Below are 144,179 nucleotides of genomic sequence, written 5' to 3' on the forward strand. Positions count from 1 at the left end.
CACCCCATACTCAAGGGATCACAACTCATTGTTATTATTAACAAAACTTTGCGATGACACTGCTCGTATTTTTCTTCATTTTGTCTCGTAGTTCATCAGATTAGATACGTCTCAGGACTAGTAATTTCCTTATGTTTCTTTGTACTGAACATGGTTGGTGATTTTTATTCTATTATAATTATTATTTACCTTCTTTTTGAAGTGTTTTCAATATAAATTAAATTATATTATACTTCCTTCGTTCTCTACATTGTATTACGAGTGTGTGTTTGATTTATTATTTCAGTCATATGTTTAGCTGTCGAATTGTTTAGCAACACACAAGTTTCTTGCTTATTCTTCTTGTGATGAGACAGCTTTCCGAATAAGCGGTAGATTTAAAAAAATATTGACTATTCAAAAGTGCTTAAATTAAGTTTATTTGAATAAATGATTCTCTATTCTAAAAATTATGAACTTATGTAGGTGGCTCATACTTTCAAAGCAAAACTTAATTAGATTTGTTGACATCATCGGAAATTTATACAAAAATAAACCTTACTTGCACCTTGAGCCTAATAATATAATTACGTTATTCTCCAACAGAAATAAATTAAGTTGCATTTTATTTAAGGCAGGCAAATTCACACAACACCATCTAGTACATCTACAGACCATCGGAAGTCAGGTGGTGTGCTAAATCACTAGACCACCGAGATCTTCAAATTTGTTTTTTATTTATTTATAACTTATTTAAGTTACGTTAATAATAATCATCTATTATCTCTCAACCTTCGCAATAGTAGAATCTATATAAATGTTGCCAAAGAATAGAGATTTGCGCACTATGTATGAGTATAACTCGACTCCGATCCATTGGGCTTGAAACATCTCATTACGTCTATGTCGATCTACACATCAATTCCGAAATATCTTGTGGTGTCAAAGAGTATGTATTTAATTCAATAGACAGACGACATCTTACAATTTGAAATATATAACCTCATTTCCTTTGTAGAAAAGCATATTATAAAATAGTTAACTATAATAACATTTTGTAGAAAAACTTAAAGTTCATAACGCTGACTGAGTGATAAATGAGTGCGTAGCGGTTTCTATATTGATTATCGCATGCCTCTTATAAAGTTTTTGTAGTAGAAAAATCTTTAAAACTTCAGCGGTTTTTTTAGTAGATAGAGTGACAGTGTTATTTATATAAAAAAATCTATTAATTTCTTTTGATGAATCTGCGTTCCGAATAGTGGAATAAAAAATATGATATTCTATTTATATTTATCTCCCATATATCACACATTCGTGCTGTTAATAAATTTTCTCTTAGCGTTTATTGTCGTCCTTTTACTTGTCTAAGGATTATAGTATGATGTTTAATAGTCTGTAACCTTCCTAAAGAATTTGGCTATCAAATTCAGTAAGTAGTTTCGGAGATAAGCTCATTCAAACAAATTTATCTGATTTATATAATTTTATACAAACATTAAAATTTTATACATACTATGATTCGCCATATATGCTATACTTATTATATATACAATGTGTACTATATATGTAATATACAGTACACATTGTATATATAATAATAGGTATAGTGGTTTATTTCGATTTATTACATCGGTTGTCCTAAGATAGAGTCTTACCCAGACAAAACAAAATGTCAATTTTGATTTAACGTTTACAGTTCATAATACATTATCGCAAATAAATGATAAACAATTCACTTACAGATTATCACTGCCAATCATAAGAGACAAAAAAAAATATATTGTCCTTAAACTTGTCTCTTTAAAATAGACTTTTACATCGCAAATAAATGATAAACAATTCACTTACAGATTATCACTGCCAATCATAAGAAACAAAAAAAAAATATATTGTCCTTAAACTTGTCTCTTTGAAATAGACTTTTACATCATTTAAGTTTTAGCACCATCTCCGCCATTTATCTATTAGTTGTAATGAAATTTTGGCGGCAACATAAAATATTTACGAAGAGTGTCATAAGTAAACCGCCACACCTACCACTTCTCGTGCGAAGATTAAAATTTCAGGTGTAGTGCCTACATATAACACGTTGTGGTTTTACCACATACTGCTTTAGGCTATTTATATTTTAAAAGCATGTTGTACGTAACGTTTTAATACGTCGTTTCGTTTCGTATTTTAATTACATCTAATTCCATTGTGTATTTCTGGAATATACGTTCATATATTCAATTATAAAAAAAACATAGAGGTATTATTACGGAACAGATGGGCAGAATATCGTTATTTGATGGCTAATGGCATGAGCCATCAAATAACGATATTCTGCCATATGCCAATGGCAATACATAACATAAGCAATACACTACTTATGTTATGTATTGCCATTCTTAAGAGAACTGATTTGTTATGCCTTTGTATATGTAATTATTAATACTGTTTTACATACTATATATATTGTACACTCATCATTCAAATCAGACAATATAATCTGAAATATAATTCCGATCCCTTGATTTCGCTAACTCCCCAGATAATTACCATATATCTAACCGATCACTTTTTGTACTCTTCAATTATATACGATTATATAGTGAAATTTTAGTTCTTTATTTATTCAATAAATCGAATGTATTAATTTTTATTCGTGTATATATGTGATTATTAGGTTTTTTTTTATTTATTTCTAGATATATATTTGTATTGAATATTTATGTATATAAATATATATAATATATTTTTATATTGTATTTACGTGTACTTTGTATTTGTAGTTATATATCACATTTGCCGTTAATTCTTTAGTTTTAATTTTTAATTTATCTTTTTTCATTTTTATTATTTGCACTCCTGTGATCCACACGCCACTTCCTATGCCACGCTGTTTTGTGTTGACTGGAAGAGATCTCTTTGAGATAAGTCCTCCAATGTAAACAAAAGTTATAACATATATTCAAAACTTGTATTTAAAAGTGCAATAAAGTATATAAATACGCTAAATGAAACTATGCAAACGTTTATATTCATTAGTATTCATCTAGATGTTTACTATGTATATTATATATGTATTTACAAATAAATGTGTTTAAGTATTTATATAAGTTGTCTAGTATCCATAACATTATGGTTAGCTTAGAACCAAATTGCAGCTGTGTGAATTGTCCTGCATTATTATTATGATCTACAAAAGTGGATTTAATCGTAATCTATATACAGATTAGATCCCAGAACAAACCTACAACTTACAATGCAAGCTGCTTGCTGGCAGAAATAGATTAGGAAGCTGTACGCAAACTTTGCAAATAGTTTTAACGAAAAAATTTGATTCTACATTAAAGATATTTGGCGACCTCAGTGGTCTAGCGGTCTAGCACACCGCTTTACTACCGATGGTCGCGGGTTCGATTCCTCGCACGGTACAAACATTTGAATGAATACGATTGTTTGTATCGGGCTGGATATTTTCTACGTATAATATGTATGTATTTACAAAAAAAATCCATGTACATATATCAGTTATCTAGTATCCATAACACAAGATTTAGCTAGCTTAACTTGGGTCTAGATGGCGCTGTGTGAATTGTCGGAAAAGAAAATATAGAAAGAAAGATATCAAGTGACGGATCTATAAAATTTTTATGTTACTCTATGGAATCTCCCGCAGCGAAGGCAAAACCATTTTCCCGTCATTGAAACGAAGTGAAGAAAATGTAGTCGACCGCTATCGCTTCTATATCGAAAACAAATGAGGTTGCTTAGCAGAACGATGCGGAATTTATAAAGTCACTTCCAAAAACGACTCGCTTATTCCATCCCCCCTTAATAAGGGTGGTATGAAAACTGGATTATGTCAGACGAGTATGATGCCGTCCAAATTCAGGAGTGGAGCCTAAATTTTACCCCATTTTAATTGGACAGGAGACCTCTAGATAAACGATTACTTAGATGTAGATGCACTGAGATAGTGTAAGTATTTTTTTATAGATAGTTATTTGGAAAGGAAACCTCAAAAGGTAGATAAACAATTAGTTAGATGTAGATGCACTGAGATGAAGTAAGCATGTAATTATAGATAGTAATTTGAAAAGGAGATCTCAAAAGGTAGATAAACGATTAGTTAGATGTAGATGCACTGAGATGAAGTAAGCATGTAATTATAGATAGTAATTTGAAAAGGAGATCTCAAAAAGTAGATAAACGATTAGTTAGATGTAGATGCACTGAGATGAAGTAAGCATGTAATTATAGATAGTAATTTGGAAAGGAGATCTCAAAAGGTAGATAAACGATTAGTTAGATGTAGATGCACTGAGATAAAGTAAGTATGTAATTATAGATAGTAATTTGGAAAGGAGATCTCAAAAGGTAGATAAACGATTAGTTAGATGTAGATGCACTGAGATGAAGTAAGCATGTAATTATAGATAGTAATTTGAAAAGGAGATCTCAAAAAGTAGATAAACGATTAGTTAGATGTAGATGCACTGAGATGAAGTAAGCATGTAATTATAGATAGTAATTTGGAAAGGAGATCTCAAAAGGTAGATAAACGATTAGTTAGATGTAGATGCACTGAGATAAAGTAAGTATGTAATTATAGATAGTAATTTGGAAAGGAAATCTCAAAAGGTAGATAAACAATTAGTTAGATGTAGATGCACTGAGATAAAGTAAGCATGTAATTATATGGTAGATAGTAATTTAAGAGCATTCTAAAATAATTATTTCTGTATTGGAATGGTTTTTAAATCTACTTATTTTTAATAGACAAAGTAACGTGATATACTAGTATGTTTTATGTAAAATTTTCAACAAAATACTAAACGGAAATCTAAGTTATAATATAATGTAATTATTAAATTGTGTATTTAGTTTTAATTCTCATTCTGATCATTAGTTTCAATGACAAATTCTAATTTATACAAATAAATGACATTTGAGTTTCTATTTAATTTTAAATTAGCAGATTTTCATTGCATGCATATGAAAGTAATACACTTTCGGAACGTCCATACAAAAAAAATAAAAATTGTCTATCTAACTGTTTGTTCTTGGATATTTCTGAAAACGATTGGACCGATTCTGACGGGACTTTCACTCGCAGATAGCTAATATTACAAGGCTACTCAACTAAACATTGGCTACTTTTATTTTAGAAATTTTATCATTTTAATACCATGCGAATGAACCTGAGTAACAGGTAGTATAAAATATACTTCAAAATTATATTATAATTTATTTCAGTTTCAATTACAATATATTACATAGCTATATTAAAAACACCTGACCTTTGTACATTTGTTAGGTGATACGAAAAAACAATGGCCAGTGGAATGGTGATAGCTGTATCACTATTTCAGCGTCCGCTTGTTTTTATGAAAAAAAAAATGAAATCCCACAGCCAACTCCATTCAAAATAACACGTTCCGCTAACAAACACGCAACAGGTGAAATGTAAACATTTTTTTTTTCTGTTGAATATAACGGAATTTATTGACTACGCAAAATGTTTCGCGGTTGTTAGCTGTTTCGGTGGGGAACTGGAGTTTTAGACGTCTCGACTGGAAAACAGGTGTACGGCTCTCAGGAATACTAAATTTGTTACGAAACTTCGCGTTGAACGTGATATTTTATCATAAAAACTATGTTCGTACCTTAGAAATTTCTTTGTCAAAAAAAATGCGGACAAAGTATAAATAAATTGTATGTTGGTACAGCTGAAAATAAGGATTGGTATAGTCTTGAAATTAGTTTAGAAACTGTAGGTAGTCTGACTTATTTATAGATTTTATTGATAAACTTGTGGATAGTTCTAGTGTGCATTTGTTGATCCCATCTACTCACACTAAAATCTAAATATATGTATATAACTCAAAGGTGCCTGACTGACTGACATAGTGATCTATCTACGCACAGCCCAAATGCTTTTGTTTGTATTGTGCAATAAAATTTTAGATGCAAGTATACTATTCGAAGTTTTATATGAAGTTCGCTTTTGTTTTCTTTTTGTTTGTAATTCAGAACGATTTTTATGGACGATATTTAGGTATATGTACATCTAAATATATATAACTCAAAGGTGACTGACATAGAGATCTATCAACGCACAGCCCAAACCACTGGATGGATCGGGCTGAAAATAGGCATGCAGGTAGATGTTATGACATAGGCATCTGCTAAGAAAGGATTTTGATTAATTCTACCTCCAAGGAGATAAAATAGGGGATGAAAGTTTGTATAAAACTTTGTCAATTTTAAACTGATCGGGCTGAGACGTTGCATGCATAAAGCTATTAAGACGTAGGCATCCCTTAAGAAAGGATTTTATAAATTCCACCCCTAAGGGGATAAATTAACGCGAGCGAAGCCGCGGGCAAAAGCTAGTAATATAGACAACGCTATCTATTATTTTAACCCATTAGTTAAATATTAAGTTTAGTATTAAGCTTGCTACTCCTGAATATACAGATTGTCATAACCTTGAAATAGGTATATAAATAGGTTTTTTTTTAATTTAAAAATAATTAATGTCACAATTTAATCTTATATACCTATCTTTATTATAATATTAACAATCATAATTAACCCAATATCATTTTATAATTTTTTTATTAATTTTATGTATAAAGCATTGTGAGTAACAACATTAGATATTTCATTAATTTCTCTTTCAACCATTTGAAATTCGTAACTGCTGTTTGCATATTCTGTGAAAACATAGGAATAATTTCTCGACCTTTTCTTAAAGTGGAAATTTACGTGAAAATCTTAATAAACAAATATATAGTTTTCAAATTGTACGACATTATAATTTTATTCCATCTAAGTCAACATACGGTACAAAAGTCTTAATGCTATGAGCAGTCTCTACCAAGCAACCTTTAGAAGCAGAGACACTCAGACGTAGCTTAATGTTAAATATACATAGTGTATGCAAATTTTATAGAACTAGTATACAAATGCTGTGCTATATATATATATGTGTGTGGAAGGAGGATTTATGCATTTTATTTTTATTATAGTTGTTCAGGCCTAAAGCGCCTGATATATTTTAATAGCACCAAGAAGTTGTTTGTTTTTTGTATACCAGCATAATTTTTATTTTTTTCTTATATAGACGTTCGTCAATTATTGAGTTCACTTCTTTTGTACTAACCTAATTTTTAAAACGTTGTCGAAATTAAAATACTTAAATATATAAATCTGGGTTTTATACTTAAATATAAAAATATATAAATTATGTTATACAGGACAATAGTTTTATTTAAAAAAAAATTGAGAAAGTGGACAGAAACGAAGTGGAGGAAGTGGTTCAGAAGTTTTGACGTGAAAGTGCGACAAACAGACAGAGTTACTTTCGCATTAAAATATATGTACATTACCCATGTATCTATGTTTTATTTATTAGAAAGCAACGGCGGTATAATCTAATTTATATTAATATATATGTTGTAATATTAAAGCTATGTATATAGGTATGTAATATTATATTATCTGTGATATATGTTTCACAAGGTATATTGTACTGGCTTGCGAACATAATTCGAAGAGTTATATGAACCCAGATGGGCCGCTGCAGGTACAACTTGGTAAACTGGGGTGCCGCTTCAAGGGAGGCTTGTGACTGCGGAGCGCCATCCCAGACTATGGCACACCTGCTGGCTTGTCCTTTGTGCCCAGCATCCTGCACAAAGGGGGACCTAAGGGATGCGACGGAGTGCGCAAGGGTTGTCGCGGCGTTCTGGGGAAAATATATTTAAATATATGTATTTGGTTGCCGTTGAAACGAAGAAGAAGACTGGCTTGCGCTAAAACAAAAACAACCAAATAGAAAATTAATAAATCAAATAAAAATGAATGAGTCTGGAAGTTATACATCTCCATATAATATTATATACTGATGCTAGGAACATGCCTATACAATCTATATAGTGTGTACAATACAGATACTAAATTATCGCTATTTAGAACTTTAACAATTTGTTTAATAGGGAATCTTCTATACTAACAATTAAAACTGTAATCACTAAACATATATCTTTAATTTGTAGCCTTATATATATTTGTACATTACATCACTTTGAAAACTGTTATAATGTATTTATGTAATAAATATGACAATATATATATTTTCTCTACAGTTCCCTTCTGATCTCTATAATATTATGTTTTTTACATTTTGGCGCCAAAGCTATTTCACCTTTTTAAAAGCAACGGAATAAACCCAAACAGCTATAATAATGAGACAATATTCAAAGTGATATTTAACACAATTTGTATTTAAAAAAATATTGTTAAGTATTTCTATCAGGTATTATGCACCCATAGGAAAAACTCTGCTTAGTTTGGGACTGGATGGGGCATGGCAGTATGAATTGTCCTGGGTTCTTCATCACCATCATAATCATTGCAGCCCGGAAGACGTCCACTGCTGGACATAGCCCTCCCCCAAAGATCTCCACGACGATAGGTCCTGCGCTGCTCGCATCCAATGCCTTCCAGCGATCTTGACCAGATCGTGGTCTACCTTGCTGTAGGCCTTTTCACGCTGCGTCTTCCGGTCCGTGGTCGCCACTCGAGGACTTTACTGCCCCAACGGCCATCTGTCCTACAAGCTTGTACCCTGCTCATTGCCACTGAGTCGCAATTCTTCGGGCTATATCGGTCACTCTGGTTCTTCTGCGGATCGCCTCATTTCTGATTCGATCACGCAGAGTAACTCCAAGCACAGCCCTCTGAGTGACTCTGAGCTTGTTCATGAGGCCTGGGTTCTTATTATAATAAAAATACAACAACATCAATCTCAGCTAATAATGTAAGTAATTTAATCCATGTTACATGAAAATATATTTATTTGTATACATGTTGAGAAAATTAAATGTACATTGCCGACGCCCCGCAGGGCGGGCGGGCTGAACAAATAAAAAATTATAATTGCGAATTGTACAACGTGAGTCATATTATTAGGTTCTTTTATTTGTTTGTGTATTTCATGCATCGTGAAGGGAAATAATATTACGTATTTTATTTGATATTTTATTACACAAAAAGCCAGTATTGGCAATTATAATTTCATTTATTGTATTTAATTAGTATGGGATGAAATCCTCTCGGCTGATTGATGGAATTATTTACCGGCAATACTGTTCAATTAATTAATGTGCACTAAATGGTAAATCACATGAATGTTTGTTTTTTTTATATAATTACCTACAAGCTGACGAGCTACCCGATGGTAAGTTGTAACTGTTACCTATATACATACAACATACATATATACATGTACAGTACTGTATTCATACTTATAAATATAAAGATTTACATTTAACTAGCCTCAGCCATCCCCTTAGGGGTGGAATTCATCAAAATCATTTCTTAGGGGATGCCTACGTAGCTTTATGCATGCAAAGTCTCAGCTCGATCGGTTTTAAATTGACAAAGTTTCATACAAACTTTCATTCCCTATTTTATCCCATTGAGGGTAGAATTAATAAAAATCCTTTCTTAGTGGATGCCTACGTCATGACATCTACCTGCATGCCAAATTTCAGCGCGATCCGTCCAGTGGTTTCCGTCTGTGCGTTGATAGATCACTATATCAGTCACCTTTGAGTTATATATATTTAGATTTAATGTACTTAGTTCAATTGTCGCTCGATACAAACTTTTGTATGATTTTTTGCATTGGTGTGAATAAGTTCTATTTATATTATGTATGTATTTAAAAAATGTATTTATATAATACTATCAGTCATCTACTATCGTACATAGCATCTACTGATTTTGACATAAGATGCAACCGCCGTGCACGCTGCTAAAAGTTAATCTCGAATTTGGACAATATTTTTGTGTTTTGTGCTTATATCATTGTGATCTGTGCGACAGCCGTTTAGAGGTGGTCTCCAGGAATACGAGCCCAATATATTGCAGGTAACAAGCCTTGAATGTTTTAATCAGTCAGCGAATTAACATCATATTTCTGAACCAGCGACCGCGCCCTACCGCATGGTGGTGAAACCTTATTTGCTATATTTTTCCGCAATTTCCCACCATAATATTTGATCGAAGCTGTGTGAATTGTCTACAATACTTTATTCACAATATTCCTAATTACAGCATGCCATGTTGACATCCCTATATCTAAAGCACTTGTACAACTTCAGTTTCTCTAATTGAAGTTTCAATTCTAAGAGGTTTCGATAAACACTCGTAAAATGACTCAAATAGTACTTACAGGACAATTAATTCGTAATCCCAGTCCTTACTAAAGTTACAAATCAGGGATCCGCCCGGCGCAAGCCTAATGTCGTTTGGTTGCGTACAAACTTCGCTCGTTTTGCCAAACGACAGATAAATAAGGTATTTGATGAATATTTAACTTGCCAAGTTTGGTTGTTTTTCGTATGTTTGGACGTTTGATGTCAGTTTCGACGGATAGAATATGCTTTTGTTTGTATTGTGCAATAAAATTTAAGATGCAAGTATACTATTCGAAGAGTTATATGAAGTTCACTTTTGTTTGTAATTCAGAACGATTTTTAAAAAATAGAATAGAATTAGAAAATATATATATATATATATATATATATATATATATATATATATATACATATATTCGACGACCTCAGTGGCGGTCGAGCACACCGCTTTACGACCGATGGTCGCGTGTTTGATTTCTCGCACGGCACAAACATTTGTATTCATGAGTATGATTGTTTACATCGGTCTGGGTGTTTTCTATGTACAATATGCATATATAAAAATATATATCTATGTATATGTATTAGTTATCTAGTACCCATAACACAAGCTTTAGCTAGCTTAACTTGGGTCTAGATGGCGCTGTGTGAATTGTCCTGAGATTATTATTATTATGTATATAAATAATTCTGAATGAATGAAAATATTAATTAATATTGTTATAGATTTACTCGATTTTTCTTTAATTAAATATTAATAGAATAATACAAAATTGGATTGGTTTGATGGTATTAAAATGATGGTAGTAATTGGTATTGGTATCAGAGTTCACAGAACGCTTGCAGTTCTACCAGCGCTTCATTTGAGAAGAACTGTCAGGATACTTGACTTGTACATATTTTAATTACTTTTTTCAAAATACACCGACTTCAATCTTGAGAATATTAGCATGGAATTAACATAGATTGCAAAACAGTTGACACTCAGTTTTATTACGAATCTCCTGTACTATTTCCTTTTCCCATGCAATGCCATGAATGTCCTAACAGGAATTAACTACGATGATTTCCAGAGGACCGATTGAAAGTTGATTTAACAGAATAACCTGCTGAATCCAATAATTCTTAGCACTAAGCACCTTATTCCTACAGTATTAATATTTATAATCTAACTATATACTAAACTACTAACTACAGCTACCCATCCCGGCTTCGCACACATATATATATACACCATAATATCATTTTTACAATTTTTGTCTGTCTGTTCCGGCTAATCTCTGAAAGGGCTGGACCAATTTTGACGAGACTTTTTTGGCAGATAGCTGATGTAATAAGGTGTAACTTAGGCTACGTTTATTTTAGAAAAATAAAGTTAAATTCCACGCGGACAAAGTCGCGGGTGCATCTAGTTATACATATAAGTTTTCTTCTAGAATCACTCTATCTATTTAAAAAAACCGCTTCATAATCCGTTGCGTATTTTCAAAGATTAAAGCATACATAGGGACAAACAGCGACAGCGACTTTGTTTTGTACTATGTAGTGATACGTCAGTACATTTAGGTTTATGTCTCTATACTATGTTATACTTATACAATAGTAAAAAATGGAATATTAATAAGGTTTAAATATAGATCATTGAGCTACCACTATGAATGAACTTTTACTGTTCGTTTAGATTTTATTTTAATACTAGATGAAAACCCGACTTCGCTCGGGTGAAATGTGGGTAGATATTTCTGTAGTCATCGGTTCTCGTGGAATATCAAAAGTAAGCAAGGCATAGATTTGTAAAGCTTCGTTCATTGTGTTTAATAAATATAGTAAATAAAAAGTGCAAAAGTTTTTATACAAATAATTTTTATATTTTTGTAAAACTTTAAAGAACTTGTATCCAGAGCCGTAAAAAAATAATAAATAAAATTGCCAAATTTGTCTCGCAATCGGCCAATTTCAGGTTTAAAGAAAAAACACATACTCTTTTATCATAAAAAATAGTCAAAAACAATATTTTCGCGAAACGAAAATGCTAGTGAAATGAAAAGATGGCGACTGCGGTTTGTTTGTCGTGTGTGTGTTTGTGAGTGAATTTAACATCCATAAGAATTTTGCGGATATAACTCGAAATCAATATTTTTTTATGTTTTGTTATTCACATAAGGTTTCGTTCGAGTCTACCGTACCTCTTAACGAAATTTTTAATATAGATTACGGTATAAAATGACATTGAAAATAAAAGAATGTCATTTAGCCCTTACTTTCGAAGTAGGGAAACTTGTTTCGCGAATAGATCCTTCCAATATTTGGAAGTGTTGTCATCAATTATCATTAAGTATTACATTTATAGGTACATATCTATACATATAAATAAAATTGGAGTGTCTGTTTGTAATATTGAAATAACCGTTTTTTACTACCTGCATATATACGGTACATATACCAAAAAAACAATTTTTATATTTTTTGTCTGTCTGTCTGTCGGTCTGTTTGTTCCGGCTAATCTCTGAAATGGCTGGACCGATTTTGACGGCACTTTTTTTGGCAAGTAGCTGATTTATAAGGAGTAACTTAGGCTACTTTTATTTTAGAAAAATAAAGTTAAATTCCACGCGGACGAAGTCGCGGGAGCAGTTTGTAAATAATATATTCTTATTTATCTCTTACTAGTATTATTAACGCATAATTGTTATGATAATCGTTAATGAAACAACTTCAACTTCGATATTCATTACTGCAAATTTCAGTTGTTTTGCAATAGTTTATAACGGTTGATTTCCAATATAGACGTTTATATATAGATACAGATGTTGTGCTGTATGTCAGTATGTTTCAAGAGTTCGATCCGAAAATAAACGCGGATCAAAGCCGAAAACTCAACTGGTTTATATTTCCGTTTGTTTGAAATATCTGTCTGTACGTTGTTTTGTTAATGGTGTATAATATGAACGTTTATAATATAGTGGTAATATTTTATTTAAAACGGCAGATTTTTATCATTCATTAATATTTTAATGGAGGGACTAAAATATTTGTGTGTAATAATGTCACGCTTTGATACACACATATTACATATATAATACATATATGTAATATGTGACGGCCTGGGTGGTCTAGCGGTTTAGCACACTGCCTTAATATGGTCGCGGGTTCGATTCCTCGCACGGCACAAATATTTTTATTCATGATTTAGATTGCTTATATAAGGCTGGATGTAATGTAAATATATTACGGATATATTTACAAAAAAAAATGTTTCTAATTTTTTAAATCAATTATTTAGGACGCTAAACCCAAGCCTACTTTACTTGGGACAAGTTGAGATGTTTGGATTAACTAGGGTTAATATTATTTATTCGGATTATGGGTGCTGACTAAATTATTGTTTTGACAAAAATCCAATATCATATGCTGTTGGTACAATATTCTTAAAAACATGTAACTGTTTTTTTTAATTATGTACAAGGTATTTTGTAAATAACTAATTCTGAATTTTCCGTGTTCAATGTTGCCAATATTACATCGTATAATAAAGTAATATATATTGGGTAATAAGTTTAATAAAATACAACGTATCGTTAGTGTTGGATTACGAATCCTTATAAATTAATATATAAAAGAGAGAGTGGACTGTATTTATTGAAAAGAAAATAATTAATGGAAAAGGAAGTAAAAATACGATTTCGACCTGGAAGAACATCTTCCACACTCCGAAGACCCAAAGTAAGCAAAGTAACACCAAACTTACTCACCTTTGCTCAGGAACGTCCCGATGTGTTGTACTGTTTAGTGGCCACGCACTCTATGTATATTTTCATCAAAAACAATTGTATTGTGTTAAATAATTTTAATTATCTCGTTTTATATAGATAAAAATACGGAGCGTCCTTTTAATTCCAGTTCTTATTTTCAATTGTTTTATTATTCTTTTTTTGAAATTTAAGTGGCCACATGTTTTTATATGTGGCCTATTACCGAGCGCTCTTTGCTCAGTAAGCAAGCCGGTGATACAACCTGCTTCTAAGGAAGTTCGGAATACGGAATAGTTAGTGTTAATTAAAAACCACCTAATCTTGTTTAAATATTTAATTTATTATTAATAGTTATTAGTTATTCGTTACATTTTATCGTTCGCTTATATCTTTTAAATTACGCAACAGATTTTAGTGCAGTTTTCAGCAATAGATAGAGTGATTCAAGAGGAAGGTTTACATGTATAATACATGCGGGTTAGAGTAAAGAATAAGAAGAGAAATTTAGATTTGTAATGCATCATCATTACATAGTATAGAACAAAGTCGCTGTCGCTGCCTGTCCGTCCCTATGTATGCTTAAATCTTTAAAACTACGCAACGGATTTTGAAGCTGTATTTTTAATAGATAGACTAATTCTAGAGGAAGGTTTATATGTATAATATATGTACACACAGGCGAAGCCAGGGCGAGTAGCCAGTATTATATAAAACAAGGTTGCCGCTGCCTGTTCGCTTATATCTTTTAAATTACGCAACGGATTTTAATGCAGTTTTCATCAATAGATAGAGTGATTCAAGAGGAAGGTTTACATGTATAATACATGCGGGTTAGAGTAAAGAATAAGAAGAGAAATTCAAAGATTAATGCATAAATAAATAAATTAAACAGATCAGACCTTTCCGATCTGTTTAATACACAACTTATACATTTTATTCTCATCGTAAGTATCTTTAAATTGGAAATTCAATAGTAAATACCAATTTAAATACGAGAATGAATCAACAATGTGCTCATGATAAATGAATCGTTCACAATCGGATTTGTTAAGGGTTACGTATCTATAGGTATTAGAGGCGTGTTTGCTTAATTATGGATGACTGTGTATCGTTTGGAAATACCTAGTACAAAAGTTTCTAGTTTATTCTTGATCAAATCAACTTACATATTAGTATAGAAGAAATGAGTATGCAAAAATGCGAGTATAATGAGATTGTTTTAATTTGATCTTAGGTTTCATTTTCATTATTTTCAACGAAAGAAATAAGTTTAAAATATACTTATTTATTTATTTTTATTTATTACTCTTTATTGCATCTTAAAAAATACAAAAAAAAAAACAATATTCATAGTATACAGAAAGGTAGGCTAGGTATATGAGGCGGTCTTATCGCTAATGCGATTTCTTCCATTTACACAAAATTGGATGAATTGGACTTATATACATAAAATTGGAGTGTCTGGAGTGTGTATAAATACGGTACATACATATAATAACATTTTTCAATTTTTGTATGTTTGTTCCGGCTAATCTCTGAATTGGCTGGACCGACTTTTATGGGACTTTTATTGGCAGGTAGATAATGGAGTAACATACTACCTTTATTTTAGAAAATGTACTTGTATAGCTAATTTATGATAATACTAGCGAACCTGACAAATCTTAATCAATAAAGAACCTAACAAATGTTAACCGGAAAGAAGCGCCACCAACTGGATGTAATTGTGGATACAAACCATCCATAAATCCGTTGAATAATCAACAAAATGTCATCGAAATAGGTTCAGGTGTTTATGAAGTGTTAAATGGTAAACACGGGCAGAATGATATATGTATACAGTCTGTTAGGTAATTTCAAATTAAATTAATAGCAAATTCAAAGTAATTTAAGTAATAAAAAAAAAACTCCTTTGTTTTTTTTTATTACTTAAATTACTAATTATTTTATTGTCATCAATCTATTGCACGACTATTTATTCGAACACACAACAATATTAGCACTCAGATATTTATATTTCTTACACACATACAAACTCAACTAAAAATATACAAACAAACAATACAATACATAACAATACATAACAATACATAACAATACAAACTAAAAATATACAAACTCAACAAACTGTATACTAAGATTTATTTATTAGACACTGTTTGTTCTTTTTGATTTATATAATCTATACATATATACTTAACGAAATTTTTAATATAGATTACGGTATAAAATGACATTAAAAATAAAAGAATGTCACTTACTTAAGTAGTCCTTACTTTCGAATTAGGGAAACTTGTTTCACAAATAGATCCTTCCTATATTTGAAAGTGTTGTCATCAATTACCATTAAGTATTACATTTATAGGTACATATCTATACATATAAATAAAATTGGAGTGTCTGTTTGTAATATTGAAGGAACCGTTTTTTATTACATGCATGTGAATGTAAATACGGTACATACACCAAATTTTTTTTACAATTTTTGTCTGTGTTTGTTCCGGCTAATCTCTAGATAGGCAGGTAACTGATGTAATAACGAGTAACTCAGGCTACTTTTATATTAGAAAAATAAAGTTAAATTCCACGCGGACGAAGTCGCGGAAACATCTAGTTATTTTATATTATACTTGTATATGTATTGATTATTACGTGCCAAAATAAAATAAAAAAAGGAGTAGAAAACTTTACTTCCCGTTTTTTATGAGTCTTCGGACGGTTCGGTAGAAGTTTAAATGAAATATCAAACGTTGGTCTGAGTTATTTTAATTCACTGCTTTACTTCCGATAGTTATAATAATTATAATGATATAGGGGAGAAAGAGAATTGTTAGTAATGTGGACTGATGATCTCATTGCTAACAATATACCAAGTCAGGTTGACATGAACGCGGTTCCTCCTGGAAACCATCGTGATAAATTCTTGGTGAAGTCGCGATGGGCTAACTGACCTGACCTCATGCTCATCTTATCATCCTCCACTGGTGCCCCGCCAGCGTAAACCGTTAGCGCAGGCGGGTGCACCATTCCATTATCATCCATAAAAAATAATATATATAAAATTCTCATGTCACAGTTTTCGTTCCCATACTCCTTCGATCCTCATGAAATTTTGTGAGCGTATTGAGTAGGTCTGAGAATCGGCCAACATCTATTTTTCATCGGCCAACATAAATCTATTTTTCATGACCGATTCTCATGAAATTTTGTGAGCGTATTGAGTAGGTTTGAGAATCGGCCAACATCTATTTTTCATCCCTCTAAATGTTTTTCAAATTTTTTTTTCTTTTATTTTAAGGCAAAACAACGTTTGCCGGGACAGCTAGTTATATATAATAATACACTCTTAGGCCACATGGTTTATTTATTCCTATCAATTCGCATGTCGATCAAAACGGAAGAGAGTTCCCAACTTTACACAAGCTCCATTACTTGGAAAACGTTGTATGTTATTGTTGCAAAGAAACTTTGATTAAAGTAAATTTCATCTTTGTAATATACATATTTGTACAATTAATGTTGCTCTTGTTAATTAATTTTAATATAAGCAATTTAACTTTTATATACAAGAGCCAGTTATGTATAAGAATAGAATTAAACAACTTTTGTTTAAGCTTAATATAAGCACTAAATAGCTGTATGACTGGTAGTGAAGTTTATATGTTTAGAGACTTTTTCTATGTAATTTAGACTGTCTGATGGCTTATGTCACAGTAAGTGGTGCAACATTAATCAGTGAAATGTGGATAATAATATGCATGACAATTCTAAATCCATAAAAAAGTCAAGTTTCTTGTACATATTCTTCCATCTGACATGAAGCAACGGTTAAAAACAATGTGATATAGTATCAGTATCAGTTAACAAAATATAGATTCTACAGTAAAAGAAAGAATATAATTTGACGCCTCGGTGGTCTAGCGGTTAACATCGCTTTACTTCCGATAGCAACGGGTTCGATTCCTTGCATGGTGCAAACTTTTATATTCATGAGTACGATTGTTTGTATCGCTCTGGATGTTTCCTATATATATGTCTGGTACCCATAACACAAGCTCTGCTTGCCGTGGGACTAGATGGCACTATGTTAATTGTCCAGGGTTATTATTTGTTTATTTATAAAAAAAGAAGGTTACTTATTTTGATGCAAGCAAGCAAGTAATCAGTGTTTGAAAGTGTTAAAGTTAATTAAAATAATATTTTCTAAAAATGTTCAAAATAAACTTCGCTTGCTTCCGGGAAAGGATAACTTGAAAGGGATAAGTAATCATTGGGAACGTCGGATGACGGCAGTAAAGATTATATTTCTTAGCGAAATTGCCCTCATTATGGCGCCACTCCGTCAACAGTTAGTGTTTTTAATCACTTTTCTGTGTCGGCTGTTTTTACCAGACTGACAAAGTAGAGGTTATGTTTTAAAAAAATTCTACAGCATGTTAAGAAGAAATTCAAAGAATCGAATCTAAAATGCAATGTACATTATTTATGTCTTCATAAAATAAAAAAGTATTTATATCAGTTGTCTAGTACCCATAACACAAGCTCTGCTGCTTGATTGCTTGGAACTAGATGGCGCTGTGTTAAGAAACGAGGATAAAGAAAAAGAGCCTACTTTTTCTTTATCCTCGCTTCTTCCTGTTACCCGGGAGGGCTTTCCTAATCTTGAGGCGTCATTCATTCGCTGGTTAGCATCGTCATTTGACAGGCCCAACTCCTTCATGTCCATATGAACATGTTAGTTGTCCAGGGTAAAAAATAAATTATGACTACTAATTGTAACTCATACTTATATAATAGTAATTATAAACATTAAAAATAGATTTGACAGCGTATTTGTAATAAATTTAATACATAGAATCGGGATCAAGAATTGTAATTCATACGTAAATAGTACGTGACTTTAAAGGTTCTAGGTTCAAGTCTGACTTACATCAATAACTGAATATATTAATTTATAGTTCTGAGGAGTTGAAGAATTTGGGAGTTGGAATTACTTTAACAAATCTACTCTCTGAAATGCTCTATTTAATAAAGTAGAGAGAGTGGAGGTGATTTGTTTCTAGAGACGGCTACCCGTTATCTCATGGCATAATTTGGTTTGTGTTTTCATCACCAGAGAGTAAACTTTGCCAATATATTGGTATTTCTTGGGTCTATAAATTATAATATATTTTAAAAGTAAGTTAAAATTATATATTTTGTTTACAACATTCTTTAGTTACATCTCAGTGCTAGTCGTTTAGTTTTATTTTTAATCTGCGATACTTAACTTTAATCAAAGATTAAATTAAACATGACAAGATTAACTAACCAACCGGTTAGTCAGTCTCAACCGTAGTTAATAACTTACAACGTTCACTTTCTAGAATACAATATACATTATGTTATCATATGTTCTATGAAACTGTTTTTCTAATAATTCAATTTTGGTATTAAAATTAATATTATATGTATATATAGTAAATTGAAAAAAATATTAAAATTAAATAAAAATCATACTTTTATACTGTGTAATAATAACAACACAATATCTCAGGATAATTCACATAGTATTACCTAGTTCCAAGCTAAGCAGCTTGTGTTATGAAAGTTATATAATAATAGTAGTATATTATATATATAATAGTATATTAATAAGTTGTAGTAGTATAAAATTCGTAGTGTTTTAGTGTTTATTTTTCATTAAATTATTCAAGTTTTATTCGATATATGCCACTAATAATAATTCGAAATAAAATCCATCAATTCATCAATATAAAAAATAAGAAAAAGATGATATTTGTATAAAAATATACAATCAACATGAGAATCTGTTCATTGTTGAAGTCGGATTAAAAACAATGTAAACACATAACTTGAAACACAACTTTTTAATTTAACAAAAAAATATTTCAAAAGACTGTTTACTTGTAAATCTTGAACTCAATGTCTTTAAAAAAAGCGAATACTGCGACACTTTCCCGCTCAATGCTGATCAGAATTTCGACCACGTTCCCATTTTAGCCCTTTTCACAAAACACTTATTTTAATTAATCTCCGTTACACGTTCTGTGCCTTTCATTCCTGCCTTTCGGTCCGAAAGTCGAGTGAAATCGGGCTTAATTAGACCTATTCCTCAAACAGACCTGGCATTCCTCCCAAAAATGCGGAATACGCTACGAATTTAAGCAATACACCGCAAATAATTTATATTGCGTATCCCAAGACGTTTACGTGCATGTTTGCTTTCCGCAATTTATGCATTGCGCAATACGGTCGCGAAATAAATATTTTTATGGGTGGAATTCTGGCTAAAATTATGGTACCATGGTCAGGGGAGAGCGGGGTGAACAGTTCACGCATACTCTACGCCCATAAGCTCCTCAGTTGGCACGAAGCGACTTCGTGTTTGGACGTACCGGATTCGTGTTCTCTGTCTGAAATTCTACCGGATTTTCGATATATTGAAGTTATGATAGTGGAATATAGTGACAGTGGTCTAGTGTGATATAAACGTGTACATTTAATGAGACGAAATATGGAATGCGTGTGCGGTGAATTGGTTTTTTAAAAGTCCACGGAACTACCGATGGTAAGTTTTAATTTTTTAATGTCACATTTGTATTTTAGAATACATTAATTTACAAGTGATTTTTAAACATTTGTTCGTGTTATATGTACGAATATTAGATTTGATTAACGTAATGATTTCGCGGTTGATACAAGATTATTTGCAAATTTTATTTGCCCCAATATTATGTATAAATTATTCATATGTATATTTATTCTTATTACTATAGTTTATTTAATTACGTACTGTATATTATTACCATATTTTAATTTTAATTCTATACGTTACATAATAATTTTTCTCCAAAAAGAGCAACTGTTGAAAATACATTTCTATTCATTTTTTCTATTTTTCGAAATAAATTTGATCTTATGGATTCTTATATTTTAAGAATAGTTGCTGATTATTCCATAACTATTCTATTTTTGAGTATTTTATTCTATAATATTTTTTTTTTATTTTCATTTTAAATCAGTAATTTGAATTTATCATAAGAATTTCATAAAAATAATCAAAAAATAATTTAAATAGATATATGTCCATACAATATAGAATATTTTTCATTTGTTTCTCTAAATAAAATACGAGTTCAAATACTACAGAAGTTAAGGATTTTTTCTACAATATCTGTAACTCTACTCTTAACATCATGACATGAAATTCATAAAACAGATTTTTATATTAAACACCCACATAACAAAAGGACCTTACGTATACAATATACAAATTTATAGCACATGGTTGCATATATTTATTACTAGCTATGCCCGCGATTTCGTCCACATGAATAATCTTTAAATCTTGACCAAATAAAGAAAAAATATTTAATAATCTAACCCAAAAAGATCAGAAAAAATTTTCATCATTTGACGAACGAAAAATGACGAATTTCTATACAACTTTTCATCTCCCATTTCAACCCCTTATAACCCTTTTTCGCATTGAAAAGTACCCAATGTCCTTTCTCAGGGTCTAGACTAGATTCGTGTACCTTTCATTTAAATCGATTCAGTAATTTTGGCGTGAAAATGATAATGAAAATGATACTTTCGCATTTATTATATTATAGTAAGGATATATATCATATCATACACAAGTTTTTACCAAATGAATATTATAATTTAACGCTTCATAACTTTTCATACACAATAAATGCCACTCACAAGGGCTCTATTCAATAGCATAGTTGTAACTTCACAATTGGACTTATTTCATTGTACTGCAGTAGAGTTTCACAGAATGGTAACAAATCATGTAGTCTCGTGCTATTAACTATGCAATACCCAATAAATGTGGTTCTCACCTTATATGTACGTGTATTTTATATATAAAATTCTCGTGTAACACTGTTAATTACTATACTCCTCCAAACCAGCTTGGCAGATTTTTATGAAATTTTATATGCATATTCAGTAAGTCTGAGAATCGGCTACTATCTATTTTCCATACATCGAAATGGTAATCCATCCCAAACATATGTTTTTATTTTTTGGGCAAGATTTCTTTTATCATTTTATAAAGTGGCATTATAAAATACATACAACCTTAAATTTTCACCCTTCTATCACCAACCAATATTTTAAATAGCGATTTTAATTTATATAGTAAAACAATGTTTGCGGGATCAGCTAGTATTTATATATGATGGTTGATAACGTAATGATGCAGGGAGGAAAGTGGATTGTTAGTAATGTAGTCTAACGATCTTATTGCTAGCAATATACCACGTTAGGTTGGCCTCCACGCGGTTCCCTCTAGAAACCATCGTGATAATAAAAGAAATTATTTAATTTTCTTTTGAATCACCATAATCAGTTATAACTGTATTGCATTGTATTAGTATTATATTTATCTATATTAATGTATGACATTATATAACATCAGGTGTACTATATATATTATTATATGTATATATTTATTTGCATTTCATATTTATTATATATGTAATATTTATTAGTAACTTTGTGATTGTTTTTTTGACATAACTGTCCCACAACGCTTTCTGTATACTTAAAGGTTAGCTGGTTTACGGCATTATGCTCGCCTTTGTACAAGTTATATGCATTAAAGAATAAATGAATAAATTTCTTAGTGAATTTGTCACGATAAGCTACCTCATTCATATTTGTCATTCTCCACTTACATTTTTTTTATGGATGATAATGAAATGGTGCACCAACTAGCGCTAACGGTTTACGCTGGCGAGGCAATTCAGATTAGTATGAATCAGATCTGTTAACCCATCGTCAAATTCGCAATGAATTTATTATACATTCTTTATTGATCTCAGAAAATAAAATAATTTTAATACAAAGTGAGCTAAGGTGATAACTCAACACAGTGGCATAAGTGGTAATGAGCGTGTAATAATTAGTACACAAAATAATTACGAAGTCAAATCAAAAACTACTAAATAAAAATACTAATGTAAATTACGTGAAATTGAATAACTATGTATAATAATTAAAATGAATTACGTGATAATTAATTTTGCTTTAATTTATCAATTACATATTTTAATTCCGTGAATATTGATGAAGGAATTAGTAATTAGGTTAGATTATTTATTTTTATAAATAATTTTATTTATTTTACCTTTATTGCACCCTTAAAGAAAAAATACAAAACAAAACAATATTATACTTACATATAACATAGTATACAGGTACAAAAGGCGGTCTTATCGCTTAAGCGATATATATACGAAAAAAGTTTATATTAAAATCAAAAATTATGTCGGTTGTAAAGAGGAAAATTGGTTAAATTTTGGCGACGTTATCAGTCGTTATTTAACTAAAGTTGAAATGAGAATGTCTAATCAAGGAAACTCTTAAACTATTTGGCTTACGCGGTTGAAGTTTGGTAGATAGTTTCAATATGTTACAGACATACGTTAAGAAAGAACGTTTAGAAATTCTTACAGGAAAGAGAGATAAAGGGTTCACGAAGAAAGTCACGAGGATATATTCTTATTGTAATAATATTTTAAATCAGAGAGAGTTAAATATATTTGGAGATAGATGAATATTTTATTTAATTTAATTAAATACAGTAACTATGTATGTAGATAACATATAGCATTTTTTTCTCTTTATTTTTGTAAGTAGTTGTATAAATATATAAATGTACAAGTAAACTTATTTTATGATAGACATTGAGTGGCGAAAATTTTTACATAATTATATAATGAGTCTAGCGGATTAAAATAAAAACTAAAAGTTTTAAGAAAATGCGATAAATTCCAGCTATAAAAAAATAAGAATAATAAAATGTTATTGTATTATTACAATAATAATACAATAATACAATATTATTGTATTATTCCTTTTTTTTATATATAATAATACAATCTGTATTATTATCTGCTTAGCGATAAGACCGGATTTTGTATCAATGTATATGTTCTATTTTAATTGTTTTCTTTTTGTTCTGTAATTGGTGTAATAAAGAGTAGGTATAAATAAATAAAAATATTATAATTAAGAAATTCAATTAGGTAGAACCGCGGACTACAACTAGTAACAAATAAGAAACATTGAAAAAGTATGGTAAGCATGCAGTGCTCACTGGCAAACAGATCATCAAGTATTTTTTATGTTAAAATAATAAGTACATTTTCATAAAAATGTATTTATACATATTTAAAACATATATGGTTATACAAATATTGTATAATATATATTGAGGATATGGAGGCATTACAATCTTTTGGTATGTTTTTTTTTTCAATAATGGCAATCAAGCATACGGCCTAACCTGGACACCTACACACTAGGGGTGTCACGTGTGGGTATCGACCTCTAAGAAACCTTAATATGCTTTTGTAAAACTCTATGCCTCTAGAGAAAACCTCGGCAGAAGTTCATTCAAACTAAGTTTAATGCATGAGTGACACCAGACGATAACGTGATGATCGTGATACTGTTCATGTATTATTATTGACGTTTACTGCTCACCATCAGGTGGAATGTTTGTAATTACTGTTGTATAAAAAAGGATAATTAATGATTAAATGGGGTTCTTTTTATGAGAGTAAAATGGAAAATAAGCGACTTCAATTTGTGGGAAGAAGGATTGGCGATTGCACACTTTTTTTTAATCATTATCATATACCTACCCTCACATGGGTTTTAGTTGAAAATCAGTGTTTATTTATTTATTTATTAGCATACAAAACAGATTACAATCAATATAATAATATAATTAGGAGCGTGTAGTTCTGTACAAGACTGGATTGTAATCCAACACTATGTATGCCTAAAAGCTAAATTATATAGAGGCATTCAATATACGCTAGATAAGGATATATAAAGAAAAGTAAACTAAACAGAAAATAATATATAACTACGTGATGCAATGAATTATCATGTTAACAGAATTTTATTTTATTTAAAGAAAAAAAAATTGGTACAATATTAAATATAATTTGTCTCTTTACGGTGGAAATTTTATTGTCTCCGGAACTGGACCAGTGTTAAATGAAAAACATCTATATTTCTATTCGAGACAAAAATTTCATTGTATCGACGACACATTCGAACTTTTGGGTTATAATATGAAGTATTATTTGAGTAAATCTGAAGATAGAAGGTGTTATAATTACGGTTGCGTGATCTAAATCTCGTATTAAAGTTTATTATAGAAAGAACAGTTTAGATCTCTAGACAACCTTTCACATTAAACCTACGATTATTTTATTAATAGTTATTCTATGTCGAACTACATATTCAAATTATAATTTATTTTGTATCTTTATTTAGGGTACTTTCAGTGAACCCTTTTTTCCGACCTCGCAATAAATAAAACATGTCTAGACATGCTTCAAGGCATCTACTGATAGTATAAAAAAATAATATGGTAATTCGTGCTATGATTTCTGTTTGCTATTACATCTTTGTGTATACAGAATTTGTATCATTCAGTGACTACGCAGTTCATAAGCAATTCCTTTTACGGATAGATCGAAGCCTCCGCTCTTTTTACACGATTATGACTAGATCTAAAAATACGTAACTTTGTCTTGTTTACTTAATATAAAATTGTAAAATCGTTGCGAGGGGAAAATTCCGTTTTATTTATTTATTCATTTTTATTTTTATCTCACACAATGTTTTTATTTTTATTTATCAATTCACTATGTTTAATTGTTATAATAATAAAACAAGGTCGTTGAGATGTCGTTTCCGATATAAGATTGTATGAATAATAAGATATTGTGGTGAAAATGATAATATTGTTTTATCACAAAGTTCCCAGGGATTCAGTACAAATACTCCATTGTCATCTGACATATATATATGTGTGCCAAATTTTAGATTAACACAATACAACCTAACAGCTCGAACATATATGTATATACCAACATATATAATTGATTTATGTATATGTAATAGTTTTGAAGTGCTTGCTTTAATGTTAATAACAAACGATTTAAAAAACAATTAAAGAATAGAACTAAAATAAGACAAATCACACATCGCTACCTAGTTCTATATTACACCTAGCTTATTCCATAGATACTGAACAATAAGAAATAGTACGTACATTATTTTGTAAATACATACGTAATATATGTATGCATGCTGTGTTCGCCTTTAAATGATTGTACAATAAGACCATAACCCATCACATGTAATTAAATTAATTGTATAATTGTAACAATTGTTGGTGATACTAAATAAAATAAAAAAAAAATATGCATTAAATGCCCAGATCTGCATAAATTATCATACCCATGTATGTTGTTTGTATCATCTGAGAAATCGAACACGTGACCGTCAGAATTTAGGCGGTGTGCTAAACCGCTAGACTGCGAATGTCATATCTTTGATATTTATATATATATTTTTAAGCACTTGCCAATATTATGTAGTTTATAAATTCGAAGCAATATCAATTTAATCTTGTAAACAATATTCGAAAATAAATTAATAATTTCGTTCTTTATTTCAATTTATTATTAACAAATTAATAATTTATTATATCTTCCAATGTTTTTAAATTAATTAAATATTATTTTACTAATACACGATTCAAGATTCTTTATTTGTAAAATATATATGTTTACATAAAGAGATGCACATATAGAAGGAATTTGTTTGACATGCTGATTATATACACGTTTATAATATATATTAATATCCTTCTCTGCACTCACTTTGTCATTATTTTATCACACTAATCTTTAGGACAGACTAACTAATTTATTTAGTGATATAATATAATAGCTAAAAAAATGTATAGTAGATTATGTATTATCAATAAGCTGTACGTACGGATAATTCATAATTAATAATTGAATAAATTATGGGCAGAACCAGGATTATATTTATATATTAATTAAAATTACAGAGCAAACATTTATATGATTTAAATTATAAAATCTATAATTTTAAATTATGTATACAAACACAGAGTTCATTTATAATAGAATAATACTGATAAATTTAATTAGAACTTGTTATACTTTGACTTGTTATACTGTAATTATTTATATATAAAAAAACACCTATTCAAAAGAGCAACAGACAAGTTTCTTGCTCATTCTTCTTTTGATGAATCTGCGTTCCGAATGAGTGGTAGAATTAAAATATGACTATTCAAAAGTGCTTGTAATGAGTTTATTTGAATAAAGATTATTTCTATTTCTATATTTAATTGAATTAGTGCTAATTAGTATTCACACAGTCCAACTTAAAATGTAAAGTAATAATAAAATTATTTAAAAGAGCAACACGCAAGTTAGTTGCCCGTTCTTCTTGTGATGAGACAGCTTTCCGAATGAGCGGTAGATAAAAAAAATGTGATGTATATTCAAACGTGCTTCAATGTAAGTTTATTTGAATAAATGATTTTCTATTCTATTTCTATATACAAAGTTATGAAATTATTTTATTTATTTTTATTACTTTTTATACTATAATCCTATCATATCCCATTTATTTACACCATAATACATTTACTAATACCGGTCTAGTGATATTTCCGTATAATTTAACTCGTTAAAATCGAGTAAAAGCCACGTTCTCAATGGCAATCGAACGAATGGGCATTTGTTACAGCCGCTTGCCATAGAAATGGGGCTATTAGCAGGCGTTCTGTGAGCAAATATTTGTTAGGGACTTTTTATGAGATCTAAAGGTTTCGTTTGTACCGTCAATTTACAGCTAACATACCTTAGTATAGTAGCAGTAAATTTAAATGAAGCTATCAAGATATCGAATCTTTTTTAGTTCGTTTAAATTTATGAAATAAATTGTGAACGTAGCGTGTTGTCGACGAAAAAAATGGCCGAGCTCTATAACTTTTGGAGACAGTCTATGATTTAGACGACGTCAAATTTAAATACCTTATTCCTGTACATATCTCTATTACAGACACTCATATAGAGTCAAATCTCCCGCTAGTTCGGAATGCAGAGTTCGTAGAAGAACTCATAAGAAACTCAGATCAAACTCTTATCAAATTATCTCTTACATGATTACAAAAATATGGATTCAGGTTTTTTTTATTATCTTATTTAGGAACACCAACAATTATTATAAACATATAATTAATTTTATTGCATCTAATGGGTTATGGTCTAAATGTACAGTACAATGTGATTTATAGGCGAATACGGCATGCAAACTAATATACAAAAGTTATATAAAAAAAAACAAAAAAATATATATAAAATATAAAAAAAAGAACCTTAATTTTACTGTTTCTTATTTATTTTGAATTATACTTATTATCTATTACTTCTTGTGTTCTTCTATTTCTAAATAAATTATGTACGTAGTGTGTATTGTATATTTTTGTTATGAATAAATAACTTAATCAGCAGTTGTAATCCGAATAAGTCTGTCCCTACATTTAGCGCCCATTTACGAGTATAACGGATGAGTAGACCACGCTATCATTGCACTCAGCCATAGTAGACTTCAACTTCATAACTATTGCATATATATTTATCTTCATCACTTTGATTTTCTTTTATCGATATCATCTTTCACACATTTCGTCCATCTTTTATTTTGGGAGATCCTCTCTATTTATATCCATCTACTTTCATATTAAGAACCACCTTACTTACTTATTCCTCATATTTATCCAAATGAATATCCGAATTTGTTGAATCTATTATATTATTTATTTTAGATACTTTATTATTCTCCTCGTTTATAATCGTATAATTAATCGAAATGACGGGTTTGACCTCGGAATATGCTCGTTACAATCTTAAGAAGATTGTCACCCCAGAAATAATTACCAACAGCGACAGTGATACGCGCCGACATTCATAAACTTTGATAATTAATCATGAGACGCGGCTGCGAACATATATTTTATTACTTTAACCGAGTGTTAAAATTTGGGCTTAATTATATCCGTATTCATATCCGTACATACGCTCATACTACATGTCTTGTCTTTTATAGACGTGAAACCTTTGCATAGTATAAAAGGAAATGGCTTCCTCTGTTTGTTCGATTAGATCTTTTAGACTATGCAGCGGATTTTAGTGCATTTTTAGCAATATATAGTTCAAGAGCATGGTTTATATGTATAATACACATATATCTGTGATGAAACGCGGCTGCGAACATATATTTTATTACTTTAACCAAGTGTTAAAATTTGGGCTTAATTATATCCGTATTCATATCCATACATACGCTCATACTACACGCCTTATCTTTTCTAGATGTGATATCTTTTATATCTTTACATCTCTGTACATAGTATTAAATGAAATTATATATATATATTGTAAACATGTACAACATTTATTTGAAAAGAATACGAGCTGAGTTTATTGTCACTTATTCTCATCTCGAAATCACTTCGAACGGTAAACGGTTGATTTCGGTTGACTCCTAAGAGTCTATAATAGCCCTACATGAATAAAAATACTGTGATTTTGAAATCGTTTTCGCTGTCTGTTTGTTTAGATCTTTTAAATAGATTTTAATGCTGTTTTTAGCAATAGATAGAGTGATTCAAGAGGATTATTTATATGTATAATACATGTACACCCGCGCGAAACCGGGGTGAGTAGCTAGTTGTATATATAGTTCTCATGTCAGAGTGTTGGTTGCCATACATCTCCGAAACTGCTTAACTGATTTTGATGACATTTTATATGTAAACTCATTAGATATGATAATATATTGTTATATTTTTTATGCCCCTAAAAAACTTTTTCTATATTTTTATGATTCGCCATTAAAAACACATATAACTCTGAATTATCACCCTTCTACCATCAACTCCTATATTTTAATAACGACATTAGTACTTAAACTTATATAGCAAAACACGTTTACCGAGTTAGCTAGTACTTATATATTACACTAGGTATATTGTGTTTCTATAATTAACGATAATGGTACGGTACACGGCCTGCGATAACGGTATATGTTATCTAGCACCAGTGGAGGCTGATAGGATGAGAATGAAGGCAGGTCAGTTAATCATAGTGAATTTACAAGGACTTATCTACTCTAAGTTACGTCACTACTAATTAGTCCAGCCCACATACTAACAATCCGGTCCTCTTACACTTTTGTTTCTTTCATGTATAATAGTAGTTTATTATCCTTAAGGTTAATTTGGCATTCATATTTGGCAACACAAAAAGAAATGTTAAATACATTTCTTTTTGTGATTGCCAAATTTATATTTCAAACTATATCTCTGTTAAATAGTAAATAAAACGAAAACACAATCAGAACGTGGATGTAAGTATATTGACTGTATTGGATTGAAATATTTAGATTCAAATATACTATTATGTAAAGTATTAATTCCATTTATTGCGTTTAAGGAAAGAGAAAAAGAACAGTACAAAAAGGATTCAAATCAATATTGTGATTTAACTAAAGAGCTGTAGGTCCTTTTTAGTTAATCATCATTTCAGTCCGGAACACGTCCCCTGCTGAACAAAGGCTTCCCCCAAAAATCTTCACGACGATCGATCCTGCGGTGCTCACATCCAACGCTTTCCAGCGATCTTGACCAGTTGTTAATTCGTCTGCCTAATTAAAACATAACGATATACATGTACATATATAAAATTATATATCTGAATCAGTATCATAATTGACAAAAGAAACTTCAAAATGTACAGCACTACCTAAAATTTCATAACCAGATTTCAACGGAAAGAAAGATGATTGGATAAAGTTTGTCAATTAGCAACAGTGGGCTGCGTAGGTAGATTGAGATGCGAGAGGTATAGGTATAGTAGAGCGTACCTCGTGTTGAGAAAATGTTAGACAAATACTGAAGAATACCTTAAAAGGTATAAAATTTTATGAAAATAAGAGTTACATGCTTACGTTACGCAATCAATTTAACTGAAATTATCGTTATGTTTTCGTAATATTAAGAAAATATAGCAAATATTTCTCCTAAAATATTTCTTAAATTACGAATTTTTTCCTTGTTAATATAAATACGCCTATGGTTGTTTTAAGTTGCTTATCAATTTAGAATAAGAGGCGTATTTATATTAAGAAGAGATCATGATATTTCTTAATTTGTTTTGTATTATACAATTTACACAGCGCTATCTAGACCCAAGTTAGCTAAGCTTGTGTTATAAGTACTAGATAACTCTTACAGATTGTATGTCTTTTCGTAAATACATACATATTATACATAGAAAATACCCAGACATAAAACAATCATACTCATGAATACAAATATTTGTCTCGTGTAATCGAATCTGCGACCATCGGAATTAAAGCGGCATACTAAAGCGCTAAACCACTGAGGTCGTCAATCATTTTAATCAGATAAACAAGCAGTTGCTCTTTCGCATTTATAATATGTTTTTAATGAGTCAGGTTTCCTAAGGACTGTATTTTTGGTATTTTAATTTTAGTATTAAGAGAAACTGCGGTTGTTAATGGTAAAAATATTTTAAAAATTGACGATAAATATGGAACAATAGAAAAATGGATTTTAAATACATATATATAAAGAAATATAATAAAGGTATAAGAAGGTGCGTCGTGCACATATGTATTAGTAAGGATTACCGAAAATATAAGAATAATACAATTAAAATTAATGCTTATAACCTGAAGTCGTAGTCGTCGTCGTCGTATCCGTCATACTCGTGAACGAGTGCTGCTTGTGGGGACTGATCTGTTCAGGTTGCGATCACTGATTAGATTTTTTGATTTTTTTTCAATAGTATATGCTGGTGGTCACACTATTCTCCCAAATATGAATTTAAATGAAATTGTATTAATGTAAATATCTACAACTTTAAAAAAAAATACGAGCTGAGTTTCTTGTTAGTCCTCATCTCGAAATCATTCCGAACTGACGGTAGATTTGGCATATCATAAGAGTCTGTAATAGACCTACATGAATAAAGATATTTTGAATTTTGAATTTTTGAAGTACTATGTTTTCTATTAAATAAAGGTTTCAGAATACTATTTCCGTTTTTATCACAAATGTAATATACAAATTCCACTTCATTACTGGTTTTAGTTACAAAGTCATATTCACCTTTATTGTACAATGATATTATGATGCTATTATACAGTGACAGTACGCATAAACAGCCTTTGAAATGGATTAAAATTTTTGTATAATAATAAACCGTTTGTAATTCTAGTAACTAACCTAAAACACTATGTGGGGTTTTAATGAATATAAATTAATACTTATCCAGGACTAGAAAATCTTGTATTATGTTATGTATTTGGTTGAAATAAATAATAATAAAAACCACGGAGAATTCATACAGCACCATGTAGCCCCAAGCTAAGCAAAGCTTATGTGGTTGGTACTAGACTACTGATATAGATAAGTGATATTTTTTTGTAAATACATATATAGTATACATAAAAAACACTCAAAGCGATGAACAATCATATTCATGAACAAATATCGTGCGAGCAATCGAACCCACAGCCGTCGGAAGTAAGACGGTGTGCTAATCCGCTAAATCACCGTGGCCGTCTTGATAAAACTTGTACAGGAAAAGAATCTCATATACCTTTATTTATTTGGATATATATATATTATTATATCTAAAATATGTAGCAAACTATATTTTGAGAATAGACCATAAATGTCTTCTGTTAAAATATTAGAATTTGACGTGTCTGTGACACTGTATCTACTAAACCAATTGCCAATTATGATGCGTTTCGTTTTTGTTTGTAACCTGACGTTATGAAGAATGTTCTTACCACATTTTATTCCGTTGTATTACTAGTGTGTTTTAATAAATGCTTACGAGTATTTATTTGTAAAATCTTGGTGCAATATATTATTGAGTTCAATAGCTTTGTTCAGCTCAGGGCTCAAATGTCTTTTAGATCTACGCGTCAAACTCTATTGTAAATGCTATACGTATTGTATTACAATGGCAGCCGTCAGCTCTAACTGTAACGGATCTTATGAAAGTAAAGCTAGTATCTATAATATTATAGCTAACAGTATATCCTTACGGCTATAATTTCAGATAGGGTATTCTATATCATTATCGACTGTTCATATGGATGATATAACTTAGCGTTATGGTATGTTTAAATTAGCCTAATTGATTTTGACTTAGTCTATGACTCTATGTTCTTCAAATTCAAATTCAAAATATCTTTATTCATGTAGGTCTATTACAGACTCTTATGATATATCAGTTCGGAATGATTTCGATATGAGAAGAACTGACAAGAACCTCGTAATCTTTTCAAATGAAAGTTGTACATGTTTACAATAATACAGATTCATTATAAATTCAAATTTGGGAGAATAGAGTGACAGTATATGCTATTGCAAAATCAAAAAGTCTAATCAATGTTTGTAACCTGAACAGACCAGTCCTCACAAGCAGAAACTAGAATTAAAATTAAATTGTTATAGATATGATAATACTATAGACACAACCTGATTTATGTACCTATTTCGGCACACATTATACCTTGCAAATTCTTAGAATATCTCGGTTCATTAATTTCACTTCTATATCTTCACGTTTAAAGCTTAACACAGCTGGCTTTACTCTTATCAGTAATAAAAGATCAGAAGTGGAAATACAGATTAATAAGGAAAAGCAGCTGAAAAAGTGATTAATAAACTTCTCCAATAATATTCATAAATATTTACTGGGAAAAGGGTCGAATAATCTCGTTATAGTAGGAACTATGACAGTTTGGCTATTTATTTAGCTCAGTAATATAACCAATAAATAGTTTTTTATTTGTCAGACTAATACTCCCAATCATTTATTCATATAAGGAGGTCTCAAGACGTCTAAAGATCAAACTACTTGTACACGTCACACTTTTTATCAGTATCTATGTCGCGGCGTTCAGTCCCGCTAACAACTTTAGTTGTAAAGAACTGACAAGAAACTCCACTGGTACAATTTTTAATGTTATCATATTTTTTAGTTAGTTTCCATCTTTAAATATTACATAGCATTTAAGTAGTGTATATGTATAACATATTTAAAATATAAAATGAACAATTAACCTTGTCTGAACAACTAACGTCATATAAGGTCATCTGCCAAATAAATCATTACAGAGTTATTTTTCAAAAATGTAGTTATTTCTAGAGTAACTCAAATAATCTACTTGATGAAGTATATAAATGGAATGAATTACAGCTTATCGTGGTAATTGTCGATTACATACATGATGATAAATTATGTCCATCAAGTCATTTTTGATGACCGCAATAACCTAATAAAAAATGTTGTTTTACTATAGCTGTTTCTATAGCGACGACTGAATTACTTCAATTCAGTTGATATTTTTTTCATCATAACACTTTTACAGTATCCTACTTAACTATATATGTAGTTAATAAGGATATTGTAAACGTGTTCTGATTAACTACATACATATGTAGTTAATCAAGATACTGTAAATTGTTATTCTAGAAATAATAAAATATTGTCGAAAATTTGTATTTTAAAAATTCAGGTACATCGACACTGATTGGCAATGACCTAAAATCATTTTATTGTACTATTAACAGATCCTAGCGAGCTACGTTCATGCTTCAATAAATCTACTTTTATAGTCGGCTATAAATTATTCGGTTTCACGTCTCAAATGGCCACTGATAGTCGTATATAACGACTCTGTTTTTAAATTTTCAACATCAGTTTGATGAAAGGCTGGCCCAATTAGTTCCGTGACATCTATACTTATATTATTACTAGCTTTCCCCGCAAACATTGTTTTATCATATAAATTAAAATTGTTATTAAAAAATAGGGGTTACAAAGAGCGGGTTCAATTCCTCACACGGTACAAACATTTGTATTTAGCATTATTTGTATCGGTCTGAGTGTTTTCTATTTATTTATGTATTTAACATACATAATATGTAGGTATTTGTATTTGTTTTCTAGTACTTATAACACAAGCTCTGCTTAGCTTGGGATTAGATAGCGATGTAATGTTTTCAGAGATATTATATTATTCTTATTATAGAGGTGATCTTTATTGTCTATTTGTCCCTATGTATGCATAAATCTACGCAACGGATTTTGAAGCAGTTTTTTTTAATAGATAGAGTGATTCAAGAGGAAGATTTATATATATAATACATGTACAGCCGTGCGAAGCCGGGGCGAGTAGCTAGTAATAAAAGCTAGTTGTGCCTTACAATTTTTTTATTTAGTTAAACAATTTCCTATCACATCATTTATTTATATATATATATATATATATATATATTTTCTGATAAATATACATAGATATTTTTTTTGTAAATACATACATATTATACATAGAAATCACCCAGACCGATACAAACAATCATACTCATAAATACAAATGTTTGTGCCGTGCGAGGAATCGAACCCGCTACCATCGGTCGTAAGATCGCTAAACCACCGAGGTCGACGAACATCTATTCATTAAAATTATCTATTTAATTGGGAAAATGTAACAGCCAGACAGATTACACTTTGGTATTTATATGTTATAAATACCAAAGTGGAATGGGATGAATGGATGTTGAATTACGAAAACTCGGCCGTTGTTAGTTGCGGAGAAGAAAAGTGTAGACAGTATGATGGCCAATAAATAGACGGGGCAAAGAAAACACCGCGCCGGCCCCAATTAATGAAATAAGGGCACGGCCCTAATTTATTTTTCTCGTCCACTATTCGGTGATGGTCTCCTGAGTTAGCCGAATTGGTAGAGATCTATATGAGAACCACAAAAACAAAATTATTATTCCGACCGGTAGAAAATAAAAATGTAAACCATAAAAACAGAATAGAACACAAAATACTTTACTTAAATAAACTTAATTTAAGTACTTTTCTATAGCTAAAACATTTTTTTTAATCTACCGCTAATTTTGAAAGTTGTTCCTCACAAGAAGAACGAGCAAGACACTTGTGTTGCTCTTTTAATGCTTGTAAGTTCACATTTTCAAGTCGATACATGTGAATACAAACTACCGACTAGCACTAATTTATTAGGATCAAATATAAATACACAAACAATAACAACTCTTATTATTCGAAAATACCATTGACTCAGTGGTTGATAAGCCCACTTAAATTTAATGATCGTGAATTCAATTCTGAATGACACCAAAAACAATTATGATGGAAACATCAATAACAAACGAAATTATTGCTATAGACGGGGGTAGGCTCGACTTCTTCCATTTTGTGATTTCATAAATACCGCGAAATGTGGACATATCAAGTTACTTTTACCACAACATCATTACTTAAAAACGTCCCTATCTACCCAATCCATGATGACAGTCGTGAAGTTATTCATCTTTGTACTTCATTACATCATTAATATAAAGTCGCTGTCGGTGTCTGTCCGTCCCTATGTATGCTTAAATCTTTAAACTTACGCAACGGATTTTGAAGCGGTATTTATGATAGATAGAATGATTCTAGAGGAAGGTTTATATGTATAATACACACGTGCGAAGCCGGGGGAGTAGCTAGTATTATATAAAAAAAAGCGCCGCCGCTGTTTGCACGCTTAGATCTTTGAAATTACTCGTAGAATTTTAATGCATCCAGCAATACATAGAACTCAGGAGGAAGGTTTATTTGTATAATACATAATATAGTACAGAAAATTCGAGAATATAAAAAAAACTTACATGCACGGGTGCATGTAAGTTTTTTTATATTCTTATTTTTTTCATCATTTATATTTCGAAAAAACTGGAGCAGATCATTAATAAGCAAAACAAATTTTCAACAATCAAATTGCGCAGAATAATTATAAACATAGAATAAAGGCAAATAAATAGACAGAGTAAAGAATACATAGATGAGATGAGAATGATAGATAAGAGAAATGACATGACAATTGTATTCTTAGGCTTTATTCGTATATTATTAGAATCTGATATCTTCATAAGTCCTAAACAAAGATTTCAATAGATTTTCCTGTACACGTTTCTATTAGCCAGTGGGCGTATGTCCTTTAATTATTGTTATATCCATGGGATTATAAGGGAAATGGATATAGTTAATCCAATAAACCTATGGTAATATTTGTTATTCTAGGATTATTTTGTATTCAGAACTATTATAGATACATCATTTTTTTTTATATATGTATTGGGTTACGGTCACTGATTAGACAGACAAAATACTTTTTATTTCTCAAAAAAAAAAGTAATGCATAGCTTTCAAATGAGCTTGTGCATAATAACATTTTTTTTTAGCTAAATTTTTAGACATAAAAAGGACTGAGTTTCTTGTGAGTTTCTTTTAGCTCGAATTCAGATCTGATGGTAGCTTTGACATATAATAAGAGTCTGTTGCATACCTAATTGTTATTATGTATAAATGAAGAATAAGAAATTGAAATAATGCTGCTAAGTGTTATTATTATATGTCAGCGCTATTATTATTATTATATAGTAACTAGCTGACCCAGGAAGAATAGTTTTTCCATATAAATTATTTCTGGTATAAAAAATAACTTTCGACTTATTCTCAAACCTGCTAAATAAACGACAAAAATTTTATATAAACAAATACACGATTTTTTTTATATTAGATTACTGAATCATGTCAATGTTAAAATTTAAAAGCAACGTCATAAACAGTGTCAGTCATTGCCAATATATAATGAATTTAATAATTACTTATTGACTCGGAAAATTAATTTTAAATATATTAAGAGGAAATTACGTTGTTGAAAACGGATGCTGCGTGCATGCTGGTTGTACCTACTCATCCAGACTTTATAGTATAAAATGAAGTACAGATGACTTTTTATAATATCCAAGTATTAGTAACATGGAATAATGATTAGACGAATCATATTAAAATTTTAACTAGAACATTCTAGCTAAATATTGGTCAACATATTGACTACATAGGATGATGAGATTTTGTAATATATGTGGTAAAGAGAAGGAAGCATAATGTCGTCTCTAGCACATACTGCTGACGTCTTGCGGGCGTTAAGCTGTGAACGGCGAGTTAGAACAGTGGTATGTGTTTGAGAGTCAATAATAAGGAAGACAAATAGTACAGACAATAAATTTGAAATATTTTGTACCAACTACTTATTACATAGTTTATTAATAAAATAATAAATGTTGCTATATAATTAAGGGGAAAATGTTAAGACACTTGATACGGTACGATGAATTTATAAAAATTATTATTGAGAGAAAAATAGAGGGAAAGAGAGGAACGAGAAGACCAAGGCAAAACTACATCAAATAAAGCAAATTAAGAACAAAATTAGAGTCGTGTCGTGTCAATGTGTAAAAAGCATAATGGAAGATCGCGGAAATCGGCAAGAGCTCCACCAACAAGAGCGAGGCCCTTTAATTATGATGAATCAATGAATGAATGAATGAAATATTTAGATATTTTCGTCCACTTGCACGAAGTCGTGGGTATCAGTAGTACAGAATATATTCATAGCTTGCGTTTAATTCTCCAACAAGAAAAACGAATATTGACCAGGTTCGCACATAATCTAAATATTCAGGTAATTGTCCTGTACAAACATGATTACAATTTAAATCGTTTTATTATAAAATGTAGTTAATTAACGCAGTAGATTTATAGAGTCAATAAAAGATTAACCTCATTTGTTGGATATCGAGGGATGGCGCGCCCTAATTGGGTGAAACGTGGGGATGCGCGTGTAAGCATCACGGAGACCGCAGACTGTGGCGTAATTTACAAGTTGAAGCGGAAATGTGAATACAAGTTTTTTTTCCAGGAAATTTACAACTTTACACACCTAGACCTTTAAACCAAAGATGTCAGCATGGGCATCTCTGTCTCACCTATTTTATTAGCTGAAGGCAATAAGGCAATGAATTTACAGTATATGAAAGTATGATACCTCAGTACTCCGACATGTACAGAAACCACACGTGTCCGTTATGCTGTTCGTCTGTATATACAATATATATATAAGCGATGAATATTAACCAATTTTTTTAAGAAATCAAACGATTTGGTGTCGATACGTAATCTGGGGACTACTTGTTTGCCATTTGTGCAATCACTTAAAAAGCTATAAAGTTTGTAGTTCGTAGTATCAATTATTATCCTCATATATTATATTATCATAACATATAGTTTCTTAATCTTCATTCTATATATGAAGCGCAATACAGAACTGAATATATTTTAGGTATGTCAATAACTGGTTTCTATAGTTTACACAATGCTAGAGTTTCCCATTACCATTACCATACAAATAATATATACGAACGCTTCAAGTTTATAACTTACACTCAACATAGTAATTCGAGCGTAGAAATTAGTTGAGGTATTTTTTAATCGAATCAAGGCGAGTTGTTGGCGAATTACATTTCGCAGAACTTCTAAACGATTTTCTCTGATCAACACAATGAATAGTTGGGGGAAAGTTTAGATCACTGAAAAAGATTAGGTTGTTTTTTGTCTGCGGTATAGAGGCATCGACGTTTTATATCGAATTTTATTTATTTATTTAAGTTCAATGCGCATAAATAAAGTATACATATGGAGGACTTAATACCTTGCGTAATTTTTTTTATACTTTATTGCACTTTAAAGAGTGTACAAGAGGCAAGTTAAATGCCATTCGTTACCAGCTAACCTTTAGGTAGAACTAGAAAGCGTTGTAGGGCAGTGATGGTAAAAATTTGTGATATTATAATATATAATTAACTAAACAAAATCTATGTACATATATAATTTATGTTATATAAATATAATATATATTTTAAATATACACTTAAATATAGAAATTCATAAATTACACTGAATAAATAAATGTATTTACACGTTTCGACTTGTAAAATGTGAACTTACAAGGATTGTTTAAAAGAGCAACAGACAAGTTTCTTACTTATCCTTCTTGTGATGAGACAAATTTCAGAATGAGCGGTAGAATTAAAAAAAAAGTTCTTAAGTTAGGTTTCTTTGAAAAAATGATTTCTATGCTATTCAAAATATTTATTCTGTGTTATGACATTATGTATTAGTTAACGGAGAATGGTGCATCGAGAAAGATTCTTGGATTTTTGGCGGTGCACTAATAATAATGATGCACTAATATAAACGTAAACCGTAAGTGGTTCAGAGGAAGTTTATTGACTGACGAGTGTAAATGAGACATGTCATATCATTCAACATACTACACGAATAAACTAAAACAACTGAACAAAATAACACTTTTAAAAAATTTACACTTATATTCATTTTCAAGCGATTGTTTTAGTTAATCCAATTAATTATTAAGCGTTCAATATCTTATTAATATTATAAACGCGAAAGTTTGTCAGTATGAATGGATGTTTGTTACTCTATCACGCCAAATCTACTGAATGAATTTTAATGAAACTTATACTATAGGTGATGCATCAGAATAATATATAGGCTATAAATTGCACGCAGCTGAAACCGGCCACAGCTAGTATCAAATAAAAATAAATTCTCATTTCGTTTCAATATTTTGATATACCTTGTCTAATTATCGATTTTTATGATTCTGTTTTATTGGTTTGGGATATTAAACATTAAACAGTTGAATAAGACTTCTAATATTATAAATAACTTTCGAGTACAATAAAATTTTGCAGAACTACAGAATTTTACAAGAGAATGACAGATAGTAAGTAAAAAGCGCAGGTGGCGCCCTCACACAGATAAAGTACAAATACAGTATTGAGTGATGTCAGTAAGCAAATAATCACTATGTACAATTCCTTAATATTATAAATTTATTATCTGTTCAATATTTTTCTAATGACTTTGCGTCATAAGTAGCGTTTTCAATTCACAAAAATTAAAACATAACTTTAATAGTATATAATATGACACTATTCGTTTTAATAGTGGCATTTGATATGTGACAGATGTTTAGCAGCTGTTTGTTTAAATACCACAAATAAAACCGCAAGTTTAGGAGTATAATATTAGCTGGGTATTAGTGTTATTAGTGGTATACACCATGTGACATGTGACAATCTATTAATATCTAGAAGGTATTAGCTATAATACCTCTTTTTGTATTAAGTTTTATGAGTATTCTTTTAATTTTGTTCAAATCCAACAAAACGTTAATATATGTAATATATTATATAAACTAACTGTATCCGTGGTTTCACTCACGTTAAAGTTTAATATAAACATTTCATTAAGAAATGCCTATATGCTATTATTATGCATAAGCTATATTACTGTAAAGTTTCATCAAAATCCGTTTAATAGTTTTTGCGTGAAAGAGTAACAAACATCCATCCAAATTTTCACATTTGTAATATTATTGAGATCTTAATATATGTTACAGATCGTAATCTTTACATAGTTTAAAATGAAGTCGTTACCGCTGTTTGTTCGCATAGATCTTTTAAATTACTCAACGGAATTTGTTGCAGTTTTCAGCAATAGATAGAGTGATTCAAGAGGAAGGTTTATATGAATAATATATACTCGATAAGTCGCCACGAGTAGCTAAATTTTAATATATTTGTTGCAGATTTTTGTTGTAATTTAAAATAATGCACAAAGCATTATTGATCTGTTAAATGTACCAAAGAGAAGTAACATCTAAATAACTCGGCTCAAAGAAATCTCTCAAAGGCATTGAGCAACCTTTGTATAAAGTATACGTACCTTTTTGTAAATGCATACTGTAATCATAAAACCGCTTTAGCTCGAGGGGATATCTTATTATGAAGCCGCGAGTATATATACTATTGTAACACACAAAGATATAGATAGATATATAGATATATGTAATTCGATTTACATATATCAGCACTTATCTATTTTATGTAACGAAAATATGTATTATTTAAGAGCTTCTTACTCTAGTCGTTACCCAAAACTCAAGACCTTTCAGAGAAGTCTGGATAAAACTTCTCTGACAGGTCTTGAGTTGTGTTGTGTATTTTTATTATTTCCAACTGTTTCTCCGATGATTGTAACATCGTTAACAGGTTAATTTAATCCCGTTAGCAACATATAAATAGGTGCTAGTATAATATAAATATTTCTTTGTGTATTTCTTTCATTCAAATAGATAACTTCAAAAGATATTTAAATGTTTCTAAGAGCTATAAACAGCTAATGGTAGAGTTGGTATTTCGTTATACAAACAACTAAAAAATATACAAAAACCCGATACATGACAGTTACTCTACCTACTACTTAGTATCTGCAGTATAATAATTAACACTTCATAGGTATATTTATTGTATGTTCATTTGTTTTTAATGAATAAACTGAAAAACGACTTGAACGATTTTAAAAATTCTTTCACATTAGCTGCCTGTAACATAGGCTGTATTTCCAACGGGCAACGCCGAAAAATCTACTTAACATCTCCGTTTTCGAGCATCTTTGACGACGGAAGGTAGGAACCATCGATTGTGTTATAAAAGTCGTTAGGGTCTGGTCTATAATATTTAAGTTGTTATTGATACGCAAGATCTTCGTTTTATAAATATTATTTTTTCAATTGAAACAAACGGACAGAAGATTTCCAAATGACAGGATTATAATTAATAGATGTAATTGATCTCCGGCACCGCGCCTATTAATTAGTATATTCAATCAAGCAGATATTGGAAATGAAATAAAAATTATCGAGTAAATTTATGTGGATTAAATTTATGTACTGTCACAAGGATCGCTTAAGTTGGTCGTACTTCGTCGTTACTTAAGGGTGATCTACATGATGTCTACTGATCAACTAGTCTTAAATTTACCATTGCACTTTTTGATGAAATAGAAATAATCTATATTCAAATAAAATTAATATAATAACTTTTTGATAGTCACATATTTCTGACTCATCACAAGAAGAATGAGCACTTCTGTGTTGCTCTTTTATAAACATGTTATTTTAACGACATTTACTTTAACAAATATTAGACATATGTCAATCAACATAGAAACCGCTACGCATCAATCTTTGTTCAATCAGAAAACATTATCAGCGCTGTGAATTTTAAGTTAATTTTTTCTACAAAGACATGATTCTCATTTATTATGATTGTATTATATTATTATTATTATTATAAATTAGTTAATTTTAAACTTTCGTGTTTAATATACATTATTTAAATTATTAACCGGGTCTTAACACGAATAATTTTATGGCAAATAAAGGTATTTACCTATCTCGACGTTTGGACTAGGTTGTAAACGTCAAGAGAGGTAAATACCTTTATTTAAATAATATAAAACATTTTCTCTACAAAAAAGCTTATTATGAAATTGAATAATTTATAATATTATTTAAATTATTAACCGGGTCTTAACACGAATAATTTTATGGCAAATAAAGATATTTACCTATCTCGACGTTTCGACTAGGTTGTAAACGGTTAATAATATAAATAATATTATAAATTATTCAATTTTATAATAAGCTTTTTAGTAAAGAAAATGTTTTATATTATTTGAATTTTTATTCTCTTCTCTGAGATGAGAATATAATATATTATTATGCAGTGGACATTTAATTACATATATGGCATGATATACATATTGTATTAAAGCCATACACGAATACATGAACCATCACGGACATCATGTTATGAAGTGATCACATACCACGATTGTGTGATAGTGTTAATCAGTACTATCGCAAAAAAAAATGTAAATATGTAATTCCAAATTATAATGCCCAAGATAGAAATGTATACTGTAAAATGGGTAATTGTTCCGTAAAATCGACATATAACGCAAACGCTGCGAAAATTTTATACAAATGTTCTTTAAAATTGAAGAACAAAATGAACGTTCAGATTCAAAACCGGGTATAATTATCAAGGTAGAAGTGTCTGAGGGTCTGTACTTGATCTAATTAAGCAATTAATTATAGAGACCGTCCGTTAATTTACTGTTGAAGGTGACAGTTTTCAATCCGGAACGACTGAAAGGTACGCATTTGAAATGGGTTCTGTTAAGGTGTAGATGTCACTCTGTATGTTTAACAGAGAGTGACTTTGTACAAAGTCATATACCTATGTACTTTAGGATTTAAATCTGATGTAATTCTTCAGTTAGTGGTTTTGCAAACTGTCCTATAATTACAGGGTCAGATATGGTAGTGAAGATATTCGGTAGTCATAACAATTGTGTTGTCAAGAATGACAAAGAATGCGAACAAACATGGAAATCAAGTTTTGAGTGATAATTACTATTTCTTTTTTATTATTTATCTCATATACCGACGAGAATATGGATACCGGATGAATGGGAATTCTCATTATTATAATGAGAATTATCGTTACGCTTCAGGCTTTAAAAATAACTGGTGGCTGTAATTCTTCACATTAACTCTACTAATAAATTCCTGTGCATTGGACGGCCTCGGTGGTCTAATGGTTTAGCACACCGCCATACTTCCAATGCTCGCTAGTTCGATTCCTCGCATGGTAGACACATTTGCATCCATGAGTATGACTGTTTGTATCGATATGTGTATTTTCTATGTATATTATGTAGTTATTTACAATAAATAATACATATATTATATGCATATCGGTTATCTACTACCCACAACATGAGCTGTGCTAGGTTTGCGACTAGATGCCGCTGTGTTAAGTACACATAACAACATGCATATAATCATAACAATATCTCAGGACAATTCTGTCCTAAGATAGTATTATTATTATATGTATGTTACAGACACCGACTACATAGGTATCTGTTGCCACTTTCCATCAGGTGGTCACTATGTTAAACATTCCGGTTCTCTCTTCAAACAAATGTACAACTTTACATTTACAATTTTCGCAGAAAAGTTCACTCCTTCTAATAAATCTAAATATCTTCATTCATGTAGGTCTATTACAGATTCTTATGATATATCAAATATATCGTCAGTAGTGGTTTCTATTCATCAGTTAACTCGTCAGCATCTGCTTCTTCCTTACCCCATTTATTTGTGGTCGGCGTAATATGTTTTTCTCTACCACTCATCCCTGTTCGCAGTCATCTCGATATTTACTTCCGTTCTTACCATATCATCTTTCACACAGTCCAACCATGTGTTTTTCGGTCTTTCTCTGCTCTTATAACAATTCACATTCATATGTAATACCTTCCTTAAAATATTATCTTCATTCCTACACATTACCTGTCCATACCACGACAGACGATTACTCTCAACTTCTCCGACACCAGCGCCACTTTTATAATATAACCCTGGATAATTCACAGCGCCATCTAGTTCTAAACTTAGCAGGACTTGTATTATGAATACTAAACAGCGGATGTAAATATTAAAATATTATCTTCATTCTTACGTATTATATGTCCAGACCACGATATTCATTCATCAGTTAACTAGTGATAGGTAAAAAATAAAGTACCTATAGTAATACATAAGTATATAAGCATTCGGGTTGCTCAATCTTTTGATTTTTATGAATATAATAGGTAATAAATCTGCAAAGGGAAACTTTATTCGATACAATGTTGAGCTGAGTGGTGCGCTTGCCCGAACAATTGCTTTGATCGCGAACACAAAAATTGGGTATGTTTGTTAAGTAAACATACAATACAACGCAGCATTTCATACCTTTTTTATAATAATTTATATAAGGTTTAACAGAAATTGTGATAATACAATATGCATCTAATAGATGATAATTTATTTATTTATTTACATGCTCTCGGTGAGTATTCCAGTATAATACCAATGCACTCATCAAGGATTAAACTTACGCAATACATAGATTAATAGTAATAATAATTATAATAACAATAGCTTTTTTCTATATATATATATATATATATATATATGTATATATATATATAAATATCCCCTTGGGCACTTTGTGGCTCAGACGTGCCGTATAGGTAGTTTTTTGTTGATCCTTTTTCACTTGTTGATCCGGAGGCCTTTTGTTGATCTAATGCCAGATGACCATATATAAATGTTGATCCGTTTTGAGCCACAACTGTCACGACGAGTAATAATAATAATTAAGCGATTTATACACGATTTTATACAAATCCACCTTTTTGGCATACGAGCAGTTCTTGATCCAATTCAAACGGGCCAATCAGGGTGCAGCATTTGCCAAGGGCTTCCTCATTGGCACGTTTGGGCTACTACATTATGGCTACAGTAACTTAATAATGTCTAGCTAGTATTTCAAAAATAATAGTCTACCTAATCTAAATATTTATAGAAATCAGTCTGGAGTAACGTGACTCCAGATCAAACCTCAATACTTGTTATTTTTTGGATGGGAATCTTTTCTTTTGTAACAACGTTACTGAGCGAATAAAGAGAAGACGCAACGGCGGATCCAGGGGGGAGCGTCATGGAGGTCATGGGAGTCATGGGGGCGTCATGACTCTCCCCCCCCCCTTAGCCCAGAACTTAGGTAGAACACTAATTGAACTAAAAAATAATGAAACAGCAAATTTTTCGCACGATCGGAGTGTTGGTGCAGTAGTATTAATTATAATTAAACATTGTTACTTAAAACATAACAGTTAAAGTACTATAACACTAAAAGCAAAATAGGTATTTTCAAAATACTTTTTCAAAATAAATTACCCTTTGAGTTTTTGTTCAAACCTCAGATATTATATTTATTTTAGGTATATCAATCAATACATAGTATAGCATAGTACAGTCTGTCTGTCTGTCTGTTTGTTCCGGCTAATCTCTGAAATAGCTGGACCGATTTTGACGGGACTTTTTTTGGCAAGTAGCCGATGTAATAAGGAGTAACTTACGCTACTGTTATTTTAGAAAAATAAAATAAAATTTCACGCGGACGAAGTCGCTGGGGCCAGCTAGTCTATAGATATAAGGCGACGCATTGCAAATATGGACCTCAGATACCTTAACTTTTCTCAGCAATTACAAATCATTCGGGGCTGATATTTAGGTATTTCATTTTTCAGATCTTTGACATCATATTAACAGTTCTCGTTACATGATTGATTAACTTTTGTAGCAGAGAAAAAAATCTCAAAGATTGGTCTTATAAAATATATGTTTGATTCGTATAAGAAAACGGGACTGTTTTAAGACTCGAATTTTCCAATATACACTATACTAAATACCCACATAAATAGTACAATTCAGATGTATATAATAACCAATAGTTTTTATTTTAAACAAGATAAACTGTTTTTCCGCATAAAAATCTCTTGCTCACAAGTTGTTTTGTATGAGAGTTAGAGCAAGTCAGTCAGTCCCCGGCCCCTGCCAACGTCGGACCTGTGCTTAGCGCGGATAGCTCGCCTGAGTACGCGCGCTATCAAATCGTAAATTATTTCGTCATACACCCGCACCATATTATAGCGTACGCTATAATATGGTGCGGGTGACAGTTACTAATTTTACATTTAACAATTACTGTATTTTCGTTAATACAGTTAGTAATGATTTATTGTACATATTACGAATGTAATACTAAGTCATAATTTGTAAAGTAGTGACGATTAATTGTTAAAAATGATAAAAAACTTTTAGTATTAATGTAAAGAAATGGTTAAGAAAATATAAACAAATTTTACATTATTTTGATTTCGTAGTTATTTATAAATAAAAATGGGGCACTCCCATTATCTATACATATAAATAAAATTGGAGTGTTTGTTGGTAATATTGAAATAACAGTTTTTTACTACATGCATACAAATATAAATACGTTACATACACCAAAATAACATTTTTTACCAATTTTGTCTGTCTGTCTGTCTGTCTGTTTGTTCCAGCTAATCTCTGAAATGGTTGCACTGATTTTGACGGGACTTTTTTGGCATCTGGCTAAAATAAATAGTCTTGTACGCCGTTTGGTAGGCTTTTACATTATTTTATTGTAAAACTAATTTTATTTTTTATTTCTTAACTCAAGAAGTTTTGTTTTGCTTAGATGTTTTTTTATTTCGTTAGTTGCTGAAGTAACAGGTACAGGTAAATAATATTTATTTATGCAATTACCTTTCATTAGACGTTAAGAAGAATTTTAAAATGTTGATAACTGTTTATCTAGGACAGGGGTGAGCAACCTTTTTTATCAACGGGCCAATTTAATTTTAAATGTTTTGACGGATCGCACCTAAAGTAACACTTATTAATAATAATTAACAAAATTATTTGTAATGTAATGTAATTTATTTGTAATAAATATTTACATGATATTGAGACACAAAACCCTCAATAATGTAGGGTATCCGGCCTTTTTACCAATATGTCCCGCCAAACTGGATGGTCTGTCCGGTTATTAGGATTGGCGAAGTGACAACCCTACACCCAAAGACAAAAAAATCGACTGACTCATTATAACTAAGTAAAATCGTGGAGTCGTCTATGAATTTATACAAAAATTAAATATTGCTGTAACTTAATTCTTTTACTATTTCAAGTAATGTAATCATTTAGTTACCCTTTTTACATTTTTTACACTATTTTATTTACTTATACGAATAAATGTTATACGTACTAATACTAATAATATATAATACTGAATCCAAAATATCAAATAAATATTTTTTTCTCAATGTTACTACATATTTAGTGTAATCAAAAAACTTATTGATTGTCAATAATTTCACAAAAATATTATTTAATTAATCATTGTTGTCTGTCCGACTATATGTTGGAGTATCACATAAAAAATTGTGACATATTTTCAACTTTATTTTCCCCGATAAGTACTTTTTATCTGTAGTAAGTCTAGGTAAGCACTTGTCTTTGTAGCTATGGAAAGCAAAACAAAGTAATGGTGAAATATTTGGCTTCGATTATACTATACAGGCTGTCCCAGAACTCAATTTCAAGCAGTGAGAGAATTGATTGTAACCATCATGAGAAAAATCAGAAAAAAATCTATTTCATGCAGTTTGAAAATTAGGGGCATTAAAGAAAAACTTAGAAATTTGGTCAAACTATAACCATTATTCGGTCATTGTGCTTAATTTTTATTATTTTTGTTCATTTAAACTTTGGAACCATAAAGCCAAATAACATTTCTAGAATCACAGTAAAAAATAATGACACAATTGCCCCAAGTTTGTTAGAATTAAGACTATTTGTTAAACTATATTTAAAATTTTCATAAATTGTCGAGTTTGAAAGGCCCTCTTTTAAAAAAAATGTACTAAAGTGCCTTGGCAAGGGCCATTAAAAGTTCGGACATTTAATCAGGATTGTAAATGTACAATACTTGTTAGTTTCATACTAAAAAAAACGAGAAAAAAACCTCAAGTAACCCGATTTTTGCTAACCCATTTTACTCCGTTCAAATGTTTCTTATTCACACAAGCTTATAGTAGTAGGTTCTTAATTTTACGGCAAAATAAGAAATGGGTAGTGGACATGTTGTCGTGAGCGAGGGAGACAGATGTGCCAAGCAGTGAGACGGAGATGCGTCGTTTAAACGCGCGCGAATGAAACAGATACAGTCGCCATACCAAGGAAATGGTTACGCTACCAGTCTGACACCAGTTAGTACATTTTGCTCATTCTGTTTCAGCTTCAGCTCAGCCTACTGCGCGTCTTTCCGTATTCGCTGTTGTTGGCTTCTCTTTTTGGACTTGGATTTTTGTGAATTGAACTTGTTGATTCCATACCGACAACTTTGGGTTGTCTCTTTTGGAATTGGACTTTTGTGTTGGTATCCTTGTTATTTACTTCACAAAAAATTGCGAACAAGCACCTCATTTATGAGGAATGCAGATGCAATGCAATTGCTGCCGCTAGGCTTTATCGTGAAAGATATCCAAATTTAGAGCGCTATCCAGATCACTGCTAATATGTACCGGCCGCACTCACGGAGGGCGGCCATTTCACGAATCAAATACGGGCTGGAGGTAGAACTCGCTTTCCTTATTAGGAAGAAGTGTTGCAAAAGGTCGCAGATGACCAAAGTATTTTCGTTTGTACACAAACGAAAATACTTTTCTTCTTTTTTTTTTTTTTTTCTTTTTCCCGTTCTTTCTTATTGTAATAGCACAGCACATCGTATTTTACAAAGACCCGAAATGCATCCGTTTCACGTACAACGAGTTCAAACTTTTCTTCCTCAATATTATCCTTATTTAAATAAACCTAAACTAGGTTAAGATTTTTCTTTATTTTAATTATTTTACTTACTTTTGTTGACTTTGATAAAAGTGGCGTCATATCTGTCTCGCTCACTCATGGCAAACATGTCCACTATCCATCTCCCTTATTGTTTTGCCGTAAAATTAAGATTCCTTGGTAGGTCCAAGGAAATAAATAAATAAAAAAGTGAAATAATGAAAAGTATTATATAAATTTATTAAAACGTATGTATTAATACGTGAAGTAATAACTTTGTATCCTTTTTACGAAAAACAGCGCGGACGGATGAATATGAAATTTCGCGTACTTATAGTTTATATAGAGAAGGTTTGCAGAATAGTCATATTTTTTTATTTAAATTATGCATAAAAATATAAATAATCATGTTCAAACCTATAATTATTCAATAATTTCATTTGTATGAAGTTAATAGATCTTTTATGATTAGGTTGTAATTGTTCAAGTCCTTTTTACATGTAATTAAAACTTAATATTTATTATAATAATTTATAAATTACTGTAAAAGTTTTACTATTTTGTCATAAAATCTATATCTTTACGTACTTTACTTACATAGAATGTTAAATTACTTACGTATTTTTAAAAGTATACTTTCTAAAACATAAAGAAATAATGTCCACTACGCGTATCAAATAAATAAAATTAAAGTCACATACATTATTACTAAATTTAGGTTTATTGTATCAAATATATAATATATATAGATTTTTTAATTGATATACCTATCATTCACAGAAACGCAGACTTACTGTCTCTTTTATAAAGTAACTAACCTTCGTATATTTTCACATTTCATTTAACGTAAGTACGTTAATGTAGTATACATTAAAATATCTAGCTGTTTCAAAAAAATGTCGTTGGCAAACAAATAAACGTCTTTATTACCAATTACAATATATACGAAAAACACAAAGATTATTTTTTGGTGTTTCTTTCAAAGATAGTAATAAAAGCACTAGTTTACGTTAATTATAATCACGGGAATATGTAACTCTGCCTCAATATTTCTATTTAATTCTTTACTTTAAGAATCTTTATAATTAATTCGTATCGTAGTTAGTTCCACTGTATTGTAAATTCTAAAATATCAATGTGCCTTCATAAATATAAATTATATAAACAAACAGGAAGACTCCGTAATAGTTTTGTTCAATTGGGGACCGAAGCTTCGTCTACTTGATTCACGCGTTACATTGCGACACGGACGCGTGTTCGTGATATCGTGGTACGGGGAGAGCGAGCGAGCGCTGGCGGTCGATCGGCGACACGTAAAACTATCGGGGTGCATGAGGTGCGCAGAGCGCGGGGCCCGATTTTGAAGTAATAGTTTATCACGGCGTCGCCTGTTGCTATTATGTTATTGACAAAATTTTACTGTAATGTTACTATTACGTTATCCTACACAATTTGTATTATTTTGGATGAATAAATAAATAAATAAATAAATAATAATCTATACATCTATACATTTAATAAAAATTGGAGTGTCTGTTTGTAATATTGAAAAAACCGTTTTTTACTACATGCATATGAATATATATAAGGTACATATACCAAAATAACTATTTTTATAATTTTAGTCTGTCTGTCTGTCTGTCTGTTTGTTCCGGCTAATCTCTGAAATGGCTGGACCGATTTTGACGGTACTTTTTTTTGGCAGGTAGCTGATTTATAAGGAGTAACTTAGGTTACTTTTATTTTAGAAAAATAAAGTTAAATTCCACGCGGACGAAGTCGCGGGAACAGCTTGTTTTTAATAAAAACATCTTTTTTGTGGTACTTGAGAATGTTGAAGCCTGTTGTTTGTAATATTGAAATAACCGTTTTTTACTACTTGCATATGAATATAAATACGGTACATACACCAAAATAACATATTTTACAATTTTTGTCTGTCTGTCTGTTTGTTCCGGCTAATCTCTGAAATGGCTGGACTGATTTTGACGGGACTTTTTTTGGCAGGTAGCTGATGTAATAAGGAGTAACTTAGGCTACTTTTATTTTAGAAAAATAAAGTTAAAAACCACGTGGACGAAGTCGCGGGAACAGCTAGTGTATAATATATTAGAGATACCTACGTGTTTTTTTATTGATGACTAGCTGTACACGGGATTTCGTCCGTGTTGAATTTAACTTTATTTTTCTAAAATATAAGAAGTTAAATTCCACGCGGACGAAGTCGCGTGTACAGCTAGTTGTCGGTAGTCTAGCGATTTAGCTAGCACACTGCTTTGATTCCTGCTTGGTGGTCGAGGGTTCGATTCCTCGCACGCTGCAAACATTTGTATTCATGAGTATGATTGTTTGTAACGGTCTGGGTGTTTTCTATGTATAGATAATATATATGTATTTACGAAAAAAAATCTTTGTATTTATATCAGTACCCATAACATAATCTTCAGCTAGCTTAACTTTGGTCTAGATGAAGCTGTGTGAATTGTCCTGAGATTACTATTATTACTAAAATAAATCTTTTCAAATCAGCCGATGTTTATTTTTGCCATAATACGTGCTGTTACCATGTGATAATATTACGTACGTACTTATTAAACTATTAACTTATTATTAAATTATTAACTATTTATACTGTTTTAAATGTGATGCGTTCATTATTTATATTTCCTTTGAATTAAAGACAAATGTATATATATATATATATTTATATACACTTGCACACTTAGTTGATCCAGCCACGATCCGTAGATATTGCTGATCCACTGTCTCTCTCTTTCTATCACTATCTTTGTATTCTAATATGCGATGTTGCCGTTCCGGCCGAGACCATGCGTTGTTGCCAAATGTATTCGTCGATAGTAGTAGATACTTATACTCGATATACATTTTTTCAACAATTTCCTGTAATAGTGAATCCGTATCGGCATTTTTTTTAAATGCACAAAGATTTTTTGGCTCTGAATATATTTAAAAATCATTTACTTGTGTGTTGATGAATTTATATACTAGTACATGAAGTACCTAATACTTGTTTTGATTTGAATAGGTAGCGATATTATGAATTTATTATACGTAATCTAAAGATTTTGACGAAATAAAAGTAATTAGTTATCTGTTAACCTTGACTTCATGCTGGCACCAGTATTATCAGATGATGAACATACTCTTCGAAAACTTACAGCAGAAATATCGTGTTTGGACTCATTAGATAGGTCTCGATGAATAGAGTTTAAAAAACTTAAAATAAATGGTACATTAGAAATAATGTATAAAAACCCCTTACGTAAAATTCAACCACTTTAAACTTAATAATAATAATAATTAGGAAAAGAGAAAGGCTATACATGCACTGAAAGTAATTGATGCCTTCCACACAATATTTTCAGTATTAAACAACTCTGTTTGTTCAGTAAAAGTGTAAATACACTAGTAACCTTTAATCATATTTTATATGCAAACATTACATATACAAACACTAAAGTTTTATTTCAGAATAGCCAGTAGTTTTCAAGAAATAAGTCTTTGAAATTGTACGTGTAACTTATATATATACCTACTAGTTTTTTCACCATAACAAACAACACCAATATGGCCTAGTTAGTAGTTTACCTGTGTACCAATTAATAATAATAGTAATCTCAGGACAATTCATACAGCTTCATCTAGACCCAAGTTAAGCTAGCTGAAGATTATGTTATGGGTACTGATATAAATACAAAGATTTTTTTCGTAAATACATATATATTATCTATACATAGAAAACACCCAGACCGTTACAAACAATTTAATAATAAGTTAATAGTTTAATAAGTACGTACGTAATATTATCACATGGTAACAGCACGTATTATGGCAAAAATAAACATCGGCTGATTTGAAAAGATTTATTATAGTAATAATAGTAATCTCAGGACAATTCACACAGCTTCATCTAGACCCAAGTTAAGCTAGCTGAAGATTATGTTATGGGTACTGATATAAATACAAAGATTTTTTTTCGTAAATACATATATATTATCTATACATAGAAAACACCCAGACCGTTACAAACAATCATACTCATGAATACAAATGTTTGCAGCGTGCGAGGAATCGAACCCTCGACCACCAAGCAGGAATCAAAGCAGTGTGCTAGCTAAATCGCTAGACTACCGACAACTAGCTGTACACCCGACTTCGTCCGCGTGGAATTTAACTTCTTATATTTTAGAAAAATAAAGTTAAATTCAACACGGACGAAATCCCGTGTACAGCTAGTCATCAATAAAAAAACACGTAGGTATCTCTAATATATTATACACTAGCTGTTCCCGCGACTTCGTCCACGTGGTTTTTAACTTTATTTTTCTAAAATAAAAGTAGCCTAAGTTACTCCTTATTACATCAGCTACCTGCCAAAAAAAAGTCCCGTCAAAATCGGTCCAGCCATTTCAGAGATTAGCCGGAACAAACAGACAGACAGACAAAAATTGTAAAATATGTTATTTTGGTGTATGTACCGTATTTATATTCATATGCAAGTAGTAAAAAACGGTTATTTCAATATTACAAACAACAGGCTTCAACATTCTCAAGTACCACAAAAAAGATGTTTTTTTATCAAATAAACAGTTTTTATTAAAAACAAGCTGTCCCCGCGACTTCGTCCGCGTGGAATTAACTTTATTTTTCTAAAATAAAAGTAGCCTAAGTTACTACTTATAAATCAGCTACCTGCCAAAAAAAGTACCGTCAAAATCGGTCCAGCCATTTCAGAGATTAGCCGGAACACCGACAGACAGACAGACAAAAATTATAAAAATTGTTATTTTGGTATATGTACCTTATATATATTCATATGCATGTAGTAAAAAACGGTTTTTTCTATATTACAAACAGACACTCCAATTTTTATTAAATGTATAGATGTATAGATTATTATTTATTTATTTATTTATTCATCCAAAATAATACAAATTGTGTAGGATAACGTAATAGTAACATTACAGTAAAATTTTGTCAACAACATAATAGCAACTTAAACATTAAATCTCGGTATATCTATAGACTAGCTGGCCCCAGCGACTTCGTCCGCGTGAAATTTTATTTTATTTTTCTAAAATAACAGTAGCGTAAGTTACTCCTTATTACATCAGCTACTTGCCAAAAAAAAAGTCCCGTCAAAATCGGTCCAGCTATTTCAGAGATTAGCCGGAACAAACAGACAGACAGACAGACAAAACTTGTAAAATATGTTATTTTGGTGTATGTACCGTATTTATATTCATATGCAAGTAGTAAAAAACGGTTATTTCAATATTACAAACAGACACTCCAATTTTATTTACATGTATAGATGTATAGATTAAAAAAAAAGTAACAGTCATAAGGCTAGTCGTATGCCTAATATATATAATAATGTAATAAATTCATTTAAACAGAAATTGCGGGAACATTATTTAAATTTGTAACTTTTTTACTGTCCTTCTCCTTTTTTCACATCTTTCTGTTATATCCATATAGTTCTCTCTATATTTTCTGATTTTCTTACTTTCAATTTGAGACTGTACTTATAATTTGATTATCGGATCATTATGTATTTATTTATACATTTATGGGTTATATTTACATATATATTTATGTATGTATATTGTTATTTTTTTATAGAAATGTATATTTTGCTTATCTTTATTATCTTTATAAATCTTTTTTTGACATTTCTTATTTATATTAGTGCACCGCCAATAATCTTTCGCTGCACCACTCATGGTTGCCTGGTAAATAACGCGGCAAAATATTAAGTCCGCCACATGTACAAATTTTTTTGTGCATTAAAGTTAAAGAAATAAAAAAATACAATACTGTTTAATGAAAATGCGTGTTGTCTAGTGCTTTGAGATGTATCAAAATAAGGTCAACAAAAAAGTCCCTGATGGTATATGTCTATCTCTTAAGGATAACCAACAATAACCATTTTTTATCTTTTACATTTTACGGGATTTTTTTTTATCGTAAGTTTCCCTTAAAATCATGTAAACTATGTTATTATGTCATAATCTAAAGAAATAATAATATTTTATAGTGACATATCCACTATAAAGTACCAAAAAGTAGCAATGTCAATCGTTACGCGCGAATCAGGTGTTATAAGGTCAAAGGTCGGTGCACCCCGCGTATTTGATAAATAGTGCTTCTCTGGATGTCTTTAAGAGAAAATGGCAGTATGTACGTGTATATGTACAAGTCCTTAAGTGTTAAGTTTTTCAAATGTACATACAGTAAAGAATAAATATTTTTAAGTACAGTACTTACGTACATTAATATAATACCTACTTTTTACTTGTATCTATTGTTATCAAAATTAAATTATAAGTTCTTAACTTGACCACGACTATGTGACCCTCTCTTGGCGCCAAAACGAGTGAAAAAATGAACAGCATACGACGACGACGCAGTACCTATAGAGTGGAGCAACTGCTTATTCAGTTTTATTCAACTATTTAGTCCCTCCACCGTTACAATGAATGGAGGCGGATATTACAATGTACGTAGCATTGCGAATATAAAATATCTAGATTAGGTATAATAAATTCATAATTCATAGGCCGTTACGGTATCAGAGCCAAAGTCTTCTTTCTTTGTTTATGTACTGTTAGATGCGACAGCGACTTTGTTTTTATATTACTATGTAATGATTGATATACCTAAAATAAATAAAATATCTGAGGTTTGGACAAAAATTCAAAAGGTACTTAATTTTTAAAAAGTATTTTGAAAATACCTATTTTGCATTTAGTATTTGAAATACAAAACACAAAACTATTTTTGTTTTTAGAGTGACATTTCTATGAATTCACTGTCGATAGCGAGCGGTGCGATGGAAAAAGATAACCGTTTATAAAAATATAATAAATAACCCTGGACAATTAACACAGACTGATACTGAACTGATATAAATAGATATTTTTATTTTGTAAATACATATATAATATACATATAAAACACCCAGACCGATGAAAACAATCGATGACCGATGAGTACAAATGTTTGCATCGTGCGAGAAATCGAACCCGCGACCATCGGATGTAAAGCGGTGTGACCACCGAGGCAGTCGAAATATATAAATAATCTTATGAATTTAATTTATTCTAATTTGTTTATGTGCGCGGGGTGCGGTGTACGGTGCTCCCCCTGCCTCCACCGTTGCTGGAGCTTGCATGTATGGAGCATTGCGAATATAAAATATCTAGATTAGTAAATTCATAATTGATAGACCGTTACGGTATCTATATATATTCGGATTAAAATAAGTATCGCAGTAAGGACCAGTATATAAAGTGATCAACACAATTAACTGATTTTTGAAATATATATACAGAGCCAAAAAGTCTTTGTGTATTCAAAAAATATCTAATTTGTTTGTGTGCGCGGGGTGCGGTGTACGGTGCAGGGGGGACCCTGCCTCCACCGTTGCTGGAGCTTGCATGTATGGAGCATTGCGAATATAAAATATCTACATTAGTAAATTAATACAGTCATAATTGATAGACCGTTACGGTATCTATATATATTCGGATGAAAGTAAGTATCGCAGTAAGGACGAGTATATAAAGTGATCAACATAATTAATTGATTTTTGGAATATATTCAGAGCCAAAAAGTCTTTGTGTATACCAAAAATTTAGCCGTTCGGAGCCATTCAGTCACGAATTATTAGTAAAAAAAGTGTCGAGTATATCGTACTATCGACGAATATATATGGCCGCATCGCAAAATAGAATGCGACGTTGCCATACCGCCTGAGATATACGCGATAGAGGTCAAGTTATTCAGTGCAAAAGGTGGAATCAGCAAGTGTTTCGCTTGTGGCGTGATCAACAAAGTGCCCAAAGAGGTGTTTATATATATATAGAAAACAACAACTATACAAATTACAATAACAATAATAATTTAGACAAGAATAATACCTATTCTAATATTGTGACTACACAAAATTTGTTACCGCTTTGTGAAACTCTGGGGCTGTACAGTGGACAAATTACAGATACCTCATTAAGCAGACGAAGTGCTCTTGGGATTGGTGCATGATCAGCACCTGAGGTTCTGCACCGGGGCAGAGCAAATATTCTATGTTTACGATCGCGTTTATTAATTTCTGGGACCTGAAAGCTGATCAGACCCAAGATATTTGGATAATAGAATGGTGTACCCACTTCCGTTAGCAATTTCACTGGCGGGGCACCAGTGAAGGATGATAAGATGAGCATAACATCAGGTCAGTTAGCCCATTGTGGCAATTTTTCCAGGAATTTAAAATGATGATTTCCGGGAGGACCGCGTGGTACATCGCTAGCAATAAGGTTATTTAACTGGGTTACAATTACAAATATATTTTATTTATTAATTTTATTTAACTTTAATGCACACAATAAAATATATAGTACAGTACCTTTGGCGGACTTAACACCATGCAGCATTTTCTACCACTCAACCATAGGTGGTGCAGAGAATAGTTGTTGGCGGTGCAAAATTATAAACGTAAAGAAAATGCAACAAAATATAAACAGATCAAAAAAAATATATACAATATATATACATAAGAGATACAATAATATATAACATAAATATATGCAAATATGATAACTATATATACATATATAAGCAATAAACTTAAAAATACCAATACCAAATAGTCTGACAGTCACAGAACTAAAGAGAGTTAAATGGAAAAAAAGAGAACTCAGAGAAGAGAGAAAGTTAGTTATATACAAATTATAACATTTGAATTTGGAATCTTTTATGAATTTTCATTGTGTTTTATCCTTTTGTGCCAATCGGTTGTCAAATATTTTTGTTATATTAAAATGCAGCGGGGTGACAAAGAGAACTAAATCGCTGTGTGTGGGACTGTGTATAGGGCGCTGGGGTCGATGCAGCCAACGATGGTGGTAATTAAAGAAGTAATAGTATATTATAAAAATACTAGCTGTCCCGGCAAATGTTGTTTTGCCTTAAAATAAAAAAAAAAAATTAGGGGTGGGCTACCCCTAATATTTAGGGGGATGAAAAATAGATGTTGGCCGATTCTCAGACCTACTCAATACGCTCACAAAATTTCATGAAATCGGTCAAACCGTTTCAGAGGAGTATGGAAACAAAAACAGTGACACGAGAATTTTATATATAAGATATGTCGTAACAAACTATATGAAAGCAAGAGCAATACAAGGAATAATAAAACCATAGCAACCGATATAAAATATAAATATTTAAAAATAAGGAATAGTCGTACCAGCCAGCAGCCCGAATATAAGGAGTCCTGTACACGCTGTGATTGCATTACACGAAGTATGGAGCCAAATACAATTTTTTAAACTCTCTATTCGCTTGGTATTATTCCAATCTTTGTCTACTATTAATAGGTACAAATGAAACCTCGGTTTGTGAAGAAAATCGTTACTCATTATTAATAGAATAGTTACTTGAGAAAACAAATAATTCAGCTATAACAATTAGAGTAGACTAGTCCCACCAACTATATTATAAAATTGCATTCGGACTTATACCTGCAGTCAAATATCTCTCAGTTATTCATCCGCATAAAGCAGCTTTCTATGTGAGCTGTGTTTCAGTTATCAGATTAGCAAGTGAAATTACAGGATAAGAGGCATGATATCTTAGTACTCTTGAATAGTATATGTACAATGCTGTATATAATCTGTACATAGTATATAATATAAAGTGGTCTCAGCTGCCTCTTGAATAGCAACGTACATATATGTATAAGTTGCTATAATTTTTACATAACTTACATATAATAGTAAGTATAAAGCAAAATCACAACTTCGTTCATATCTTTTAAATAACGCAACGAATTTTAATGCAGTTTTCAGCAATAGATAGAGTAATTCAAGGAAAACGAAAGGTTAAAAGGTTATGTATATAATAAATTATGTAATAAACGGGTGAACCGTTCGAAGCCGGGGTTGGTACTTAGTTTATTCATATCGATATATTTCAATCCAACGTAACAGAGAGTGAGCCTACCACCATTTCTCTGATTCATTTATGTTTTAATATCAGATTATTCTTCACCAGATTATGAATATATGAGTATTTCAGAGCTTAACGAGGTTACTTGTGACCCGAAAGCAGTAGATAGACTGATTCAAGAGGAAGGTTTATATATATAATACATAGGTGTTATATTATAGAACGAGGCGAGAAATTCAAAGAAATGTAATGCATCGGCGCGAAGACGTGACGAGCTAAAAAAGCTAAAATATATGTATAAAATGTAATAGAAGAAAATATCACAGTAAGCCATCCATTTCCAATCCATTTGCGAATAGATTTACAAATTGTAACTATAACGTATCAATGTAGTAGGCACCCTACATACATTTCCACTCACTCGACCTTCTTTTTATCACTGTTTTTACTCGACGAGCTATAAAAGTCTGGCGTCAATTTCCTAAGGCCACCTTACATCAATAAAACGGAATGTATTTACTACGAGCTTACTACTATTTGCCTTTAGTTCGAATCTTTAGTAAGTATTCAATATTTCCTTTCGTTTATGTTCTTGCTCTGTATATGTCTAGAATTGCAATAAGTCCTATACTAGATATTCTACTACTACTACTATCCTACTACTACAAGACACTAGGTGTCCCCCCCTCCGATCGATCCCCCCGTCCAATTCAACGGGGATCGATGTAACAACGGCTTGAGCCGAGGTTCGAACCCCTAGTGGTGCCCTCAGACTAAAGTCCGGCGGTATATAAGTATCCGTCAGGCGGGAGTTGACCTTCAGCCGCTCCATAAGTCCTTCCGCGGGTTTGGAGTGCCATCTGCACTCGCCCCCTGTCGTCCAGTGAAGCTGTAAAGGCTAGGTGCGGCCAACAGCATTAGAGTAGTCCGAAAAACCTGTATCTAAAGCTGCATAAAGCAGACTCTTACGAGATTTAACTAGTCAGGGGAGAAATACGAGTGGTGAAGGTGATTACTGACGTACATCAAGGGGTTCCTTAAACAAACAACCAGATCACAAGTAACAGGAACTAGTAGAAATAGAAATAGAAATAGAAATTATCTTTATTCAAATAAACTCATTACAAGCACTTTTGAATAGTCATATTTTGATTCTACCACTCACCTACCTATCACAAGAAGAATGAGCAAGAAACTTGTGTGTTGTTCTTTTTAATATATGTTTTTTTTTATATAAATAATAACAGTATAACAAGTAAGAGGCATGCGATGATCTATGTTGATCATAGAAATCGCTACGAACTCATTATTAGTGTAATTAGATAATATTGTCAGTGCTATAGATTTAAAGTTTTTCTATAAAAACATTATTATTGTTAACGAATTCTTCAATTTCATAGTAAGCTTTTTTGCAAAGGAACTGTTTTGTTTGACATTTAAATCTTCTTTTCTGGCAGATTTGCACAGACTCTGGTATTTTATTGTAAAAGAAGAGAAGAACTGCCCGGAGTTTCCCTGTCACACGATGGACACCAGTCCCGAACCAAATAGAATTCCTTAGCATTCATGCGAGAGCCATCATTGAGAAAAGCTCGTTTCATTACGATACAACACATAATATTAGCATTAATATGAAAATAAACGCAATATAAATTAAAATCGCTATTATAAAATTAGAATTGTATGAAAATAAATTATTATGTCGAAAAAGCAACAAAAAATGTTAGGGATGGACAACCCTTATAACTTAAGGGTATGAAGTAGATAGACGATTCTCAGATCTACTGAATATGCGTATAAAACTTCATAAAAATCGGTCAAGCCGTTTCGGAGGAGAATGGTAACTAACATTGTGACACGAGAATTTTATATGTAAGATATATTATCTTATATACATATATATATAAGTGTATACATACATAATATATATAGCTTGTATATAATATATAATCTGTGAATATTGTGCTATAATATCTGTAGTACGGCATGGCTTATTTTATATTTGTCGACCAGATAAGCCTATCCGCCTATTATTCTCATGGGTCTGATAACCAACTATCTACGTTGTTATAACTTCCATTGTGGCGTATATACCAATATTGTGTTCCAAATTATATTGTTAACTACAAAGATTATGGTTGCTATGGGATAACGTTATATTTAATGGTTCTTTCACGTCTTGAACTATAACTAGATGTATAGTATAAAAGGTAGATAGAGATTCAACATTTTGTGCTTAGGTATTTATAATATAATATTTCATATATAATATATATTTCATATTTAATATAATTTTATTCACAAATGTCACAAATCTCGTTACACGTCAGTAGTAATTTTAACTATTCAAAATAATAAATTAAATTATATACTTATCTATAAAACAAATTAAAAGTCACTTAATTGTAAATGTCATAATTTTACATTGATATTCAGATATACAGTCACATTGTAAAAATGATGTTGCTCGAAATATTATTTTATTTTGTTCTTAAATTCTATTGATGTCAATTCCATTTGTTTTATTGTTTTTGTAAGTGTAATAATAATTAAAAGTATTTACTCATATAACACTGCGGCACTCGAAGATTCCATTCTTATCTATTTTAACTTGGACAATTCAAACAGCACCATCTAAACCCAAACTAAACAGAACTGGTAGTATGGGTACTAAACAATTTATAGAAATATTTAAATACTTTTTTATAAATACATATATATTATAAATAGAAAACATCTAGAATAAACAATCTTATTCATGTTTATAGCATGAGAGGAATCAAACCTACGGCCATAAGGTGATGTACCAAACCTTTAGTCCATCGTAGTCATATTGAGTGTATACAGAAAAACGTTGATTTTTATTGTCACTGTTACCCGTGACCAAGTTTGCCTATTTTAACATAATAGATGTTTTATATTACTGATCAATTACAAGTAGTGGAATTAAACAAAATAATATAAATCAATTAAGTCAGAAAATGAATTCCCACAAAATAACACCTGATGTAACAAAATACAGTACATGTATTATACATACATACATATAAACCTATATCTTGAATCACTCTATCTATTGCTAAAATTGCTCTAATCGAATAAACAGCGGAAGTGACTTCATTTTATACTATACTAACTGTACCGGCAAACGTTGTTTTGCCTTAAAATAAAAAATAAAATATAGGTGTCGACTACCCCTAACATTTGGGGGATGAAAAATAGATGTTAGCCGATTCTCAGACCTACTCAATACGCTCACAAAATTTCATGAGAATCGATCAAGCCGTTTCGGAGGAGTATGGGAACGAAAACTGTGACACGAGAATTTTATATATAAGATAAAGATATCGTACAATTGTATTTATACATATAACCAAAGCAAGAGTACAGGTTATGTTCATAATCTTTAAATTTCTGGCCATCATTCCCAAGCGTTTGGAAATCGTGTACGAACGTACTTCGTTCCATTCAGCACTAAAACTACATAATACCTAACGCTTACTGCCGACAAATGGATGCACTTTCGGTGCACTGACCTTTCAGTTTGTGAACTCTTGTATTCTGTTTATATTTGTAAAAGAATCTAGATTTTTAGTCTATCTATCCCATTTGAATTTTCAAATAAATTCCATAATTATTTATGGCAGGACTAGGTATATAGACAGTCTTGACAGTGCAGGACTCCTGTTGTTTTAAACTATGACTATTTATAATCATTGACTAGGCTAGTCAATGATAATGATCTGAATCCTTAGGTTATCACATGATGATGTCATGTCCATGATTGTAGTTGTCTCTTCTTTAGTCGTTCACTCTTGAGAGTGGTCGTGGCTTCATGATGGTATCTCTTCGTTGTCCTTAGCGATAGAGGTTCTCGCAATTTTTCTCCATCTGATACAGTTTTTGGTTGTACGAGAACATTGTACAATGGACTGCCGTGTAGCCGTTTTTGTAAGGTCAGTCTATCGCGTTGGTGATTGACCCCGAGAACAATAAGCTGCTCCATACAATTTTTGTTTCAGTAATAAAGTATTCGTGTAAAATAATGTAATTCGTATTTTTACAATCGATATTCTCTCGTTGAATTGTTATATATATATATATATATAACAAACATACAGACAAAGGTTTTTGATATTATCTAGATTCGAACTAAGAACTTTTGAGTTTCTTTTGTGGTACTAAACAACTAAGCCACAACGAGTTCTCAAATGTAGTTATAATTTATTAGATATACTCAAAACTAAGTTATTGAGGAATTTCACTTAACATAATTGCAAATTAGGTTAATAATGTTGTTACTAACATCGTAATACTACATCCAATAACCACAATTTAATTATTAATAACTTTGAGACTATAACTTTGATAAGAGCATTGATAAACCAAATATTTGTGCTGAGTAAACCCTGTTTAGAAGTTCCATGCAATTCAATATGTTAATAACATAATTACTCCTTAATATTTAAGTTTAAAAATACCAACTATATCTAGATAGATTAAAAGTGTATTATAGTTAGATAAGTATTTATATCAGTTGTCTTGTATCACAAGTATATACACAAGTTCTGCTTAGCTCAAGACTAGATGGCGCTGTGTGGATTGTTAAAAAGAAAATTAAATAATAATAATAAAATATGTAAAATCTTCAACAACTAAACATTGCAAATAGTAGATACAGTCCACGGATATTATTATAACAAACAAGAAGGATCAAGAATGTTATAAAAAAAACAATACACGCTAAATTTAACTTAATTTAACTTAAATACCTAAAACCGTAACAATAAAAAAAATGTGCGGCATAGGGATATGAATGAGTTGTTAGACAATGATTAATTTGCTCAACAACTAAAATCTGACTATCAATAGTTGATCAAGGATGTATATATTTTATACATTATACATATATTCTAATTTATATTTATATAAAAAAAAATATATAATGGAAATACATTACATGAATTCGAAATTATAATAAATTATTCCAATTTAATTTTCATGAATTTACACAGGGTCCGGAATTCGCGGAATGATTTATTTTGTTAACAGCGTTTCCATAACCGGAGAGGCAAAAATATAAATTAGCCCAGATTTTTTTGTATCACTCAATTTCGAACTCACTGCCCTAGTTTTTTAGAAGTCGTAATAGTTAACCACTGGACTATGACGTAGGTACTTATGATTTGATTTTTTCCTAAATATGATTGCACAGACAGAAAACATGGAATTATCCTGGAACCTATTTCACTTTAAGTGACACGAATCATTTATTGTTCGTGACTTCCCCAAATTGACTCAATCACTATCCTCTCTATGGTGAAACGAGATTTGAACCTGTCATGAGTTTTTATTGTCATTGCAATAAAGCTTATATTTGATTGTGCAAATATTTCAATAAGATCACATTTGGAGATTTTAGTATTTTTAAGCTTACGCGTATATTCTATTAGTATAGAGAAAAGTAATTTTGATACGGTATTGAAATCGACAAGAAAAGAGCATATTCCTTCTTAAAAAGAAATTCTTCTCCCATGGTGTTGCGGGTGCTCATGGGCGGCGGTAATCACTTACCATCAGATGAGCCGCAACCTCGTTTCTCCCCTACACTATAAAAACTTTCATACACTTCAATTGGGTAAAACTTCGTATTTAAAATTGTTGACTAGATCTCGAGATCTATAGATCTACTATGGAATATCATTTCAATATTCATTTTGAGATAACCAACACAATGTATTTTTATTTCATTAATATGTTTAATGCTTATAAATTAATAGTAAAGATTAAATCTAATTATAATTATGATATTAAAAGTATGTTCTAGAAGTTTGATATAATCATGTTTATTTTTGAGTACAAGATATAAGTTCTTATTTGATCATAACAGTTCCTACCCATTGAGTTTAAAAATAGAACCACCATATTGTGTGGACAGTGCAGTTCGGTTTAAACAACATAAAATAAATATAAATAAAATAAATATAAATAAGAAAAGTACATATAAATAAAAAAAGAAATTAATAATCTTTATATATCATTGCTCTTTGGAATCATACATAAAAAACAACTATCATACTTATTCCATAAACTACGGTTTAGTCAACGACTGCCAAGACTTGCATCACTTTTAATATTTACGCAGTATGTACCAACCAATTAGATCGCAGCTGTATTTTTTAAAATATTATAATTAATTAGATTTTTGGTAATACTAGCTACATGTATACATGTATTATATATATAAACCTTCCTCTTGAATTATTTATTTAAAAAAATCTCTTCACAATCCCTTTGCGTAGTTTTAAAGATTTAAGCATACATAAGGACAGACAGATAGCGACAGCGACTTTCTTTTATACTATGTAGTGATAATATTGTATGAATGTTTTGTATGCGCTAAATAAATATATTTTTCTTTCTTTCTTTCTTTCTTGCTGCTCCCACCCCATAACATAATATTATATTATTTATTACTGGTTATTATAGAAATGAAATCATCAGTTCGCGTGTTGCATTACACTCAATATAATTGTCAATCAGTCTTATCTATAATTTGTTCGTGTTTGTAAAACCACACCTAGATTTCTATCGGCACACAGCGATACATAATCGTTGACAGATTGAGTTCATGTCACGAACATTATAATATCCTAATTCCAATAAAATATGTACTACGAAAACAATATTAAGCCTACGTTATCTAGAAATAACAATGTCCTAATTTAAATAAAATATGTATTACAAAAACATTACTAAGCCTACGTTATCTAGAAATAACAATGTCCTAATTTAAATAAAATATGTATTACAAAAGCATTACTAAGCCTACGTTATCTAGAAATAACAATGTCCTAATTTAAATAAAATATGTATTACAAAAGCATTACTAAGCCTACGTTATCTAGAAATATCAATGTCCTAATTTAAATAAAATATGTATTACAAAAGCATTACTAAGCCTACGTTATCTAGAAATAACAATGTCCTAATTTAAATAAAATATGTATTACAAAAGCATTACTAAGCCTACGTTATCTAGAAATAACAATGTCCTAATTTAAATAAAATATGTATTACAAAAACATTACTAAGCCTACGTTATCTAATAAATAATAATGTCCTAATTTAAATAAAATATGTATTACAAAAACATTACTAAGCCTACGTTGTCTAGAAATAACAATGTCCTAATTTAAATAAAATATGTAGTACAAAAACATTACTAAGCCTACGTTATCTAATAAATAATAATGTCCTAATTTAAATAAAATATGTATTACAAAAACATTACTAAGCCTACGTTATCTAATAAATAATAATGTCCTAATTTAAATAAAATATGTATTACAAAAACATTACTAAGCCTACGTTATCTAATAAATAATAATGTCCTAATTTAAACAAAATATGTATTACAAAAACATTACTAAGCCTACGTTATCTAATAAATAATAATGTCCTAATTTAAATAAAATATGTATTACAAAAACATTACTAAGCCTACGTTGTCTAGAAATAACAATGTCCTAATTTAAATAAAATATGTAGTACAAAAACATTACTAAGCCTACGTTATCTAATAAATAATAATGTCCTAATTTAAATAAAATATGTATTACAAAAACATTACTAAGCCTACGTTATCTAATAAATAATAATGTCCTAATTTAAATAAAATATGTATTACAAAAACATTACTAAGCCTACGTTATCTAAGAAATAACAATGTCCTAATTTAAATAAAATATGTATTACAAAAACATTACTAAGCCTACGTTATCTAATAAATAATAATGTCCTAATTTAAATAAAATATGTATTACAAAAACATTACTAAGCCTACGTTATCTAAGAAATAACAATGTCCTAATTTAAATAAAATATGTAGTACAAAAACATTACTAAGCCTACGTTATCTAATAAATAATAATGTCCTAATTTAAATAAAATATGTATTACAAAAACATTACTAAACCTACGTTATCTAATAAATAATAATGTCCTAATTTAAATAAAATATGTATTACAAAATCATTACTAAGCCTACGTTATCTAAGAAATAACAATGTCCTAATTTAAATAAAATATGTATTACAAAAACATTACTAAGCCTACGTTATCTAATAAATAATAATGTCCTAATTTAAATAAAATATGTATTACAAAAACATTACTAAGCCTACGTTATCTAAGAAATAACAATGTCCTAATTTAAATAAAATATGTATTACAAAAACATTACTAAGCCTACGTTATCTAATAAATAATAATGTCCTAATTTAAATAAAATATGTATTACAAAAACATTACTAAGCCTACGTTATCTAATAAATAATAATGTCCTAATTTAAATAAAATATGTATTACAAAAACATTACTAAGCCTACGTTATCTAAGAAATAACAATGTCCTAATTTAAATTAAATATGTATTACAAAAATATTTATAAACCTACGTTATCTAAGAAATAATAAAATATGTACTACGGAAATATTATTAATACGTTATCTAACATATATAAATTTTATCATTATATGTACTAATACATGAAGCAAATATATTTTTTAGCGATTTTTACGAAAATGGGGTGGACGGAGGAGTATGAAATTTCGCAAACTTATTTGTATAGAGAAAGAGTGCTGAATGCTAATATTTTCTTCTAAATTATGCGTAAAAACTGCATTAAATGAATAAAAAAAAATTATACACTCTACCCTATATATGTGTGTGAAATACTCACATACATATATGTACTCCTTGGTTTTTGTCTATGGTCGAATTGAGAATATGTTAATATTGTTTGTCTATAGTCTTTGAGAATAGAATCATAATCATGTTCAAACTTAATTTTTTTTATATTTGGCTTAGCTAAAGGGTGCCCAAAACATTTCGTCCATACATTGCATAGAGATACGTGGAGTACAAATGACTCCTAATTCTTTGTAATAAAATCGAATTGTATTTTTCTTTGGTCTATAGTCTTCGGCAACAGAACATTTATAATGTTCAAACTTGTAATTTAAATTAATTATGATCGATTTTACCCGCATCGGAAGTGAAGTGGTCTAGTGCTAACCTAGTATCGGGGCCGTCAAACTTTTATTTTATAAAAATAAATAGCTCCTCGTCCCGGCTTCGCACATGTATTATACATATAAACCTTCTTCTTGAATCACTACATCTATTTAAAAAAAAACCGCTTCAAAATCCAATGCCGAGTTTTAAAGTTTTAAGTAAGTATACTTAGGGACGGACAGACAGCGACAGCGACTTTGTTTTATACTATGTAGTTACATAGTATAAAACAAAGTTGCTGTCGCGTAGCTAGTTAGCTACGTGACCCTGCTTCGCCCGAGTGTAAATGTATTATATATATAAACCTTCCTCTTGAATCACTTTATCTATTAAAAAAACCGCTTTAAAATCCATTGCGTAGTTTTAAAGATTTAAACACACATAGAAACAGACAGCGACTTTGTTTTATACTATGTAATGAAGTTAAAGGCCACGCGAACAAAGTCGCAGGTAACAGCTAGTTACTATATAATGAATCTGCCTAATAATTGGTGAGTACAAATTACAGTCACGTATTGCCTCTAATTTAAGTTAATTCATATGATAGAGGCTTGTAAACATTATTTTCTGAACTTTGAACAAATTGGAGCCAATTGGACGTATATTGTTATGGAAATTAAGTCATTAAATGTTTTGGATACAAATTGATGATTCAGTATTCCATAGCACGCACGCATAAGTTCTCTGTTTCAGGTCAAAGAGATTTTATAGTATTAGATTTAAAACTAACGAATTTCAATACAAACTTTCATCCCCTATTTTATTTTACCCCCTTGGGTAAAATTTTAACAAATTTGAATGTCGTATTTTTTAGGAATAAATTTTTAGAAATTTGAATGATATCTTTATTTATATTTAAACAACAGTCTAAAAAATATGTTTCAAGCTTCTAGTATTACAAATGACGATACTTCCATAATCTTTTCATCTCCCACTACAATCCATTTTTCGCATCTCAAAGTAGCCTATCTCCCTTTTTATTGTCTAGACTATTTGTGTACTAAATTTAATTTAAATCGGTAATTAGTTTTTGTGTGAAAATGCGACAGACAGACAGACAGAGTTACTTTCGTATTTGTAATATTAGTAAGGATTTAAGACGAATTTTAGAATTTAGATTCTTAAATTTAAATTTTAAATAAAGAACATCATAACAGTTCTTTTAAATGTCATTTAAAAATAGAACGTTTTATGACATAACCCGAATTTGGGCCAGTTGACCAACCATTGTGTGGGTATAATAAAAACGCATTGTTTTTTGAAATACGAAGACGTCGCTGGCAAAGTTGCTGTTTTACTGAAGGCGATTTAAGTTCTCATAACTAAATTATACTATATATTTTATAATTAACATTTTAATGTTTTTTAGATACAATACGCTGTATTATGTGTACATATACAAATATGTATGTGAAAAAACCTAAATAAAGTTTTCAATACTAGTAGTTTATCTTGACAGCTTGACTTAGATTTTTATAAATAATATTACAGTATTTTGGAATTTATTTTTTTTCAGACACAAAATACGCGAATATATTTCATCTTTTTATGTAAGTAATATTTAGTCTCAGAATAGAAATAATTATTATAAATATGTATATAATTGGAGAAATCTTTACATAGTCTTATTAACATTACAAACGCGAAAGTTTGTGATAATGGATGGATATTTGTTCCTCTTTCACCCAAATAGTACTAAACAGATTTCGGTAAAAAAATTCAGTAATATAGCTCATACATTAGAATTTGCAGGTGAAACCGCTGGCACAGTTAATACAAAATGGAGTCACTTCCGCTGTCTGTTCGCTTAGATCTTTTAAACTATACAACGGATTTTAACGAAGTATTTTGTAATAGATAGAGCGAGTAAAGAGGAATGTTAATATGTATATTACATGCACATCCGTGCGAAGCTGATTATTTAAGTAACTATGAACGTTGCCTCATCAAAGAAACATAATTTCGGAATATAAAGTCGCTGTCAAACAAACCGCAGCTCAAACGGGTCAGTGCTCGGAATAGGCCTGGGGATGGCATTGTGCCAAACCTGGAACTAATGTTATGCACATTACACCCACTATTGGCTAACACGAATGTTTCTAAATATGCAACCGCGGTACTGGCATGAGGAAGCTAATCAGTTCCACGTGGATACTGCAGAAATACATGACGGGGCGTTGTACTGAAAGATTATTTTTTATTTATAACTAGATGTGCACGCGGTTTCTCCCGTATGAGATTCACACCCTATGTTTTATTCTGATGTATAAACTATAACGTTACAATAAAATGTTAAGTATTGCTTCAGGCCCAGGGGACTTGCTTTTAGATAGATGTCTTAGGTGTCTAGGTACGTCTATGGGTGTATATTTAATATTATCTTATTTTGTTTATTGTCTTTGTCATTGCGGATGCCTGAGACACCAGGGGTGTCACGTGCATGTTACCGAACCTTAAGAAACCATCCACCACCACCATAGCCTTCTTGAAAAATCCCATGCTGTAGTCTCGTGAAAAACCTCGGCAGCTAGTTCATTCCTCAATCTAAGTTTATGGAAGAAGAAATAGAAATAGAAATAATCTTTATTCAAATAAACTCATTACAAGCACTTTTGAATAGTCATATTTTGATTCTACCACTCATTCGGAATGCAGATTCATCACAAGAAGAATGAGCAAGAAACTTGTGTGTTGCTCTTTTTAATAGATGTTTTTTTTTATATAAATTATTACAGTATAACAAGTAAGAGGCATGCGATAATCAACATAGAAGTCGCTACGCACTCATTATTAATGTAATCAGATAATATTGTCAGTGCTATAGATTTAAAGTTTTTCTATAAAAACATTATTATCGTTAACGAATTCTTCAATTTTATAGTAAGCTTTTTTGCAAAGGAACTGTTTTATTTGACATTTAAATCTTTTTTCTGGCAGATTTATAACAGAAGCTTCTCTAAAACCGTACTCTCCGAGACCACTTAGGTTCTAGCGTGTGGGGATGAACGATGACCCTGTCCATAGCGAGCGGTGCGATGGTAAAAGGTAGCCGTAGGAATCAGATGACAAATATGTGGACATTTAGATTAAGCTTTTCATTAGTAGGTATCTGTAATATTTAATCTTTATCTGTAATCATTATTTCCCTAGAGTTCTCTCTATATTTTCTTTTTTGAATTCAATTTGAGGCTGTACCTGATTAGTGTATTTTATATGTAGTGTAATTTGATTATCAGATCATTATGTATTTATCTATATATTTATTTTTATGTTTATATATATATTTATGTATATGTATTTTTATATAAATTTATATTTAAATATTTGCCTTATATTTATATATCTTTTTTTGACATTTCTCATTTATATTAGTGCACCGCCAACAATCTTTCTCTGTACCACTCATGGTTGACTGGTAGATAACGCCGCAAGGTATTAAGTCCGCCATATGTACACATTGTTTTTGTGCATTAAAATGAAATATATAAATAAACTAGCTTTTGTCCGCGGCTTTGCTCGCTCTCCGTCCTTAGGTGTGGAATTTATCAAAATCCTTTCTTAGGGGATGCCTAAGTCATAGTAGCGTTATGCATGCAAAGTCTCAGCCCGATCGGTTTAAAATTGACAAAGTTTCATGTAAACTTTCATCCCCTATTTTATCCCTTTGGGGGTAGAATTAATCAAAATCCTTTCTTAGCGGATGCCTACGTCATAACATTTACCTGCATGCCATATTTCAGCTCGATCCGTCTAGTGGTTTGGGCCGTGCGTTGATAGATCACTATGTCAGTCACCTTTGAGTTATATATATTCAGATAATAGATCTAAATGAATAAATATATTTAATTTAGTTCGATTCAATTTGATTTGAATGAATATAAACCCAAATTCGAAATAAATTTCGAGAAATCCTCCAATCTGTCACTGTAATTGCAATTTACTTTCTCTATACAATAAAAACTTAAATTGCTTGTGTTACAGCGTGTCTAAATTCAGAATTCACGTTAAATCTCGCCGGCGGGAAAGTTTTTCTAGCTTGATTTAGTGTTATCACAGGCGATCGACATGTTAGTGATAGGTGATTAAATGCACATAAAACATTCTAGAAACCACCGACTTAACGAGGGTGTTGATTTATTTATGGGTACCCAGAGGTGGGAGATCATGTCGAAGGGCAACTAACTATAAAAATAATGTTAGTAATTTTACTGTGTAAGTTTATAACATAATAATATCTCAGGACAATTCACACAGCGTCACCAATTTCTAAGTTAAGCAGAGCTTGCATTATGAGTACAAGATAATTGTAAATACATAAATAATATACAAAGAAAATATCCAGTCCGATACCAATAGTCGTATTCATGAATGCAAATGGGTGTACTGTTTGGGGAATCGAACCCGCGAAGATCGTAAGTAGACTGGTGTATTAAATCGCTTGACCACCGAGGCCATCAGTTGAAGTTATATCCATCTCCACTGGTGCCCCACCAGCGTAAACCGTTAGCGCAGGCAGGTGACCATACTATTATGATTCATTTCAAAAAAAAGATAATGGTATGGTTAAAAGTTACCATTTACAATACAAATTAAGAAACTTAACAAATATTTTCTTAGAATTAGAAACTTCTGTATTTTTTACAATTTTTTTTGTAATTACACACAGAATTCTTAACGTTTAAAAACTACAAATTCAGCCGCTAATAAAATTCAGTTTCATCGAGTTAACATAGAAAATATGCAATGTAGTCACAGAGCACCTAAATAAACAGAAACCCCAAGTTATAGTTGGTAGGTTGAACGAATATTCTGACAAAAGCAATATATTATCTAACCCCATTGGTCCTTAGATACGCGTCTGGGTTACTTAAGTACTCTGTGTTGGATCTTTTGCCTGACTTTGTAACTTGACTAAGTAATAAAACTCGAAAAATAAAGTTAATATTCTTGAATAAAATGTTCGTATATGAACACATTTAAAAGATTTTTGTATATGATTATTGTAGTATGAAAAGGAATAGAATATAAATATTATGTTAACTGCCTTGATGGTCTAGCGGTTTAGCTCACGGCTCTACTTCCGATGGTCGCTGGTTCGATTCCTCGCATGGTGTAGATATTTGTATTCATGAGTAAGAATGTTTGTATCGATCTGAGTGTTTACTATGTACATTATGTATTTACAAAAAAATTATCTATCTATGTATTGTTTAGTATCCATAACACTAGTACTGCTTACCTTAAGTCTAGATGGCGCTGTATAAATAGTCCTGAGATTTTATAAAAAGAATATGATAGTCGTACCTAAAAGCGGCGTAGTATAACTAGTCCTGACATGTTATTAACTTAGATTATGTTACATGAAACCTCTTTTTGTACAAAATCCATTATCCAAAATTATTGTAACTAGAAATAAATAAAAACTTTTTTCTTTCTGTCAACACAGTCTATCATTTATTATTAATTTTATTGATTTTAAATGTATTAAAAATAGATCACAGCTAGAAACACAAACAAAATTGGTGCCGAAACCCGGGAATGAACCAGGGTCCTTTAGATTATGAATTATAGATTTATTAAATTAGATAAATAAAATATTATATTGATATATTGATAGTCATCTCTAAAAGCAATATATACACATATAGCAATATATACACAATATATACACATATATATATATATATACTATGGCAACGAATACATTTCTAAATCATGCGTATCGTGGAATGCGTACCCGGAACATTTTTGTCGCGTTACGCCGACCCAACGTAAATATAAATGGCGTATGATATATAAAACAGAATTTATGCATCTATACCGTCCTCTTTTTGCATTCATATTAGATACATACACCCTACGTTCGACGAAATATTCCGAATGTGCACGGAAATTTACGAAAATAAAACACTATTCAGTTTAGAGCATATACTTCACGTCAACAGCCCCTTTCGATCGATCCCCGGTGTAATTCAAACGGGGATCGAAATTACGACGGCTTGAGCCGAGGTTCGAACTCCTAGTGGTGCCCTTAGACTAAAGTCGTATCCAACAGGCGGGAGTTGGCCTTCAGCCGCTCCATAAGTCCTTCCGCGGGTTTGGAGTACCACCTGCACTTATCCAACAGGCGGGAGTTGGCCTTCAGCCGCTCCATAAGTCCTTCCGCGGGTTTGGAGTGCTATCTGCACTCGCCCTATCGTCCGACGAAGCTGTAAAGGCCAACTGCGGCCAACAGTATTAGGGTAGTCCGAAAAACAAGTTTAGTCACTGTATTCATCATGACGCTAAGTTTTTATAATTACTAGCTACCCGCCCCGACTTCACATGGGTGTACATGTATTATACATATAAACCTTCCTCTTTAATTACTTTATCTGTTGCTAAAATCTAATCTAATTGCATTAAAATCTATTGAATAATTTAAAAGATCTAAGCGAATACTTATATAGGCTTTAAAAAAAAAAGTAATTCAATTGAGTTTCTTGCCAGTTCTTCCACAATTGGACCTATATACTGAACTGGACGGTAGGGAAAAAATAAAAATTATAATGTAAAAAAATTTGATGTTCATAAGCGGCTAAAATGTGCTACATCAATAAAAGATTTTTGAATTTGAATTTGAATAGACTAAGAGAATATGTAAAGATGTACTATCTGATATGATTTTGAGATAGAAGATGGCATTTTAAAAGAGTGAGAATCTTATCAGTATTAGATGGAAATACAGCTGGAACTGATGGTAGATTTATTACTTAATGGATTTATATTTAAATCCTAAACGAAGTAAATCTACAATCCGCAGAGAACTAAACGAACTGATAGGTCTACGAATTTGCAAGCTGAAGTGAAAGTGGCCTGTTCATATCTGTCGTAATATCAACTCTAATAAATATCTGGCAGATTTTACTTCTTTTCTTTTTTAGATTTCGTTCCATTTTGAGTCTTAGTTACCCCACGGAGACAACTAACAGTCAGATTATTTGATATTAAAAAGAATCTACAAAGGATATTAAACCACATATTTCTAGCATTAAGGTTTATTATGACAAAAAAAATAAAACATAAAAAAACTTAGCAGTAATTTTAATAATTATACTCTGTAATCTAATTACTATGGGTTTTCTTAACATTAATTACTCAAGTAAGGCTTTCAATAGCTGTGTAGCTTTAGGTTGTAATCTCATTATGAAAGAACAACATCTAAGGCAGAACAACGCAATTGTTTTGTATTTTTGAAAAGGTATTAGCTTTTATAAATGCAAATTAATTATTTAATAAAAGAATTGAAAGGTTTTATGTATTGTTTATTAAAGTGGTCTTACAAAAAATAACGTTAAGTATTCCTTCATTATTTTTAATTAATTTATGAAGACATAGTTCACGACTGTTTTACTAAATGGGGTAGGTAGAGGCGACAGTGCCTGTCGAAGTCTTGGTAAATACAACACTGGACCATTTCCATATTTTTCATGTATATTTCGGTACAAAGTGGCACAAAACTATATTTTTATTTATATATTTGGGTATATAAATAAAATAGTTAGTTACCCAATGATATATTTTTTCTCATATAATCCTGCTTTTCATGTACAGTATTGTACAGTCAGCAACAATTTAAACTTATATTGTATTTATACACATTCTTTCATAATTTAAGAGCTGCGATCTTGTCGGTAGAGATCTTGCCAATTTCTACGATCTTCTATCAAACTCTTAAGTTTCCTTCTATTTTCTATAATATTATAATTATACAAAAACTTACAATATTTCCTTTTTACCGTTAATTGTTGGAGTACACGTATTCTGGAGTGGATACCGCGAATTGGCAAACGTAGTGTAGGACACTTGCAGCTAGGTAACTTTTCAGTTATTACCCGTAACCCTACGTATGTCGTTCTCTCTATCTCTCTCTCTCGATGTTCTACGTGTGTCTTCTCTTTCGAGAAGGGCTGAAGATCATGTCCAGTGGCGTGATTTCGGAAAGGCCTATGTCCAGCAGTGGACTGCAGTGGGCTAACGATGATGAAGATATTTCAAATCAATACAGTTAATTCCATAACCAAAACACACAACGCTAATAAAATATATTATTATCAAACACATGAATTTTCATGTTCGCAAATCTCGCAAATCTTTTGCACGCAATAGTGTTTATTTAGGCCACAGTTTGTTTTTGCAAGGGTTTGGTCAACTTACATAGTACGCATAAGTTTCGCTGAAATAATATATCGTGGGTAATTAATACCCTAACCCTCTACTAACATGACTGATGTGTTATCAGCCCATTAAATATCAATTAGGACCTAAGAAACAGTGAGAAACAACTGTTGAAGGTATGAAGATTATTGTGTTTAATTTTAGATATTTGAACGAAATAAGCTTTCAAAGTTTTGTTTACATTTGCGTTTGATATTTATCTAATATTTTACACAGTTTATTATATTATAAAAATAGAAATAATTTTTATTAGAGTAAAAAATAAAATAAAAAATTTTAAATAGTCGTGTAATATATTTTTTTATTACCGCTCATTTGAAAAACAGATTCAACGCAAGATAACGAACAAGAAACTTGTGTGTAGCTCTTTTAAATAAATGTTTTTAGTAATGACATATTTAGAATATTGTGTGAATACAAACTGCTAAATAAGACTGCCAAAAGTAAATCTTATTAATATTATAAACGCGAAAGTTTGTGAGTATGGATGCATGTTTGTTACTCTTTCAATATCTAATCAGAATAACATAGGGTATAAAGTTCATGCGGATAAAACCGCGGGCACAGCTAGTAAATAATATTACTTCAGTAATAAAATAAATCAATCATAGTTATTAGAGCCTACCAGTCCATACAAGCATCACTTATTCACGAGTATCGTTCGCGTAACATGACAATACTTCCATTTAACCTTTGATCTCCCCTTTGAACCCCTTACAACCCTTTTTCGCTTTAAAAAGTATCCTATATTTGGATCCAGACTATCTGTGTACAAAATTTAAATTGACATTTAAATCGGTTCAGTGATTTCAGCGTGAAAGCGAGACAGACAGACAGAGTTACTTTCGCATTTATATATTAATTAGTAAGGATACAGTATATTATTCATGGGTATAACGAGTATAAGTAAACAAGTATATATTTATATAGTAATTGACGAGTCATTAATAGAATTTGTTAAATACAGTTAGTTGTTATAAAATATTTAACATCCCAAAATAAACTTGTAAATTTAAATGAAATTTACCTTCAAAGGATAAGTCTGCCAATGTTTTAATATTTATTTTTCGCAACTGGCAAGATTGTAATTAATTAGTTTTTAGATTGGACGTGAAGTTATATAGTATATATCTCTCTGTATGTATATATCTGTCTCTATCAGAAAGACCTTTCAACCAAATTTTGTCTGTCTGGAGGTCTTTGATTGAACGTCTATTTGATGAAAGTAAATAGTACATAAAAAAAAATAATGGATTCTTAGTTCTTTTACAAAAACATGCCGTCACGACTGTTTCCATGGATGGTACTCATCTGTCGATGTCATGATGAACATTACTCTTAACATTTGGCTGGGTATATTACAATCCAACTTGACAGGGGAGGAGCCTAGCCTAGGGTGCCATCGTTCCGATTAATTTAATTTTATTTTATTTATAAACTTTATTGGACTAGATACAGAACCATATTAATTATAATATGTTATATATATACATATATAACTCAAACTATCGCTAAGCAATCTCTTACAGGCAACCTTTAGGTAGACGGTGAAGATATATGAAGAAGTGTAGGTGGTGAAAATAACAACACAATTTTTGTTTTAATATCAGTGTTTTTTTCACCGAATTATAATTTGACACAATTATTTTGGTCAGTTTTTTTTTACAGAAGGTTTACGTACAACACATCCTGTAATATATGATATACTAGCAGACCCGGCCATGCATACTGTGGTAAGGTTAAATAATATTGCGACTATAAATTGAGATGTAAGCTGTCCTATCTTTCAAGATGGATCAAATCGCACACAATGTGCGAATCAAATTTGCAATCGGTTCAGTAGTTCAGGAGTCCATCGCAGACAAACAACGTGATACGTAAATTTTATATTTTACTAGGAGACCCGGCCACGCATTGCTGTGGCTAAGGTTCTTGAATAAAATAATATTGCAACTATAAATTGAGATGTAAGCTATCCTATCTTTCAATTTGGATCAAATTGCACATAATGCGTAAATCAAATTTGCAATCGGTTCAGTAGTTCACGAGTCCATCGCGGACATACAACGTGACACGTAATCTTTATATATAAAAATTAATAGGTACTCGCCCCGGCTTCGCACGGATGTACATATATAACATATATAAACCTTCCTCTAGAATCATTCTATCTATTAAAAAAAAAACCGCGTCAAATCAGTGCCTTGTTTTAAAGATTTAAGCATGCATAGAGACAGACAGCGACAGCGACTTTATTTTATACTATGTAGTGATTTAACACAGCCAATACGAAAATGAGACATTCTGTTAGATAATAATTAATTACATTGCCGCCACAGATAATCACAATTTTATTGAAGTACTGGTTTATATTATGACTACGTCTAAATAGGGTACTGGATGTTTTGTTTACGTAATGAGATTTCAGCTTGTTTAGATTATCTGTCTGGTTCAATCAATTAAGAAACTTTTTTTTAGAACGGCTTACTTTTAGATCCTTTTGAACTGGGTTTCTAAATGTTGGTTAAATATGTGGGTAATAAAGAAAACTTTGGAATAATGGTAAGATAATATGTATTGTAAGGAAAAAGACAATAGATGGGGTTAGAAAGAGACAGCGTATGAAATAATGGTAACAATAATATGTATTGTAAGGAAAAAGACAATAGATGGGGTTAGAAAGAGACAGCGTAAGAAATAATGATAACAATAATATGTATTGTAAGGAAAAAGACAACAGATGGGGTTAGAAAGAGACAGCGTATGAAACAATGATAACAATAATATGTATTGTAAGGAAAAAGACAATAGATGGGGTTAGAAAGAGACAGCGTAAGAAATAATGGTAACAATAATAATTATGAAAAGAAGGAAAAAGACAACAGATGGGGTCAGAAAGAGAAGGCTATTGAGAACAGTAGTAGGATGTGTCAATAAAGAATTTAGTGTTCGAAAAATATAAGGTTTATATAGCATAGACTATACACGATCTGTTTGCAGTTTTTGAAGAATTTAGTTTTGCAAGATTTTCATTCGATAAATTTATATTGTATCAAATTTTGGTAGTATTTGATACCAATATACCAAATTCCACTCGCCAATAAGTTTGTTTTGATTGTTGTTTAACTTGCAGGCAGTGAATATACAGAATCATAGGCGTGATATTTGTGCTCAGAAATTATACAATTGTGCAAATAATTAAATTGATACCAATTAATGATATTTAAATGCCATATTCAAAGTATAAAAGTCACACATTGATTAGATAGTGTTACAAAACTAAATTGATACTCGAATTTGAATATCTCGTGAAAAAAATCTCTCTTACCTCAAATTGCCTAAAAAAGTCTTGGAGATATTACCAAAAGTAACGAATGTTGCATTACATAGAAACGTATACGCTGAATCACAAATGATGCGTGGATTTCCTTGAACAGAATCGGAATCAAAACAATCGGTAACAACACTGCAGTAACTTTCTCCATCGAAAATTCCAAGCGTATATTTATTTGAGCGAACTTTCGAGATGTTATTGAAGATTCATTTCGGTGTTAGATGTTATGAAAATTTATTTGTAATTGAACGAAAATCTTCGTGAAACATATAAATAATTGATAATTTACAGCGTATTGTTACAATATTTGTAATAATGAATTGTAAAATAATTGTAACAATTATGAAGGAGTTTGCTTGTGTTGAGTAATTGTTTTTGTTTCCTTTATTTCTTTTTCTATTATTATCTAACCAATTATATTCAAATTAGGCATACACGGAATATCGATCAGTGTTTAAATCATTACATAGTATAAAACAAAGTCGCTGTCGCCGTCTGTCCGTCCCTATGTATGCTTAAATCTTTAAAACTACGCAACGGATTTTCAAGATGTTTTTTATTAGATAGAGTGATTCAAGAGGAAGGTTTATATGTATAATACATGTACACCCGGGTGAAGCAGGGGCTAGTAGCTAGTAAGAGTATAAATTGGAATAAGAGTTTAAATTTTATTAGTATTACTAAACGAACTTGGTACTGTAAATCGAATATAATGCAATGTTTGAGCTTTTTTGAAGCTGGAGTGATTCAGATAGTTTTTAGCAACAAGTTATTAGATTATTTTAAAGTTACCTAATATTTTATCTAAATTTTAATGAGATAAAAATTAAAGCTAATATGTACTAGCTAAACGCCTCAATTTCGTGTGGGTGTACATGTATTATTAAAATAAGCCTTCCTCTTCAATTACTCTATCTGTTGCTAAAATCTACATTAAAATCAGTTCAGTAGTTCAAAAGATCTAAGTGAACAGACAGCAGAAGAAACTTAATTTTATACTATGTAAAGATAGGTTTTTGTTATTATATTATATAGTTAAATAACAAATACATAAAATTAGAAAATAGCTCTTTTCTATTAAACATTGTCTGAAAGCAATCATTAAATAAATATTTTCAGAAAAACCTATAAGAATAATAAATAAAAGAAAGAACGCAGGTAAAGCCAGGATCCGCCGCTAGTTATTTGTAGTGTGAAAAACAATTCCAGAAAAAGAAACTGTACGGCATCAGAAAAATAGAACCAGGAAATAAATCCATGCGAGAACAATAACAATGGGTCGAAAAACTATAAAAGATTCTCGCGTTGCAAAAATAAAGAGGAATTTTGTACTTTGCAGTCTGAACGTGTGTCTGCAATATGAAAGGTTCAATAAGTAACTCCCGTCGTGTCTATGTACTGTTTTTTCTCCTCAGGATTTATGTTTGCCTGGTCCTTACTTATAGATACGGTTATATATTTTGCAGTGTTCCATGTTGCGTCAAATTCTGAATTAATTCATTTTTAATATGTAGAAAGAGTTAGGTGAACTTGTGTCACATGAAAGGTTCAATAAGTATCTTCCGTCGTATCTACATGCTGTTTTTTTTCTCCTCAGGGTTTATGTTAGCCTGGTTGTTACTTATAGATACAGTTATACATATATTTTGCAGTGTTCCGCGTTGCGTCAATTACTTTCTAGAATATCTGAATTAATTAATCTTTAATTTGTAAAAGAGTTAGGTGAACGTGTGTCTATAATATGAAAGGTACAGTAAGTATCTGTCGTTGTATCTACATGCTGTTTTTTTTCTCCTCATGGTTTATGTTAGCCTGGTTGTTACTTGTAGATACGTTTATATATCTTGCAGTGTTCCGCGTTGCGTCAATTACTTTCTAGAATATCTGAATTAATTAATCTTTAATTAGTAAAAAGAGTTAGGTGAACGTGTGTCTATAATATGAAAGGTACAGTAAGTATCTGTCGTTGTATCTACATGCTGTTTTTTTTTCTCCTCATGGTTTATGTTAGCCTGGTTGTTACTTGTAGATATTTACTGTTACTTTATAGAATATGTCAATTGAAAAATAATAATTTGTAACAAGAGTTAGGTGAGCGTGTGTCTGTAATATGAAAGATTCAATAAATAACTCCAGTCGTACCTAGGTACCTACTATTGTTTTTTCTCCTCAGGATTTATATTTGCCTGGTCCTTGCTTATAGATACTGTAATATATTTGCAGTGTACCATGTTGCGTCAATTTCTTTATAAATATCTCAGTTAATAATTAATTTTTAATTTGAAAGAAGTATTAGATGAACGTATGAAAGATATGAAATTAGATTCCCGTGGAATTTATGTACCTACTGTCTTTATTCTCCTCAAGATTTATGTTTGCCTGATCCTTCCTTATATGTTTTATATGTTATATATCTTGCTATTTTTTGTAAAGTATACCGTGTTGCGTCAATTAATTTGAAGAATCACTGTTGAATATATATTGTTTGTGTTTTTTTAATTTGTAAAAAGTATCTAAACTTTTCATTTAAAATATGTATTTTATTTTATTTATATACTTAGGCAAATATTACTAATTTATAAATACCTTCAGTATTTACATGTGTATGTATGTAATTTGTAATGGTATATTACCTATTTCTATACTGCGCCAACGACCTGTTCTTTACTCGTTCGTCGTCGTCGTCGATCTCCCAGGTCGTATTTAAGATGTTGATTGATTAATTTAAGCTACAAGACCGCCTTTTTGTATATCAAAAATTTGTAAAATTTTCCTTTTGTATTATTTTATACCTATATATAAAAAGTGCATGAATCTTTTGTAAGTGGAGGTCAGGTCAAAGCGGTCACTACATTAGAGTATAATCATCCATCTATTGGACGGACATTCAGAACTGGACAAGACAAATATCCACTCTGAACCATTAATCCTTCTAATCTTGACAGAAATCTCCGGAAGGTGAGCGTTCACAGTGAGGTATTTATCAACACGAGTTGAGTGGCACAATTCCTCGTTCGACGATATGAAAACTTATAAGATTTTTTCTTTGCTCACTGCGTATTTTTTGCGGAAGAAATAAGTTTTATTTGCTGTAATTTGAGAGGAGTGTCATCTAGTCATGTTGTTAGCTAATTAATTAATTTATTAATAAAACTTTCACAACATATCTTATACATACAAAACAATACTTGTATCTTTCTTTGTACCTTATAAGGGAAAAGTTTTTGATAAAAATACAATATTATTGTATTGAATATTGTATTTTTATCAAAAACTTTTTCCTGTTAATTCAGAAAGAATATTAATTCAAAATAAAAAAACATAATAAAATATTTAAACTGTTACTTGTCTTGTAATATCTAGTGGAGTGCATGCAACAAATCTTTAATTTGTATCTTAAATTCAGAATTTAAAAATAACTTATTAATTATAGGTTATTGTATAATTTAAAGGTAAATAGAAATCTAAAAGTGAAAAATTGTTAATAAAAATAGTATAAACATTTTTATAGACTGAAAAAATGTTACTAATAAAAGAAGTATAAACATTTTTATAGAATGAAAATATTCTAATATGTGGTAGTAATACAAAATGCTAATATATGTATTTATGCATTTATATTCTTTAAATGACTAAAGTGCTGAACAGATCCAAATGGAACATATCTAGATATATGAAAAGACTGCAACGGTTATCTTTACCAAATAAATGTTTGGTTTGATTTGATTTGATACCTCAACATTTTTTTTTCGGACTACTCTAATGACTACTCTGTAAAGGCCAGCTGCGGCCAACACCGCAGCTGGTCTTTACAGCTTCACCGGACGATAGGATGAGTGCAGATGGCACTCCAAACCCGCGGAAGGACTTATGAAGCGGCTGAAGGCCAACGCCTGACAAATACGACTTCAGTCTAAGGGCACCGCTAGGGGTTCGAACCTCGGCTCAGGCCGTCGTAATTTCGATCCCTGTTTGAATTGGACGGGGGATCGATCGGAGGGGTCCTCAAAAATAAACAAACGCGGGCTGAGAAATAAATATGATTTCTATTTAGTTGTACTTATACATACCTTTGGTCCAAAAGGAAAGCGCCTCTTGATATCACTGGAGTACCGTACTAATTTAATTAGAGGCAGAGTCATTACTACCCAATTAGTGTTGATGAATTTCGCCTTTGACACTGGCGATAGCAAATTTCTAAAATTGACGTTATCACCTTCGTAAATATTCTAAAATACCAGTTAGAATTCAATATACCGTTTTCTACACCTTTGTATTGAAATGATTTTAATTTAAATTAAACACGTTACATTTCTACCTATTGTACTAAATGATTTATTTAAAATAATTTAATTTAAATTAAAAAAAATACATTTCTACATGTTCTAAATAATTTATTTAAATTTTACTAGCGACTCGTCCGGCAATGATCTATTATATATCTTTGATTTCTCGGCTTTTTCTATACTATAACACGCATGTATTATACCACAGATCACATAATATTATAGTTATAAACGTTCCTCTTGAAACACTATCTATTGCTAAATACTGCATCTGTCTACCCGCTTTCTTAGTTATTTTCTACGTACACCGTCACTTCTACTACTGGAGAAGGAGAACTCTTGATAATCACGCCAGAATACACTCAGTGTATCATTGCGATTTTTTAAGCTAATCTAGGTTTATCCTTAGTTTTAAGTATACCTAGCACTGGATCCCATATGCATATTTTGAAACCCCATTGAATTTTTTACATTTATAAATTTCTATAACTACTTTCACAATTCCAGAGATATAACGAAGTTTAGTAGATATAAGCTTTGTCACATGAAATTACATCCAGTGATATGGGCCCGAGTTGTTGGATGGAATTTCAGAAAGTATAGAAAAAATATTTACAAAAAAGAACTTTATATAAACTCTATTATGTAAAACAAAAGGCGGCCATATCGCTCAAGGCAATCTCTTACAAAATAAGTATTTAACTTAACATATAAATATCAGGTTATCTCATTTATATAATGTATATAAATGTGAACAACCGCGAAAAGATTTTCATAATAAATAAATATTACTATAAATTTACTTTTATTAAAAAAATACATTCTCATTTTATTATAAATTTATTACTTTTATGAATAATTTATTACGACAATTTTATTTTTATACTTTCATGTTTAATACGCATTATTATTATAGTTATTCGAGTCTTAACATGAATAATTTTATGTTAAATAAAGGTTGTTATTAGCTATCTTGTTGTTATTCATTATACAATTATTTATGTTAAGACTTAATTAACTATATTATTTATTATGACCATTTACAAATTACAGACTAGATTCATACTTAATTCCTTAAATTTCGTGAGTTATTTAATAATAATAATAGTAATAATAAGACATTTATTCAGCATTACAGTATTCTTATTTACTATTTATTTCTTAAGGTTTCTAATTTTATTGTTGTATAATTAAGTTATGTACATAATTAAGTACTATATTTTAAATTTTGATAACATCTTCAATTATGTATATGATTTTCAATTTACTATTTCTCATTAAATTACAGTAATTTTATATACCAAACTAGCTTTTGCCTGCGGCTTCAGTCGCGTTAATTTATCCCCTTAGGGGTGGAATTTAGCGAAATCCTTTCTTAGCGGATGCTTACGTCATAACATCTACCTGCATGCCAAATTTCAGCACGATCCGTCCAGTGGTTTGGGCTGTGCGTTGATAGATCACTACGTCAGTCACCTTTGAGTTATATATATTTAGATAACTAAACTAATAATATAATACTTTATTATAGACTAGTTGTAAAAAAACACTTTCTATATTAATAAAACGGAGCCTGATCGCTAGAAGCAATCTCATACTGTCCACCTGATTACAAAGTAAAGTTATAGATTAATCTTACTGTTTGTTCCAACTTTTATAAAAATCAGAGTGATTGAGACTACAAAGATTGTAAAGTTTAGTACTGTTATAAAATCTAGTTTATTTTTAGTCCACGCTGATTAATATTCTAGTTTGTAATTAGTACAGAATAGAATATAGGACATGAACTCTAACAAAAGTCCGATTTAATCAAACTCGTTTACAGATACGTTAACCAGATCCATTGTATCTCCCGGTCCAGTATTGTTTAGCTAATCTCCAGTGATTAACATTCCTCCTCTTGTTGTTTCAGGCAGTCGGCCGATGTAAACATAAAGCCGAAATGAGATGAGTATGCGTGTGGCGTGGGCCAGATGGTACTGGATTGTTATATTCACGACTTGCGCTGCGAGGACTGCCAGCGACTGGCTCGATTGCGCCCACATCGCTACCTGCCGCTGCAAATGGTCCTCGGGTAAGAAGACAGCTTCATGTGCCTCCAGTGACCTACGCCGCCCGCCGTCTCTCTCATCAGACATCCAAGTTCTCGATCTTCACGACAACCCGCTAAGAAATCTCCCTCAGGAAGTTTTCGCTAATATAGGCCTGTTAAATTTACAAAGATTGAATTTGAAAGCGACTAAATTGAGATCGATTCATGCTGATGCATTTTTAGAGTTAAGAATTTTAATCGAAGTCGATTTAGCCGATAACGACCTGTCAAGCATACCGAGAGATATATTTAGAGGCAACGAAAGACTGCGCTTAGTTGTACTGAGCAACAATCCTTTGACAACACTAATTGCAGACCAATTTCCATCATTACCACACCTACGGATGCTTCTATTAGATGGATGCAGATTAAGATCTTTGCATACAAATTCGTTGAGGAATCTGAAATCATTAGAGACAATAGACTTGTGTAGAAATCAGTTAACATTCCTTCGTTTAAGTACGTTCTCATTGCCCGCTTTGAAGACAATATCACTATCTGGAAATCCATGGGGTTGCGATTGTCGTCTTCGTGAGTTTAAGGACTGGTTTTTAGATAGTAAATTGGGTACAGAGGAGTTAGTGTGCGTAGAACCATCAACACAAGCGGGTAATAAGTGGCGCAACGTACCTAGTGAAAGTATGGCCTGCGCGCCAGAAGTGCGTTCAAGTACATTAGTGGTAAGAGCTGAAGTTGGTGCACCTACTTCCTTTGGTTGTTGGGTGCACGGTGTTCCAAAACCACGAATTACATGGTTATTCGATGGAGTGGATGTTCATAATGGTACTGTTGATATCGATATGGAAGAATCGGAGACTAGTATAGACGATGATAGTTCTGAAGTAAGAGTACCTGGTAGTGTAAGATGGGTTAATATTACTCTTTTAAATGTGACATCTAGCGCTGCAGGCGAGTGGACGTGTGTAGCTAAAAGTATAGCAGGCGAAGCAAGAGCCATTATAAGTCTAGTTTTACCAAGATCTCAAACCGCGACTGCCCGTACTGCTCCAGGTATTCCACAGCTTTTAGGAGTTGTATTTGGCGCCTTAGGTGTTTTAGCCAGCCTTGGTTTTATTGCCGCTGTTGCTTGTTGGCATTTAAGAAGACGAACTGTACCACCGAGTCGAAGCTTTACTGACCAAGAAAAAAGACTCATCGACGCATCAGTAGTTGTTAGCTGCGATCGTTCTATTGGAGATATGGCATCACCATGTGATTTCGAGTTAACTGAAAGATCATTATCAATTGATGATAATCAATCTAGGGGATGTGGATTTGATCCTGTTCATATAACTATAGAAGGTACTCCGGGGGCTTTTCCTCCACCACCAGCGGAATTTGCAGTACCAGTTCCTTATGGCAATATATTCATATCGGTGCAAGTGGCAGGGAGAGGAGAACCTGGGAAATATCCAGATTTACTAAGTGGTGGAGCTACTTTACCCAGGCGGAGTAGAACATGCTGTGCTGCACCTGCTTATGATAACATGGGTCCCAGAGTTACAGCAACCGGGAGTTCGACCTGGTCATTGCCAGGCGCTAATTCAGATAATGCTGATCAATCGGAGACGCCTGTCTTAACATTACCACCTCCACCTCCAGAGTTTGTCTCCCTTTAGCCTAGGCCATTGGTACTAGACGCCTCCAATCTGAGGTGACCTGGTACCTAGGACATTTCGAGTCAATTAGACTATCCCCAATTTTATTGTATTTAATGCAATTTTGACGTGATTATTCATTTGTAAATAGTTTAGAGTGCTAAGTGCGGACGATGTGTGACATCCTGTGAGATATACGTAAGGTTGTTATCAATATAATATAAATTGTATAATAAACCCTTTATGAAACTTGTTAATATGTTGGGATGATTGAAGTAAAGATGCGATATCTTCAAAGAGATCAGAATGCGTTTCAAGTTGAATACCGTTTCATTACACGACATCGCTTGCAATCTTTGAACCGTTCAGACGAGAGCACGGTGACTTATATCGCATTCCTCTTTGAATATTACAGCTACTTTTTCACTTTATTTGTCTTTAGATATTCCTTTAAGTCTTACGCGTATGTGTCTTCCCAACTTTTGTAAATATCGTTTATTCGTATTATACAAACTTCCCAAACATAAGACTGACCCTTTTGTCTTGTTTTCGTCTCTCTTTGTGACTTAACGAAAGTGTATATACACTCCTCTTAGACAAGATAGCTTCTAAATATTTACTTTGAAAGCAAATATCTAATGTAAATGAAAATAAACAGATCATGTAAAATTTGGTTTTGTTTTATTGTATGTATTTACCATTCATTTGGGGACCACAAATATCGAAATGACGTTGACAATGAATTGCTACCAAGAGATTTAATTTGGACGATTTGCCGTGGGCCATATTGTTATGAATGTTATTTATGTACAAGCATTAGTATTTGAAAATTACTCGTTGTTTTGCTTCATACATTGTGAATTATTATAAATGTGAGTAACAAATCTATATGTTCGGCGATCACGATTGAATAGTGAAAATCATTTGTGGAAAAATTGAAAAATTATAACAATATTACATAGTATAAAATAAAGTCGCTGTTGTTGTCTGTCCGTCCTTATATATGCTTAAATCTTTAAAACTACGCAACGGATTTTGAGGTGTTTTTTATTAATAGATAGACTGATTCAAGAGGAAGGTTTACATATATAATACATGTACATCCGTGCGAAGCCGGGGCGAATAGCTAGTTAGTTATATATAATTGTAATACTTTTAGAGTACAGTCAAGGAAAGTTAGTGTTCTTTCAATATTCTCAAACAGTACCAAAAATATTTTGTTGTCAACCAGATTCGTACTTATGACCTTATGAACAAGTCAGAGTAATTTGCCACTAGGTCACGATGCTCTAAAACGTAATTAACTAACTAAACCGTTGTTCTCATCTTAGTACGTACGTGAAAAAATTTAACCAACTAATGAAATGTTTATAACACATGGCCCTCAAACTACTACTGATCCATTGAAGCCAATGGAGAAATCCCCGTGGTTCAGCACACTGACTTACTTCGCAGGTTCGATTCCTCGCACAAAACAGATACTACTCGAGTATGATTATTTGTATTCATCTATGTGTTTTTTATGTATATTATATATGTATTTACAAAGAAATGTATCTAAGTATATCTAGTTGTCTAGTATTGTGTTGTCTCTATTACTGATCCTTTGTAATATATAAAAGAATCCCGGAAACCATAAAACAAGAAGGGAAAATTAATTTATTAAAAAAAAAAAAGGCTTAAAGAATTACTGACTAAAAAAACTTATTATACAGTAAAAGAATTTTTAACAGACGTACTGTAGGAGCATTACAACAGACTTAAATTTTAAATTTCTTTTTGGGAATGAGTCATCTACGAAATCGCTATACTCTTTAAACAGAGTCCATGTGTACTGTTGATTTATTACATACATACATACAAACAGTAAATTTATATATATACATGTGCAATTATAAATAAATAAATAAAATAGTACCCATAAGATATGCTCTACTTAGTTAGGGTCTAGATGGCGCTGTATGGAATGTTCATGATTAGTCTTATTATTAGAATCATACGAGAACGTACATAAAATGATAGAACGTCCAGTAAAAAATAAAATGGCTTTAATTTTTTTTTCTATAATATTATATTATATAAAAATAGATAGAACTATTTATTATTCTCAAACAGTTAGAGATTCACTGCAAAGCAAAAATTCTATCGAATGGTCTCTCATCACGGAAAGGTAAAGGTAAAGAACCACTGAACTGTACAAAGGTAAGGCGCACGAACGAGAAATTCACGGAATTAATGTAAGGGGTATGTTTTCACGTTGGAATTCAAAGGGGGATGCGTGAAAATTCAACCTTGACGCTAAGGAATTATTGCAAAGCATTATTGTCCCTCAGGTTTATTGCACGAGGGTAATTTATTCCTGTTTCAATTTTAAATCCATCTGATTTTTCAACAACCTCAATGCTTAAGTGTTTATACTCAGTGAAAGATTATTTTTCATGCAAAATAGATGACATTATATAATTTTTATTAATAACTATAAATATTAACATTAATTAATTAATATAGATATTTAAATATATTTGTGGGTATTCGTAATGTAATGACATAATTTTATATTAAATTGAATATGATTTAATTTGAATATTTGCATACCTTCTAAGGGGTGCTGCATGTCATGTACTTTTATTAGTTAATAAGATCCGAAACTACCATGTAGCAAGCAAATAAATAAATTATTATTAAAATTCACCAGAGACATTTTATCAATCCAAATTGATATTAATAAAAAAAAATTAAAGGGCATTAATCACTATTTTAAACTACTTTAGAAAAGGTTCTTATGAGTACTTAATACTTATTGAGGCAGCAAATTGCGATTTTAATGATAAATTTATGACTGTACTAGCTGTGCCCGCGTTTTCACCTACATGAAGTTTATAACCTATGTGTTATTCTAATGTTTAAACGTATTACTGTAAAGTTTCATCAAAATCTGTTCAAAAGTTTTTGCATGAAAAAGTATCAAACATTCATTCTTTGATCTATTCAGGCGTACTCATAAACTTTCGCGTTTATAATATTATATAATATTGTAATCATATATATCTTATATATGATATATATTAAGAAGATTACACAAAAATTACCATACTATAGTTTATTTCTGTTTCCATTTTAAATCTATTTGCTTTTTCAACAACCCGAATACATAAAAATTACCAGAGACATGTTGTCAATTCAAATTGATATTAATGAAGAAAAGTCAAAGGGCATCACTATTTTAAAATAAATTAGAAAAGGTTCTTAATCCTACTTAATTTTTTTTTTGTTACGATCGTAAATTGTGATATAGTTATTATTTTATTCCACAAGAATTACGGTATTATAATGGTACTAGCATAAACTTTCAATTACAAAATGAATTATCAAAATATATTAATATATAACGAAGATAAAAGAAATGTGAAATAATTTATTAATGTAGTTAATGAAGCCATAACACAAATAAATTTTATGGTAAATGTAATATCATATAGGAAAGATTAGATTCTTTCCATTGAATAGGCTTTAACACCAAGGATCGATTTGGAAAAAATTACAATTAAAATCCTACATTAACATAGCGAAAGTAATTTTTCAAAAACGTTACCTTTCCATATGAATATTTTGATAATATAATCCATCGTAAGAAAAAAATACCTAAATCACGTACGTTTTGGAAATAATTGACAATAAAGCAAAGTGATGTACTACAGTTTTATATAGGACATCAATATCGACGTGTTTCTGTATGTGTGTTTGTTAAAGATTATTTTTTATATTTTTTTTTCTTAAATGTCTATAGGTATTACGTAAATCTTTATTTACCATAAAATTATTCGTGTAAATACCCGATTAATAATGTGTTAAAAAAATTTAAGTAATTAAGTTATTCTTTTAAATGCATTTACGGTAAATAACTTTCACTTGATCCTATTGCAGATTCTTATATTATGCTATTATATTGATATTATCGAACTCGCTACCATTAGAAAGAAAGGCAGTGTCAAACCGCTAGACAATGATGCCTTGATATAAAAGAGAAATTCTCCAGAAAGTACTACAATATGCGGCTATTTGTCCACGGTTTCGATCCCATGGGATTGTAGACAAATCCGACCCCATGTCAAGGTCCGGGAAATGCTGCCGAGTTATTGAACGCAGGGTTGCCAATCTTACAGTTTCTTGCGCCATGTTGCCATGCAAAATATATTTTTTTTTATTTATTTACACACAAATTTATACAACATAATATAAAAACAATAAGCCGCAAAACTGCTCAGCAGGTTGTCTGCAGCAAAAGCGCTATATAAAACTTAATACTTACTTCTAATCTATATATACACACACATACATTCACATAAACACATTACTGTAGAACCAGGTATCTTATGCCACAGAATGTTTGTTTACAAAAAAGTTTAATAATTTCAAATTTCATATTAGGTAGGTTAGGTGCCATATTAGGTAATTTTATCATTATGGATAAACTACGTCTCCTATTACCTTATGATCCACTGGTGATCTTCCAACGTACTCCGTTAAGGCAGGCGGGTGGATTCCCTGAAATAATAATAATAATCTCAGGACAATTCACACAGCGCCATCTAGATCCAAGTTAAGCTAGCAATAGCGCATGTTATGGATATATTTTTTTCGTAAATACATACATATTATATTATATAGAAAATATAATTATATAATACATAGAAAACACCCAGACCGATACAAACAATCATACTCATGAATGCAAATGTTTGTGCCGTCAAACCCGAGACCATCTGACGTAAAGCGGTGTACTAAACCGCTAGACCACCGAGGTATTGAGACAAAACAAAGGATACAAAAGATGTGGGAGGGTTACGACAGTTCTAATTAGTGTTGTTTTTTATATAATTCTAGCTGACACGACAAACTCCGTTCCGTCTCAGAATTATATAACGTATCAAAGTTCAATAAATCTTACTAGATAATATTATTAACTCGAAAGTTTGTGAGTATGGATGATGGATGGATGTTCGTTACTCTTTCACGCAAAAACTACTAAACGGATTTGAAGTTTACAGTAATGTAGATTCTACATCATAATCTTTTTAAATTATAGCCTAACCCTAACTTATAGGCACGTTAGGCTATAATTTAAAAAGAAATTATATAAATTGGGTGAAATGTAAACATATATAGCTCAAAGGTGACTGACTGACATAGTGATCTATCAACGCACAGCCCAAACCACTGGATGGATCGGGCTGAAATTTGGCATGCAGGTAGATGTTATGACGTAGGCATCCTCTAAGAAAGGATTTTGATTAATTCTACCCTCAAGGGGATAAAATAGGGGATGAAAGTTTGTATGAAACTTTGTCAATTTTAAACCGCTCGGGCTGAGACTTTGCATGCATAACGCTACTATAACGTAGTCATTCTCTAAGAAAGGATTTTTATAAATTCCACGCCTAAGGGATAAATTAACGCGAGCGAAGCCGCAGGTAAAAGCTAGTATAATGATAAAACTCAAGTACGTGAATTGCAGATGAAATTGGTTAGCTAGCACTAGCATAAAATTAAGAATATCATAATATCTTATTACGGTTTATTTATTTTATTGAGATTGATCTTCTCGCGATTGGAAAATGTTTTCATTGTACATAATGGTATTGTGAGTATACATAATTTGCCGAGATGAGTATTGAACGTGTTTCTACAGTAGCAAAGAATCTTAATATTTTAAAATTTTTGCTTTAGGATCTGGATTGTTATTTAGAACACGCTTTGTATATAAAATGTTTAAACGTATTTCTGTTTGTATTGAAAATGTACGACTGAACCAACAACCACCAAACCATTATGTAAATATTTTTATTTTTTTAAACGGCCTCAGTTCAGCACACTGTTTTACTTCCGATGGTCGCGGATTCTATTCCTCGCACGGCACAAACATTTGTATTCATGAGTATGATTGTTTGTATCGGTCTGTGTTTTCTATGTATAATATGTTTGGATTTACGAAAAAAAAATATCTATGTATTTGTATCAGCATTATATAGCTTAACTTGGACAATTCACAAAGCGCCATCTAGTTCCACTAGATGGCGCTGTGTGAATTGTCCTGAGATTATTATTATTATTATTATATGTATATATTTATGAAAAAAATATATATCTAATATCCATAACACAAGCTTTAGCTAGCTTAACTCTTGGGTTTAGATGGCGCTGTGTGAATGCTTGAGATTATTATATCTACGCACATACTTGTCATTCATTTATTTATTGCACCAGATAAATTACAGGATGCATCATGCTATTTATTTTTAAATTTATGTGAGCTGATTTGTCATTCCAGTAACATAAAAACATATCGTAAAGTTGGCAACACTGATCGATCATGTTCAATGCCATATTGGGACATACTGGGACAGGTAATACGTTAAGATCTATATATTTATTTTTATTACTAATATAGATTATGTTATTAAGTTGTTACTAACGAAATGCGTGTAAATCTACTTGGGGTATCCATAATCGTCACGCTTGGCATGTGGGTTGGCGATTGCAGTGTGATGGTAGTTGCTCAGAACTGCTGCTCGTCCTCTGGTCGAGGAATCCCTTATCCACCTTCTACGACACCCACGGGAAGAGACGGGGTGCTATTCTTTCGGCGACACCACGCGCACAATCACAAGATCTCGTCGTTGAGATCTTTGGGTGATACCTTTGGTCAGCAGTGGACGTCTTCCGGACTGAAAAGTGATGAACAAAATAGACTATGTTGTCTGATGATATTTTTTTTTATTATATTACTTTTAGGCATCACATTAATATTATACAGTACAAAATTATATCGATATGATGCAAACTGATCGAGAAAATCTCTTTGTAGTATCGGTTATTGAATTTATTTCTATAAGTTAAATCCCTGATGGATTTTCGTGGATGTGTTACGACATTTTTCCTTTAAGCCTTACTATTATTGTTGTCAGTGTTCCTTCGCTAGATAAGGTGTGAACATGACACATTGTTATATTGTCTGTAATATCTTGAAGTACATATTGTGTAAATAAATCATTTTATATATATTTATATTTGTGTATTATAGATCTTATTTAATACATATTTTTTGGGTTTAAATTATGTGTATCTGTATGTAGTAAAAAACCCGCATCTTAGTTTTTTTTTATGAGTAATGGTTGCTGAAAACCAGCGCTATATAGGTGCACCTCACTAAGGTTGTGCTCATATCAGCAACAGCTGAGGCAGCTCCTATTGCCAACTTCCATGTTATTATTTATTTCCTGTTATGTGTCTTATTGTAAACTGTATTATTTGTGTTATGTTGGCACAGTCCAACTTCGTACGCGCATGCGAACGTACGGTTATCGAGCGGTCATTGACATTATAACTACAATGACGACTGTTAAATGTAATAATTGCAATGTTGTGATTAACGAGTTACTCGCTTTTATACAAAATAAAGCTGATATTATGGATGAAGAGAGCATCAATAGATTATGTGTGACTGCATTTACCGACGAAGAGATAGCTCTCGCCAAGAAGTTATTGTTCGAGTCAGTGGATACATCAAGACGCAAAATAAAAAGAAGAAAAGAAGGCAAAAACTTGCGGGATCTTGTTGACATTATCGGGCTGATAAAAGAAACGGATCCTGAAATAGTTCCAATTTTTGTAGCCAGAGAACTTCACAAGCTGCCGCCGGTCACTTTTGACCACCTTGATGCTACAAAGTTGCTGAGGGATATTATTAAACTTCAGGACGATGTGGCCACTGTGAAGGAAAAGTATATCTCCCGAGAAGAACTCATTGGTATGAAGCTGATAAGCGCATCTGATGATTGTATATTGAATCGCGGCAGAGATAAATGTCCAAAAGATGATACAGCAGAATATGTCCAGGAGGGGGCAACGTCCGCAACGTTCGAGAAGCCGGTGTCAAGCGCAGGTGATAGTGTTGTTTCGCTTATGCGTACGAGTGCGAGTGATAAACAATCAAAGTGCGATAAGGTGATTCGTTGTAGGCGCGTGGAGGCCCCTACCGTGGTTCCGACAATAACGGTTGCATGCGAAACTGCATCGCCAATGCGCCCGGACGCTAAGAGTGATAAGGACATTATAGTGAGGCGCACTGTGGTTTCGAACGAAGATGCACCTGCGCGTGCGGCTGCGCGTAGTTCATTGACTCCAGACCGTAAACAGCTGTCGGATTTATTGCGCGACGGTAGTGAATGGAAAAAAGAGATTCGTAGTGAAGAATGGACTAAAGTACAGAGGAAACGTTATCGAAATCGTTTCATTGGCTTGAAAGGTAAAGCGGAGATTCTTCCTAATTGTACTTTTAAAGCGGCAGATGTTAGTATTCCGTTTTATATTTATAATGTAAATAAGGAAACTAGGATGGAGGATATTACTACATATATTAAAAACAAAACAAGTGTGTCAGTATTATTACTCAAAATAGATATGAAATTTAATAAGGAATATGCGGCTTACAAGTTCATGATACCTAAAAGTAAATTAAATGTATTTATGAATGAGAACTTATGGCCTGACGGAATAGCATTCCGTAGATTTGTTACATATAAAAGTAAGGTTAATAATTTACCGTCGAGTATATAATATATTAGATACTTAATTTATTATATGTGTACAGATAATTATTTAACATTAATTAATGGATATAAATACTCTTAATTTTGATAAGTTTATTGCTAAGTGTGTAAGTTATAACTGTAAGTCACTAAAGAGGTCGATTCAATGTATACGAAACTTATGTAGGAATGTTGACATTATTGCCCTTCAGGAGACATGGCTGTTACCACATGAACTAGCGGTACTGGGGACTGTGGATAATAATTTTGGTTATTTTGGCAAATCTGCCGTTGATATGTCAGCGGGAATATTAAGAGGTAGACCCTTTGGTGGAGTAGCACTCTTATGGAGAAAATCGATATTTACATCTGTCTCTGTTATTCCGTGTTTGAGTGATCGTATCGCTGCCATTAAAATTACAGTCAGTGAACGCACTATGTTGTTTTTTAGTATATACATGCCTACGAATACTCCTGATAATTTTGTTGAATTTTGTAATTGCCTGAGTGAAGTAGCAGCAATCGTCGAAAGTTCAGGTACCGAAAATATATATATTATGGGAGATTTTAATGCGCATCCCGGTGAATTATTTGAAACGGAATTATTAAATTTTTGTAATGAACAACAATGGAGTTGTGCCGACTATGTTATGTTAGGAAGGTTCTCTGGCACGTTTTCGTTCATCAGTGATGTATGTGGAAGTAAACGTTGGTTGGACCATTGTATTGTAACTGAAGCAGCATTAAGAACCGTTTGTGATGTGGAGATTTATGAGGATGTATATTGGTCTGATCACTTCCCGCTTGTAGTGCATATTAACTTGGGTATAGTAGCTATGAATACCTCTGTAAAATACCAAGACTGGCAAAGAGATCCGGCTATATGGGGTACACGAGAAGTGACGCAGGTAGATAATTATTTTCGATTGTGTACAGAAAGTCTTAGTGCTTTAAATGTTCCTTTCGATATTAGTCAGTGTGGTGACAGCTTATGTTGCAACGAAGGACATAGACAGTCAATTGATATTTTCTATAATAATATGATTTCATTAATTCGAAAAGCGGCTATCCTTAGTGGCAACTCAGAAAAAAGCGTATGGAGAAGGCATGCTGTGCCTGGCTGGAATAAATATGTTAGGGACGCTCATAGGCAGGCGAGGCAGGCTTTTATTAACTGGAAGTTCTATGGAGAGCCACGATGCGGGCCTCTGTATGTAACTATGAGGGAAAAAGGTAAAACATTTAAAGAAAAATTAAAATTTTGTCAAAATAATGCGGAACAAATTAAGTTGGATATTTTAGGCGCAGAGCATAAGGGTAAGAATTTTAAGAGATTCTGGAAGTTAACTCAGAAACTTAGCCCTAAACCTTCCATTCCTGTGAGCGTCAATAGCATAAGTAACCCAAAGGATATTGCGGATTTGTTTATGAATCATTTTAAGGTGGATCCAGTACTACAACCCAGTACGCGGTCGGAATGTGCTAGGAGCACTAAGTCAAGGGTACCTGTACAGTTCTATACGGACGAAATAAAGTACGTTATAAAATCAATGACAAGAGGTAAATCGCCGGGTCACGATTCACTTAGTGTAGAGCATTTCCAGTGTGCAGGTCCGCAACTCCTGAGGGTATTAACTGCATTATATAATCTGTGTATACAGCATTCTTATCTTCCGAATGCATTAATGAGGACTATTGTTGTACCCATAGCAAAGAATAAGACTGGCGATCTCTCAAATAAAGAGAACTATAGACCCATATCGTTGGCTACTATTGCTGCGAAGGTGCTTGACGGTGTTCTTGAGAGACGAGTAGGCAAATATTTTAATATACACGATGCGCAGTTCGGTTTTCAGCCAGGACTGTCGACGGAGACGGCTATTATGGCGCTCAAGGACACGGTCAAGTATTATACTGATAGAAGTACACCTGTCTATGCAGTTTTCTTGGATCTTTCCAGGGCGTTTGACCTGGTTAATTATGATATATTATGGTCAAAAATGCATCGCCAAGCTGTACCTTGTCAGCTGGTTGATTTATTTAAGTATTGGTATGATCATCAAGTTAACCAGGTCAAATGGTCGGGTTCGTTCTCGGAAGAGTATAGGTTGAGGTGTGGGGTGAGACAGGGGGGACTGTCTTCTCCTGCACTCTTCAGTTTATATGTGAATGACCTGATTGATGGGCTTAGCAGTGCCAGGATCGGATGCTCCATACATGGAAACATGATTAACAGTATAAGTTACGCGGACGATATGGTGCTGCTGAGTCCATCGATTAGTGCACTTCGTCGACTGCTGAAGACGTGTGAAGAATATGCGGAGTCACATGGCCTCCGATACAATGTTAAAAAGAGCGAGGTCATGATATTTCATGGCAAAAATAGCACACAGAGAAGTATGCCGGCGGTATGTCTTTATGGCACACCATTGAATCGGGTGTCGCGGTTTAAATACCTGGGTCACATTGTATCGGGGGACTTGAATGATGACTATGACATAGAGAGGGAGCGAAGAGCGTTGTCGGTCCGATGTAATATGCTGGCCCGTAGGTTTGCACGGTGTAATAACGACGTGAAGACAACATTGTTTAAAGCGTATTGTCAGTCGTTTTACACGTGCGGCCTATGGTTTGGGTATACGCAGAGGGCATACAACGCTCTTCGTATACAGTATAATAATGGGTTTAGGATGTTGTTGGGGCTCCCTCGGTTCTGTAGCGCATCAGAGATGTTTGCAGCAGCGCGGGTAGATGGATTTGAAGCCATAATGCGTAAAAGAGCTGCATCACTGATGTCTAGAATTCGGGGGAGCTCAAACAGCATCCTAAAAACTGTTGCTAGTATACCTGATTGTCCGCTCCAGAGGCACTGGATAACGTTGCATTGTGGACCCAGTGCTTCTGGACGTGGACACAGGTATATGAATTAAATTTATCTACGTATATGTATATTATAAGTTACTAACATAGTTTTATAAGTTTTTTACTAACACTATATGGATGTAATTCCGAATTAAAAATAAATAAATAAAAAAAATAAATAAATCAATTATCTATCTATCTAAATGATATCTTATATATAAGGTTCTCGTGTCACAATATTAGTTACCGTACTCCTCTGAAACGGTTTGACTGATTTTTCAGAAATTTTATATGCATATTCAGTAGGTCAGTTGATTATTTTTCATACCCCTAAGTTTAAGTGTTGTCAATCCCTAAAATTTTTTTTATTATTTTGACCAAAATTTTATTTTTAAATTTTTATCATGTAGGACTAAAAAATAGATGTAAAAGTACTTAATAATTACTTAAAGGATCACTATGGCTACTTAATACAACTTAAAATATATGTATATCAGAACTATATAACAGACGGACTCGGTTGTCTAGGGGTTTAGCACACCGCCTTGATACCGGTGGTCGCCGTTTCGATTCCTCGATGTAATCATGATTATGATTATATGTATTGGTCTGTATATTTTCTGTGTATATTATGTATGTATTTACAATATATATATATATATATATATAGGTATTTGTATCAGTTGTTTAGTACCCATAATACAAGATCTTATCTTGGCACTAGATGGCGCTGTGTGAATAGTCTAAAGTTGTTATTATTGAACAATATCAATTATTTCAACCAAAAAATGCCTATATCATCTGAAATAGGTAAAACAGCATATCACTGTATCTTACATAGTATAAAACAAAGTCGCTGTCGCTATCTGGCCCTATGTATGCTTAAATCTTTAAAACTACGCAACAGATTTTGAAGCGGTTTTTTTTAATAGATAGAGTGATTCAAGAGGAAGGTTTATATATATAATACATGTACTCCCATACAAAGCCGGATCAAGTAGCTAGTATATAAATAAATTAGTGTATTAAGGAGTACAAAAATAAATATATTATGTACTGTATCACTTGATTCCTCTATCTCAGCATATATTAACTTAGGCGCTGGTATCAAAGCGAATTTGTAATTTATTTTCTCATCAATACACCTCCTTTTCAGTTTGTACGTATATATTCGTCTTGTACTGAATACATATTAACTACGGCTTCTTTATCGTATTTTGCTTTTGAAGATATTTTCAAATAACATGTCTGTAATAAATCTTACTATAATAATATTATAAACGCGAAAGTTTGTGAGTATGGATGTTTGTTACTCTTTCACGCAAAAACTACTGAGCGGATTTTGATAAAACTTTACAGTAATATACCTTATATATCAGAATAACACAGGTATGTAAATTGGGAGAAAAATAATGATAGAGTTCAGGCGCGGTTGTACTATATGTGGTCCAAATAGTATTTTTTATATAGCAACACTGTATCGTCGGGTTTCAGTGGGCCAGAGACAAAATTACGACAGTTACAGTTCGATATTCAAATTCTGTCAACGATCGTATACGCAACCATTGTAAACCACTATCAAGTAAATTAAAAAACTAATCTCCGAGTTTAATTACAACAACAAGACCCTCTTCTCACCAAAAAGCGTAAAGATATATTTCAAGTAAATGTGATGTAAACGTATGTACGTAGTATGAGAATAATTTTAATGTGATATTATTTATTTCATACAACTATGGTGGCAAATAAGCATACGGCCCATCTGATGGTAACCTGTTACCGCAGCCTATAGATGCCTAAACACTAGAGTTGTTACGTGCACGTTGCCGACTCTTAAGAAATCTTAATATACATATAACCTTAATCTGAAAATCAGTGTTTTGTTCCCTGAACAATGTTCCACGCTGAGCTTCGACCTTTTTGTATTGCTACAGATCACACATAATAACACAATTTTATAAATCTTATGTTGTATTATGTATTGTCTATTCTTATGAACATGTTGTGTGTGATTAGTAACAAACAAATAAACGATATATCTATCTATCTATCTATCTATCTATCTTAATATATACCTTTCTTGGAAAACCCCATGCTATTGTCTAGGAAAATTATTTAAAATTATAAATAAAGATTGTAGGTAGGATTTCCAATGTTCAGAGATGACTTCAATAGCATGTAAAATATATAAAATACTTTGTATAAAGTCTTTCACTAATTTATGTATATATTTTTGTTTGGTATAGGTGCACCACCTGGCGATCTGGCTTCGCATAGATGCGTTTAAAAACAAAAAGAAAAACCTTATTGCTACCTTGTTACACTGATTTCTTTTTATAGGTGAAAGAATTACTAAAATCATTTAGTTTATTAAATTTAATGAACTTCAAAAAAATGTATTAATTAATGAAATAGACTAAAGACTGAAATTAAGTGTACCTTGTTCTTTTGAGTCGTTTCTTCAAGGTCGAAATCGTGATCACCAGGAATGCTTCCATCGACTAATACTCTCTATTGTTAGAGTTCACATCAATATTGTAGAAAAATCCGATATTTTAAAATTATATTAAAAGAAGGTAGTTTGTGTTTAGTACTAATGAAATACCCAATGTAAAGATTATTACAAATATTGTAAATAACGCCATCTAGTATTTATAGACCGAACCAAGTTATTTGTCATTAGATAACCATTACCCCCGCTTCTCTCCCTATTACACTGACTTCGGTCTATAAATACGGAGGTCGGTAGTTGAATAATCTTTCTCTCCGATGGTCTACTCGTTGTACACCAACGACATCCCCAAATTCTCCAAAATATCGCTGTTTGCCGATGACACGGCTCTCTTTACATCCGTCCAAGTCCCGTACGACAATGGCCAGACGGCTTCAGAAAGCCGTAACCATATTGGGCGAATGGTTCTGTCGGTGGCGCATAGAAGTCAATCCCGATAAAAATGCAGCAGTGTAGTTTATCAGGAAATTCGACTCTATGAATCACCCGATCGAACTATTCGGCCAAAGCACAGGCCCACCCGTTCCACCCCAACCACATTTTTACACACACACACACGACACCGTCCTCGCCGGCGAAGACGACGACCTCAAACACACAATATCGCGCATTCAACCGGGCGCCTGCGCGCGCCCGGGCGCTCCACACCGGCGCCCCCGGGCGCCCCGCCGATCGATCCCCCGTCCAATTCAAACGGGGATCGAAATTACGACGGCCTGAGCCGAGGTTCGAACCCCTAGTGGTGCCCACAGACTAAAGTCGTATCCGTCAGGCAGGAGTTGGCCTTCAGCCGCTCCATAAGTCCTTCCGCGGGTTTGGAGTGCCATCTGCACTCGCCCCCTAACGTCCGGTGAAGCTGTAAAGACAAGCTGCGGCCAACAGCATTAGAGTAGTCCGAAACACGGAGCTATAGTTGAATAATCCTCTTTCGTTGAATAAGTCGCGGCATTCAGTCGACGAGTGCAGGGCGTGCCGGTTGTATTTCGGATACTAAAGTGATTTGTATTAAAAATGGGTTTATCCCGGTCTTGCTTGGGCCTGGGGGGAAGCTGTAAGTAGTGAAGGTGAGTGTTAAAGCATTCTAACAGGGCTTTTAAACCTACACCCGTGTCACAAGTCACGGAGTCTACTTAGGGTTTCTCTTCCGGTAGCTGGCTGCAAAGCCTAAGTCGACATTCCTAATTAGTGCTTCTTACACTAGGTATCTATTCTATTCTATCTTTATTTGCTGTAATATGTACCTACAACGAAAATCCCTCTTAAATTATGTAATATATTTTTGTCATCACATAAAATGCCGTATGACAGTGATAAATGCCAAGGACCGATTAGAAGTGTTACGTAAAATTACAACTGTAATCTCTTATCAAACAGAACCTGTAATTTATAAATCCCTGAACATCCGATGCAAACGGTTATAGCGCAACTGACAAAACAATTTGTTGTTGGAGCATTATCTCTCTGACCTATTTTCTCTGCTGACTGACTTCCGAATTTATTTCGTAAACCTGTCTCAGTGTGGACAGAAAGAGAGCGGTGATTGTTAACCGATTGCGTAAAGGAGAATGATCTCAAGCAATTTTTTTTATACTACGATGGTAGCACATAATTCGACCCATCTGATGGTAAACTGTTACGTTACGACATATATGGACATCTGAAACACTTACGCGTTGCCGTCACTAGCAGGCAATTTTTTTATACTGCGATGGTGGCAAATAATACGGCCCATCTGATGGTAAACGATTACGGTACCCTATGGACGCCTGAAACACCAGGGGTGTCACATACGCGTTGCCGTCACTAGCAGGCAATTTTTTTATACTGCGATGGTGGCAAATAATACGGCCCATCTGATGGTAAACGGTTACAATGCCCTATGTACTTCTAAGATACCAGGGATGTCTTATACGCGTTGCCGACCCTTTTTTTAACTTCAGAAAAGTCTTCAGCCCATGGGCTTAGGGGCCAAATGAGGACTGCCAGATCCTTACCGGCCAAAAACCTGACGACTATTCCTCCTCGAACATGTCACCGTAGCCATGGAATTGCATATGCATTCTTCATTCACCGGCATGGTTCCCATCGAAGGGACCTTTCATCTAGGCGTGCAGGGAATAGCCTCTGCATACCACCTTCCGGACCCTAATGCCTCACCGGTGAGCTTTGGACGAACGCGTTGCCGAGCCTAGTACAACTAACTTTTTTACGCGGGCTGAGCAACGAAATATCGCATGGTTTTCATAAGCTTACATATACTATATGAATGTACATTAATATTATAAGTAGGTAAAGTTTGAATTTCGATATAATTATTGTTATGATTATGTCATTATTTTATTTTATTTTGAAGTGATCTATAATCATAATTCAATACAAACAATTACAAAAAACAATTGTTATGATTTATTTTTACTATTCTATTCTAGCACCACCTGCCTTTTGTCTTTACTCCTCTACCCAAAGTTTGTCTGGAAGAGATTGCATAAGCTATAAGGCCGCCTTTTGTTCTAGTACTCTATTAATTTTGATTCATGTAATTTATCCAGAAGAGTAATAAAATTAATAATAATAATAATAATCTCTTTATTCTGCACATAGAATACAATAATAAATTCAGTAAATTAAAAAAAATAACTATCTACTCGCCCCGGTTTCGCACGGGTGTATATACGGGTATATAAACCTTCCTCTTGAATCACTCTATCTATTTAAAAAACCGCTTCAAAGTCTGTTGCGTAGTTTTAAAGATTTAAGCATACATAGGGACGGATAGACAGCGACAGCGACTTTGTTTTATACTATGTACCTAATGATAAATAATCTCCGATGTTCAAAAATGATAATTCTTTTAGTGTTTGATGGTCTAATTGTCTTGGAAGGCTATAGGGCAATATAACATCACACTACGACGTGCTTACAATATTGCGGAAGAATCTTAAAAAAATGCGGAAAATGTATCGCAAAAGAAATTAATTGATATGAAAATTATGTTTGAACTTTCGGGTGATGGGAATACCAATAACAAAGTAACTAATATGTATTGTACTAGAAATATACTAATATTAAAGTACACTTACGGTCATTCCTTGTTTTGCCACATCTTACCCTTCAATCGTAACGTTGGTAATACATTATATTATCTGTGGTAATACGTTTCTAATATCAATTAAGAAAAAACAATTAAACAAGTTAATCTAGCTAAAGCTTGTGTTATGAATACTGTATAACTGATACAAATACATAGATCTTTTTTGTAAGTACAAATATGCTATGTACATACAACACACAAAACGATACAAACAATCATACTCATGAATACAAATATCTATGCCATGTGAGGAACTGAACCCGCGACCGTCGGAATTAAGGCGGTGTGCTAAACCGCTAAACCACCGAGCTGTCTATATATAGTATAATGTAATATGTCCGTTTGAATATAAACAGTAGGTAGGTACCTACTAATATGCTAAAATGAATATTCGAGTTTGAAATTTGCTGTAACAAACAAGATCGTTCCATAGACTTTCTTCATTGGCAGAGACGTGAGAAATCCCGTAATTGCGCTGTAAAACGCTGAAATTCGCTGAAATTCAGCAGCTACCTGTTAGTTAATTGAAACTTGCTATTGAACTGGAAGTAATTCCTTGAAGATTCTATTTAGATGCTCCTATGGTGCAGTGGTTAGACTATTTTTCTCTATCATATATTGCATATCTCGTCTTGAGGGAATTTATTTATTTATTGAAACTTTAATGCACATAATTTTAAAGTACATATAGCGAACTTGACACCACGCGGCATTAACAGACAGACAGACAGTCAACCATGGGTGGTGCAGAGAATAACTGTTGGCAGTGCAAATATAAATATAGTCATGATACACATAAAACTATATATGAATAAATAACTACATATAATTACATATGTCTATATATATATATATATATATATTATATATATAATATAACTCAAAGGTGACTGACGTAGTGATCTATCAACGCACAGCCCAAACCACTCGATCGGACGGATCGGCCTAAAATTTGGCATGCAGGTAGATGTTATGACGTAGGCATCCGCTAAGAAAGGATTTTGATTAATTCTATCCCCAAGGGGATAAAATAGGGGATGAAAGGTCGTATGAAACTTTGTCCATTTTAAACCGATCGGGCTAAGACTTTGCATGCATAAAGCTACTATGACGTAGGCATCCCCTAAGAAATGATTTTGATAAATTCCACCCCTAAGGGGATAAATTGACGCGAGCAAAACTGCGGGCAAAAGTTAGTATATATGTACACATACATAAATACATATTTAATAATCTGACAATGGAATATCATGTACTGCCACAAATAAAGGAATTAAAAATAAATATAAAAGTAATATAAAAAAACAATAAGTCAACCTGACGCAGGATTTGTTACAAGTTCAAATAATGTTGCCGTAATTTATGTTTAAAGAAAATCTACTCTAAGAGAATTGTAGTCTAGTGGTTTATTACTCTGAAATATACTGAAAGGTCGTAAGTTCAAACTGATATAATTAGTTAATCTTAAAAAATCGTGAGATCTTACTTTCTCTGTCACTAAAAATTTTTCTGTAGTATGATTTGTTTTGTTATACATGTATTTACTACTAAATAAAATAAATACACTACACTAATTACTACTAATTAAATAAATAAAATACAATATGTGAAATATTTTATCTTATTTATTTAATGACACATATTTTATTTATGTATAGTATTCATATATTACCTATTTCTATATTTTTATTTATTATCACCTACTTTTCAAAGCTACTCAAAGCTTCGATCTTACAGGTTGTCTGTAAAAAAATGCTTTGAGCGATAAAAACGCCTTTTGTTAACATATATTAAGTTCTTATATTATAAATATTTTACTATGTACAATAAAGAGTGATATTATTATTATTATAAAAAATACTTTGTGTCAGTTTATATTTTTGACTGATTTTCGTGTGATGGTAACACCGATAACAAACGTAAAGTAATCTGATAATCTGATATACGGCGGTAACATCACGTTTGATTCAAATATATCCAGCGAACTTGACACATATGACAATACCTCTGACTACCCCGTCTCAGATAATAGGCGTGACTGTATATTATTATTTGTATTGTGCTTGTAATATAAATTACAGAATTATATTTAAATATTCTTAAATGGAAACACGAAATAATGATATAAATGCATTACGATGCATTCGAAATTCAAACTCCTGATATTATTAAGCACATAACACACTCGTATAATCTATACATATAATAAAGGTTGGATTTCTATACATAGAAAAAAAGAACGTCCAAAACCAAGTCAGACGGATGTTAGAAGTTAAATAGAACCAATTTAGATGTTTTTCCAAATTATTGTTTTTCTGTCTGTTTGTACAGACTAATACATATATAATACTAGCTGTCCCGGCAAACGTTGTTTTGCCTTAAAATAAAAAATAAATTTAGGGGTGCCCCTAACATTTAGCGGAATGAAAAATAGATGTTGGCCGATTCTCAGACCTACTCAATACACTCACAAAATTTCATGAGAATCGGTCAAGCCGTTTCAGAGGAGTATGGGAACAAAAACTGTGACACGAGAATTTTATATATAAGATTATAACATGTGACCAATGAAATTAAGACTCCCACTAAGAAGAAATGCATTATAATCAATCAAGCCTTCTTTACGTAAATTAAATTACGTATACGAAAATGTGTCTAATATTAGAATATTATAAGGTATCAAATATGTATATATTTGTGGACAATACTGGGGAATAAACAGGCAAATATTACAATGATATTTTTATAATTATCGATCACAATAGCATTTTGTCATTTCGGTCCTTTTTTCTTACAACTTAGTTAAGTTATAAGAAAATGATCTTACCATTATATTTATAGTATATACATGAGTAATATATCAATATATTGATCATGACGCGCTAAAATACATTCAATAAGTACTTAAATGTTAAAAAGGCATGTTGCCTTTTCAAACACAGTGATTTTTTGTTGACTAAAAATTTATTTTTTATTTCTATTAGAGGTTACGGTACGACGGAACTGACGTACCGAAAAATCGATAAAAGTCCCTAAATTAATAAAGAATAAAAAAAACCGTAATAAAACTATTAAATCGAAACGTTAATTAATGAAGCAAAATGCATTGTACGGTTCTAGCATTCTAAATTGAAATAGTCTTGTAATAGATAGCGCAGTACAACTTTAACGTGCGCATAGAATTTCAATTACGTCTGATTCTGTTTTATATATTCAAATATGGAATGCTGTTTCGAAAATAGAATTAGGTATATATTATTTTTATATTTATGTGTGGGAGTTCTTTTCAGCCATTTTCTAAAAGGATTCATTTTCAATTTAACTGTAATATTAGACATACGAAAGTTGTGAATATAGATGGTTGGATGGATGTTTGTTACTCTTTCACACAAATACTACTGAACGGATTTTGATGAAAATTTACAGTAATATAACTTATACATCAGAATAAGACAAAGGCTTTAAATTTTACGCGAGTCAAACCGCGGGCAAATCTTAATAAATATTGTAAAGAGAAAAAATATTTTCCTTTTTTGTTTGTAATGAATAAAATTAGAAAATACTAACTGATTTTAGATATTCATTCAACTACAGAAGCTACACTATTAGCAACTAATAGAGTTTATATTTTATTCCTAAATAAGTTATATATTGTTACAATAATTGTAACAGTACGTTAATTATATAGTTATGTGTAATTGTATTTTAAATTTTAGTTTTATTGAAAACTAATGGCAAAATACTTAATAAAATATTTAAGCATGAACTACTTCATAAGAGAAATTACATTACTAACAATTCTATAGCTTTAATTTTATATATAGTCATTATTTTACAGGTTTGATTTCTTTTGGTTTGTTTGTTTTTGCATTATATTATGTATACGTAATATTAATGTATAGTTTTCTTGATTTTATGTATTTCTTAGTATAAACAGGTTCTATCACTGGCTTGTAAAGGGCGCTTGGATAATACTGGCCACCAATAAAATATATGGCCACTTAAATTTTGAATTTAGAAGAAAAATTCAATTGAAAATAAGATTTGGAAGAAATAGACACTACTTAATTTTAACTATTTTTTAAGTGGCCAGTATTCCACAATCACTATTACATATATGTATATTACAATTCCAACAAATTGAAGTGATTATTTACTTATAGTGGCCAGTAGTCCTCAGTAACCATTACGTATATAATATATCATCACAATTCTAACAGATTGAAGTGATTATTCACTTATTCAGATGAAATGTGTATTATTAGATGATAACATAAAATAAAACAAAGTACACACATATCCGGGTTGTGGGTCAAAATATAACATGACTACCGTCTATTCGTTACATAAATCTGACACAACGAGCCACTAACACCGTACATTTATGAGAACAACTTGAGTGGAGCGTGCTTATTCGGTATTCCTTGTTGCTTTCGTTGATATATTTCAGACGTATTCCTTTTTCTAGAGGAATTTTTGGTCATTTCGATGGGACATTTTGTATGTATTTGCACTGTTGTCATATCTTCGTTATTGTCACCACAATGAAGGTCGTTACGTGAGTTGATAATAATAATAATCCTGGACAATTCACACAGCGCCATCTAGACCCAAGCTAAGATAGCTAAAGCTTGTGTTATGGGTACTAGATATCTGAAACAAACACGTAGATTTTATTTCATAAATACTTATATATTATATATAGAAAACATCCAGACCAATATAGACAATCATACCTCATGAATACGTGCGAGGATCGAACCCGCGACCATCGGAAGAAAAGCGGTGTCCTTTACCGCTGGACCACCGAGGCCGCTGGTACTTATATTATATACTAGTTTCAACCCGCGACTTCATTAGTCATTTTTCAACATACTTGCTCGTATCGTATCTCTAATTTCATCGGTTTTGAACATATAAAACAGCTTATAAAATGAATGCGTTGTAAACGCAGATAGAGAAGTTATATTTCATGACAACTCTATTTGTTTTTTTTATCATATTTCGAATTGACCACTGCCAGTAGTGTGTGTGCATGCTGATGTAAAATGGCGGGAAAGCAATAGTGTGCATCACAGTTTTATGGTTGAGTTTATTTTTATTCAACTTCTATGTTTTATGGTTGAGTTTTTTTTTTTAAATTGTGCTGAAAAGCGTACTATGATATACGTCCGTATTTAACACACTCGGCTCTACTATGCCCTTATCTTCTGCTGTTATAACCATTATAATGCCCTTCATCGTATCCTATTATATTTATATCTATACATATATAACTCAAAGGTGACTGACATAGTGAACTATCAACGGACGGCCCAAACCACTGGACGGATCGGGCTGAAATTTGGCATGCAGGTAGATGTTATGACTTAGGCATCCGCTAAGAAAGGATTTTGATTAATTCTACCCCCAAGGGGATAAAACAGGGGATGAAAGTTTGTATGAAACTTTGTCAATTTTAAACCGATCGGGCTGAAACTTTGCATGCATAAAGCTACTATGACGTAGGCATCCCCTAAGAAAGGTTTTTGATAAATTCCACCCCTAAGGGGATAAATTAACGCGAGGGAAGCCGCGAGCAAAAGCTAATATTATTATATACTTTACCGATAAAAATAGGTATATAAAGTATACCTAGTATAAGTTTACTTTATTATAAAACTAGCTACTCGCCCCGGCTTCGCAGGGTTGTACATGTATTATATATATATATATAAACCTTCTTTTCTCTCTTTCTCTTTCAAGATAAGAAGAACTGACAAGAAACTCACCAAGTATTCTTTTAAAATAAATATTGTTACACGTTTACAATAATACAGAATTATTTAAATTCAAATTTGGGAGAATAGAGTGACCACCAGCATATGCTATATAAAAGCAATAAAAAAATCTAATCAGTGTTCGTAACCCGAACAGACCAGTCCCCACAGGCAGCACCCGTTCAGGAGTATGACGAATATATTCGCTATATTACACTTCTCAACTGAAATGCAGCATAGAAATGAAAGCATTTGGTAGCTAAAATGGTTGCTGTGACATCCACGCACACTTTCTACAAAGTCACAAAGTCTAACTAAGTATATGACAGATAAACTGCACTCGATATAACAGACCGCGCGGCCACAAGTTTGGACTTTATATTAATGTTGGTACCTAAACCTTTCCGCCATATGCGGAACTCTGCAATGCGTATATCCGTGATATGGGTACAACACACCCTGTATGTTATTGTTTTCTCAATTGCTCCTTTTAATATATTCCAAGATATAGTACTACGTGATAAAAACTATAGCTGGATGTATACATACTCTTCATAGACTATGAACTCCTAGTACATGTAAAAAATTCTCCATTTGTAATCGATGAATGAAAGGGTGATAGACATACATAAAAAAAGATATTTGATTTGACAAAGTATGGAGAATTGAATCCGAGACCATTGGAAGTAAGGCGGTGTACTAAACAAGTACACCACCGAGACCTTTGATAAATATTTTTCGGATTCATTTCTCTTTGTCTACCTATAAGAAATCATAATAATATTATAAACGCGTAAGTTTGTGAGTATTGATGGATGGATGGAGGTTTGTTACTCTTTCACGCAGAAACTACTAAATAGATTTTAATGAAACTTTAAAATAATATAGCTATGATAATAGAATACACATTACTAATATTATAAATGTGAAAGTAGAAATGTTTGTTAAGCTTTCGCAAAAACTACTGAACCGATCATCATGAAATTTTGTACACAGGATATTTTTGAACATAGGATATTTTTTATTAAAAAAAACAACATTTTGCTAGTTCAGCGCCATCTAGCAGCCAGTAATGAAATAATGCGAGCGAAGCCGTGGGTAGAAGCTGGTAGGATATAAATTACATGCGGGTGAAGCACTACGGACACAGCTCCATAAAAATAGATTCTGATAAAGATCTCACAGATAATTCTGTCATCAGGCAATACAAAATGTAAAAGAAAGAATAAGTGAAGTGTAATGGAATACCCTAAAGTGCCATCCCAACCGATTATCTGACCCTTATAATAAGGGTACAATCATTGTCCTAGAATATTACAGGACCTAATGTTATCTCGGCTATTTTTGCATAATAAAATATTACAACAACGACATATTCCGAACTTATATACATAATTACATATTTAAATAAATATTATTAAGTTTCTATTGTCAAAAATATACTATCATAAACAAACACTGCCAGTCGTACTGGCAATAAACAAAAGACTAAAGCGTGTGTGTCAAATATATGGTAGTTTTTTTACTGATTAAATGTATTTTTATAGATAATTTAAAAAACATATTAGCATTCTGCACTCCGTCTCTATATCATCATTATATAGTATAAAACAAAGCCGCTGTCGCTGTCTGTCCGTCTCGTATGCTTAAATCTTTAAAACTACGCAACAGATTTTGAAGCGGTTTTTTTGGGGGGAAGGGGATTGTTAGTAACCATGTCAAGTTGACCTCCACGCGGTTCCCCCTGGAAACTATCGTGATAAATTCCTGGTGAGTTTGTCACGATTTGTTATATCTGTATTAAGATTTTAGAAAGATTTTGTTTTGAGGAAAGAGAACACGTGTACCACTGCACCACTTGAGAAATTCTCTCACTGATTGAAATGTATATTATTTTAATGTGAGATGCTATATATAAGTCAAAATTTAAATAGTTATCGTTTAGAGCATCGGGACGAAACCGATAAGGGACACCAGATAAATACTAAAATATATTCTCAATACTATTATTGTTAGAAAAGATTCTTTCTACGTATACTTAATCGTTCGTTCTAAAACTTCAATGGTTCCTTACTTTGCAAAACAATTTTGTAACACTCTTATCGTATAGAAATAAAGATGGAAATTGCACGGAAAATTCACATTGCAAATCGGCGCAGCCAATTCCAATTTATACTCTAAATCTAAACGCATAAGGTAATAAATCAATTATTTTGTTAATATTGCAACACAGATATGAATCGGGAAAGCTACCAGGTATTCTGGAAAATAGGTACCTATGTTTGACACGGCCGAATGCCTTAAACCCGATTGGGCAAGCAATTCGGTTATTTGTAGCATTGAAATGCTGTACTGTCACACCTTTAGTCTATTGCAAATACCAATCTGTCTGATGTATCTATCTAACTGTATAAATAGCATCGAAGCTTCTCAACTAATGTACCGATTAGGGATTATTAGGTTTTATTGTATTTTGTTTGGAAGCTGACGTGACATGGCGGTCAAGCTGGTACTTAGCTTTATTAGAGTACTAGCTACTCGCCCCGGCTTCGCACGGGTGTATGTATTATACATATAAACCTTCCTCTTGAATAACTCTACCTATTAAAAAAAACCGCTTCAAAATCCGTTGCGTAGTTTTAAAGATTTAAGCATACATATGGACGGACAGCGACAGCGACTTTGTTTTATACTATGCAATGATTCTTTTTTATTTGGGTGTAATTTAAAATGTATTAGTTGTACAAATTTAAATATTATCACTTATATATCAGCTGTAGAGTCCAATAATTAATTCACAAACACTTCACGGACACACATAGAACATATTTTCTATTACCTACGCTACGTTATAACCACAACATTAACTTTACTATTTATTAACTGTATACTTAATTTACCTCTGAGGCTTGAATACACTATCACGTACTATGTCCCATACTATGAATTAAGAAAGAGATAGTCATAAACAAAGGAAAGGGACAGTAAATTAGTTCTACTATTGGACCATCGTGAATTGCCGAAATGTGGGTCGTAATTTTCGAGTATATTACTTACCGCGACTTTGTTTATTAAATACTAGTTACTAGCCTCGGCTTCGTATGTGTATACATGTATTATTTAAACCGTCCTCTTGAATCACTCTATGTACTATATTTAAATAAAGCGTCATCCGTTGCGTAGTTTTAAAGATTTAAACATACATAGGGAGAGACATCGATAGCGATTTTATTTTATACTTTGTAATGATAAGGTAGCCAATATCCTCGTTATAGAATTTTCATGTTAAGTTTCATTAAGATATGTTAAGTCGAAATTTTTTTATAAAACTATACATACTTTATTCTGAAATGAAATGAAATGATATTTATTCAATAGAAGAAAAAAATAAAACACACATTAAACAAGTAAAAAAAAGAAATAACAAACAGTGCGACAATTAGAAAAAAAAACAGTGAACAAATTACATGTCTGCGCGTGCATGTGTATGTCTGTCGAAGCATCTACTGAATAGGTGCTCAGCATAGTGCTCAGCGGCTGGAGCGCTGCAACGCTGTTTTTCAGCACCAGACCTGGGGTGGTGTATTGCCGTGTTGAACACGATGTATGATATGATATATTAAATATATAATAAATTGATATACATAAAATTATGTAGACATAAATAAAAAAAAACTCCTGATTACTGCAAATATTTGAATCCACATACTCAGTATGTATTTCAATTACAAAGTTTCACAACCAATATATTTAATAACTTTGTTTAGGAATGTTGACAATTACTCGCCGGGGTAGGCTTTGTTGAGTCGGCGGATTTTAGCCACCATATATAAACTTTTTCAGATTCGAACTTACGTACTTCAAATTAAACGGTGCAAGTATTATCCCAACGCACGTCCTGTTTCAGTATTGTAAAAATCAATAGCAATAATAGATATTGTGCAACCGTGTCTACAATAAGATACGAATTTATCGAATAGAGCTGCAAATATAACAAATACTGTGCTCCTACATAGTATAGTAGTTTACCAGTTCCGTAGTTTTTGACCCCGGGTACTATATTTTTTCTTTTTAGAGTATTTATAGAAATAGAAATAATCTTTATTCAAATAAACTTAATATAAGCACTTTTGAATAGTCAAGTTTTTTTTATTCTATCGCTTATTCGGAATGCAGATTCATTACAAGAAGAATAAGCAAGTAACTTGTTTGTTGCTCTTTTCAATAAATATGGATTTACTTATATTTAATTAATAACAAGGATTAGGCATCCGACAATAAACATAGAAACCGCTACGCACTTAATCTCTGTTCAATCAGATAACATTGTCAGCGCTATGAATTTTAAGTTAGATTAAAAACATTGTTATCATTTATAAACTCTTCAATTTTATAATAAGCTTTTTTACAAAGAAAATAATTTATGACACATTTGATTTTTTTTTTCTGGAAAATTTAGTTAATATTCTGGTAGTTTTTTACTTTTTTAAAACTGTTCCTGTTTTCCTGGCATACATAATATTTTCGTAGATGTATTGAGAAGCTATATACTAAACAAGAAGAATAAACGGCCTCAGTGGTCCAGAGGTTAAGCATACCGCTTTACTTTTTATGGTCGCGGGTTCGATTTCTCGCACGGTGCAAACATTTGTATCGGTCGGGTATTTTCTATATTATGTGTATATTTACAGAAATATGTAAGTATTTATATAAGGTGTCTAGTACCCATAACACAAGATCTCCTTACCATGGGACTAGATAGCACTGTTCACTATTATATATACATATATATATATATATATATATATATATATATATATATAATACATGGAGATCGCTAGACCACCGAGGCTGTACACAGACTACGGTCACCGTTTATCATCAGATGAGCCATATTCCAGTTTGCGACAGTTTTGTTGTTTGTATTGCAATAAACAAAAATAACAGTACCGATACGGTACTTCATTACTAGTATCGTACTAGTTACTCTCGTTATATGCTGTTTACAATAGATCTATTATCGAAACATGCTGTTCAGTCTTTGTCTTTTATCAAACAGTGCAATCCAGCAATGCAGCGCGCATTCTCTGTACCGTTAGTTTCACGTGTACTTTGAGCATTGCATTGTCAAAATGTGTACTCTACGTTCCACGTAACCTTTGTTCGAGTTCCTTTATGTATAATTTACTGCTTTGTTCCTTGTAAAATACACCTTGAAACCGAAAATTCAATTTGAACGACAAGCATCTCCTTGCATGTACACATTTACATAGTTCAATAATTTTGTATTCACTGTTCTTGAGAGTGTTGTGATTGAGTGGTTAACTTAGATATATAGGTTTTTTAGTTTATTATTGTTGTAACTGTCTAATGAAGAAACGTTATATATTCTAAATTTGTATTTAAAATTTATAGTTCCTTTTGTAGATTCTTGTTTGTTACTTCACTTTCATTCTATTCTGTTATGTCAGTAGTCTATCTTATATATAAAATTCTCGTGTCACAGTTTTCGTTCCCATACTCCTCCGAAACGGCTTGACCGATTCTCATGAAATTTTGTGAGCGTATTGAGTAGGTCTGAGAATCGGCCAACATCTATTTTAATCCCCTTAAATGTTAGGGCTAGTCCACCCCCATTTTAAGGCAAAACAACGTTTGCCAGGACAGGTAGTATTAATATATATTTTTCTTTAGTCTTTTTTTTATTACTACATGAATAAACTACATACAATTATAAATAGCAATAATCTTTACGCAACTAAACATAATATAAGCACTTTTGAATTATCACACATTTTTTATTCTAGCACTCATTCGGAATGCAGACTCATCACAAGGAGAATGAGTGAGAAACTTGTGTGTTGCTCTTTTAAATAAATGTTATTCTAAGTAAATATACTTGAACAAAGATTACGCATGCGACAATTAACATAGAAACTGCTACCACTTAATCTTTGTTCAATCAGATAACATTGTCAGCGTTATGAATTTAAGTTAGTATTTTGCTCACAGGACACTGCAAATTGAACAAGCATATGGCTAAGCTAGGCCTATGCACGACAAGTATCTGCAGATTCTGCCAAACTGAAGAGGAAACGCCGCTTCACATCCTATGTGGTTGTAGCCCACTCATGCATAAACGAAATATCTCCTTTGGAAAGTTTACACTCTTTCCCGAGGAGATAAAAACGATCGCTCCTAAGAATATCCTTCAATTCTTGTCCCTGACGGGTCTAGGTAGCGAACTCTGAAAAGGGCGAGCACAATAGATCTATGTAGGTCGCAGTGCTACAGGTGCTACATATCTGACAATAGCCCAAACTACCCAAAAAAAAATAGTATTTTGCTACAAAAATAATTATTTACAAGAGTTCTCGCCAAACTGCTTGATATTTTGTTGGCGAATAAATACACTCATTTTTTTTATAATTGCACTCCGTTTAAACTATAATATGGAACTACATTTACCTATACTACAGCAGATTTGCCATCAAGGGTATACAAAATAATTTACTATTTTTCCCAATAACCAGCTTTTTAGTTTTAATATAAATATTTGTTTACTTGAACAATCAATTTTGTTTTCGAATTTGGCTGACACCAAAAAAAAATTTCGTGACTATTTATATTTTGGTGACGGAAACATAGATATCAAACAATTTAATTAGAGAAATGGATATAGACTTTAAATCCACGGTTGATTCAAAAGACCGGAATGAATGAAGAATGGCTTACCTATATCCATAGGTAATTCATTTTTTAATTAGTAAAATCTATAGTTCTGGATCTCATGTATCATCGTGTGTGAAAAAAGTATTTATCTATGTATCTATATTAGATAGATACAACAACTTGAATATTACAATTTGAAATTAACAATTTGAATATTACAAATTAGTTGTAACATTCAAGTTGTTTGAGTCTTGTTGGCTTTTTTGAATTGAGTGTAGTCCAAATTCCAACATAAAATTCTCAATGGCTTTATTGTTTTTCCCTTACATGAACAAAACAACAATAAATGTAAAGTCAGCTGCGAAATTCCTAAATAATAAATACATTGTTTTGTAAACGTTTTAAGTAGGTTCATAAAATGCAAAATGAAAATGTAATTACATAAATGAATGCATCCTAATACTTATAAAATTCTAATTCAAATGATTTATGTATGAAGTACAGAATACAAAGGTAGCTAATAAGAATAGCTAATAAGTTTCTCTATCTTCTGCAATTACGCGTACAAATATGATTGAATAAAGTATATGTATGCTACTGCAGGTTTTTTTATGGTTTATAATGGAAAGGGGCATCAGTGGAGGATAATAAGATGAACATGAAGTCAGGTTAGTTTTCCCATCGTGACAAATTTACCAGGAGTTTATCACACTGACTTCCAGGGGGAACTGCGCGGAGGTAATCTTGACATGGTGTGTTGCTAGTAATGAGGTCATGAGTCCACATTACTAACAAATCCCTTCTCCCTATTGTAGAATCCTACACATACATAATTATAATCATATGTATAGACATAACACTCTATATATGCATAACTATACTGGCTATTCTATATCAAACTTAATGAAATGTACCGAGGGAATAGAAAAGAATAGAATAGAAAATCATTTATTCAAATAAACTTACATTGAAGCACTTTTGAATAGTCTTTACATTTTTTAATCTACCGCTCGTTCGGAAAGCTGTCTCATCACAAGAAGAACGAACAAGAAACTTGCGTGTTGCTCTTTTAAATAATTTTATTATTACTTTACATTTTTAAGTTTAAGTGTGTGAATACAAACCACCAATTAGCACTAATTCTATTAAATACTTAAATAGAAAAAATATTGAATATATAACCAACTGGTTAAACAATTAATAAGAGGAAATCAGTCATAGTGATTAGAGCAGACCAGTCCCTACAAGCAGCAGCCGTTCACGAGTATGACGGATGAGCCAGCCATCACTGCGCTCGACCATATTTTACAAAAGCTACTTACAATTGCCATCTGATAGTTATAGTATTCACATTTTACATAAGAATGCATGCGACAATCAATACAAAAACCGCTACGCTTTCATATTTCTAAAATCAATCAATTAAATCAAGAAAGCAATGAGAAAATAAAATTATAACGTTGTATGCTAATAAACTAATTATTTACTTGATATGTTGTCATATCATTTATGACAATATATTAAGTAAATAATGAAATGAATGAAGGAAATGGGGGCAAGTAAAATATTAATGATATTAATGATGTTGCCACATCATTACTAGTCTTCAGAGTAGAGTCAATTCAATGCATCTTATCTTGCGAAGCGAGAAGTTGAGGCTCATATATACTGGAGTTAAAACTATTTTCCCAAAAAAGTGAAATGCATTTAAGTTGTTTAAATTTCCGTATATAATAAAAATAAGGTACAGAAATTTTGTCGTCCTAGTTTTACCTTTTCTGTAGAGTGTTATATGAGAGAAGCCAATCGATCTTCACTCTACCCACTTTGTTGATGAAGGGTGTAGTTATTTCTCCCTCAGGTCTAGGGTTTCATGAATTTTATGTAAGGACAAGATGCGGGACGGATATAAATAAAATATTGACTTGTCGTAAGAGCCGTAATGTTTGTTTGTATCGATATAAAAATCTAATACTTGAGGCGACTGTAAATTACCTATCATCAATCAATAAACAGAGTCAGTAGTACAGGGTACCAAGTCGAAATCAGATTCAGTATTACTATGTAATATAAATATTATAAAATCTGAAAACTGTATTTCATGTGTGCATTAAAATACTGTCTCAATAATATAAATAGTACCTATTTAGTAAATAAGTGAGAACCACGTACCTGTAGATAAACCCCGATAGAAGTGTTAGAGGACAGTGATTGTAGACTTTGTAAAAATTAAAAAAATATCTATCTATCCATATATTGACGATGATTACAGACGAAACTGAACTACTTTCTCAAAGAGATAAAGTCGAAATCTGAATGTTAATTTGCAACTGTTAATTATAAAATGATCGTAACAATCATTGTAACTTTAAACAAACATATAAAATTTCAACGTGTCTTCTTTAGAAAAGTTATTCAGGTAGAAGTAGTTGAAACTGAGTTACCTACTCCCTGTTTGATTTATTTATAAATAATTAGCTTCCATACATGCTACATATATCTAAATGTATACATATAAACCTTCCTCATTATATCTATATAGGTATTGCTTAAAACTGCATTAAAATGGTTGTGTAGTTTAAGAGATCGAAGCGAACAGACAACGGCAGCGAATTCATTTTATGATATGTAGAAATTTTACAGATCACTTTATGTTTAGGTATACTTTAGTATGCTAATTTTAATAAATATTACATATGTTTATATTCAATTTTTATGTTGTAATAAATATACATGCTATTCTAAATAAATGTTATAAATTGTACCTAATTACTTTGTCATCCAAATATAACATTCGTTTTATTTCACCGTCTACCATTCGTCCCTATAAACACAGCGCTCATTATATATTTAAAGAGCTAATACGAATTCAAGCACGCAATACGAAGCGAGCGATAAAAAATAAAAATAACACCCATCAAAATACAACACGAAAACATGGCGGGGGACGCCGTGTCACGCTCAAGGGAAGTTTTGGCGCGAAAAATATTAAAATGCTTCGCATATACTCTGCTTCGCTTAGTTGGTGATATTCGGTGGAGTCAGGGAGTGGATTTTGCACAAAATTTAACGTATTTTCAACCGATAACCAAAGGGAGGAGATTTTAAAACGACATGTTTATTTTTTGTTTATTGCGCGATATCATTGCGATCTACTTCGATTAGTTGGTGATATTCGGTGGAGTTAGGGAGTGGATTTTGCACAAAATTTTACGTATTTTCGATCGATAACCAAAGAAAACAGATACAAAATGGACGAGTTTTTTAGTGGATGATAATGTGCTAACGGTTTACGCTGGCGGGGCACCAGTGGAGATAAGATCAGCATGAAGTCAGATCAGTTAGCCCATTGTGACAAATTCACGGGAAATTAATCACGATGATTTCCAGAGCGAACCGCGTGGAGGTCAACCTGACATGATACGTTGCTAGCATCAGACGTACAATAGGTAATGTCTAGTAATTAGCATTAGGAAATATTATTATAATTATATTTATTTGATCCAAAATCAACATTAATTATTTTAATTGTTAATGTGTATTAAAATAAGATATGTAAGTGCATATAAAAAATATGATCAGATTTGATATGCGTATTAAGATTGACTAGATTACGATAACATCTTTTGTAATTGTTTGTAGCTATTACTTTCTTATAATAAATGTTATTTATACTGTGTTGTACACAGTTTAATTTTTATTTTTAATATTTATTTTTTTCGTATTGTATTCAACTAAATTCAATAAAGAATTTTAAATCGTCTATTTATTTTTGTACTTTTGTTACTCGTGTTGTTTGCACAGACTGGAATATTTTTTAATATGAAAAGGTTTTCCTTCCCTCTTCATATCATAATAGTCAACGTTGATGTATAGCTTTTGTTGATTAATCTCAGATAATGTCAACACAAAAGTGTTTTTTATACGAAACAAAATCTATTTCGGTAATCACAGTTTACACGGCTTAAGAAACTTACAGATAAACCCATTTATAGTATCCATGGTACATATTTATAGTTGCTTCTCAATACATTTATGAAAATATCATGTATGCCAGGAAGAATATAGATAATTTCAAAAGAGTTAGTGATTACACTAATAAATGCTTACGTAACAATAACAAACTGATTTTACCTAAATGTCGTTTGGCTAAAGTTAGTAATTCGTTTTATGGCAATTGCGTAAGGTTTTACAACAAACTAGCAGAATCTGTTACAAATCTGCCTGAAAAAAGATTTAAATGTCAAATAATATCTTCCTTTTTAAAAAAACTTACTATAAAATTTAAGAATTCATTAGAGATAATAATGTTCTAATAGAAAATCTTAAAATCCATAGCGCTGACAAATTCAAATTTTCAAATTCAAAAATCATTTATTCATGTAGGACATTTTAGCCGCTTATGAACGTCAAATATTTTATATTCTAATTTAATTTTTTCCCCTACCGTCCTTTTAACAACGCCTTTAGTAAACAAGCACTAAAAACAGTACATTTTTACTCGTTCCAGAATATTATTACTACACTTCAGTGTACACTGAAAATAGTGCACACGCATATTTTACGACACTCAATAAAAAAAGTATGCAAAATGTACAATTTCATGTACATAAAGGGACTAAAATATACACCTGTAACAGCTACAAGTACATGTAGTCCAACCCTTTCCCAAACAAGTGTTCTCTCACACATTTGCATGTATATGACAAGCTTTTGAATACCATTAACATTTATTATACGAAACAATTTTCTGACATTCCAAGAATTTTACATATGTAATATGCTTTTTTACCCTAATATTATTAGAGTCGTATACGAGCTCGTCGTATGCGCTGTTCCAGTTTCCATCGAGGTAGACTACAAAAAATCCTGTCGTGGTACTTCAGTCTCACCTATTTCAGTCAACCAGTTTGATCCGTAGGCAGAACTTCGGTTAAATGATGGAATAAAAAAATTTATTGGAAACCTACTGATAATGGTGTAATGCTGACTGAATGTCCTTGAAATTCAAAATATCTTTATTAAAGTAGGTCTATTACAGACTCTTATGATATGTCAAATCTACAGTCAGTTCGGAATGATTTCGAGATGAGAAGAACTGACAAGAAACTCAGCTAGTATTCTTTTTAAATAAATGTTGTACATGTTTACAATAATACACAGATTCATTCAAATTCAAATTTGGAATATAGTGACCACCAGCATATGTTATTGCAAAAAGAAAAAATCAGCTTTCGTAACCTAAACAGACCCGTCCTCACAAGCAGCACCCGTTCACGAGTATGACGGATTATGACGGATTTTATTATTATTATTATTATTTTCTCTTTTTCACAGTACAGCTGGTGATTAGTAGCGAAGACAGGACTTGCCAAGTCTCTCATTACTTTATTTTGCGTGATGATGTTCATTTTTATTCTGTTGTAGCACTTAGGAAGTGACGGACCATTGCACATGTATCTAAGTAAACAGCCTTTTGCAGTGTAAGATTAGTTATACTGCAGAAGGGTAGAATAGTAGATTAGTTTATTTAATTTCAGATCTTCTATTGCTTTATGTAGCGTTTTAGAAATAGTTCCTGTAGTTGGTAATATTACTGGTTTTTTTTTTTATTGTTGTCTCATTTTATAAGCGTTTACTATTTTTACGCTTTGTGGTGTACTTACAACTATTACTTTTTTTGTAGAAATTTACATATAAATATTTTGCTTTATATTTATGTATCTCTTTTTTTGACATTTCTCATTTATATTGCACCGCCGACAATCTTTCTCTGCACCACTCATGGTTGACTGGTAGATAACGCCGAAAGGTATTAAGTTCGCCATATGTACACATTGTTTTTGTGTATTAAAGTTAAGTAAATTAATTATTATTCAATTACAGTATATAGACACCTCATTAATTATATATACATTTTATTTGCTCTTTTTTTCTCGTTTGTTGTTTACATTGTATTTTTTACATTGCACTGAATAAAATATTTTTCTTTCTTTCTTTTTTCTTTCTTTCATCTCAGTCATCTGGAATGGCAACGCATTAAGAGTATCACAGTTATTTTTATACTTCCATTTGGTAAAGAAACACAACCCTATTTACCATCAGATAATGGTAAATAGTTACCATAGCCTATGGACGCCTGAAACACCAGGGGTATCACGTGTATTAAGAAACCTTATTATAAAATGAGGTTTTTAAAGAAGTTTTAATAATAAAAATGTTTAGAAACTAATTCAATCATAAAAAAAGTATTATAAAAAATAAATTCACTTTATTACAACAGATACGGAATATGTTTAGTTGACAAATATTTTTTCGGAAAATATATGTAAATTTCACGCCTTCAAATGTAGCTCGGGTGCGTATTTGAAAATGCAAGCAGTAATTTCATTCCCAAGTTGACACGGAGTTTCTGTGCTATGGTTGACCTGTGAATTGATAAAAATAAATTAAACTTTAACATATATTATAATTATGTTCAATTTCAATTACTCTGCACTCATACGACTTTCCCAACTGATAATAGACTATCATGAGTATCTTCAACGGATTTACTTAAATAAAGATATACATGTTTTTGTAAAGTCAATAATATTGTAAACGAAAATAATGAAAATTAATAATTATTGTAATAATCTATACATATATATATATATAAAATTTTAGTGTCTGTTTGTAATATTGAAATAAACGTTTTTTACATTATTTATATTCTATTTCATTATATTTCTATTTCATTATTACCGTATTTATATTCTACATGCATATGAATATAAATACGGTACATTTTTTGTCCGCCTGTCTGTCTGTTTGTTCCGGAAAAAAAAATCTTTTGTTTTAGAAAAATAAAGTTAATTTCCACGCAGGCGAAATCGCGGGCACAGCCAATTATATATATAATCGCTCGGGCGAAGCCGGGGTCGGTTACTAGTTCATGGATAAAACATATGTAGTTCTGTAACTATATATTTTAACAAATAGATAGATATATAGATCTTAATATACACTTAAAAAACCTCAGGATATAGAGTGTAGTTGTTCACTCTACGATCCATTATATAGGAGTTGAATAAAGGTCTGTAAAAACGCGAAGTCATGTGTTAAATAGCTGCACTACCTGCATCCTGAATATCATATATAATATATACGATATTATATCGTAAACGGTAAATTATTTTTTTTTAATTTTCCATTCTAATAAGTTTCGTTTAATAATAAAATAATAATATTGTTGGACTGTACACACAGCGCCTACTAGTCCCAAGTTAAGCAGAGTTTATGTTATGAGTACTGGACAACTGAAATAAATTCATTTTTTTTGTATATACTTAGAAAACACCCAGATCGATACAAACAATCATACTCATGACTACAAATGTTTGTACCGTGCGAGGATTCGAACCCGCGACCATCGGAAATAATGCGGTGTGCTAAACCACTAGACTACCGAGGCCGTTAAAAATAGTTAGTAAAAACTTTAACAAAACTAAAAAATAGTTTTACAATAGTTTCAGAATATCTTTCACGAATGTCAAGAGCGAGGCCTTCGGTTAAGAGTAAGTAGGTACGTCTTGTCCAACCAATCTTGAAACCAATATTAAATTTAAAACGAAACTTTACACGCAAAACTTTAGATTACTTCGTTTGAGAATCTTAAATTATTTTAAGCATTCATTGAACGTTGTCGATTAGAGTTTAGAAATTTCGCTTGATTAATTGTAAAAGAATTTTCTGGTACATCAATACGCGAAAAAATTTTCTACCACTTTTTATGAAACTTACGTGGACGGTGTAGTATGAAATCGCTCACAATTATTATGTAGTTTGTTACGAGTACAAACTCCCTAAGTCCATACTACCAACCTGTAGTTACACAATCGGTATGGATACCGACTATTCTTGGATAGCGATTGTTCTTGGAAAGTCCCAACTTTCTAACAGTTGCTGACTCAAATGAGCGGCATCCAAGAAGTACGAGAACAAAGGATGGTAGGACGAGCACTCTAGTTTTAGTCGCGAACGCGAATAGGTTAATTTAGTATAAGACGAATCCTAATCCTAAATTGTAAGTTAGAATTAAATAAATTTTTTAATGAACTTTCTTTGCTTTTAAAAAACCCATCACCGATCGTCAGTACGTAATTAGTTAGTGCAGAATGCAAATATATTTTTTTAAATTTTCATAAAAATAAATATAATTAAAAAAAAAAATTAAAAACACAACACTACCATGTATTTGACTTACGCACGGGTACTAGATAACTGATACAAATATGTCGATATATATTTTTTTCGCAAATACATATATATTATACATAGAAAATACACAGACCGATACAATACAATCATATTAATAAATACAAATATTTGTACCATGCGAGGAATCGAACCCGAGACCATCGGAAGCAAGGTGTGCTAAACTGCTACCAACCGAGGCCTATATTGTAATGTGTTTATTTGATTATAAACAATAGGGAACTACTAGGTAATATGTTAAATGTTAAAATGAAATTTCGAGTTTGAATTTTGCTGTAACAAACAAGATCGTTCTATAGAATTATTTTATGACAAGCATTCCGTTGCGTCCTCGTTTGGGTACTTACTTTTGTGAGTTTTATTTATTTTAACATAATATAATCGCGAACGAGCAACAGGTCAATGTGACTAATTTCATTCCGGCTCAAAACTTCTATAATGGTTAAGGTATTATAGAGCCTGGTGAATTTCAGCTGCGGTTACGAGGGTCATGCTTCATAACCCATCTTCAAAACCACAGCTGATTTCACCAGGCTTCCTAATACAACTACTTTAACCATTTCAGAAGTATTCGACCAAGATAAAATGATTGACTAAATAAGCAGCTGGCTCGGGGACCACAAAAGCCTGAACTATTTCACTTTGGAATGAAATTTTCAAACAAAAATTTCTTTCTTTTTCAAAGTTATCCAGTAGTGCCGGACTTTACTATTCTTATAACAAAATCCAATCTCTCTCTTTAATTACAGTATAACTACTTAAATACTTAGTACTTAGCTACCTTAATGACTTTTCTATGCTAATGTAATAGCATATATTAGCTATATATTTAACTAGAGTTACTATGGCGCAACGCCTGACAAATTGCTGTGTATATAATAATTTTATGACACCAGTAGAATAGAATAGAAAATCCTTTATTCAAATAAACTTAATTTAAGCACTTTTGAATAGTTATTTATAATCTACAGCTCATTCGGAGACCTTTCTCATCGCAAGAAGAACGAGCAAGAATCTTGCGTGATGCTCTTTTACAGAAATTTAACTTTACAATGTTATGTTGTGTTGTCTGAATACAAAATACTAACTACCACTAATCTATTAGGGTTAAAATGTTATTTACACAATAAGATTATTGTGAACAAGCAGAACTCGTTCACAAGTATGACGGATGAGTCGGCCATCACTGCGCTTGACTAAATTTTAGGGAAGTAATACTAGAAGACCGCGAATTATCCGGAAACTATGTTCTTATGATGAGGCAGCTTTACGAATGAGTGGTAGATAAAAAAACCTGTTATGACTACTCAAAAGTGCTTAAATTAAGTTTATTTGAATAAATGATTTTCTATTCTATTCTATTCTATTCTATTCTTTATTCTTACCTGAATACAATATTGATGATTGTATTCGGCTTACTTGTATGACCATTACATATTGTTTAACGTTATTTATTTTAACACTTTTATATTGCTTATTGAATGAAATATCTACACTAATAATTATAAAGGAGGAACCGGAGATTATTCTGAACAAACAAACATACAAACATGTTGGTTTATTCTACTGATCCGATTGAAAAATCTTTCAGTGTTAGAATAGTATTTTATCCCGAGTGCTACAGGCTATAATATCACGCTTCGACCAATAGGAGCGGAGCAGCAATGAAACGTAGCAAATAAATAATATAATTTCTTATGAATGAATGAATGAATTATTTGCGAAGATGTTTTTATAAACATGATATTAATCCTTATTCGAATAAATACGTTACCTATAATAAGTGTTTAATTTTGAACAAAATGCCCTATCAATTTTTTTATATCAACAATCACTTTAGGAGATATCTTAGTTTAAGTAAAAGAAGAACCTCAATTATTGTATACTAGCTGTGGCCGCGGTTTCGCCCGCGTTAAATTTCAGTATATAAATTTTAATAAAAAATATAGCCTATGTAATGTGATCCATAAGCAATATTACTGTAAAGTTTCATCAAAATCCGTTCCTTATTTTTTGTGTGAAAGAGTTACAAATATACATACTCACAAAATTTCGCATTTATACTAGTATATTGATAAAAGCCTGAAATCGCATGCCGTAAGAGCTTAAATTAAGTTTATTCGAATAAACGATTTTTTTCTATTCTATTCTATTCGTAATATAAGTCTATTTAGTATTTTTTTCTGTAGTAATACTATATTTTTAAATGCTTCCCAGTACTTTCGTGTTTGCTTGGCTGGTAATAAAAATAAGTAAGCTAGCAGCCAGGTTAATCTTTTTCTGTTAGGTTACACAGGTAAGCCAGAGACCGGATATTTTCCTGTTGGGAAAAACGATTTCCGTTGCTTTCATGACAGTTTTCCAAAGTTTTCTTTTTATTTTGTTAGTACAAAGTTAGTGCGTTGTCTTCGGACATTTTCAACTGACTTCGAAAAGTAGGAGATATTCAATATTTTTTATGTAGTGTTAGTACTTAAAAGAAGTAATTTTCAATTGCACTATATATATAGATATATATGTATATATAGCTATTCCCGCGACTTACTCCGCGTGGAACTTAACTTTATTTTTCTATAATATGTTTTTTTTAATTAATCAGCTGCCTGCCAAAAAACGTCACGTCGAAATCAGTCCAGCCATTTCAAAGATTAGCCGGAACAAAGAGACAGACAGACAAAAATCGTAAAAAATGTTATTTTGATGTAAGTATGTATAGTATTTATATTCATATGCATGTATTAAAAAACCGTTATTTCAATATTACAAACAGACACTTCAATTTTATTTATATGTATAGATATTTCATTTGTACATGTTACGCGTTATTAGTAAAACTGCAAAAACTTAAAGATACAAGAACTATTTTTATTGTTAACATAAATGACACTGGAATCGTAACATATCCTTTGGAAATGCATGAAAAAATATGTTCCTCAAATTCAAAGAAATAGCAAACCAATATGGTTAAACAATGTTGTCTTTGTTTTGCACTCAACACTTAACACTAAAGGCGACGGATGAAAGACGACTGCATGCAACTGAAATGAGAATGTTGAGGTGGATGTGTGGTGTGACAAGAATGGATAAGATAAAGAATGAATACATTAGAGGAAGTATGAAAGTGGCACCGGTGTCAGAGAGGTTGAAGAGTAATCATCTATCATGGTATGGACATGTAATGCGTAGGAACAAGGATAATATTTTAAGAAAGATGTTACAAATGAATGTGGATGGTTATAAGGGCAGAGGAAGGCCGAAAAAGAGATGGATGGACTGTGTGAAAGATGATATGGTAAGAAAGGAAGTAAATAACGCGATGACTGCGAACAGGGATGAATGGAAACGAAAAACATATTACGCCGACCCCAAATAAATGGGATAAGGAAGAAGCAGATGATGATGATGATGATGACTTAACACTCCTATGCAATAAGTTTATTTTCTCTTTTGTTTTTCATATTTATTTTATTATATGAATTGATAATAATTTTCTATATATTTTATGCCTATATGTTATACCTATTTCTTATTTTATCATAGTTTTTTTTTTAATAATTATTGCTATTTATTACAATCTAATAGGGCTGATTAGAAGCTGTTACATGCGTCCTCGCGTATGTCTCTGGGCAGTGCCTGAATATCTGTGGTTTGCTGCTTGTATGCTGCAAACAATACACGGAGGTGCTGCCTTTTCCCGTATGGGCTATGCACACATATGTATGTTACTCATACCGTTTTTTTTTGTTATCTGTGTTGCATTTTATTTTATTTGTATTATATATTTGTTGTGTATTGTATTTTGTTTGACTTGACTAATGTAATTGTATATCTGTTTTTATTATACAGTGTATTGTGTGTGTGTGTGCCTTTAACGTGAATAAAAATTTTATTTATCTATCTATCTACCTATCTTTGATTTTGAATTGTATAGTCTTCAAAGACATAAAGATATTTTGCAATACTTTTTTGTAACAACTTTACCTAACATATAATATTTGTATTTCTTAGAACTGCAAAAAGGCAGTAAGAAATTAAGTAAAACAATTGACAATAGTATAATTAATAATATCCTAGTTCCAAGTCGCTGAAAAAATGTTATTCTATTAATTCATTTTCCTCTCTAATAAATGTCAATCATATTCTGTAGACATAAGCGTCAAAAGGCTCAATTTACACAATTCCCAAAACCATTATCTCGTATATTTTAATTAGAAATTCAATTCCGCGGTTTCTTATTGTTCTGGCCCTGAATCACGTTTCTCCTTGTTAAATTAAAAAGTATAACCACATTTTACACTTTCTTAAGCATTTATATTGCTACATATAACCACGGATATTTGGGGGATTGTTAGTAATGTTGACCTCCACGCGGTTGAAAAATATCGTGATAATTTTTTGTGATATTGTCATGCGACGATTACTATCCTTTATTAATCCCATAGAGTTATAGTCATTCCAATTGTATAAAAACTACTGCAACAAAATTATAACTAATTCGGGACAGCTAAAGTCCAGAGTACTTTTAAAATTTAGAGACAAATCAGTACGTATTCCAAAAACAAAAAAGAGAAGCAAAATCCAATAACAAAATTATAGCCATTCCGGGATATGAGCACACTAAATTCCAAAGTACTGTTAAAATTAGAAACGAATCAGTACTCATTTCAAAATATAAAAGAGAAGAAAATCCAATAACAAGATTATAGCCATTCCGGGATATGAGCACACTAAATTCCAGAGTACTATTCAAAATTAGAGATGAATCAGTACTCATTCCAAAAATATAAAAGAAAAGAAAATTCAATAACAAGATTATAGTCATTCCGGGATATCAGCACACTAAGTTCCAGAGTACTGTTAAAAATTAGAGACAAATCAGTGCTATTCCAAATTCTCTTCCAAAAACATAAAAGAAGAGAAAATTCTATAACAAAATTATAGGCATTCCAGAATATCAGTACACTAAATTCCAGAGTACTATTAACATTAGAAACGATTCAGTACTCATTCCAAATACATAAAAAAAGAGAAAATTCTATAACAAAATTATAGCCATTCCGAGATATGAGCATACTAAATTCCAGAGTACTGTTAAAATTTAGAGATGAATTAGTACAGTATATTCACTATCAGGAATGGATTATTCAATCAACTATACTGCCGATTCGCGCTTCACTGCTTTTTCATTTAACTTTGGTTCTGTACATCACGGCTCAAATACCCTTGTTTTATGGCTGCGGAAATTTGAATATTATAGGATTCTCTACATGTTTGGAGTTTGCTAACAATCAGTTGCTCTATGGTATTCCTTGACAGATTTGAAAAAGGTTTCGGCGAAAATATATAGGTCGCATACTTTACAAGGAAACTTTAATGTGTCAAGGTCAGATATATTTTCTGACCATTTTTATAATCAATTGTCTAAACAATCGTTGTGTTGTATTTATACTACTAAATATTTTTGTTTTTGCTTTTTTTTAATAATCTACACGATATTGAAATATTTTTTGTTTTATTCTTAAGTTGGAACAAATAATATACACCTATCGCTCTTTACTATGTGACATTTGCTGGGTAAATTTTATATCGTATTTGTCGCCGATTTCTTTAGCCCATACATAAACTATATTCTTAGAAAATTGCATATAATTCCTTCAGTCGTTTTAACGTTAAGCTTGATCTTATACAGACATTTTTCGCCACGTTACGATTTTATAATATGTACAAGAAACAAAAACTAAATCCTAAACCCATTTTAACTATGAGTGTGTGCTTTTTTTTAATAATGTAATACATTTTTTTGTATTACCTTGTAAAATGAATTATCAAAACCTTATGAGTATTGTAAAAAAGCGTTCATTAGTCATCATTATTCATTTTTTATGCAATTGGTGGAGATTTGTATTTGAAACTGCTGAAAAAAGTTTTGACATAATTATGAATTAACAATTTGTTCTTACCTCTTTGTCGCAATTTTCAGACACAGTCTTCATGTGCTCCAGCTTCTTTTTGTTCTTGAACACTAAAGGAGTTACGGTCGTCATGAACCCAGCCTTCGAGTATCTATTGTTCTTTACTATACCAACCTGTGAAAGGACACTGTTTGAGTTTTCTTTGTATTTTTATTCTTTTCAACCGTCATTTCGGTGTATTACTTCTGATTTTGTTATATGACGATTTCTATTTGTATTATTTTATTTTTGTATTACTGTATTTTTTACAGAGTAAACGTTTTACCTCATTATCAAAAGCTGAAACGCATCACATCGTATACAAAAATTATTAAATTCTCAATATTGTTGCAATATTTTTCATTACAGCTTATCCTATTGATCGTACTGTAATATTATATATTAATTGTAATATTATATATTAATGTGGACTATGATCTTATTGCTCGCAATGTACCATGTCAGGTTGACCTCCACGCGGTTCCCCCAGGAAATCATCGTGACAAAAAATCTTGGTCAATTTGTCGCAATGAGCTAACTGACATCACCTCATGCTCATTTTATCATCCTCCACATGTCATTTTTACTTTAATTTCCAATCTAAGTGACGCTGAAAGTGACTTCCACTCAGCATTTATGATCTAATTAGCCTAGAAGCTTGTAAACGGTGTTGTTATGTTATAACAAACTCTCTTCTCTGCTGTTATTCTCACTACGCAAACTAACAATTTCAATGCGATGACAAATAGTGCCCACAGTTGTGCGGCAAGTCAAACACAAGGCGAATAATTCAAATTAATTAATAGGGCATACAAATATTTGTTCAAATAAGTCTCGGCATGCGGAGGTACCTCTTGCTGAGGTCGACTTATTCAAACATATGTATTTATTACTAACTACATCCCATTTCAGTTCATATAAATAGTACTTTGTATTGATATTGTATACAAGCTATTACCCGTGACTTTGTAGTCGTATAATTTAACTTTTTATTTATTTAAATAAGATTTCTAAATTAAAGTGGTTTAAATTACTCCTCATAATATTAGGTATCTGTGAGTGTAAGTCTCATCACAATCGATCTAACCGTTTCAGAGATTAGGAAGAACTAGTGAAATTACAAATAGACACTTCAATTTTATTTATTTGTATACCATAGATGAGGCTTCTGTATACTAAATTTATTTTAAAATGTGTACAGTAGTTTTTACTTGAAAGAGTAAAAAGTATCCATTCATCCATCCATACTGACAAACGTAAATACGAAATGTGTACAGTTAAACAGCTTGAGCAATTTCAATACAGTTCTCACCAATTAGTCCTATAACTTACCTTATTAACTTGCCTTACCCTACAAACAAAGCACACATTACACAGCAGTATTTGTTTTTTAATTTAGGTTTAGCATACCGCCTTACTTCCGATGGTCGCGGGTTCGATTCCATCGTGGTACAAACATTTGTATTCAAGAGTATGATTGTTTGTATCGGTCTTGTGTGTCGGTGTTTTCTTTGTATAATATGTATGTATTTACGAAAAAAAATATATCTATGTACTTGTATCAAGTTATCTAGATCCCATAACACAAGTTTTAGTTAGCTTAACTTGGAACTAGACGGCGCTGTGTGAATTGTCCTGAGATTATTATTATTATTATTGTTGTTACAAAACAACAATGCCTGACAATTAAAATTATGTGACTGTGCTAAAAAGCAGGATAGTTTTATGCCCACACAGAGTCTTCATATGCTACAGTAAAATACTCATATGCTGAATTTATAACTAATATAAAATATTTCATTTTTTTTAATCTACAAACAAAGAAAGAAAGAAAAATATTTTATTCAGTGCAATGTAAAAAATACAATATAAACAATATAAACAATAAGCGGAAAAAAAGAGCAAATAAAATGTATATATAATTAAACTTAATTTACCATGTAGATAATTAAAAATAAACATAAAATAATCATTTTTTACATCCAAAAATGCACTGAAATGGAAATGTCCTAGGTGAACATACAGCTGGTTTTCAGTGGCACCAAAAAATAGGGGGACAGAGAGAGGGCACTATTTAAAATATTAATGATAATAATTAAAACAAAATTGCCACTAATAAATACAAACTAATTACATATACTAGAAAGAACAAAATAGATTAAAATAACATTAATAAATATAAACATTAAACATATATATACAACTACTTTGCCGTAAGATTTATAGGTTAAATAGTCATACATAATTCTTGTATAGTTTTTTAAAGGTGAATAATGATTTTGCACTCCTAACTGGCGGTGGAAGATTGTTCCAGCAACAAACGTATTTATGATTAATAAACAAGCAACACATCTAGAATAACCTTTTAATAATTATTAGTAACTAGCTACTCGCCCTGCCGTCGCCCAAGTGTACATGTATTATACATATAAACCTTCCTCTTGAATCACTATTAAACATTTAAAACAGCTTCAAAATCCGTTGCGTAGTTTTAAAGATTTAAGCATAAATAGGAACAGACAGCGACTTCGTTTTTTATTATGTAATGATGATAATGATAATGATTGTGAGAGTATTTGGTGAGTTCAGTTAAGGTGAAGTAGTTGCTTTGAAATATTCGAGATTAAGGTCAAGAGTACGTATACGATTTTTTACGAAGTCAAAATATGTGTGTGGGTAAATAATTGTTAGACCTACAATGAGTGTCACTGGCAGTTTTTATATATTGTTTTATCCGTATTCAAAATATGATATTATTTATATACTTTTTGTTTTATAATACTTCTATCACTGTAATAAAAGCTCTGCAATAAAAGACGTCTATACAAGCATCTCTCTATTGTCATTCATTTTTACTATAATAATTATTTACCTTTTCCAACAGGCATTTGATGATGCAAGCAGCTTTTTCAGGATACGGCGGATCATCTCGAAGGTATTCTAAATCTGCCTCGGTCGCCTTAACATGGTCCATACAAGATCTGGCCGTGCTAATCAGTGTCTTGCGGACCACCGTGGTGAATGGATTCTCTGTAATTTTTATAAATATTGAAACAAAAAAAGCAAAAACAAATACGTTTTCCTATATGTATAAAGACTAACTTTAAAAAGAGCAACACACAAGTTTCTTGCTCATTCTTCTTGTGATGAATCTGCATTCCGATTGAGTGGTAGAATCAAAATATGACTATTCAAAAGTGCTTGTAATGAGTTTATTTGAATAAAGATTATTCCTATTTCTATTTCTATTACTATATTTGCTTGGATTTTTTTCAAGTTAATGTAGTCTTTATTCTATATTAGACGGCCATGATGGTCTAGTGATTTAAGACAGCATTTAACATCTGATGGTCGCAGGTTCAATTCAATTTCATTCGTACTAACATTTGTATTCATGAGTAAGATTGTTTGCATTAGTCTGTGTTATCTATGTACATAATATGTGTATTTATAGAAAAAAATTATCTAAGTATATCTAGTACCCAAATCACATTAAAATAAATATAATTTCTAAAATGAAAGTAGCTTAAGTTACTTATTATACTACTATCTGCGATTGAAAGTACCACCGAAATTGATTGAATCACTTAAGAGATTAAGATTAATTTAAATAACTTCTCGATGTAAGTATCGTATGTACTTTCGTATGCAATTAGTTAGTTTGAAATTACGATTTCATTTGACTCTTTCAATAATAAATAATAATCTAACATATTTTAATTTAATATGAATCTAATTAAATTTTATTAGTTGAATAAATATTACAAAATTCAATGTTTTATTTGTCATTGACTTCAATAATAAATTTTAATTAAATTCAATTCAATTCAAAATATCTTTATTCATGTAAGCCTATTACAGACTCTTATAATATGTCAAATCTACCGTCAGTTCGGAATGATTTGAGATGAGAAGAACTGACAAGCAACTCTGTTCATATTCCTTTCAATAAATGTAGTACATGTTTACAATAACACAGATTCGTTTAAATTCAAATTTGGGAAAATAGAGCCAACCAGCATATGTTATTACAAAAGCTAATGTAATATATTTTATTTTTATACAATTGTTATTAAATTTTATTTATTTATATTGTCAAATATCGAATGACCACTCACCTCTCTCCTCAGCGAGCACCGTACAAGTCACACAAATGAAAAATATCACGACACAGTATCGGCGCGCTGCAAACATTTTGGGCGATGACTTTTACAAAACGTTACACGAATAATGACAACAATTTCGTGGTATTTACCGAACAGGCATCAAGATATAATCTTTCCCTCTCATTACACGAATAAATGAATGCCATAGAAATTGACAATTTCGGAGTTATTAGAGCGCAATCTTGTGTCCTTTCGTGTGCAAAAAACTAATATCATTGGTATGTTTTGATCATTTTTATAGCACGGAATTGTAGTTTTAATAACAAATTATAGAACGACGAATATATGAACTATTCAAATAAATAATGATACAAATGTATTTACCGGTCATATAATAACAAAAATAATCTAAATCACTCCATTAAATAGTATAAAACGAAGTCGCTGTCGCTGTCTGTCCGTCTCTATGTATGCTTAAATCTTTAAAACTACGCAACGGATTTTGAAGCGGTTTTTTCTAATAGATAGAGTGATTCAAGAGGAAGGTTTATATATATGAAACATGTACCCGTGCGAAGCCGAGGCGAGTAGCTAGTATATTATAAATGCGAAACTTCAGAAAATGATTGAATAGATTTTAATAAAATTAGACATAAAGATAGACTGTATAACGAGGCTATCCTTGTATTTAAATATCTTTATTCGTGAAGGTCTATTATATAAAATTACTACTTTTGCCCGCGATTTTACCCGCATGAAATTTATAGCATGTGTTATTGTATGCAAAAATAACAAACATCCATCCATCCACAAACTTTCGCGTTTATAATATTAAAAAGACAACATTTAATTAAAAAAGAATCATAAATATCGGTTGACTCGTGAATGTTAGGCTTTATAGTTATCTATTACAATGGCATCTGCATAGACTATAGGCGCATAATCAATCACTTTAAGGGACATAAAGCCAGACATACATGTTATGGTCTACCTGCAAAGGGACATTTGTCTCTATAGACCGTATAGTGCTCTGTATAGTCGTGCTAGACAAAGATGCAATTACTAATCTAGTCACTGCAGCGGAAAATCGCTACAAGCAGAGGAACGGTTGTTGTCCAATCGAATGTTGCCTGGACGTGACATATGACATTGTTTGTGACAAGTAATTTGGTAATATACTGCATGTTTGAAAGATATAATTGATAACCTCAGTGATCTAACGGTTTAGCACACTGCTTCGTTTCTGATGATCACGGGTTCGATTCCTCGCACGGTACGTACGTTTGTATACATACACACACACGGACGCACGCACACACACTCGCACGCACACTGCACTTACTTGGTTTCGGCCCGTAAATGTGATGCATAAAAAACCAGCAAAAGCTGTGAAAATGAAGAATAATAATAAAAGGCCATTGCGAGGAATCGAACCTGCGACCATTGGGTCGCGGGTTCGATTCCTCGCACGGTACAAACATTTGTATTCATGTGTATGATTATTTGTATCGGTTTGAGTGTTTTCTGTCTTTAATACGCATGTATTTACAAAAAAATAATAAAACTATGTATTTGTATGAGTTACCAATAACACAAGCTTAAATTGGGAGTAGATGGCACTGTGAGAATTGTCCTGAGATTAATTAAATTTTTAACTAAAAAAGCTTACTTACCTGTACTGAGTACCCATTGATGTTATCAATTTATTTAAAGCTCCGTAAATTGTAACGGTAACAAAAAACGGATTCAGTTAAAATTAGAATAAGAAACTCAATTAAAAGCTCGCTTAATTAAAACGGTTGGCGAGATGGTAATCTAACGGATTAGAAAAATAGACAGACATTATTCTTCGTTTTAATAATAATAATAAATAAGTTACGATATCTGAACTTTGTATTTTATTATAAATTTAATTTGTTTTCATTGAATTTTATTTACATATACATTTACAATTAAATTATTTTCAAAATTTTTATCGTATGATGGAAAGTTTTCTTCCTATTTATATCACGAGTTTTTGTGAATGGGTAGATTACCCAAATACTATAAAGAAGTAAGATTTATATTTTTGTATTTATGTATGTTTGTAATGAATAAACTCAAAAACTACTTTGCTGATTTCAAAAATTCTTTCACGATTAGAAATGCGCGGATCAGCTAGTAAAAAAAATATTTGTAAAGATAATAACTAAGTAGGTCAATAACTTTAATATTATTGTTTATTAGACATATATAGCTTATAATATATTAAATTATAATTTACAAAATATTTTGTACAAAGTTTTGTAAAGGTGTACATTCACTCTGTATAAATTTCAATAAAGTGTAAAAAATAATAACAAATTACGTCAATAGCTTTAATATTATTGTTTATTAGACGTATAAAGGTTAATATATTAACTTTCAGTTTAAAAAATATTTTGTACAAAGGTTTTAAAAGGTATATATTCACTCTATCAATTACAATAAGGTGTAATAAATCTTTCAATATTTGATTTATGAGTAGACGTGCCGTACAGCAGGTTATTGGGTATTTTTCCATCTACTATTAGGTACTTTTTATGTTATATTTATTTTAATTATTATTTTCACGTACTCTCAAATGGGTTGAAGCTGAAAATAAGTGTTTTGTTCCCTGAACAACGTTCCACGCTGAGCTTCGACCTTTTTGTATTGCTACGGATCACATATAAAAACACAAACTTGTAAATCTTATGTCGTATTATGTATTGTCCATTCTTATGAACATGTTGTATGTGATTAGTAACAAACAAATAACGATATATCTATCTATCCACTTAGTAACTGAGACACAAGTAAAATGTACGTACATAGATTGTCTGTAAATTCAATTTCTATTCGTATACTTTAATATTCCATCTCTTGAAAGAAGTATGTTGGAATATATATATGTCAAAGATCATTTGTGAGTTCAAAATATTCGATAGATAATATTATTGTATATATTTTATCGAATTAGATGAAATATTTGGTTCTTTTTAGTTTTCTATTCTTATATATTTACTAGCAGACCCGGTCACGCGTTCTTGTGGCTAAGGTTTTTGAATAACAATATTGCGACTTTAAATTGAGATGTAAGCTATCCTATCTTTTAAGTTGGATCAAATTGCACACAATGTACAAATCTAATTTGAAATCGGTTCAGTAGTTTAGTAGCCCATCGCAGACACACAACGTAATACTTAATTTTTCATCATCATCGCAGCCCGGAAGACGTCCACTGCTGCATTCTTCTCAATTGGATCTATATACCGAACTGGACGGTAGGGAAAAAAAATAAAATTAGAATGTAAAAATTTGACGTTCATAAGCGGCTAAAATGTCCTACATGAATAAATGATTTTTGAATTTGAATTTGAACATAGGCCTCCCCCAAAGATCTCCACGACGATCGGTCCTGCGCTGCTCGCATCCAATGCCTTCCAGCGATCTTGACCAGATCGTCGGTCCACCTTGCTGGAGGCCTTCCCACGCTGCGTCTGTCACGTATTTTTTATATATAAAAATATATCTATTCATTTTATATATTGTATGTTATTTTCTAAACTATGCAATTCATGCGACACCTGCTACTTTTGTCGCTTTCCTATACCTGTAGGTAGAGAAAAATAGACAAAAGTAGTAGATTGTTGTCTGGAAGACAATGTTTGGAATAAATCAGCCTTTTATACATCAAATGCTCTTATCAGAATAATTTTTGCATTATATGTTTAGTGCAATATAGAGTTTATATATAAAATATGTATCCCTCAATTATTGAAATCGGTTAAGAATTAATAAAATTCGTCATCGACTAATGCATATATGTAATGTGACATTTCACGTCAAGGGTGCAAGTTTTATAATATGTACCTAAATTTTTGAAGTTGGTCGAAATTTAATTAAATTCGTCATCAACTAGTTTAAGTCGGTTGAGAATTAATTAAATTCATCATCAACTAATGCTTATACGAAATGTAATATTTCACCTTAAGGGTGTATTTTTTTACAATATGTCCCTCAATTTTTGAAGTTGGTCGAAATTTAATTAAATTCCTCATCAACTAATACATATACGAAATGACGCATCATGCCCAGAGTGCAATTTTTATATGTCCCTCCATTTTTGAAGTCGGTCGTAAGTTAATTAAATTTGTCATCAACTAATGTATATATGAAATGTAATATTTCACCTTAAGGGTGTATTTTTTATAATATGTCCCTCGCATTTTTAAGTCGGTCGAAATTTAATTAAATTCGTCATCAACTAATGCATATAAGAAATGACACATCATGCCCAGAGTGCAATTTTTATATGTCCCTCCATTTTTGAAGTCGGTCGTAAGTTAATTAAATTCATCATCAACTAATGCATATACGAAATGTCACATTTAACGACAAGGATGCAATTTTTATAATATACCCTCGTATTTTTAAATCGGTCGAAATTTAATTAAATTCGTCATCAGCTAATGCATATAAGAAATGTGACATTTCATGTTTCACGACAAGGGTGCAATTTTTATAATATATCCCTCAATATTTAAGTCGGTCGAAATTTAATTAAATTCATCATCAACTAATGCATATACGAAATGTCACATTTAACGATAAGGGTGTATTTTTTATAATATGTCCCTCGCATTTTTAAGTCGGTCGAAATTTAATTAAATTCGTCATCAACTAATGCATATAAGAAATGTGACATTTCATGTTTCACGACAGGGGTGCAATTTTTATAATATACCGTCGCATTTTTAAGTCGGTCAAAATTTAATTAAATTCATCATCAACTAATGCATATACGAAATGTCACATTTAACGACAAGGATGCAATTTTTATAATATACCCTCGTATTTTTAAATCGGTCGAAATTTAATTAAATTCGTCATCAACTAATGCATATAAGAAATGTGACATTTCATGTTTCACGACAAGGGTGCAATTTTTATAATATATCCCTCAATATTTAAGTCGGTCGAAATTTAATTAAATTCATCATCAACTAATGCATATACGAAATGTCACATTTAACGACAAGGGTGCAATTTTTATAATATATCCCTCAATATTTAAGTCGGTCGAAATTTAATTAAATTCGTCATCAACTAATGCATATAAGAAATGTGACATTTCATGTTTCACGACAGGGGTGCAATTTTTATAATATACCGTCGCATTTTTAAGTCGGTCAAAATTTAATTAAATTCGGCATCAACTAAGGCATATATGAAATATGACAGTTCACATCAAGGGTGCAATATTAACACACGCTGCCGAGTAATAGCTAACCTCCAGTGCATAGGACGTATCATTGTCATAAATTAACTGGCTCGCATATAATTACTACCGTTAATATTCTATATGCATTATATTAGGGCGTAAATGTGATTTACCAGTGTCAAAGGTGGGATATATGGTCTACGAATTACGTCATCGCTATGTATTAGACTAGCTATGTCTGCGGTTTCACCCGCATTAAAGTTATAGCCTATGTACTATTCTGATGTGTAGATATTACTACTATCTATATTTAATTTATATGTATAGATGATACATATAAATAAAATTATAGTATCTGTTTGTAATATTGAAATAACCGTATTTTACTACATGCATATGAATATAAATACGGTACGTACATCAAAATAATATTTTTTACAATTTTTGTCTGTCTATCTGTCTGTTCCGGCTAATCTCTGAAATGGCTGGACCGATTTTGATGGGACTTTTATTGGCTGGTATCTGATGTAATAAGGAGTAATTTAGGCTACGTTTATTTTAGAAAATAAAGTTAAACTCCACGCGGACGAATTCGCAGGTACAGCTAGCTAGCCCCGGTGGTTTAGCGGTTAGCACACCGCTTTACTTCCGATGGTCGATTCCATCGTATCCGTCAGGGGAAGTTAGCCTTCAGCCGCTCCAAAAGTCCTTCCGCGGGTTAGGAGTGCCATCTGCACTCGCCTCATAACGTCCGGTGAAGCTGTAAAGGCCAGGTGCGGTCAACAGCATTAGAGTAGTCCGAAAAAAAACGGTCGATTCCTCGCACGGCACAAACATTTGTATTTATGGGTATGATTGTTTGTATCGGTCTATGTATAATACGTATTTACGAGAAAAAACTATGTATTTAGTAATACATAGTATTTGTATCTGTTATCTAATACCCATAACACAGGCTTTATCGAGCTTACTTGGATCTAGATGGCGCTGTGTGAATTGTCCTGAGATTATTATATTTTTATTGTTGTCACATTTTCTCAGATTTTGCTGTTTTTTTACGTTTTTATAGCTCTGGCTGTTCTATATATATTTATATATATATATATATATATAGAAAGATTAAGTATGTATTAAAAAAAAATGTAACCATGTATCAGTTTATCAGTATCAGTGTATCAGTTTGTATCAGTTGTCCCACAACATAACCTTATCTTCGGGCTAGACGGCGTTGTGTGCATTATCCTGACATATTAAAATTATTATTCATTTTCATTTCACTCAATTGATATTTTAACATTGTCTCTACTACTAATAGTTGCAGGTTCGATGTCCGGTCAATATAAACATTTGTATTCATGAGAACTGTCTATATTAGTCTGGGTATCTGCGACGTACTGTTATATTATGAATATATTTACAAAAGAAGTAATATTTGAGTATTTCTAGCAGTTCATGCTCAGTTGAGTTTCAGACTAAAATACTAATAAAAGTACACAATTAAAATTTATAGTTAAATGTAAAATATTCTACGTATATGTAAATCTCAAGAAATACAAAGTTATTATTATTAGTTAAACTATATGTCTAATAATGTGTCTGGTCTGTGATTTGACATTTGAGCAGTTGACAATGACATATTTCAAATGACACTTAAATTACTTACAACTAAGAACCTAAAATTAAAAACCTTAAAAATATTATATGTTCAAAATCTACCCTGTAACATCGTAAGCACAGATTATTATATTAGAGTCCGTTAGTTTTCTGTTCCCGCGCCTTTGCCTCCCCTCCCTTACCTAGTAACAAACGGACCGTACAGCGGCCTTGACGCGCGCGCGCATTTGTTGTGAATTAAAATAAATTAGAACTGTGAAACCTACTGTGAAACTGGAAAGCTAGCGAAGATACCTTCGAGACCATGAAGCCCAAGAAATCCGCAGAACCATACAGGTACGTGACAGACGCTTTTCCCTATATATATACATAGTAAATTCCCTAACATTTTGGTAGCAGAGAGTAGTTTCCATAACATTTTGGAAGCAGAGCGTAGTTTCCCTAACATTATATAATAACTAAAATATAATATCAAAAGGAGTCCCTTTAGGCAAGGATCCGAAGATCCTGGCAGTGTTCCCTTTTTGAATGGCTAGAGTAATTCTTTGTCCGAGGTAGCTGCCAGCTCTTCGGTTTTCTATGATGTGGACTAACCTTTTCGTTATTTCATTGAAAAGTCTTATATATGTATATATAAATTAAGCTATTATATTATATATTATACTGAAGTATATACTCGATTATCTGAGTCCATGAGAACGTTAAACGTATTCGGAAAACCTGACGGTTAATCGACTGTGTATCAACGCCCTAATTCACTTAGAGGTGACAAATAATTCATTAATTATACTTCTTAAGACTGGAGTAAAAGTACACAATTAAAAGTTATAGTTAAATGTAAAATATTCTACGTATATCTAAATCTCAAGAAATACAATGTTATTATTATTAGTTAAACTGTTATATTACATTATACTGACGTATATACTCGATTATTTGAGTCCATCAGAACATTAAACACATTCGGAAAACCTGATGGTTAATCGACTGTGTAT

General features: G+C 31.6%; 3 protein-coding genes across 4 annotated transcripts; 2 read left to right on the top strand and 1 right to left on the bottom strand.

The window, feature by feature from the left end:
• The first annotated feature begins 20,311 nt into the window (after positions 1-20,311).
• On the top strand, positions 20,312-89,199 carry LOC131855008 (leucine-rich repeat-containing protein 24-like). Of its 2 annotated transcripts, none has more exons than XM_059206213.1 (2): positions 20,312-20,504; positions 86,772-89,199. In XM_059206213.1, the coding sequence occupies exon 2, from the start codon at positions 86,807-86,809 to the stop codon at positions 88,568-88,570; it is 1,764 nt and encodes a 587-aa protein (XP_059062196.1). In that variant the 5' UTR covers positions 20,312-20,504; positions 86,772-86,806; the 3' UTR covers positions 88,571-89,199. The 2 variants fall into 2 exon arrangements, with proteins under 2 accessions (XP_059062196.1, XP_059062197.1); XM_059206214.1 differs by having other exon boundaries at positions 86,776-89,199.
• A 6,729-nt stretch (positions 89,200-95,928) lies between these two features.
• Positions 95,929-97,186, top strand: LOC131855009 (uncharacterized). Its single transcript, XM_059206215.1, has one exon. It carries the CDS (start codon positions 95,939-95,941, stop codon positions 97,163-97,165), a length of 1,227 nt encoding a protein of 408 aa, XP_059062198.1. The 5' UTR covers positions 95,929-95,938; the 3' UTR covers positions 97,166-97,186.
• Positions 97,187-124,368: 27,182 nt separating this feature from the next.
• On the bottom strand, positions 124,369-143,343 carry LOC131855013 (uncharacterized). The gene is made up of 4 exons (XM_059206225.1): positions 143,287-143,343; positions 135,113-135,270; positions 132,250-132,375; positions 124,369-124,461 (listed from the first exon to the last, which is right to left on the bottom strand). The coding sequence occupies exons 1-4, from the start codon at positions 143,294-143,296 to the stop codon at positions 124,369-124,371; spliced, it is 387 nt and encodes a 128-aa protein (XP_059062208.1). The 5' UTR covers positions 143,297-143,343.
• Positions 143,344-144,179: the final 836 nt, after the last annotated feature.

Source organism: Achroia grisella, unplaced genomic scaffold (assembly GCF_030625045.1).
Source record: "Achroia grisella isolate CSIRO2021 unplaced genomic scaffold, CSIRO_AGI_Agris_v1 utg1294, whole genome shotgun sequence".
NCBI lineage: Eukaryota > Metazoa > Arthropoda > Insecta > Lepidoptera > Pyralidae > Achroia > Achroia grisella.

Bases quoted from the DNA above. Each gene is read 5' to 3' on its own strand.
- LOC131855013 (XM_059206225.1), bottom strand. The intron at 132,376-135,112 runs GTAAATAATTAT...GTCCTTTCACAG, and splicing joins TCAAATGCCTGTTGGAAAAG to GTTGGTATAGTAAAGAACAA. The intron at 124,462-132,249 runs GTAAGAACAAAT...ATCAATTCACAG, and splicing joins CTGAAAATTGCGACAAAGAG to GTCAACCATAGCACAGAAAC.
- LOC131855008 (XM_059206213.1), top strand. From the start codon at position 86,807: ATGAGTATGCGTGTGGCGTGGGCCAGATGGTACTGGATTGTTATATTC.
- LOC131855009 (XM_059206215.1), top strand. From the start codon at position 95,939: ATGACGACTGTTAAATGTAATAATTGCAATGTTGTGATTAACGAGTTA.